Source organism: Phoenix dactylifera, chromosome 2 (genome assembly GCF_051530095.1).
Source record: "Phoenix dactylifera cultivar Ajwa chromosome 2, Ajwa_hap1_PhDact_Kaust_v1.1, whole genome shotgun sequence".
Classification (NCBI taxonomy): Eukaryota; Viridiplantae; Streptophyta; class Magnoliopsida; order Arecales; family Arecaceae; genus Phoenix; species Phoenix dactylifera.
Window position 1 is genome coordinate 28,566,819 of NC_143191.1, and position 143,546 is coordinate 28,710,364.

The 143,546-nt window shown below is 40.8% G+C and overlaps 8 protein-coding genes, 4 long non-coding RNA genes and 1 pseudogene across 27 annotated transcripts; 4 read left to right on the plus strand and 9 right to left on the minus strand.

Annotated features, from left to right (window-relative positions):
- Positions 1–4,241: 4,241 nt before the first annotated feature.
- Positions 4,242–5,228, minus strand: LOC148714652 (uncharacterized). The gene is made up of 3 exons (XR_015975932.2): positions 5,029–5,228; positions 4,834–4,926; positions 4,242–4,744 (listed from the first exon to the last, which is right to left on the minus strand). It is a non-coding gene; the product is annotated as an uncharacterized LOC148714652 (long non-coding RNA).
- A 195-nt stretch (positions 5,229–5,423) lies between these two features.
- Positions 5,424–8,223, minus strand: LOC149768269 (uncharacterized). Its single transcript, XM_089927973.1, has 4 exons — positions 7,832–8,223; positions 6,848–7,147; positions 6,654–6,759; positions 5,424–6,573 (listed from the first exon to the last, which is right to left on the minus strand). The coding sequence occupies exons 1-4, from the start codon at positions 8,221–8,223 to the stop codon at positions 5,986–5,988; spliced, it is 1,386 nt and encodes a 461-aa protein (XP_089784099.1). The 3' UTR covers positions 5,424–5,985.
- A 4,469-nt stretch (positions 8,224–12,692) lies between these two features.
- Positions 12,693–14,123, minus strand: LOC103719705 (polygalacturonase inhibitor 1-like). Its single transcript, XM_017845855.3, has one exon. It carries the CDS (start codon positions 14,012–14,014, stop codon positions 13,064–13,066), a length of 951 nt encoding a protein of 316 aa, XP_017701344.3. The 5' UTR covers positions 14,015–14,123; the 3' UTR covers positions 12,693–13,063.
- Positions 14,124–35,236: 21,113 nt separating this feature from the next.
- On the minus strand, positions 35,237–36,253 carry LOC103719703 (polygalacturonase inhibitor-like). Its single transcript, XM_008809071.3, has one exon. The coding sequence runs from the start codon at positions 36,251–36,253 to the stop codon at positions 35,237–35,239; it is 1,017 nt and encodes a 338-aa protein (XP_008807293.3).
- Positions 36,254–40,539: 4,286 nt separating this feature from the next.
- Positions 40,540–46,365, minus strand: LOC103697212 (transcription termination factor MTEF18, mitochondrial-like). Of its 8 annotated transcripts, none has more exons than XM_088715786.1 (4): positions 46,226–46,365; positions 44,336–46,148; positions 42,619–42,764; positions 40,540–40,889 (listed from the first exon to the last, which is right to left on the minus strand). In XM_088715786.1, exons 2-3 carry the CDS (start codon positions 46,144–46,146, stop codon positions 42,719–42,721), a joined length of 1,857 nt encoding a protein of 618 aa, XP_088571912.1. In that variant the 5' UTR covers positions 46,147–46,148; positions 46,226–46,365; the 3' UTR covers positions 40,540–40,889; positions 42,619–42,718. The 8 variants fall into 8 exon arrangements, with proteins under 8 accessions (XP_088571912.1, XP_038972073.2, XP_038972075.2 ...); XM_039116145.2 differs by having other exon boundaries at positions 42,619–42,693; positions 46,226–46,362; XM_039116147.2 differs by having other exon boundaries at positions 42,619–42,693; positions 44,336–46,083; positions 46,226–46,359.
- A 162-nt stretch (positions 46,366–46,527) lies between these two features.
- On the plus strand, positions 46,528–50,251 carry LOC148714654 (uncharacterized). The gene is made up of 3 exons (XR_015975247.1): positions 46,528–46,665; positions 49,892–49,991; positions 50,123–50,251. It is a non-coding gene; the product is annotated as an uncharacterized LOC148714654 (long non-coding RNA).
- Positions 46,661–49,193, plus strand: LOC103697211 (Mitochondrial transcription termination factor family protein). The gene has a single exon (XM_008779026.4). It carries the CDS (start codon positions 46,802–46,804, stop codon positions 48,827–48,829), a length of 2,028 nt encoding a protein of 675 aa, XP_008777248.2. The 5' UTR covers positions 46,661–46,801; the 3' UTR covers positions 48,830–49,193.
- A 500-nt stretch (positions 50,252–50,751) lies between the features above and the next one.
- On the minus strand, positions 50,752–58,670 carry LOC103697210 (UBP1-associated protein 2C-like). Of its 2 annotated transcripts, none has more exons than XM_008779025.5 (7): positions 58,386–58,670; positions 53,813–53,933; positions 53,475–53,618; positions 51,776–51,972; positions 51,619–51,694; positions 51,086–51,437; positions 50,752–50,987 (listed from the first exon to the last, which is right to left on the minus strand). In XM_008779025.5, the coding sequence occupies exons 1-6, from the start codon at positions 58,517–58,519 to the stop codon at positions 51,102–51,104; spliced, it is 1,008 nt and encodes a 335-aa protein (XP_008777247.1). In that variant the 5' UTR covers positions 58,520–58,670; the 3' UTR covers positions 50,752–50,987; positions 51,086–51,101. The 2 variants fall into 2 exon arrangements, with proteins under 2 accessions (XP_008777247.1, XP_088571914.1); XM_088715788.1 differs by having other exon boundaries at positions 53,813–54,996; positions 58,386–58,629.
- Positions 58,671–61,893: 3,223 nt separating this feature from the next.
- Positions 61,894–65,916, minus strand: LOC120104652 (uncharacterized). Its single transcript, XR_005507025.3, has 3 exons — positions 65,590–65,916; positions 63,378–65,021; positions 61,894–62,819 (listed from the first exon to the last, which is right to left on the minus strand). It is a non-coding gene; the product is annotated as an uncharacterized LOC120104652 (long non-coding RNA).
- A 1,190-nt stretch (positions 65,917–67,106) lies between these two features.
- Positions 67,107–85,879, plus strand: LOC103697209 (ribose-phosphate pyrophosphokinase 1-like). Of its 8 annotated transcripts, none has more exons than XM_088715789.1 (10): positions 67,107–67,194; positions 67,314–67,437; positions 76,412–76,585; positions 77,874–78,122; positions 78,703–78,846; positions 79,004–79,171; positions 79,523–79,592; positions 79,694–79,775; positions 83,310–83,496; positions 84,465–85,879. In XM_088715789.1, exons 2-9 carry the CDS (start codon positions 67,315–67,317, stop codon positions 83,488–83,490), a joined length of 1,191 nt encoding a protein of 396 aa, XP_088571915.1. In that variant the 5' UTR covers positions 67,107–67,194; position 67,314; the 3' UTR covers positions 83,491–83,496; positions 84,465–85,879. The 8 variants fall into 8 exon arrangements, 4 of the variants coding, with proteins under 4 accessions (XP_088571915.1, XP_088571916.1, XP_088571918.1 ...); XM_088715790.1 differs by having other exon boundaries at positions 76,415–76,585; XR_602534.3 differs by having other exon boundaries at positions 67,110–67,437; positions 84,465–84,511; positions 84,627–85,879.
- Positions 85,880–86,185: 306 nt separating this feature from the next.
- On the minus strand, positions 86,186–88,993 carry LOC103697208 (G-type lectin S-receptor-like serine/threonine-protein kinase LECRK3). Its single transcript, XM_008779022.5, has one exon. It carries the CDS (start codon positions 88,902–88,904, stop codon positions 86,364–86,366), a length of 2,541 nt encoding a protein of 846 aa, XP_008777244.3. The 5' UTR covers positions 88,905–88,993; the 3' UTR covers positions 86,186–86,363.
- Positions 88,994–116,433: 27,440 nt separating this feature from the next.
- Positions 116,434–118,285, plus strand: LOC103701181 (G-type lectin S-receptor-like serine/threonine-protein kinase LECRK4; annotated as a pseudogene).
- Positions 118,286–118,464: 179 nt separating this feature from the next.
- On the minus strand, positions 118,465–119,268 carry LOC103701182 (uncharacterized). The gene is made up of 3 exons (XR_016399681.1): positions 119,219–119,268; positions 119,048–119,127; positions 118,465–118,762 (listed from the first exon to the last, which is right to left on the minus strand). It is a non-coding gene; the product is annotated as an uncharacterized LOC103701182 (long non-coding RNA).
- Between the last annotated feature and the right edge of the window lie 24,278 nt (positions 119,269–143,546).

Genomic DNA, 143,546 nt, shown 5'->3' on the forward strand with positions numbered 1-143,546 from the left:
GATCATTGAGAGCAGCCAGCTAGCATCTTTTCATCAGAAGGTGGGCCTACATGTTAGTAGAAGGTCGAAATTTTCGTGACTTTTCGATGTGCTATTTGAAGGTTTTTGGACAAGAATCATACACCTAATGATCGAAAAGAAGCTGACCAAATTTTATTTGCATATGATTATCAAATAATTTCAACACATTATTTTATATTATTATTATTATTATTATTATTACTACTACTACTACTACTACTACTACTACTACTATTACTATTACTATTACTGCAACCGTTGTTGTTATAGACATGCTATATATGCTCTTTTTATTATTATTATTTTTACCTCCATAAGCAAAATGCATAGTTGATTTTTTGTATTTGGTAAAATGACATTTCATATCACTCTAATATGAGTACATCCTGTTAAATTAGAAGAAAGCAAAAAGTCAAGGAGAGGGGGAATGTATGCTACAGATGTCCACAAAAACTCTCTGAAATGCCGGGCGATGAAAGAGGCGACCCAGTATGTTGCACTGTTCGCCTTTCTGAGCACATTACTGCCTGAAAAGCACTCAGCTCCTAGACCAGCCTCCGGGACTCACGGATGAGAAGATGACTATCACCATACCTATTAACTCTTCGAATCTAGTCGATCACCATGGAGGAATCTCCTTCAAGGTAAACACGCTCAGCACGCAATACACATCTCGTATAGAAGATGCCCTCCCAAGCTGCCCGAAGCTCTGCTCTAACTACCGTGAGCCCAGGCGTGCGACGCCCTCCAGCTGCTATCAGTCTACCAAGAATATCACGAATCACAAAGCCAACACCTCCAAGCAACCCGTCCGCCGACATACTACCATCGAAATTTACTTTGAGATGATCAAAGGGTGGGGGTACCCAAAAAACAAGAGCAAACTTGGGCGTTGTGACAGCGGAAGTGGAACCCCAGATGTCCCTGGTCGTTCCGGAAGAGAATCTCGTAGCAACAATGGAGACCTCCCCCCACTACCGAAAAACAAGCGTATAGTGACAGAAAACTAGTGACGACCCGTTATCAGTCACTAGTTGTGACGGATTAGTGATAGACAGAAATTTGGTCACCGTGGTGTGAACTTAGTGACAGATTAGTAACAGATTGGTCACAGAATACGCGGATAGGATGGGCGCCAAAACTTAGTGACCACCATAGTGATGGGATATCTGTCACAAAACTAGTAATCGAAATTGCAACCAGATAGTGACAAATTCAGCCATCACAAGAATCGTAACTCAAGTATTTATAAATTTTTAAAAGATTATTTTTAGTAGTGACAGGTTATTGACAGAAATTTCCATCACCAAATTTAATTTTTAATTACAAAAATATTAAAAATATTATTTTTGAGTAATTATAAATTAAAAAAAAAGAGAAAAAGAGAAAAATCCAAAATGAAACTAAGTGTGTCCGTCGTCCCGCCCAAATCCCTTCAATAGCCCAAATCCCAATCGCTTTCTAGAAAACTCAAATCCCTTCTTCTCATTCCCAAATCTCATGGTGCCGACCACAAACGATGACCATTTGCACCCCTAGTAATTAATGGCAGTAAACTGTTTGGAATGCTCCGCCTAAGGCTGAAAACAGATCAAATTTTATCCAACCGTATCCATTTTCGTATTTGATTTGGGTTGGATTCGGATACTATTTTCTTCATCCGATCAGATCCAGATATGAATCCGGATAGTTAGTTCAAAAATATTCTGGATACGGATACGGATACAGATACGAATAAATCTATTTTTTCAGATTCGGATTTGGATATCTGATTAATTAATTGATCAAATCGGGTCCTCTAGGATTTAGAACCCAGATGATGGGTCCATCAATAATCGTATCTATGAGTCCATGACCCATCGTCTTCGGCTCTTCTCTTACCTCCTCGAGTTCATCCATATCTTCGTCCCTCTTTCCTCCCCGAGTTCGTCCATTTCGGCCTTGGAGGCGGTATTTGTGAGGTGGTCGATGGCTTTCGAGACGAAACCCATCTACTTCCAAATCTAGGTATGAGATTATGAAATCTTTGGTTTATTCTTCAAATACTTAGGCCTCTTCTCTATTTTCTTGAAAAACGTCAGTCGAATTCATCCTATGAATGTTTGTGCTTGGGGCCACCGAGCCTCCAAGGAGAATTTGGTAAATAACTTAAATTGGGCTTGACATGGGATAGATGAACAAACTTATTTCCAACATTAGCTGCAAAGGAGAGAATTGAGAAATGGCACATGAAGCAAAAGGAGAAAACTAGTGTTTGATTAGGATAAGTTTGTCTTTGGGGCATATATTTTCATTTTATTGATGCAAAATTCATCACTTTTGATAATTATACGCCATTGCAATCTGGAATAGCCTATTCATAGCTGTTAATTTTTATTTGATTTGAGCCATTTCTTGGTAAACTACTGGTGAAAATCTATCACTAGTATAGAAATTAAAAAGGCACCTAGTATAGGATGCATGCTGATTTCGTGGTGTTAAAAGATATGTTGACCGCCATACTCTAAAGTAGTGTTGGGCATTGCACCGATCGTGATTTCTTCAAACCTATTGGAGCCATCTATGCATCGAGGGCTGGAACGGGTTTGCTAGGTTGTTGTAGCATGGTCTGCAAATACCTTCACCCACCCACACACACACACACACACCTTCTCTTGTAGAGTCTATTATTCACTAAAAAAGAAAGAAAAAAATTCATTAAAGCTAATGTAGTAGCATTTGTATTTCCAAAGTTGTTTTATAGAACTTTATCATTAATTTATAAAAACTATTAAATATGCTTCCACTTTGGAAGATATAGTCATCATTTGTTTCTATCTTGAATATCACATATAGAGCACAAAAAATAAGGTTTGGGTTGTATCTTTCGTGTGGAAGAATGATTGATCTTCTTTGGTGTAAAAGAATGATTGATTTTTTTTTCATGACAAAACCATTGGATTAATTGCACCTTGCATAGATCTTGAAGCATTGCAAACCATTTCATTCATCTGCTTGTATAAATCTTGAAGTGGGCATTTCATGATCCAAAGATGGATTCGCACGAGGGAAGGTGAATCGTTCTTTCTTGTGATAGATGCAACCCCTATAAAATAAATGCAATGAGTGCATTTCTTGTTAATTTCTGATTCAAGCTAACAAGCCCAACGGTATCTCCCACTATGCATCTATTAGAATCCATGGATTTAATGGTAAAGTAGGAGTTGAATTAGGTGACAACTGAAAATGGAGATAATAGCCGATTTCTTTCTCAGTTCTCAACCTGTGGCATATATGCTCAATTAGGAATTGGAATAAATATCTCCAATTGTGTTAGGTGTTTATTTAGGGAAAAATTCTTTTTACATGTTGTCTAGCTTTTTTTTTTTTTTTGCTTTTTTCCTTGTAGATAAGACTGTTGATAATTTTTGAACTCCTGACTTGGATGGAGACACTACAAAAGAAAGTAGATGTCCCGGCGCTTTCTTGGGTCTTTACCGACGCTTATAAGCGTCGGTAAATCTCCTGGCCATGCTCCCCAAAGCGTGGGTAACACGTCGGGCAGGTGGGCGTGGGCTCGGTTTAGGCCGACGCGTCAAGAAAGCGTCGTCGACCTATACCGACGCTTTTATGCGTCGTTCCTCGCGGATGCAACCGACGCTTAAAAGCGTCGGCAAACTTGGACCGACATTGGGACTAGGCCGACGCGATAAAGCGTCGTTAAAGGCGTGCCATTTTACGTGCCAATTGCCTTTTCCGACGCTTAAAAGCGTCGGCAATAAATTTTTTTGAAAATTTTTTTTTCATAAAAGTAATTTTTAATACTCTGTGTACATTAAATTCTAACAAAACAAATACACTGAGTCACATATATAAAAAAATACACGTCACAAACAAGAACTTTGATTACATTCATATTATCATATTTGATTACATTGTACTTCAAAAACATTCTAAAAACATACATCTCAAATTTCTAAGTACACAATCTACGATATGTATCAAGGGTCGACGACATCATCTCTACGAGTAGATGAAGTATCATCAACCTACAAGAAAAAAATATATTTTAGAAACTAAAAATACGAAAATCATCACGCTCATACAAGAATATATTATAATTACATAAAATATTCAAATAGATTTAGTTATGTACCGGAGGAGAAAATCTCTGCAAAAAGGATGAAATATGGTCAAGCTGATCCTGCAAAGATTGTATCTTCAACTCTTGGCTTTGCTTCAACTCGGCCATATCAGTCATATGACTCTGCCTCATCTCCTCTATCCTTGTCTCATATGACTGTTTTATCTGTGCCATCTCCGTCTTCAAACTACAAACCTCTGCAGTGCTAGTACCTTATCTGGCATCTTAGGTATATCGGCTCACTGCAGATAGCTGAGTGGGGGTAACTCCGATACCGTAACCCCTCATGCGACCATAACGTTCTGGGCCCATCAATTCAGCATAGACCTGAGCCTCGACGCGACTGGCCGCGTCGGATGATGATGACTCCCCGACACGCTCTGAAATAAGATTTGTAGCTCTTTCCTATATCTCTCTCAAAAAAAAAAGTCAGATTAATATTTTAAAAGAAGTAAAATTAATAAAAAAATTATGATCAAATAAAAAATGAATACATACAACTATATCTCTCGACTCGTCCCGGACAAAGCTGCCATCTCGGTGGGTGTGGGTCATCTAATAAAACTCTACCTCACCAGGCTCCCTTCCATGCTCTACTATCTACACATACGGAAAGTATATTGGCAAACTATATATGATGATACGTGCTATATGTTAGTAAAGTTTCAAAGGGTTTCAAAAGAACTTACGAATTCATTTCTACGTCTCGCATAACTCTTCGAGCCTGAAGTATGAGGAACTGCTTGAGATGCTCGTGCAGCTCTACCAATATTAGAATATGTCTGACAAAATAAAAGCACACAGTATAATATGATTCAATGTTTATATTTGCAATCTATATTAATAATAAAGATAATATAAGATATTGAAACAATATACGTGACCTGTCCTCTTTCAGAAAACCAGTAGTGAACAAGCTCCCTCTACTGCTGAGGGTATACATCAGGAGGAGTCACACGAGCAACCTCCTCCTCTGTCATACCCCCGCGCTTGAAGTCCGTCTTCAATTTTGCTTTATATTCTTTCCATTTACGGTTGAGGGACTTTAGCACCTAATCATGGCTATCTGGAGGGAGTACAAACTTACCCTACAATAAGATACATAATGTTATAATAATATTAAACCTCAAAAGTAAAATTATGGTAGTAAACAAATTAACATATAGAAGGTGTCAAATTAAAAAGAACAAATTCAATTCATTACCTGTATGAGTCTAAGAAGCTCAACCTTATACAAAGGAAGCATGTCATTTCACTTCGTATAGTTGAGCGGACACAGCTGACCCTTGCGTGCAACCGATCCTAAAAAGCTTGATAGAAGACTTCCATCTCTATTGATGGGCTGCCCCAATTCGTTGCATCGGATGATGATCTTCTCACCCGGAGGAAGCTTCCACACATCCTTTGCTTGAGTGGGTCCCCGTCTCATCCTCACTGTCCCTTGTCCATCTATTCAAATTAAAAAGTCTTAAAAAGTTGAAGACAAATATGAACATAAAATATGAACTTTAAATCGAATTACCCTGGATCCGGAGCTCATCCTCCGGACAATCAGCAGGAGGCTCGTGCTGAGATCCTGACTCGTGTTGCTGGTGCTCACATGGCTGCTAGGACTGTAGGGACTGCTCAGAAGTAGATCCCACCTGAGAATGCTGGAACTCCACATCTCTAAATCGTCTCCCTCGGGGCATATTGTTACCTAGTATGCACAAAAAAGAATCAATATTTGGTTAAATGATAAATTTATACTAAATAAAGGGCTAATAAAAGAGAATATAATAAAAAAGAATATAATATTTGGTTAAATGATAAATTTTACTTACCATTATGAAACTACATTCTCATTCAACATCCATCCTAATCAAACTCATTGGCGCATTTACTTCATCAGTTAGCACAACATTATAAGGCATACACTGAGTATAAGTATCATCGTCCTCCTCTTCCAACCTTTTTCCAATATCATACAAGTCCCTAGGTTTCGTCTTAATAACAAAAGACCAATTTTTATCTTTTGAGTCTTGCACAAAAAATACTTGTCGAGCTTGAGATGAAAAAACAAATGGGTCATCTTTCAATAGCACACCTGTATGTATCAACCTTGAAAAATTTACTAGTGTGAAGCCATTTATATCTTGCCTCAAACCTCTAGGTGAGTTTATATCCACCCAATTACATCGAAATAATACTACCTTAAACTTTCCATAATAATCCAGCTCATAAATATCTGTTAGAGCACCATAATAATTTTTTCCATCCGCCTCAACCATTACTCCACTATTTTGGGTTTTTCTAAATTTCTCACGCTCTTTAGTATGAAATTTAAAACCATTTATAATAAACCCATCATATCTGTTGACAATATTATTCGGACCTCGAGCAATGACTATTAACTCCTCAGAACAATTCCTCTCCATCATCACCGGTACCTAAAAAAAATTATGGAAGTAATGATTAATTTCTCTCTAGAAAAATTTTAAAAAAAAAATTAATATATTAGACATCTAACCTGTTTGAAAAGCCATTCTGAAAATAACTCAACCAACCATCGTTGCTCAATCCTTGGTGTAGGACGAATGTTATAGTTGAGACTTCGCTGAGCTATTAAAAATTCTCTGCACGATCAGAAAATAATTAATTAAAAGCCAATATTACATTCTTCTGACATGACAGTAAATTTAGATTTTAAGTAACCGTACTAACCTGCGAGACTCGGATATTATATCACTATGAAGTAAGACATAGCGATGTGCCTGTGCCAACGATTTCTGGTCAAGAACAACACTTTCAACTTTTTCCAAAACTCTTCCACCATATGAGAACTTGTAAACTTCTGCATTCTCTATGATATCATAATTCCTTTGAGGTCGATTGAAAACCGTTTCAACACCTTCAAGATATCTCGAACAAAATGTCAAACACTCCTCAGCAATATATCCTTCAGCAATCGATCCCTCGGGATAGGATCGATTGCGTACATAATCTTTTAAGCGCACAAGAAACCTTCAACAATAAATTTTTAAAATAAATATCAAAATCAAACTGATTATTAAATATGGACATTAGAGTTTAGAAAAATCACCTCTCAATAGGATACATCCATCGGTAGTGAACCGGTCCACCAAGTTTAGCTTCCGCCGCTAGGTGAATGAGTAGATGAACCATAATAGTAAAAAATTCAGGAGGAAAGATCTTTTCCATATGGCATAGTGTAAGTGCAACATTAGACTCCAATTGATCAAGCTCCTTAGTATCAAGAACTTTGGAACATAATGCCTTAAAGAATGATGACAATTGAGAAACAATTGCGTAAACTTGTTTCGGTGCTGACGATCTTAAAGCCAATGGAAAGATATCTTGCATCAAAATGTGACAATCGTGACTTTTAAGATTTGAAAGTTTTCGCTCTTTGAGATTCACGCATCGGAAAATATTCGATGAGTACCCATCAGGAACCTTCATATTTTTCAGAACTGTTAGAAAAAGATCTTTCTCTTGAGTAGACATTGTATAACATGCAGGAGGTGTATAAAATTTATCATGGGCAAGCTCTGTCGGATGAAGCTCTTGTCTTATGCCCATATCTTTCAAATCAAGACGCGCTTTCAAGTTATCTTTGGTCTTTCCATCAAGATTTAACAATGTTCCAATCAGATTATCACAAACGTTCTTCTCTATATGCATCACATCAAGGTTATGTCGAAGAAGATTATACTCCCAATAAGGTAAATCAAAGAAAATGCTCTTTTTTTCCATAGTTGTTTCTGTGTAGATGTTGTCATTGGGTCATCATCATTTTTCTGACCATATACGTTGTCTTCATTCTCAAAAAAGTTGTCAACATCCTCAGCAACCTCTGCTATTAATCCTTCATTCATTGTGCTGCCAACATGCTCCCTTCCCCTCTTCTTTGAACATTTGGAGACCTTACCCGGTATATAATTGGTGCCATGCATTTGTCTAAAGACTTCAGTTCCAGTTGGTGGAATAGGGGCAAATCGCAACTCTATGGTATCATCAAACAAGTCTTTCTGAAATCGAAATGGATGGTTTGCTTCTAACCACCGACGATGGCCCATATAACAGAACTTTCCTCCATGTTTTAACCAATATGAATGGGTTGAATCTCCACAAGAAGGAAATGCAATACGCCCCTTAGTGCTCCAACCAGATAAATTAGCATGTGCAGGAAAATCATTGATAGTCCAAATAAGAGCTGCACGCAATTTGAAATTTTGGCCAGCAAAAGCATCAAATGCATCAATACCCTCCCATATTTGTTTCAATTCCACTATTGGAGGTTGTAGAAAAACATCAATATCATTACCTGGGCCCTTGTCACCTGAAATAACCATTGACAGAATTACTGAAGACTGTTTCATACACATTCATGGTGGCAAATTATATGGAATCAAAACAACCGGCCAAGTGCTGTATGTTGAGCTCATCGTTCGGATGGATTAAACCCATTAGTAGCTAAACCAAGCCTAACACTCCGAACATCAGAAGCAAATTCGGGATGCCTATCATCAAATGCTTTCCATGCGGGACTATCCGCTGGGTGTCGTAACATTCCATCCTTTGTACGGCCTTCGTTATGCCATCTCATCGAGGAAGCGGTCTTTAGTGATGCAAACATCCTTTTCAATCTTGGTATAAGAGGAAAATACCTCAAAATTTTAGCCGATTTTTTATTAATCGGTGAAGCATCCACTTCAGTCATCGAATCATTCTCATCTTCTTTATGTTTTTCCCATCATGAAGTTCCACATATTCGGCACGAGTCTTGGTTGATATTTTCACCGTGATATAAAATGCAGTCATTCGGACAACTGTGTATCTTTTCATATCCAAGGTCCAACTCTTTTATTAGTTTTTTGGCTTCATATGAAGATGTTGGCAAAGTAACACCTTCCGGAAATGCATCCTTTAATAATTGAAGAAGCATAGTAAAAGACTTGCTGACCACCCATTCAAATATTTCAAATGTAATAAATGCAGAAGAAAAGAAATTTTCGTAAAATTCTTACAACCCGGATACAGTTTTTGATCACAATCTTTCACCAAGTTATCATAATGAGCTGTGTCATCAGAATGTATAGATTCATCAACATGCATGGACTGATCATTAACTGTATGCTCATCTTCTCCTACAGTTCTAATACTATGTCCAAAAGCATCTCTAAGTAAGCCCCTTATATCATCTTCTTCTACAGAATTTTGTTCCGTGTCACTGGTTCTAAAATTGAAGGTGTGTTCTAGATAGGAGGGTTGGTTACATGAAGGTATGAACTCTCCATGAAGAACCCATTCAGTATAACTCTTTAGAAAACCATTCCACACCAAATGTTCTTCAACAATTTTTGGATCAAGAGCAGAACCGTTTACACATTTTTGACATGGACAATAAATCTTCCCGTTCATATTAGATTTCTCAAAAGCAAACTTAATGAAATTCTGAACTCCATCCAAATATTCGGCACTGGATCTCAACTTATTTATCCAACTTTTGTCTATTCTATTAGAATACCGATTGAACTGCAGTTTATAAAAAAAATATAAACAAAATTAGGACATCTCAACAAAGAAGATAAAGTCCAGACAATACTGAATGATACCAATCCATCAGTCAAGTGGCTGATACCAATCATCTACACAAACAGATTAAAGAATCAACCCATACTTTACCACATCTTCTAGGTGTACTCTGTCAGCAAGTTTCAACAGAATACAAGAATTCATTCCTTTATACAATGAGAAAGTGAACATATTCATGTCTCTCAAATAGTAAAACAGACAGGAAAGAAACAGGGGTTACTTTATTATATATATATATATATATATAATAAATACATATTCGGCACTGTATAAGTTATATATACAGCATGTCTTAAGCAAATAGAATCATGTTAGACATCTATTGATAATCATTAACAACCAAAGGGACAATTTTCAGTAACCTACAGTCATGATAACTTCAAAATTATCTCAAACTTTATAGTGAGAGATTGATATCCATATGCAATTTTATCCAACTCACTGGTAGACATTGGCAAGATTTCTGAATTATAATCATTCCATTGCCAGAAACAATTTCCAAATGCCAAATCCGTAAATTATGCTGGCAGGACAAAGTCCAATCAAATTCAGCCTAGTCAGGTTTATACATGGTATGCACAAATTCAACAGTACAAGGGCTGGTGGACATGCTAAGAAGCTCTTCTAGCTAAAGATGTGTTCCTGCCATATGCCCCCAACAAATACAAATCCAGCCATCTTATAGCTAAGAAGCTCATTCACTATGCCAGTTTCACATACAGCATCCTTCCTCATCCTTTAGATGCAACCCTCCAGCCTTCATAAAGGGCAATTTAAAGTCATCTCTTCAGATGATTGAAACAAAAGATGCTATCTTATAATGCTATTTTGTCATTTCTCCACAAAAGGTGCTATTTTGCAATCCAAAGCAACCAGAACTCATCTTAAGGCTGTCAAGCTCGGTGCTTCAATGCAACAATTCAAGTTCATGACAATTTCTGTCGTACATGACCACCAACAGCGTAGCAATAAACCATAAAAAGGCAATGGCAAACATAAGTTTTGACGATTGAAGCAAACCAAAACCGGATGCTATTGGATTTTGATTCACAAATTGTGGTCTTCAACAATACAAGGACCAAATGTGAGCGAAGCACAACCTAAGCAATGCGTATGTGCTGGTGAACGGGATTTCAAGCTTTAACTGGCCACAGGAGCCTCAAAACAGAGTAAGAAGCTGGGAGATAACTTCTATGAAGGCAAGAAAGATGATAAAGACCTCACTTTAATTAAATAATTAACATTCTTCGAAAAAATAAATAACTAACATGCAAACTTGCCTACGATTTAACTTATACTTAATATGAGATTGGACATTGCTAATTAAATTCCAAACTACCAGATCAGAATATCAAACAACTAATAGATTGTAATGGTTTGTTTTTTTTAAAAAAGAAACAAAAAACTCAGAGATGGATATCTAGCCAGTATCTATCAACATATAATCCAAGGCAGAAAGTCAGTAAAATACTGTAGAATTGAAAATCTAATTACCTCAAATGGCGGCTTCCCAATCACTATTTACCCTGAAAGGAGGGAAGCCATACTTTAGTTTAGCATCTTAAAAGAAGCACAACAGCAAAGCTTCACAAAAATATTGAAATACCCTTCAATTTAACAAAAATTTCATCTGAAACAACATCATGGCTTAAAACAACATCATGGCTTAAATAAAAATCAAATAAAAAGAACAATACCTCGTTGCTTCAGGCTGGTCGGTCGACGCCGGTCTCCGGACAGGAGGGATACCGCTCGATCGAGGCTTGAGGGCTGCTCGGACGGCGCCGGAGAGGAGGGAGGAGGAGGAGATCCTCGGGCGGAGGCCAAGCAAGAGAATCAGTAAAATTTGAAAGAAACACCAACCAACACACGAACAAGAGGAGGCGGAGAAGGAGGAGAACAAGCGAGAAGGAGGGAGGAGGAGAAAAATACCTCGGGCGGAGGGGTTGGGGTCGGTCGGTCAACGCCGGAGAGGAGGGAGGAGGAGAAGGGGTTGGAGTCGGACGGCCGGCACCGGAGAGGAGCAAGACGGAAGTGACGATAGCGCCGGAGAGGAGCAAGACGGAACCTAGGAAAGCGTCGGAGAGGAGTACGGAAGCTCGAGCAGCACCGGAGAGGAGAAATAAGGGCTCGATCGGGGTCGGTCGCTGGGTTAGGGTGGTGCGCTTGCATTCGACGACGCTTATACGCGTCGTCTAATATCGACGCTTATAAGCGTCGTATTATTCCGACGCATTTAACCGTCGTTGTAGGTCTGGAAAAACAACGACGCGTAATAGCGTCGCCCTATAACCAGTTCCCACGCTATCGAGCGTCATTTGGAATTGAGGACTTTGACGATGCTTTTAAGCGTCATGGATTCCTTTAATTTGCTGACGCTTCGAATAAGCGTCGGAAAAAGTTCTACAGGCAACCAAATTTGCCGACGCTTTTACATAGCGTCGGCAATCAAGAGTCGGCTTTTACCCTTTTTTCTATAGTGAGAGGGGAGAGGAGGGGGGATGGGTGATCCTTAAGATCCCCTCACTAAACTACATTTAGATTTTTCACTCAAATAATGTTGGTACATTGTTTAAAAAACTTACTAGCTGTCTAGCTCGCACCTTATTAAAATAAATTTTGTTTATAATGTATTCATAATTATTGGATATGCGTAAATATCTATTGTAAACCGGAAAATCCCAAAGTTTTAAAATTCTAATCGTCATGAAAGTAGTGGAGGGAAATGGGAATATGAGAGCAAGAGTTAGGCCACGATAGAAAGGACAGCTACTAGCTAGCCCACAATATTCGACGTTGCACCTGGCGCACTTGCTTTAAATGTCCTTTACAAATTTACAATCAGAAGGTTTTCATCTTGGCTTAACAACTTACTACAATATTGGTTAGCATTTATATCAAGCATCCGGCAATATTAAACGTAGCGGAAGTGAATGCTCTATGATAGTATTCTAACTGGATATGAAAATGGAGAGATGGTGATAAATGGAGCAATACAATATTTTAACATCATTCTATTCACTTCCTATGCCCTTACGAAGGATAATTATTTTATCTTTTACAGAAATTTCTAATGGCGAAACCAGCCAGATAGATCTCGTCAAACCAATCACCACATCGCTGGACCAGGAACGAGAACTGTACCTTTTAGCATTTGTCGTTGGCATATAATGTTCGGGGCATTGCTTGACCCAATGTCGTGACCCATAAAATGATGCATGTTATTTTACGTGGAGTGCACGATGAAATAACGCTACATAAGGAAAGGCGCATGCGCACGCACCGAAGAGAAGACAAAGAAATGCAATCAAGTTTGACAATTTAGCACGATTGACTTTTACTTTGACCATTTGCCTCAGCTTCGCCGGGCTTTGTGACACGGCCGAAGTGGCGTTCCGCAGAGGCACTTATTGTGAGGTAGCACTCCGCGCCGTGCCGCGCCATCGCCCTCCCGGTGGGAATCTCTCCACACAGCTGGTTGTAGGTTAGATTCAGCTCCTTGAGTTGGTTCAGGTCCATGAGCGACTTGGACACCCTCCCCCGGATCCGGTTGTGGCTCAGGTCCAATTTCGTTAGATGCCTGGGGAACACAACGCGAGTCATGTCGAACTCCAGCTCGTTCCACGACAAGTCGATCTTGGTCATCGGCTTCACGGCGCTGAACAAAAACGACGGGTCTCCGGTGAGCTGGTTGTGGCCCAGATCGATGGTGTCGTCGTCGCCGTCGCCGTAGGATGGAGGAATCTCGCCGGTTAGCTGGTTGTGGGAGAGAATGAGGAAGCGAAACTCTCCATGTAGCAAGCCTGGCGGTATAGATCCCGTGAGGCGATTGCCGCTGAGATCCAAGTAGCGGAGGTTGGAAAGGCTACTAAGGGCGGAAGGAATGGGGCCGGAGAGCTTGTTGTTGGAGAGGATGAGGGCGCTGAGATTGGTGCTGGAGAGGAAGGCAGGGACAGGGCCGGAGATGGAGGTGTCGCTGATCTGGAGGAGCTCGAGGCTAGAGAGCTTGGCGAAGGAGGGAGGGATGGGGCCGCTGAGGCCTAGCATGGTGTCGAACGATAGGGATTGGAGGGCGGAGAGGTCGCCGATGGCCGACGGGACTTGGGCGGAGATGTTGACGGCAGAGAGGTAAACGTTGTAGACCCGGCCGGACTCCGTGCAATAGAGGTTACTCCAGTTGCAGCAGTTGGCGGCGGGGACCCAGGTGGAGAGCTCGACTGGGTTCCCAAGGGACTCCTTAATTTTGAGCAAGGCTGGCTGTTCTATCGCCATTATCACAATCCATAGAAGTTACGGTGCTTGGGTTGGGGGACAGAAGGAAGAGGAAGAAGATAAATAGGGGGAAGGTGGCTGGCGAGGGAAGAGGCATATCTATTTCTTGGTCTTGAGCTTTAATTTCATAGAATTTTTGTACCTGGATGGTGAGTGAGAGGAGAAGATCAAAGGCCTACTCATGGAGGAGTTCGTAGTCGGTGGATGGGGCCACGTGATCTTACAAAAGCGAGGGTTGACTTATCGTAGCTGGGGACTTTCTTGGATGTGAAGCGACTGTTGGGAAGGCTCGAGGGGCCACCTTTACCCCCAACAATGTATTTTATGAGTTATATTTTATGTGTAAAATAATTACCAAGCGTACCAAACAGGTTAGGTTCCAAAGATGCTTCAGCTTTTATCGTATTATTGTTTTGTAACTTTTTCAATCTTTATTTACTTTTAAGCAATCTCTATTTACTAAATTGAAAATTCAGTAGGTATCCAAAGTAGCGCGCCCTTCAAAGTAGCTTGGTTATTAGTAAACAAAATGTGACCCTTATCCTACGACAGTGTACATGACTAGGCCCCTGTTTGAGGGAGCTGCTGGCAGTAGAGCTGATGAAAGTAGAGTTGTTGGAAGTAAAGCTGTCTAAAGTAGATCTTTTATAAAAAGTTGTTTGCTATTTAGTAACTATATTTTTAAAGTGTCGTGGCACTTTAACATGTGTTTGGTAAACAAATTGAGAAAGTACTTTTGTATGACAAAATTACCATAAACGACATTGCACAGTATTATACAACAGAGCATAATAAAATATAATATATATTAATACATACGATATAGTATAATATTACTGTAATGTAAAATAATATTATTATAATATAGTAATATGACATTGCATAGCATAGCATAATAGTAATATAAAAGTGAAAGCAGGGAAAGTAAGGGTCGGGGAGGGCTGTGAAGGACATACAGGAGAAGGAATCAAATTATTTCGTGGATTGGATTTCACTTGACTGTCTACGGCTCCATTGCGTGTGCTCGGGGTAGAAGTTTTGTATAAATGTATCGCCGTGTTATTAAGTATTTTGCTTTAAGTTCTTTTCTCTATAAGAGGTGGAATAGAATAACCCAGTTGAAGCGTAATGATCATACGTCTGTAATGCATTGTATGTCCCATAATAGGTCCCATTCTTCTACCCTTTCCCGGGAGTGGAGAGAGGTCGCAATATTCCGATTCTCCATGTTGCCGAACATAAAGAACGCTTGGTTCGAGTGTAACGGCTTTTGTGCTTGCAATATTAGAGTAAATTATTTTTTTATAATATAACATAATATTAAATTATTTAACATAAAATATTAATGTATTATGATATAATGTAATATATATTATATTTATAGTATAATATAATAATAAAGATATAAAATATTATAATTATTAGTATAAATTAATTTTTAATAATATAACATAATATTAAATTATTTAAAATAATATATTAATGTATTATGATATAATGTAATAAAATATAATATTTATAGTATAATACAATAATAAAGGTATAAAATAAAATAATTATTAGTATAAATTAATTTCTAATAATATAACATAATATTAAATTATTTAACTTAACCTATTAATGTATTATGATATAATATATTATAATATTATATTTATAGTATAATACAATAATAAAGGTATAAAATATTATAATTATTAGTATAAATTAATTTTTCATGATATAATATAATATTAAATTATTTAACACAACATATTAATGTATTATGATATAATGTAATATAATATTATATTTATAGTATGATACAACAATAAATGTATAAAATATTATAATTATTAGTGTAAATTAATTTTTCACCCTTCTAATGACTATTTATCTCTTTAACAGATTATCTCTTTACTTAACTATTTGCAATAGTGACAAATTTACTGTACATATCAATATCATAAAGATCAGATTATTTGCTACTCACTCATTATTTTATTTATTTATTTATTTATACGTTCATTAGTCTATATATTTATTTATGGATTTATTTGTTATTTTATTATTTTATTCAATGAAATATATTTATTTATTATCTTATTTATTCATTCATTTATTCATTCATTCATTTATATAAATATTTATTTATGTATTTATTTATTCTTTTCTTTTCTTTTTTTTCTTTTCTTTTCTTCTCTTTTTTTCTTTCCTTTTCTTCTTCTTTTTTCCTTTTCTTTTTCTTTTCTTTTTTTCTTCTCTTCTTCTCCTTCCTTCCTCTCCCCCCTTCTCCTTTCTTCTCCTACCGCACGGCCGGCGGCGCCGGGAGGGGGCCGGGCTGCAGTGGCCGTGGGAGGGGGCCGGGCCATGGCCGGCGGCGCCTGCGACAGTCTCGGCGGTCGCGGCTGTCCCCTGGAAAGTGTTCTCCTCCCGCGAGGCCGACAGCGCCGGAAAGGGGCCGGGCCATGGCAGACGCGGGAGCACTACAGCAAAATTGGTTTTCGCCGACGCTTTTTTGCCGACGCTTTATACAAGCGTCGGCGATCTCCTTTCTAGCGCCTAAAAAGCCCGACGCTTTTAAAATGTGTCGGCCATATACAACGCTAATTAGCGTCGTTGTATTGTAGAACCTAAGACGACGCGTATTCGCGTCGTCGAAAAACTTATTCTAAACAGAACCCAGCGGCCGCCTCCCTTCTCCCCCATCCTCGATCGATATCAAGCCCTAGCCGACCCTAGCTCCTCCCTCCTCCGCCTCCACGCTCTCCAAAACCTAGGGTTTCTAGGATTTTCTGAGCGCCGACCCTTGTCCCCTCCTCCTCCCTCCTCTCCGGTGGCAGCGGTCCAGCATTCGGCGTCCTCCGCACCCTCTCCTCCAACCGCTTCTCCCGACGAATCTCCGGCCGAAGGTATGGAAGATATTTTTCTTGTTCCGTTCTAATTTTGCAGTTTTGATCTCGTGATAGCGTTATAATCTCTAAATATTTTTCTTGTTGTTTAAATGGTAAATTCTGCGATCTTTATAGGTTTCTTGAACTAATGAGTGTAAATATCGGCAGCCATTATTGTACTGGAAGGATAGATTTCTGCAATGTATTGTATTCTTTGGGCTAATTTTACGATGCATATAATGTATTGTATTCTTTGTATGGGAAGGATGGATTTATGCAAACCCACTGCTGACAAAGTATTTGGTCACTTCGCTCCCCTCGTGCACAGCAAGCAACCCAGGTTTGAGCTCTGCCATGGTTGCAACATGCCCTGGCAAAACACCCATTTGCCCAGTTGTTGCTGGTATTTGCCCTTATCTTGACAGTACTGTTTAACAATATAATGGTATAGTTACATCTTCGGATGGCAAACCATGCAGTAAAGATGGCCGTACATATAAACCATTACTTGCTAACCCCCTTTAAGGCTACTTGAATCGCTATGCAGAACTTCAGGGAGGAAAACAATGGCGAAGATGCGGTAAATAGTTCTGTACTGTCTTTTAAGGTGGGGAAAGAATGGAGCTTTCAGGTCAGCAAACAATATAGTTTTGGAAAAATCACTGTCAGTCCTGGTGTGAAATAAGAAGAGTGGAAATGTAGGGTTGGAAGAAGTTCTCATGCTTGCAGTGCTTGAGAAGGACACAGCAAGATTCTGTTTGTATGTATTGCTGTTGAAAAGAGGGTGGCGTGTTGTTAATCCGGACTTTAACAAAAATAAAAAAGTCATGTAGCTTAAATTGAAACTTTTAGGCGAGAAGACTCCAGTTGAAGTATAAAAGAAGATGATATCTAGTAGGTAGAGTATAAAAATTAACATTCAACTAGCAACATGGTAACATACACGGAAAGGTTGCTTTTCAAGTGCTATGACATGCTGACAGACATCCGTCCGGGAGCCAATTAACTTTCAAAGAAGAGATTCCTGTGCTACATCGCTGAAGAACACTATAATATATTTCCCGGTATGGGTTTTCCTGATCAGCTTCCAGACGTACAGGCAAAGCACTCAGATTGATCTTTTTGTCACATAACCATGTTTAATGCAGATTTGATCAAGAGTTTTTCCAAACTTAATGTGGGAGAATAGAAGATTATATTGTTTTCTTTTGTAACTGGTGTTTGCCGTACAGGTGGGATATCAACCACCAAGCTATGGCTGCGAAGTTCATTGACTAATTTTGTGAACATGAATGTTGATTGGAAGTTCATAGTAAGTTGGGAAGGAGAGGTAGAGGCTGGTGTTCAATCTGGAATCAGACTGGTAATTCAGGAGCTCATATTTAAACATATAAGTTGGGAAGTGGATTTCTGCAGTGCAAAATTGAACTGTGACCAACTGATCAACACTTATCTCTTGAAATAGCAGATGTTGCTAATTTTTATGGAGTCCTCAGTTAGTTCTGAGGACAGATGGAAAAGCCATATTATCTAAATGCATATTTTAGGGGGGATGCCACAGTAAACATCTGAAATTGTGATTTACAAGCATTTTAGTGACAAAAATGATCTATGCTGCCATTTATATGCATAACTTCAAAACAAGATTACTGGCATTTACTTGAGAAAGTTCAGTGAGAGGGGAAGTTAATAAAAGTTTTCAGAGATGAGTGAAACAGACATATTCTATTGCAATTCATTTAGATTTTATTTATTATTTAACTAATATTGCTTCTTTTTGTGCATACTAAGTAACAACATGCCGCGAGAAAAACGATTCAGAGATGTTGCGTTTCAGCATACATCCGTGGGATCTTCTTCCGATCAGTTCCTACGGTCCCAACAGCCCGACGAGCCCCAGCAGCACGAGTCTCAGTCTGCGCACGTGCCACATGTTGATTGTCCAGACATGGATGATGTGCACATACAGGGTAATTTGATTTACATTTTTTATATTAATTTTTCTTACAATCCATGGATATTTTATTTTATTTTTTATAGATGGACTAGGAGAGTGAGGAGGACACGAGGACCCACTCGAGCATAGGAAGTGTGGAGCCTACGTAAGGATGAGAAGATCGTCGTCCAATGCAATGAACTGGGGCAGCCTATCAAGAGGGCTGCAAGCATTTTATCGACTTTTCTAGGATCGGTTGCGCGGAAGGGTCAGTTGTGTCCACTCAACTATACGAAATGGAATGAAATGCTTCCTTCGTATAAGGTTGAGCTTCTTAAGGTTATTGAGGTAAATAATTGAATTTGCTTACTATCACAATTTTATTTTTTGATTTATCATTGTTATAACATTCTTGACTTTAGTGTAGAAAAAGTTTGTCCTTCCTAAAGAGAGCCATGATTGGGTGTTGAAGTCCGTCAATCGCAAGTGGAAAGAATATAGGGCCAAGTTAAAGGCAGACTGGAAGCACGATGGTATGACAGAAGAGGAGGTTGCCCATGTTTGTCCTCCTGATGTAATCCCTCATCAGTGGAGGGAGCTTGTTCACTACTGGTTTTCCGAGAAAGCTCAGATTGTGTATATTTTTTCAATACTTTAAATTGTATTTACTAATAATATAGATTACAAATTTATATATTAAATATATTATATTATTTATTCTTTTTTTGGGAAGATATATTCCAATATTGGTAGAGCTGCACGAGCCTCTCAGACTGTTCCTCATACTTCAGGCTCGATGAGTTATGCTAGGCGTAGAACTGAATTCGTAAGTTTTTTTTGAAACTCTTTGAAACTATTTGTAACTATTCTATCATATAGTATGTATCAAGATAACTAGCTTGCCAATATATTTTTTGTTGTAGATGGATGATAATGGGAAGGAGCCTGGTAAGGTGGAGTTTTATAAGATGACTCACACCCACCGAGATAGCAGTTTTGTTCAAGAGGAGTTAAGAGATATAGTTGTATGTATTCATCTTTGAATCTTTCAACGATATTATTATTAGTTCTATTATTGGCATACATTAATTTGATTTTTTCTTTTGAGAGATATAGGACAGGGCAACAACTCTTATTTCAGAGCGCGTCGGAGAGTCATCATCATCCGACGCGACCAGTCATATTGAAGCTCAGGTGCTCGCTGAATTATTGGGCCCAGAGCGTTATGGTCGAGTGAGGGGTTATGGCGTTCGAGTTACCCCCACTCAGTTGTCTGCAGTGGGCATGTATACAAGAAATGCTGGAGAAGGCAGTAACAATGCAGAAGTTAGAAGACTTCGGGCAACAATTGAAGATATGAAGGATCGCCATCAGGCAGAGTTGGCGGAGCTGAAGCAGAACCAACAAACTTTGCAGTCTCAGCTTGAGCATATTTCATCTATGTTACAACGATTTCTTCCTCCTCAGGTAAATAACTATATGTATTTGATGACTACATAATTATTATTTTGCATGAATTAATGATTTTCATATTCCTAACTTCTAAAGTTTCTTTTTTTTTGTAGATTTCTGATACTTCAACAGCTCACAGAGATGATGATGGGGCTGAATCCGGTCCCTGATATTTTTTAGACTGTTATCTAAGGAGTTTTATATGTATCTTTCTTATATTTTCTAAAATACATTGTAATTTTAAACTTATGTAAATTTAATCTTATATGACAATATAAATGTTTCGAATGATCTGTATATTTGTCTTGATGTAAATGTAATGCAGGTTCATATTGCTATAATATATTTCTTAATATGCTTTTGTTTTTCTTCTTTAAAAAAAAAAATACACTCCCGACGCTTTAAAGCGTCGTTAAAAACCCCCATTGGCACGGGATGGCACGCTATCGCCGACGCTTTCAAGCGTCGGTAAAAACATGGCTTTAGACGATGCTATATAAGCGTCGGTAAAAACCCAGCCTGGACGCCGAATTAGCAGTTTAAGCCGATGCTTTAGTGCGTCGGCAAAAGCACGTACGCCGACGTTTCATGAAGCGTCGGTAAAGCATAGGTAGGAAAGCGTCGGCAAAAAATTTTCCCACTCAGGTATCGCCGACGCTTTTGCGACGCTTTCTGTTGCGTCGGCTGGGTTTTTACTGATGTTAAATAGCGTCGGTAAAGGATATAAAAAACGTCGGGAAAACCTATATTTCTTGTAGTGGAGGGAGGCGGGTCATGACCGGCGGCGGCCGCAGGAAGGGGAAGGGCACCCCCTTCTTCTTCCTCTTCTTCAGCACCTCCCCACCGTAGGTGTTGCCCAGATAGACAACCCAAGAGGAGGGGTGAATTGGGTTTTAAAATAATTTTACAATTAAAACGTTTGTGGATGACTAATTAATACTTTAGCGTGATGATTAATTCGTTACTATGTGCTGTGAATGAAATGAGAGAAATAGAAAGAGACAACCAATCACAAACACAAAGTTTTATAGTGGTTCGGAGCTAACCCTTGCTCCTACGTCCACTCCCCAAGTCTTACTTGGAAATTCACTATAACCCCTTGGATTACAGCCGGTTGTTTTACAAGCTCACAACCTAACTTGTTGTTTTACGAGCTCACAACGAACTCGGTCGGTTTTCCCAGGCTCACCGACTAGAACCACCCCGATTGTTTTCCCGGGATCACAATCGAACCCTTACACGTTGGTTTTAACCTAGGCTCACCAACTAACCTCTACACCCTTGATTCAATCCCCCGATTGAACCAAGCAAAGATAAGATGTAAAGAAAAAGGACAAACAGAAAAACAAAGCTTCTCAAAAGCAGATAAATAACAATATAAACTGAAGAGAGGTTAGAAGCCCTCAAACACGTTTGAGTTGGAGTTGAGTAGGGCTTCTTGAACTTCGGGTCTCCTCTTGAATGTCTGGTCGACTTGAATGCAGGAGGAGTCTTCTTTTAAATGCTGGGAAGAGGAAGTTGGATGGAGTTAATGCCGCTCTTCCCTCTTTTCGTTGAAAACCAACTTGCAGAGAATGAAAGCTTGATCTCTTTGAATGGAATGGTGCTTCTCTGCCTTGCTACAGTCCTCTGTGGCTATTTAAGCCATCCCCACGGAAACTAGCCGTTAGACACCTTTTTCTGCCCGTTCTGCACACTCTGCACAACCTGACAATGTGTCCGTTGGGGTCGGAGTCGACTCGCGCGATCCGGAGTCGACTCGGCTGTAGCGGGAGTCGACTCATGCTTTTCTGGAGTCGACTCGGCAACTGTTCCGGATTTGAATTAAAGTAGCCTCTTCGACTGGGAGTCAACTCGTCTTGACCCGGAGTCGACTCGCCAACTTCTGGAGCTGACTTGGCATTTTCGGAGTCGGCTCATCTCATGAAATCCATGGAGCTAATTTTCAACTTGGCCCACTCGAGTCGACTCGACAATCCTGGGAGTCGACTCGGCGCTCAGAGCCCGAACTCCCGATCTTCTGTCTTTTGGCTTGTCCAGTCTTGGAGTCGACTCGAACTTCTCCGGAGTCGACTCGGCTATCAGTTTCCGAAACATAGCCTTCTGCCTTTTTGGTGTAGCGCTGCCTTGGAGTCGACTCGAGCTGTCTGGGAGTCGACTCGGCTCTCAGAGACAACAAATTGATCTTCTGTCTTTTTGGGTCTTGCTGTCTTGGAGTCGACTCGCGTATTGCGGGAGTCGACTCGAATCTCAGAGTCCGAAAACTGCTCTCTGACTTTTGCCTTGTGTTCCACTGAGAGTCGACTCTCACTTTCTTTGGAGTCGACCTGCCAACCATCGGAGTCGACTCGCGTTCCACAGGAGTCGACTCGAATCTCAGTGTCGAAAAAACGCTCTCTGACTTTTCTGTCTGTAGCTTCTTGGAGTCGACTCATATTACTCCGGAGTCGACTCGGTAAGCATCCGAGTCGACTCGCGCACTTCAGGAGTCGACTCGCTGACAGGTTTTGAGTTGATGCTTTCTGTTCGTCTGTCTGTTCTCGGTCGGAGTCGACTCGTACTGGTCTGGAGTCGACTCGAGCCCGTGCCAGTGATTCTGATACGCTTGGAGTCGACTCGTAATATCCTGGAGTCGACTCAAGTCTCAGACTTTGGTTCAAACTGACTTCATACCTTATCCAAAATATCTTGAACCAAGTCTAGAAACACTTAGACACGATTTTCACTGAAACACTTAATTGAATTCATTAGTAAACATAAGATATACTCAAACGCTTTGAGCTCATCAAAATCAAATAGGGGTTTTAATCAATCACTCCACAATCTCCCCCTTTTTGATGATGACAAAACTTTGAGTATATGTAAAGTGAATTGCTTAATAAACAAGGAAATAAAATCCATAAATGAATTCAAATGTCTGGTTATTTGATTTATCCAATCTTGAAAGGTGTGAAACAATAAATTTTGGAGTTAAAGCTCCCCCTTTCATTTGGAATTATATAAGCCTTCATATCATGCAATCAATTGTTTGGCTTATATATATTTAATGATTTAGCTTTCTTAAAAATTCAGATTCTCCCCCTCAACATACGCATTCCACTTTGTTTTGATTCTCTGAATTTTCTTTTAATGCATTGAAGTTTTTGAACTGAAATTTTTGGTTTTTAGAGAAAAAATCTGTCAATTTGTTCTTAAGTAGGATTCGGCTAATCTCCGAATATCCCTTGAATAGATTCTGGAGATTACTCCATTAGGAGCCCCAACAGAGAGATAATGAGCCTCGAGGTACCAAATCCACTAAGAACAAATTATGTTTTAATTTTCATTTTGATTCCTTTTATGTTGATTCCATTTATATATCTATTAAATATTTCTCCCCCTTTTTGTCATCGTATCAAAAAGAAGGTAATCAGAACACACAATCAATCATAGATCAAATGGCACAGAATTGCAGAAAATATGGCTACTCATTGTATTGATTTGTATGTAAATACATTTGAGAATACAATAAGTAAAGGAAAACAATACATATCCAAATACAAAACGATATCTAGGGCTTCCTCGAAGAGGATGTGGCTCCCCGAGGTATGCGCTCAGCGAGTGCTTGGACCGCATTGGTGACGTGTTCTAGCTGTTGGATGATGGCCGAGGTGGCCCTGCTATGCATCGTGTCGAGCTCGGTCACCGACTTCTGAAGTGCGTCCAGCTTGTCGATGAGCACATTCGACAAGCGCTCGGCCCCCTGAGTAGTGGTGCTCATGTCCTTCCGGATGTCATCGCGCATCTTCCGAGTGATACCCGTGACCTCACTCATGCTGGAGAACTGAGCTTGGATCAAGCTCCGGACATTGTAGATCTCTTCCCGTACATGGGCCGTCATGTCAGTCACAGCAGTCAAGGAAGGGACCAACTCAGAAGATGTGGGTGCAGAAGTGGGAGCAGGCACTGAACCTCGGAGCTCCCGAAGTAGATCATCCTGCAGGTCTCTGACAATCTCCTGCCGCAACTCCAGGAGCTGCTCAGGAGCGATCCGGACCGCCATGGGTGGTGGAGCTGAGGAGGAGGGTCCGGCTGAGGTGGAGGGTACTGGAGTGGAAGGCTGAGTGGGATAATCAGAGTCTGGGTCAGGACTAGGAGAGTGTCTGGTGGTACGTGTGGAGGTAGAAGACTTCCTAACCCATGTCCCCTCGACCTTCCGAAACCCCATCCTGTGTAGGGTCCCCGGACGCATGCGATCTGTCCATCGCAATGCGCGAGAGGGTTCTCCCTCAGGAATAGGGATCTCGGCCTCCCTAAAAATAAGGGTGAACAACATGCCATAGGGGAGGGTGAGCCTAGGTCTATCTAGTGGCTCACATAGGTATCTATATATCATCTTGGGAAAGTTTATGGGGGTATCCTGGAGAAAGTAGTACATGAGGGCTAGGTCCCTCTCAGACACGAAGTCGAACCGTCCGGTCTTTGGGAACAAAGACCGAGAAATGATGCTCAAGAGGAGCCGCATCTCAACTGAAAGTGAGCTGGCGGACACCTCATCTAAAGGGGACTGGGGTGGATGCCCTAGAATGGCCGTAAGGGCCTCAGTCCTATCTTCGGGGTGTGTGGGAGCCACCCCTAACTGTGGAAGGTGGAGGATTTGGGCTATGAAATCCTCGGAAATAAACAGTGGGACACCGGCTACGGTTCCCTCTATTCCCCCATCCCCCCTATGGACAGTACCATAGAACTCTCTAATCAGGCCAGGATATGTGGGGAGGTCTAGGGAACAAAAATACTCTAAACCCTGGGCCCTAAGTCTATCTCCTATAGTGAAGCCCTCCCGGGAGAGATAGTCGAAATCGACGTATCTTCCGGTGGAGACCGCCTTTCCGGCACACGGCCTCGAGGGAACGGCCCTCGGCGGGGAACGAGCCGGAGGTTGCGGCCTCGCGGGATCGTGCCGAGCCTTGGATCGCCTCTCGGGACCGGCCTCGGGTTGGCGCCTCTTCCGGACAACGGCTTTACAAGGCATTTTGACCTAGGGGAGAGGAATGAACCTAAAGACACGAGGAAAATGGACGGGAAAAGGCTTGGGAACGGCCGGAGACGACCTAGGAGTCGGCTCTAGGGCTTGTGAACAGTGGCGGCGGTGAATAGAAATGTTTTGAAAACGATGGAGCTAGGGTTAAAAAGTCGGATCCCGACTGCGAGTCGACTCCACTGAGTCGCGAGTCGACTCGACCTCGAGTCGACTCCAAAATATGCGCGAGTCGACTCTTCTTATGCGCCTATTGACCTCGAGTCGACTCCCGACTGTATGCGAGTCGACCCCCCCTCTGCTGCCATCGTTCTCGAGTCGACTCCCGTGAATGCGCGAGTCGACTCCCCCTTACGAGCCGACTCTGAAACATGCTCGAGTCGTCTCGAACCCTGGCACGCACCTTAAAATCATGCTATATTCGTGCCGAATGAGGGAAAAACACTAAATTATGGCCTGATTTGATGATCATTGAAAAGAAACTCTATATTAGCTAAAATCTAATCATCAAAATCAGTGAACTAGTGGAAAATACCACTAGGATGGATCAATCACTCCTAATCCCCTCCTAAGCACACTAAATCTCTCTTCACTTAGGGGTTTTGTAAAAATGTCAGGTAATTGATCATCAGTGCAAACAAATTGTAGTGTCACATCACCATTCAGTACATGATCTCTTATGAAGTGATGTCTTATCTCAATATGTTTAGTTCTTGAATGCTGAATTGGATTTTTAGTTAGATTAATGGCACTTGTATTATCACAATTAATGGGTATTTTATCTTGTTTAATGCCATAATCTTCTAATTGTTGTTTGATCCATAAGATTTGAGCACAACAACTCCCGGCTGCAACATATTCAGCTTCAGCAGTAGATAATGCAACCGAGTTTTGTTTCTTGCTAAACCATGAGATTAGGTTTTCTCCTAGGAATTGACATGACCCGCTGGTGCTTTTTCTATCAAGTTTACATCCAGCAAAGTCTGAATCTGTATATCCTATTAAGTTCAGACTAGATTCTTTAGAATACCATAAACCTATGTTCTTAGTTCCTATTAGGTATTTAAAGATTCTCTTAACTGCAATTAGATGTGATTCCTTAGGATTAGACTGATATCTTGCACACATGCAAACACTAAACATGATATCAGGCCTACTTGCAGTAAGATACAGTAAAGATCCTATCATATCTCTATATAGTTTCTGATCTACAGATTTACCTGATTCATCTTGGTCTAATTTGCATGATGAGCTCATGGGGGTGCTGATTGATTTGTTTCCCTCCATATCAAACTTCTTGAGCATCTCCTTGATGTATTTGGCTTGACTGATGAAGATGCCTTCTTCAGATTGTTTGATTTGAAGTCCAAGGAAGTAATTCAGCTCTCCCATCATGCTCATTTCAAATTCACTCTGCATCAAATCAGCAAATTCTTCGCAGAGGCGATTGTTAGTAGCACCGAAAATAATATCATCAACATAAATCTGTACTAATAACATATCTTTGTTTTGCCTTTTCAGAAACAGTGTTGTATCTACATTACCCCTAGAGAACTCATGTTCTAATAGGAATTTGCTAAGTCTCTCATACCATGCTCTAGGTGCTTGTTTCAAACCATAAAGTGCTTTGTTCAATTTATAAACATGATTAAGGTATTGATGATTTTCAAAACCAGGAGGTTGTTCTACATATACCTCCTCATTAATATACCCATTTAAAAATGCACTTTTTACATCCATTTGAAATAATTTAAAGTCCTTAGAGCATGCAAAAGCTAGTAAAAGTCTAATTGCTTCAAGTCTAGCTACCGGAGCAAAGGTTTCATCAAAATCTATACCTTCTTCTTGATTATAACCCTTTGCTACTAGTCTAGCCTTATTCCTTACTACAATTCTATTTTCATCAAGTTTATTTTTATAAATCCACTTTGTACCTATAATTGGATATTCAGAAGGTCTTTCAACTAGATTCCATACCTTGCTTCTAGTAAATTGGTTTAGTTCTTCTTGCATTGCATTTATCCAATTTACATCATTTTCGGCTTCTTCTATGTGTTTGGGCTCAAAGTGTGAGACAAAAGCTAGATGGTTATTTAAATTTCTAAGGGATGCTCTAGTCCTAACCGGTTGAGATGGATCATCTAGAATTAGTTCCTTAGGATGCCCGTGAGCATACCTCCAAGCTTTAGTTAGCCCATGATCTACTATAGTCTCTTGGCTTGATGATGCATCTTCAATTAATTTTTGACTGTTATCTTGTAATGTCATCTCATCAATCTTTTCTTCAAGAATTTCCGTATCATCATCAAAATTAACTCTCTTACTAGAAGAAATATCACTAGAATCATCAAACACAACATGTATGGACTCTTCTATAACTAGGGTTCTTTTATTAAAGACTCTATAGGCTTTACTAGTTGTAGAGTATCCTAAGAATATGCCCTCATCAGATTTAGAATCAAATTTTCCTAGATTGTCTTTCCCATTATTATGAACAAAACACCTACATCCAAAAACATGAAAGTAATTTACCTTTGGTTTTCTGTTTTTCCAAAGTTCATAAGGTGTTTTCTTTATAATGGGTCTCAATAAGACTCTATTTAATATATGACAAAAAGTGTTAATGGCTTCTCCCCAAAAGTACTTAGGGAGGTTACTTTCACATAACATAGTTCTAGCCATTTCTTCTAGAGTTCTATTTTTCCTCTCCACAACTCCATTTTGTTGTGGTGTTCTAGGTGCAGAGAAATTATGAGTTATCCCCTTTTTACTACAAAACTCATCAAATAACTGATTTTCAAATTCGGTACCATAGTCACTTCTAATAGCTATTACTGAGGTATCTCTAGCATTGGTTACTTCCTTATGGAATTTCTTGAAAACAGAAAATGCTTGATCCTTATGAGCTAAGAACATGACCCATGTGTATCTAGAATAATCATCTACAATAACTAAATCATATTTATTTCCACCTAGGCTTGTTGTTCTAGTTGGTCCGAATAGGTCCATGTGTAATAATTCTAGAGGTCTAGAGGTAGAGACACATTTTATGGATTTAAAGGAGTTCCTAGATTGTTTGCCATATTGACAAGCTTCACATATTTTATTCTTTTCAAATCTTAGTTTTGGCAAACCTATCACGGAATCTCTTTTAACTAGTTTAGATATTGTGTCCATGCTTGCATGACCTAACTTACGGTGCCATAGCCTACTACCATCATTGTCCTTAGTTTCATTAACAACTAAGCATGGGTTGTGTTTGGCAAGATCCTCAAGATCTACCACATACACATTTCCACGTCTTATTCCTTTAAAAACTAAACTATTGTCGTTTGGGTTTGTTATGATGCATAGTGATGGTTTAAACATAACATTATAGCCTCTATCACATAATTGACTAATGCTTAATAAATTATGCTTAAGACCATCAACATATCTAACATTATCAATAAAAGTAGAAGGGGTAATTTGAACTTTACCAATACCAATGATGTGACCTTGGTTGTTGTCTCCAAAAGTCACAGCACCTCCCTTCTTAGCTTCAAGGGTGAAGAATTGATCCTTGTCACCCGTCATGTGTCTTGAGCAGCCACTATCCAAGTACCAGCAATTTTTGTTGACCTTGGCTGCAAGACACTCCTACACAAGCAGATCATATAATCTTAGGTACCCAAGTTTTCTTGGGTCCTTCATGGTTAGTCATGTTGGTTCCTTTTGGAACCCATACCCTTTTAATTTTTCTTTTAGTTTTACCTTTTCTATAATCGCACACATTTGCTTTATGTCCTAAGGTTCCACAACAAAAACAGGTTATTTTCTTAGTTTTACTTTCCCCAGCTTTAACAAAGAAGTTACTAAGAAGTTTTTGCTTATTTTTTGGTTTATACCCTAAACCCGCTCTATTAAATACTGCTCGTTGACTATTAAGTATCATATTCAATTTTTCAGAACTATATGTAAACTTTTCAACCAAAGGTTTGTACTTTTCAAGTTCTTTAGTTAGAGTTTGTTTTTCGGTTTTTAGAATGTTTAAATCTTTTATGAGATTCTCGTTTAAGATTTGTTTATTGTTTTTAAGTTCTGAAATTTTCTTAGTTAATTTTTCATTATCTTTACTCAAGGTATTAGTCTTTTGAGTTAAGAGTTGATTGCTTGTCTTAAGTTCTAAATTTTCTTTGGTGATAGAGTCCTTATCCTTAACTAATTTATCATATTTATGTAGGTATGATTGATTAGCTATCTTTAGCTCTTTATTCTTAAGATTTATGGCCTTATATTCAATCATTAGTTCATTAAATGCATCATACAATTCATCAAATATAAAATCTAGATGCGATTCGGACGTTACCTCATTTTCATTGGCCATGAAGCAGAAATTGGCCTTTTCTTCTTGTTCATCATCCGATGATGATGGTGAGTCGGAGTCCGATAGGGTGGTGACGAGAGCTTTCTTCTTCTTGTATTTGCTCCCCTTCTTTAGTAAGGGACACTCAGCTCGGATGTGCCCCGGTTTCTTGCACTCATAACACCCAATCCCCTCACTTTCCCTTTTCTTACCTTTATCCTTGCGGTAGGAATTTGAGGGGCCTCTCCTTTGATGAAAGGACTTTTTATTGTTGATGAATTTTCTGAACTTGCGCACTAGAAGAGCCTCATCATCATCTCCCTCATAATCCTCTTCTTCACTGCTGCTACTGCAAGACAAGTCCTTATTAGATGATGTAGATTTAAGAGCTATTACCTTTTTCTTATGAGAGGACTCCTCTTCGTTGTGTTGCTTCATGGTTAGCTCGTGAGTCATTAGGGATCCAAGGAGCTCTTCAAGTGGAAGCTTGTTCAAGTCCTTGGCTTCTTGGATTGCCGTCACCTTGGCTTCCCATGATCTTGGTAGACAGCGAAGAATTTTTCTGACAAGATCACTGTTAGTATAGTTTTTGCCAAGGCTTTTTAGGCCATTGACAATGTCAGTAAACCTAGTGAACATGCTAGTGATTGTTTCATTTGAATCCATCTTAAATAGTTCATACTTATGAACTAATATATTTATTTTGGATTCTTTGACTTGATTTGTGCCCTCATGGGTCACTTCAAGTCTGTCCCAAATCTCTTTTGCTGAATTGCAAGTAGAGACTCTATTGAATTCATTCCTATCTAGTGAACAATAAAGCACATTCATTGCTTTCGCATTGAGTTGTGCCTTCCTAAAGTCATGGTCATCCCAATCCTTTTCTAGTTTGGGTACATTGACACCCTCTACATAGATGGATGGGATGTATGGTCCATTCACTATAATAGTCCACATCTCATAATCTTGGGCTTGGATAAATATTCTCATCCTAGCCTTCCAATATGAGTAGTCGGATCCATTAAAGAAAGGGGGTCTTTGGGTGGACTGACCCTCGATGTGGGAAGATCCAAATGGGGTTGTCATTTTGATCTCTGACTCTTAGGGTAGAAGAATTTAGGCTCTGATACCACTTGTTGCCCAGATAGACAACCCAAGAGGGGGGGTGAATTGGGTTTTAAAATAATTTTACAATTAAAACGTTTGTGGATGACTAATTAATACTTTAGCGTGATGATTAATTCGTTACTATGTGCTGTGAATGAAATGAGAGAAATAGAAAGAGACAACCAATCACAAACACAAAGTTTTATAGTGGTTCGGAGCTAACCCTTGCTCCTACGTCCACTCCCCAAGTCTTACTTGGGAATTCACTATAACCCCTTGGATTACAGCCGGTTGTTTTACAAGCTCACAACCTAACTTGTTGTTTTACGAGCTCACAACGAACTTGGTCGGTTTTCCCAGGCTCACCGACTAGAACCACCTCGATTGTTTTTCCGGGATCACAATCGAACCCTTACACGTTGGTTTTAACCTAGGCTCACCAACTAACCTCTACACCCTTGATTCAATCCCCCGATTGAACCAAGCAAAGATAAGATGTAAAGAAAAAGGACAAACAGAAAAACAAAGCTTCTCAAAAGCAGATAAATAACAATATAAACTGAAGAGAGGTTAGAAGCCCTCAAACACGTTTGAGTTGGAGTTGAGTAGGGCTTCTTGAACTTCGGGTCTCCTCTTGAATGTCTGGTCGACTTGAATGCAGGAGGAGTCTTCTTTTAAATGCTGGGAAGAGGAAGTTGGATGGAGTTAATGCCGCTCTTCCCTCTTTTCGTTGAAAACCAACTTGCAGAGAATGAAAGCTTGATCTCTTTGAATGGAATGGTGCTTCTCTGCCTTGCTACAGTCCTCTGTGGCTATTTAAGCCATCCCCCACGGAAACTAGCCGTTAGACACCTTTTTCTGCCCGTTCTGCACACTCTGCACAACCTGACAATGTGTCCGTTGGGGTTGGAGTCGACTCGCGCGATCCGGAGTCGACTCGGCTGTAGCGGGAGTCGACTCATGCTTTTCTGGAGTCGACTCGGCAACTGTTCCGGATTTGAATTAAAGTAGCCTCTTCGACTGGGAGTCGACTCGTCTTGACCCGGAGTCGACTCGCCAACTTCTGGAGCTGACTTGGCATTTTCGGAGTCGGCTCATCTTATGAAATCCATGGAGCTAATTTTCAACTTGGCCCACTCGAGTCGACTCGACAATCCTGGGAGTCGACTCGGCGCTCAGAGCCCGAACTCCCGATCTTCTGTCTTTTGGCTCGTCCAGTCTTGGAGTCGACTCGAACTTCTCCGGAGTCGACTCGGCTATCAGTTTCCGAAACATAGCCTTCTGCCTTTTTGGTGTAGCGCTGCCTTGGAGTCGACTCGAGCTGTCTGGGAGTCGACTCGGCTCTCAGAGACAACAAATTGATCTTCTGTCTTTTTGGGTCGCGCTGTCTTGGAGTCGACTCGCGTATTGCGGGAGTCGACTCGAATCTCAGAGTCCGAAAACTGCTCTCTGACTTTTGCCTTGTGTTCCACTGAGAGTCGACTCTCACTTTCTTTGGAGTCGACCTGCCAACCATCGGAGTCGACTCGCGTTCCACAGGAGTCGACTCGAATCTCAGTGTCGAAAAAACGCTCTCTGACTTTTCTGTCTGTAGCTTCTTGGAGTCGACTCATATTACTCCGGAGTCGACTCGGTAAGCATCCGAGTCGACTCGCGCACTTCAGGAGTCGACTCGCTGACAGGTTTTGAGTTGATGCTTTCTGTTCGTCTGTCTGTTCTCGGTCGGAGTCGACTCGTACTGGTCTGGAGTCGACTCGAGCCCGTGCCAGTGATTCTGATACGCTTGGAGTCGACTCGTAATATCCTGGAGTCGACTCAAGTCTCAGACTTTGGTTCAAACTGACTTCATACCTTATCCAAAATATCTTGAACCAAGTCTAGAAACACTTAGACACGATTTTCACTGAAACACTTAATTGAATTCATTAGTAAACATAAGATATACTCAAACGCTTTGAGCTCATCAAAATCAAATAGGGGTTTTAATCAATCACTCCACAGTAGGGACCTCCTTCTTCTTCGGCACCTCTCCATCCGTGACAGGGACATCGTGGCCGGCGGCGGCCGCGGAAAGAGAAAGACCGACCTGTCTTCCTCTTCTTCGACACCTCCCTAGTGCGGTGGCAGGGGAGAGGGAGGGGGTGCGGCGGCGGGGGAGAGGGAGGGGGTGGGTGGGAGAGGTACAGGCGGTGAGATGAGGTTTTTATTTAAAAATACTTTTGGAGGACCGGAAAGTGCTTTTTGGCCCTCCAAAAGCTTCCCCAAATGGGGCCTAGAAAAGGTTTAAATGATCGGGCTCATTATCTCCTATTATACTATTATTTTGTAACTCTTCGGTCTTTATTTTTTTTTGGAAAAGCAATTTTATTTACTAAATTGAATGCATAGTAGATATTCAAAGCAGCATGACTCAGTTATTAGAAAAATAATAGGGCAGGGCCGTAGGAGAGATGTGCTTTTAGTCGAGCACGCGTTATTATCAAGACTGCTAATGGTGCTCTATTAAGGGCTGCAGATGGTGTTATGATCTTTGATGTTATAGTTACAATAGTGAAACTGTGTGAGGCATGGGAGGGGCTGACTTGTGCCACTCAAACTCTATTAACTTCTACAAGATTGTTGGCCAATGATACACATGTTGCTCTCTATTGAAGTATCACACATATCTACATGAAGTTAATGGTACAACTGATTTGGATGGTGTCTTATGTAGTCAATTATACTAGATCTACATTATAGGATTCTTCGACGAATCATTCTATCCAATTGTTAAATATTTTGTTTTTCGATTTCCACGGATGTATCTATACTTGAATAGCCTAATTAAACCATTTTACCAACAAAAAAAAAAGCCCCCACCGTGTATGCCTAAAAAAGATTTTGATGAGCAAGCGACACCAAAACCAAGAAGGTTGTGGGATTGAGGAGCTGCCCATGATCGGACAGCAACCAGCAAACTCGAAAATTAGGCACTACAGCATCACCACCACCTCATTGGGGGTCAAGTCAGCTCTTGGTGGCAGTGGTGTTTTCTAACATATGTTCGGTAACCAAACTGAAAAAATATTTTTACTATAACAAAATGACAATAAAGTACATTGCATAGCATTTATACAATAGAGCATAATATAATATATTATATTAAAATATTATCATATAGTATAATATTATTATAATGTAATATAAGGTGATATAATATTGCAATGTAATATAATATGATATGATATGATAATCTATTAGCATTTATTATAATAATATAATATTTGTATAATAATGTAATAATATTATATAATCATTATCTTTATAGTATAATAATATGATATGATATAATATAATATATTATTACTATAATATAATAATGAGATATAATCAAATATATTATGAGATTTGTTCATAGGCATTTTCATCATCATCAGCCAAATCTTTTCAGATTTTTAATCAAACACTATTATACCATCAAAAATATTTTTGAAGGGTCAGAAAGTATTTTCTAACTCCTCAAAAGCTTTGCCAAATGAGATTAGTTATTAAGATTGGTTTTGAGAGAATTTTAGGATGTTTAAGATATTACATGATAAATGTTAAATATTTAAGCAAGCAAAGCGGCATGGTCTATGTAAGCCAGCGGGGAGAGATGGATCTTCTTTCTGAAACAAGATGAAAGCAACTATGGTTATATTTGCACATTGGAATTTTTTTTGCACTATAAAATTTTGGAAGTACATGACAAACTTTGTTTTAAGCTTTTGTTTGGCTCATCTTGGCTACAGGAATTTGTTCAGTGCAGCCTTGCATCATGCCTTAATTGTTTCTAAGAAAAAACTTATGGCAATCAAAAGGGCTTCACATTGCGCTCCTCTAAAGGAATATATATATATATATAGTATTCTCTAAAAAAATTAAATGTTATCAGACGCAGTGGGTATCTCCTAAATTGCATTGGAACATATTTAAATATTTGGGCCAAAAATTCTATACAATTTGTAGATTAAATCTGTATAATTCGTAGATTAGACCAATACAACCAGCAAAATTATAAAATTATAAACTAGGCTAGATATATATTGTTTTTCCCCCTCTATATATAAAATTTTATATAAAATTTAGGTTGGCCGACTCCAAAGCCACTTGCTATTGAATGCCTCTCAATTCGCAGCCGCAGTCATTTATAATTTTAAAAGATTAGGATTCAAATCAAGCAAAAAATAAAATTTTATTTTGGAAATACTGATTTCGCATGAGGATGCTATCTTGTTATGATTGCCCATAGAAAAGAATCCCAATCAAGACCTGGAGAAAAGATCACACGCAGCAGCAGCCAATCTCCTCGGTCAACAGTAATTTAATTATAATATTCTTCATTAAACATTAAGTTTCTACATGTCGGAAATCTTGTCACGGACACTTCCTCTACATCTTCCACGTACGCTTGAAGGCAAATACATACAAATTATAGAGTCAAAGAAACTGCATGGCCGCACCATTCCCGGTCTCACTTGCAAAGCGGGAGAGGCTTTCCACAAAGACGCGTGTTCTGGAGGAAGCGGGACTCGTCGAACCGCCCCATTTCCCCCCCACTGGGAATCTGTCCACTCAAGTCATTATGACTTACGTTGAGGTGCTGGAGATTCTCCAGCTTCGTTATCTGGGCCGGAATGCTCCCGTGGATCCTGTTCTCGTTTAGATTCACCACGTTGATGGCCTCAGGGAACTCGACGTGCGTCAGATCAAACTCGAACTGGTTCCTCGACAAATCGATCTTGCTTGTCGGCTTGGATCGGCCGAAGAGGAGCGAGCCGTCCCCGGTAAGCCGGTTCTGCGACAAGTCGATCTCGAAGAAGCCCACCTTCCCAAAAGCCGGCGGGATCTCGCCGGTTAGATCATTGTGGGAGAGCCGGAGAGACGGCGGCTCCTTCATGGTAATTTTCTGGAATAATGAAGGCGGGATGGTGCCGGAGAGCTGGTTGCCGCTGAGGTCGAGGGAGGTGAGATTGTGTAGGTCGCCAAGGGAGGCGGGGATGGATCCGGAGAGCCGGTTGAAGGACAGGTCGATCTGGTTGAGGGCAGTGAGTTCGGAAAGGAAGTCGGGGACGGGGCCGGAAATGTTGGTCTCTCTGATGGTGAGGTACACCAAGTCCTTGAGCTTGGCGAGGGCGGAGGGCATGGGGCCGACAACGTTGGGAAGCTTGTAGAAGACGATGCTATGGATGTAAGAGAGGTCGCCGATGGCGGCGGGAATGCTGCCGGAGAAGTCGGCATCGAAGATGTTGAGTTCCATGACGCGGCCGCTCTCGGCGTCGCAGATGACGCTGTACCACTCGCAGCAGCTGGACTCCTCCGTCCAGGACGCGAAGTGGTCGCCGTTATTGAAGGCGGCCTTAATGCCGAGCAGCGCTTTCTTGTCGTCTTTGTTGCAGCGGACAGAGGAGACGGGCAGTGGGTTGGAGGATAGCAAAAGGATGAAGAAAAGGAGAGAGAGGAAGGGGGGGAGGGTGACAGCGGCTGTCATTTTCTTCATATTTTTTTGGGGACCGGGCATGGGAAAGGATGGAAGCTCGACCTCTCCAGGTCTATATATATACGTGCGTGAGAAATGCCATCCGACGAGTCTTTTTGACCTGCATGGCGCTGCAGATTTGCCAAGTGTCATGTTGACCCAGTCAATGATCTCTCTGCCCAGTTGAGGGTGGTTTCGTTCTACTTTATCGGTCGTTTCCTCTCAACCAGGCAATTCATCTCGATCGATCATGAGCGTCGGATTATCTGATCCAATTCCCACCGTAGGTTATCTGATCCAATTGTGGCATAGGCTGTGCCGGGTTTGCGAGCGGGTAGAGCAGGTTGGAAATGGCTCTGGGTCGATGGCTGGCGTTTCTCCTCTCACACTCTTTATCAAATCCACCCACGCGACGCGAATCAGCCATCACAGGAAAGTGTTATTTTTTTTTAACGAAAAAATAAAATTATCAACGAAAATGCTGACCCGGCCAAGAGCAGGATTGGGGTTTTATCTTCCACGCCAATGGAGTAGACCTGACCACGGTCCGGTTCTAACCGAGAAATCGAATCGGAACCGAACCGGAAAGAACCGAACCGGAACTGGAACCGTATCTCACGGTTCTTAACCGAACCGGAACCTTGAGGAATACGGTTCGGTTAAGATTCCAGGTTTGATGGAACTGAACCGGAACCGGAATCGGCGGTTTGGTTTCGGCTCGAACTGGAAAAAAAAAATGAAAAGAATGGCGCCATTTCCCTTAAAATTTAAATGGTCATGATGACCATTTGAATTTCCAAATCTTAGATGAGCGACGATCTTGTTTATGGCCGAATAACTTGGAAGCCCAAGCATGTGTTGACGATTGGAGAAAGACAGAACATAGATTACAAGATAACACATTTGAGGACAATGAAGACTTATTTGACATTGGAACTAGCGGATCGTCTACAGTCAGCAGCAATGATAGTGATTGATCATTGAGGTAAGGGGGTTAATTGCTCAACTATGAAGGTAAGTGAACTACGAGGGTTTTGATTCCTCTAAACCCCAAGAGGATACGTAGGAAGCTTAATTTTAATTAAGTTCAAGCCTAATTTTTTCTTTTTTTTCCATTTAGAATAAAATAAATTAGTTCCAAATTTATTTAATGTAACTTATTATGTTTTATAATGTTCTCTAGTTGTATTATTAAAATTTACTTTGATAGTAAATAATAAAATGAGGTACAAATTATCATTTTGTATTAATTATACAATCTATTTGTATTTATAATTTTTTCCCAAATTAATTACACAATCTATTTTTTTTCAAAATTTTATAATTTATGTTGAAAAATCGGAATCGAAACCGTTTAGAATCGGAACCAGAACCATCTAGAACCGGAACCGGGACCGGCGATTCTAGAACCGAAACCGAACCGACTATTTTCAATTACGGTTAAGGTTCTAGGTTTTTGTGGAAGCGAAATCGGCGATTCCAGAACCGTAGTCAGGTCTACAATGGAGGTTTCGATTTTTTTTAATCAAAAAAAAAAAATCATCTTTCTACGTTCGAATCCACCATTGGGCCTGAATTCGGTTTAACAATTAAAGCCCGTCCCAGCATCACTGGAATGGAATGTTCTTTTCTCATATTGTTTGTTTGTGTAAATTCAACATGATGATAGACATATAGTAAGTTATTGACAATATTTAATTATTCATATTTAATAATATTAAAAATAATTTGAAATATTTTATATAAATTTTAAAAATTAAAAAAAAAAAGAAGAAGAAGAAAATTCGAGGCTTGAACCTAAGCTCGAAGCCCGAAGCTCGAGCAAAACCGGCATGGTCTGGCCCCGATCTGAGTAAGTCGTGCTGACTTTGAGCAAAAAGCCTGATCTGAGGAGCAGCCCGGGATCTAGCTGTGGTGGTTTGTAATCAATAGGCCCAGGCCCAGGCCCAGGCCCAGCCTTCTCAGCCCATATGTCCATACCTCAAGCCCTCCAAGCCATGCCGTCCATGATAATCTGATGTAGAAATTAACCTTGGCCAATTGTTCGGCCGAGTTGAGCTCGTTTGCAAATATGAATGGATATTATAGTAACTCATACAAGTGCATGTCTGGAACCTCCTCCCAAGCAAATTTAGCAAACGATGCTCATTTATGCACCGGCGTGTTAACTGAAGTTCTGTGGCATTAAATTTTTAAACTTTTTTTCTATGGTTTAGATGGCGTTCCCAACATATTTCCAAAGATTCCTATGCAGCATACGTAGATCTAACACGTCACACAAAAATCTCAAAATACATCATCTTGGAATGTAGTTGAAGCATTTTAAGAAGAATAAGAAGAAGAAGAAGATTTGCGGCAAAATTATCTGACTTTCGCTATGTCAGCACTGGGTGAGTGGGTGGGAGAGTTCATGATTACAGCTTCTTGGCATCGAGAGAACTAGAGCATTGGATGAGACGCAAGATGATCGTGTATTATATGTTACGCATGCATGTGGAGATGCCCATCATGCGGGTCAATCATGGAGTGATGGCAGGGCCCAGCCTTATCATGACGGATTGGAACGTTTTCCTTCTTTTTTCCGGCATCCTTATCCGCTCTGTGTTTATATATTCATCAGGGATCAGTCAAGTTAGAAACCTTCAACAGAAGAAAGGGGTGGCATTATATTGACTAAGTAGAGAACGGCTGATTGCTTTATCCCCCCCATTCAAATTTAAAGCTAGCCATCCAGGCCCTACTAGATGATGGCCAAAAGGGCTTCAATCCTTGGAAAATTCAGCCCTTTGTGAAGATATAGCCGGCACCTCCCTGTCCAACTTTTATCCAAGAAGCAAAAAAAGGGAACTGTTGCCCTTGGGAACCAGTGTGACTCAAACACTAAGTTGGTGGAGGTCGCTGAAAATGTCAGCTTTATCTGTTGTCTGGATCGGAGCAATCGAATGGAATTGTTGTGCATCTCTACGGCGATGCTTCAGTGGACTGCTAGGCTCGATCGATGGTGATTTCAATTTCAATTTCAAAGACCCATAAGTCGGCATTGGATGGTGGAGGAATGGCTTTAGGCCATGCTTTGATGCTGACTCCAACCTAAAATAGCAAAACCAAAGAAATCCATTCATCGAAGTATGTCCGACGAGGAATCCTTCGATGCCTAAATCAGGCACAACTTAAGAAAATATGAGGGAGTCTGAGAAGGGCGGAGTGGCAACATTAGAAAGTCAAAAGAAAATTTACCAAGAGATCCCAATCAACTTAAGTTTCTGAAATAAGTGGTGATTTCAATATAGTATCAGAGCAGAAGTCCTAAGTTCGAACTCTGTATCTGCACTTTTTAACCCTATTATTAAAAAAAAAATTACATATTGGACTCAACCATTAAAGAAAAATCCAACCCACATGTAAAAGAAAGTGTAAAAAAATATAAAATATATAAATAAAAATCTATCTTATCCTATCAGACAAGTGATCGATGGCCTGGGGAGATCGGGCCCGGGGAGATCGGCAACGAAGGTGGGGAGGGTGGTGGAGGCGTTGGTTCTAGAGATATCGATGGAGGTGACGCGGCCGGTGGTGCTGAGGCCAGACTTGACGGTAAGGAGGGCCTTCTTGTCGTCATTGTGGCAGCGGGCAGATGATACGGGATGGGGGCCAGAGGATAACAAAGGGAGAAGGAAGAGGGAAAGGAAGTAGGAGAGAGCGAGAGTACAAGGCATTTTGTGAGGATAGAAGCTTAAAGCTAGTGGTTGGAATGGACATGCCCGGGGAGTGTGTGTGTGTGTATGTATATATATATATATATATATATATATATATATATATATATATATATATATATATATATATATATATATATATATATATATATATATAGAGAGAGAGAGAGAGAGAGAGAGAGAGAGAGAGAGAGAGAGAGAGAGAGAGAGAGAGAGAGGGAGCGGACTGGCCATGCAGTCACAGTGGATGAGGGAGCAGCAAGGGAGACAATGAGAAACCACCAACTGGGAGTTGCATCAACTGTGTTCTCAAAGAAGAAGTTGGCAAAGATTCTGAATTTTATTTTCTGGTTCTGCCTCATTATGAAATCATGGAATCATTACCAAACTCTGAAACATCCATAAGTTTGCTGTATATGTGGCATATGAGGCAGTCACAAGCCACCCGATCATACAATTTGTTAAAATTTAAGAGGTATTTCCTGGAAATAAGCAGTAAGTCCTGGAAATATATCACATTGTTGATGTAACCACGACTGTTACTACTAAAATGTAGCTTGAAGCTTATCAGCCTCAAAACACTTCAGTCATCAGATATGATATCACATTGCCAGAAAATATGATACAAGACATGTTGGTTCAAACTTTCTCATAATGAAGAATTAAACTATATGCAAATAATGCATCTCTTTCAAGCAAAATGTAGATAATGCACTTTAAGCTCCATTATTGCCATATGCTCCAATGGACAATTACAATATAATCTTCAATAAAAATAATTCTCAGCTATGTATAAACGAGAGTACATAGCATAGAGGATAGAAGTTGCATCTTTCATGCGAGAGAAGGATTCACCTTCCTTCGTGCGAATCCACCATTGGATCACCCAGTGCACAAATCTCTAAGAACTTTGAACTCTGCTTGTCATCCACCTGCACAAATCTCAAAGCAACAAGTAGGTGATCCAATGGTGAATTTGTGCAATCTTTCGCACGAAAGATACAATCCCAGCCCTAGCATAAAGAGCTGAAAGTTACGAAATAGAATCAGGAAGGACAACCAAATGTACACATTTCTGTGAAGTGAGAAATTTATAATGTCATTTGTTGAAAACATTTAGCCTAGTGGTATTTACAAGCAAAACAAATATAGTCTGAAATAACTTTTCGTCGCTTTAAGTTAGCATGGAAGATGTAAAAATAAATGGCATTAAGTTAGCACGGAAAATGTACAAGTTATGCTGGAACAGATATAATCAAAGGCAAAATGTGATCATTTAAATTTCAAACCTAGACTCTAAAAATGCAAAAGCATAAAAATTTACAATGATATCACAAACGTGGATATTAGTTTGGATTGATCCATTTATTTTCTGTATCACTTCACTTTAAAAAAAGGTAATCTAGATATCCATTAACTTGAAGGAATTATTTTAAATCTTGTTTGCTTTCTGGGACGACTTTTCCACAAGCTACCCACCATATATTCATGATACAATATTTATTCTTTTATTTTAATTCCACATATATGATATATTTCTTGCCAAGATTTCTGAATAAAAGAACTTTGAACTCTAGTTCCATGTCATTTCTTCAGCCAGTGCATTTTCAATACAGTATGTACCCAGACAGAAAATACATAGAATTCAGAAAGTTCTGGCACAAAGTTTATCAACCGAAACTAATTTGATTGTAGCATAGCTAATTTTTTTGTAATTTCAACTTTGGCTTTAATTTTTACATCATCGCCTTATGCTTGGTTCTCTGTTGCCGTCCATCTAGCTTAATTATAACTCATAAGTCATAGCAGATGGGTGGTCATATTTTGTTCTTGGATAATTTTTCAAATTAAACTTGTTTCCTACTAATTGCGTATTTTTGCACCTATTAATTCTCTGATCTTATGTGAAACTCGGCTGTCCTTTATTTTAAATTGTAAAAGTTTCAAACACTTGCAACTAACCTCCTATGAAAAAAGAAAGAAAAGTGAAAATGAAAATTTTAACAGGCTGAAGTAAACATGTAAATATCAGATTTTTTTCGAGTATTCTAAGTGCATATGGTTCGCTCTATTTATCTGCATTTCTAACTTTATTTTCTTCCCCAAATTATACATGCATATTAAGTCTTAACATCATCCATAAAACAAGAGAATCATTTTCTAGCAGAAATGGAAAGCCCAATCTGTATCAATGTACTTCTAGTTTAAAAAGGAATAAACGTTCAAATTATAGATAAATCCCAATATTTTTCTGCTACCCATTTGTTTCAGTTTGCTCCAGAACAATGTGGGTTCTCACCTTCGACAACCTCAGAGAATTAGAAGGATTCTGCACTTGATTAACTATTATAGTCAAAATAAAAAAAAAAAAAGAGGAGGGCTCCAAGCTCTATTACATCTTGTATCATATCTAGAGAAATAAAAGGACATCAGCAAAATGCAAGAAGCTCTTGTTGCAGTTACTAGGTACATGCTAAATGCTTCTGAGAAGAGAATATTAAATTGTTAATTAAAAAGTAAAAGCTTGCAACATTTTGCAATAAGAAGATTTAGAAAGAAAATAAATTGTGCTTAGCTACCAATTGAATAGCCAAAGGTAGGTAAAAATTTCTTGTGACAAAATAATTAACGTATCTGAATTTAGAAACTCAATCTGTTTACCTTCAACTAGATATGAAACGATTGAAAACTTGCTTGCTGGACCAGATATGCGTGCATACCATCATTGTTAGATACCTAGACAAATGATACATGCATATGTTCATCTAATACAGGATGGCGTATTGTCCAGAATAAAGTAGTAGGTGCTGGAAGAATGAAGCAAAGAGTCAGATCATCCTTTTCATATAGTATGTACAAAAGACCTAAAACAAATGGTAAACAAAGTTGATAATATGTTCTTCTGCCACAAACTGCTGCACCAGACATGCAATTCAAAACCAGCTCCAAATTGCCCAGATAAACTTTGATCCGGTGATGATTTTGTCGATTCTCTTCTGAAGCATTCAGATGCCCATGACCCTCAGTATAAGCGCCATCATGGAAGTTGGAAACTGAAACAGCTTCATGTTGTTTCAATGATGCCTATGTTATTATTCGTTAATCATAGATGATATGAATATGACAGAGTACTTGGAGCCCAGAAGTCTAATGGAAGCAGGTATATCTGTAGGTGAGCTACCTGGTTCCTAACAAACACCGATATATAACAAAAACCAAAGCCAAATTGCCTCATCTATCAAACTTGCATGCTAGATGCGAGTTGCCATGAGATTTTGTTAGACAAAAACCATTTGGCACTAAACCATGGAATAAATGGAAATTTGAGTGCCTGCTCCCATTGAAACAGTAAAGAAACAGTCGTAGCTGGAGGCAAGTCCTGGTGCACAAAATATGACATCCTTCAAGGGTACAAAACATGCAAAGCTTCCAAGAAAAGAAAGCAATCACACAATATAGATTATCAATCTGTATACCCCAAACGCCTTGCTTTCTGAAAGAGAACTTGTCGTGTCAGTGTGTTCTGTGTCTTCCAGAACAATAAAAAAGACAAGTGTGTTGTGACAGGAATTACAAGTCCTTTTTGTTTCTTTTACAAGAACAGAAAAGGAGGGAATGAGTTCTTAAATTGCCATGATAATTTTACCCAAAAAATATGACTTGACAAATAAAATCCAGTTTCTGGAAGGTCTGGAATGTGACAAGGAGGACAATCGATCTTGTTGAGGAGTAATTGATACTCTTTACATTAATATACTGGTCGTGCCAACCAAGCAGATACTTTAAAGTGTCCTGACAACAAGAACAAGTTGATGTGCATGCACAAACATGGGTGGTGTCCAAGATTAACAGTTTGATTGAAATTTAAAACACCCATGACCAACTGAGATATGGTTTGGTGCAGAGGAAATGTCTCTCAAATATTTTGCAGAGCACAACACTTTATCAGGCCAGTAATATGGTCAAATATTTTCAAAATCTCCAGAAGATGTACAGTTAACCACAACCTTCCACAACAGTCTTCTGTTATTTTTCACTATTTTATAAAGACTGAAATGTTCTATCGAAGTATAGTTATACCTTCTCCAAAAAACGAGCTGGTATATAAGGATAAAACTAATAAGTTTGCAATAGAGTTTGCATGGCTGCTAAATGTTCAATCATGACACAGTTCAAGGAAAAATAGTTACTTCATTTGGTTAGTGGGTTCCTGGATTTCAAGCACAGAAGACACTTTTTTGCAGTAAAGATGTTAAATCCATTGTTAAGTGAATAAAGGCAGGTAGAATACAAGTATGAAGATATTAGTTAGCTTGAAGATAATGCCTTCTGGAAGTTTTCCCAAACTACAGGACCCTCTGGGTGATGATTTACATACCTTTTTGCAAATATTTTATCAGAACATGCAAGGAAACTGCTTAGTGCTAATGCTGGCCTGGCTTTTCCTCTATCCCTGAGCCAAGTGTACATCAAGAACCTCAATTTGACCCTTTCAACAGTGTATGACATATATGCAGGGAATGCTATTAGTGAACTTAATGGATAACCCAAATTATTCACTAGAAAGTCAATCTTGCTCTGGAGAACATCTATTTTCTGGTTGAGGATTTGTGGAGCCAGTTTAATCATATTTGACACATCATTCGGGTCCAGTCCAGTTTTCACCAAAAAATCATAGCGATCTTGAAGTTCAGAACCTTTGCCACGGAACACCTTTAGTGCCTTCTCCATCTCTTTTGACTTCTCAACAAACCCCAGACGCAATAAAAACTTTTTCTTCTCCCCAAGCGATTTTTCACTCTCGCCAGAGTTTGGTAGACGATTGAGCTTCAACCCTAATACATATTTCTTCAATTGATGTGGGTCATCCTTTATAATTCTACACAAGCGCTTCCTCCCGACATTCAGATAGGTAAGAATGCTGTTGGCTTTCTTCAAAGAATACGAACCAAACACTTCTGTATGAGTAAGCAAAAGCCTTTGAATATCCCCAGGGTCCATTTCAATCTCAATTAGAAATATCAGACCCCGCCGCATGTTTTTCATGAAACTCCCAATTTGAATGTCTGGGAACTGAGAGAACAGGCCAAATAATTCTTTTTTTGTCCCTCCCAATTTCAACAGCAAGCCAGAGAGCAATAACACCATCTTTCCTGAACCATCCAGCAAAAAATCTGGATGTTTTCTGATCAAAGCCCCAAATTCTTGATTAGTAAATCCCAGCTCAGTAAAATACTGCAAAATTACAAGCATTCTGCTCCAGTCATATGAATTCTTTTCTGACAAACTCCCCCAAATCCAGTCAAGCTGTATCCCGATGTCCTCCAACCATTCTAGCACCTTAACAAACTTCCTGTTAACATCCCCAACCAAAAGTATTGGGCTTGAAGCAACAATCTTAATAATGCTAGTCTTACTCAGACCCAGTCCCTCATAAGCCTGAAGCTTTGAACCCAAAATGCCAGGTTCATAGCTGAAAATTTCAGTAGCCTCCTTGTATATCTTTCCAATCTTGCCACGAGCAATGCCATAATTACACAAAACATGATAATTCTCAAGCATTTTTTCATTATCAGAAAGAAACATTAAATCCCGGGGTAAAAACGAATTGAACTCGCTAGGCTTCAGGCCCATGCCCTCGAAGAATGGCTCGAATTCATTGATGGGGTGGTAGCGAAAGAACCGGGTTAATGCCCTTGCTGTGTCTTCCTCATTCTCTACCTTTTTCAGAAGCTTTGCAAGAAAGTTGGGGGAGTGCTTGCTCATCTGCTCTGCATCGGGGAACTGCAAGCCTCTTGTGGAGTGAAGGTAGTCCACGAGAGCTGCCTGAGCTTCCGCAACCACACGAGGGCTTCGAGAAATAGCTTGCAAGTCTTTTGGAGTTTTATCAGTACAAAAGCCTCTAATATGGACCAAAGATGATGTTTTTACCCAGCAAAGAGTCATCCGATGATGAAAACACGAACTTTTCAGTGATCCAAGCTGACTTCCCACAGATGCCGACTTGGTAATGTGTGATTCTTTAGAACAAAATTCTCTTCTTGGGGGAAGATTTGGAATTTTAGCACAGCAAAGAGCATTCCTACCGTTAAAAGTTGGGTTGTTGATTAATCGCACGACTTCCTCCTGACCAACACGAGAAATCCATTGGAGAGGCGATGGTTTCTGGAGCTTCCACAAATGGGCCATGTCTATATCCCAAAAAAAATGGGGAAAAGCGATCCAAATCGAGTTCCAAGTGGTGAAATCTATAAGAAACTACAGTTACCTCAGGTGCCGAGCCTTTGGGGCTCTCTTCTCCACGGCTCGAAGGGTCTCCGGCGGTCTGCCGTCTCTCTCCCGTGGACGAAAGCCCGCATCTTTGCCCTGTCTACGGGGTAGCGATGAGAAGAGCTCCGAGACGAGGGCTTCTGGGCAGCAAGCGGACTTTTAGAGGTTTGTTCGTTATTTAGAAATTTCAATCTCAACCGTCCAATTTAGCACGGACCGAGAAATTGGACGGCTTTGATCTTATAGTTTTGGTTGTTCCCCCGTATAGGGACCCTGTTTGGTAACTCTACCACGGGTCCTCGCGTCAAAACCTCCGAAATGGCTAGGGTTTTGCCCACCGAAGATTGCGCCCCCGCTCTAATGGCGGTCTCCTCTAAATCGACGAGTCTCAAAGCTTTAACGGCCAGCTGAGAAGTCCGAGTTCCTGTTGAATCCGAGGTAAGCACACGAACTTAGATCGATAGATTGGTTTGAGAGAAATCGAGATTGCTGATTTAATTGTGTAGAAAAGCTAGATATGGATTCAATTTGCTGTTAGAATCTTTCTCCCTTCGTGTGCCCTCTGCTTCTAGTCATGATAAGCCTCCGATTTCTTCAATGTATCGGTGCTTCTAAAATGGTGACCCAAGTGAGCAGTGCTATGATTTTTCCAGCTGTTTCTGGGGAAGTTTTTGGTTTTCAGAATTGCCCACCCCCCCTGTTGCAGAAAAATCGAAATTTCCACAGTATTTCAGGCACCCCAGCTGCGTCTCTCTATATCCAGAAACACCCATTGTTTCACTCACAGAAAAGCCCTTTTCTTTTGGATTCACGAGCTGAATTTCAGAGCATAGGATTGTTTGATTTTGCAAGAAGGTGGAATAGTTGCAGTATTTTGCCTGCCCACACTCCGAATGTTTCGAATGTCAGCAGATTTTTAAATCAGCAGTGGAACCGATCCTTCTCTACTACGCAAGCTGCATGCGCTGATGTCCATGTTACGGTCATGGATGGAAAGCCATTGCCTGATGGTCACGCTGCATCCCGAATCTCTCGAATGGATCGAATTGATGCCCAAAATGCTCTCTTTGAATACCTTCACGGTACCAGGAGCTTGCATTTCACTGATGCTGAACACATGAGCAAAAATTCCCCAGTATTTCTCCAGAATCTGATTGCAAAAGTTGAGAATGAGCCTGATGTCGGACGGTCACTTACAAGGTTTCTTCGCTACCATCCTATCAATGAGTTTGAACCATTCTTCGAGAGTTTGGGGTTGAAACCATCGGAGTTGTATCCCCTTCTTCCCCGGAATCTAATGTTTCTTAGTGATGATGATGTCTTGCTTAACAATTACCATGGTCTTTGCAATTATGGAGTTCCTCGTAGCAAGATTGGCAAGATGTACAAGGAAGGGACTGAGATGTTTAGATATGGTTACGGTATCTTACTATCAAAGCTTCAAGCTTATGAGAAACTTGGCCTGACCAAACCCACCATTATCAAGTTGGTTACATGCTGTCCAGAACTCTTAATTGGTGATGTAAATGTTGAATTTCTTCGAGTTCTTGAGAAATTGAAAAGTTTAGGGGTTGAGCTGGATTGGATCAGAGGATGTTTATCAGACAAGAGCATGTACAATTGGAGTCGTATACTTGAAATGCTGAATTTTCTTGATAGAATGGGCTGTAACAAGAAAATTTTGGCTAGGCTAATTAAAGAACACCCCAGATTTATTTTTGATGATTCTGGAAAGAAGATTTATATACTAGTTGCAATGTTGTTGAAGTTGGGTCTTAAGATGAATGATATTTTAACTTTATTTGTGCAGTACCCTCGAATTCTGATTGGAAATTTCACAAAGAATTTGTGGAAGTCTGTGCAATTTTTAGCTGACATTGGGATGCAAACAGAGGACATTGCAAGGATAGTGGCTTCTCATGCTCAAGTTTTAGGTTCCTGTTCTTGTAAGAGGCCTAAAGTTGTACTGGGAAGCTTAAAGATATCCCCTGAAAAGTTGTGTGAAATAATTAAGGAGGATCCAAGTCAGTTCAGTAATTTGGCTTCTAGAAAGAAGGTCGGAATTGTAAATTTACCTAGAGTGGATGGAACTTTTCTGCAGGAGAAGACCAATTTCTTATTGAAACTTGGGTTTGTTGAGAACTCAGATGAGATGGCAAAAGCACTGTGCAAGTTCCGAGGCAGAGGAGACCAACTGCAGGAAAGATTTGACTGCTTAGTGAATGCTGGGTTAGACTACCACGCAGTTTCAGACATGATCAAATTAGTTCCTTCAATACTAAATCAATCCACAGACATAATCGAGAAGAAGATTGATTATCTTCTAAACCATTTGGATTATTCTCTGGAGTCACTTGCGGCTTTTCCGACATTCCTGTGCTACAATACGGATAAGATAAAGCTGAGGTTTTCAATGTACAATTGGCTTAAGGAGCAAGGAGTAGTGATACCTACCAAAAACAGGAAGATAATTAGGTCCACAGTGGCCTTGAGCACCATTCTTGCATGCTCTGATGCACGATTTGTAAAATACTTCGTAGATCTCCATTCTGAAGGGCCAAAGGTATGGGAAAGGTTGAAAAGCTCAGTATCTTCAAGCTGAAGGGTGTTTTTGTCTTTTAAATGGAAACATCATCTTTCAGAATATAGTGGATCTCCTTGAAGCGGATATTGCTTGAGTTGTGACTCTTTTAACATAAGATTCCTATGATAATTGTCTCCTGTACCGCTCTATGCCACCCGATATGGTGCATACCGTACCGTACTGGTATGAAATACACCATTAAGTTTGTACAATCCCTATACTATCCATACCGACATGTACCGAGATAAACCGAAGTACATACCAGTCTGTACCGAGACGTATCAAGATGAAAATTGAGAAAAATAGTTTGAGAGCTATTTCGGTACATAGGTATACCTTACCCTACCGGGTTTATGGTTGCACAAATTTCCTCTTCTTATTATTCTTCCTCTTCATTTTGATAAGGCACCAAGTACCCCTTGTTATCTCTATTGGTTGGTTTGCTATTGCAGATATTCAAAGGAAGCCTACTCTTTGTGGAGAGGGCTGTCTTAGTGGCTTGCAGAGACAATTGCCTAGGTTAATTCCAGTGTTCTACTGCTGTCATGATGCTTTAATGGCACTGAAACTAATCAAGTTTCCATCAGGGATCACATCTCCTATGGTTAGAGATTGGCTGGAGAATTAAACATAATGTTGCCTGTTCTGACTGTGTCATAGCAGACAATAATTCATTTCGTGTTCAACCATCAACTCTGCAGCTCTTTTTAAGTTGTCGCACTTCAAACCCGGAGACTCATTTCATCAACCAACTGAACCTGGTCATTTTCTTAAGTACCTTCTCCATTACCTTTCCGATCCTTAGCCACGTGCCACCTTCTATCACCATAATCGTAGATGCTCAAAAATAGAAAATTTTTCCATTTTTTTTGTTAATTGAGAAAAGTGGTAGGTTCTGCTTGTCACGCTTTCAAATTCTTATTTCAGAGTTTATCATAATCTTTGTCATATTGCAGCTACAAGAGGATTCTGCAAATTTAAAAAATCGTATTTGCATTCCACCCACAGAGAGAAAAAAAAAGAAGTTTGCATCCACTTTATAGGTTTTCATGCTTCTTGAATCATCTCTCTTTTTACTAGGCCAAACCCCATGCACTTCCTTCGCGTTCCTGCAGACCTATTAATCTAGCACTACATGATCCCAACCCAGCACCCAACAACCGCCGAATACCCAGTCATGGTAATTTACGATGATTACATTGTTTTATCTACATATAAGCAAGCACTCACAACAGATCTATCTTGATTGAAATTCCACTTTGAAAAAATATGACTATCTAACGATCTACGTACCTTCTTGCCTTGCTGCAGTAAACCTTTTCCGCCACAATGCAACAGTCAAGAAACATTGCACCACATTAGTTTTTTATGCTCCATGGCAACTCTCCGCAGAAGTTTCGATGCTTCCCATTTGCAATTATGAACACGCTCGCCCTCTCTCAAAAGAAAAAAGAAATAAGAAAGAATGCATTTGGGTTCCATGAGGCCAACATCATCAAGCTACTGAACAATGCAAAGAGTCTACCGAACATGCTAACCACAAGGCACGTACATCCCACATTACAACAACTGGAAAACAATCTCAAAGACTGGAATAAACAGAACATTCTCATAATATTGGAATAAACAGATCTACCACTGAAATTTTAATTCCAAAATGCAGAACCTTTACTCTTATGCAGCTAGAAGCATATCTTGTAATGACCTGGAAGCCGTAACATTTTAAAGAGGAAAACTAGCATCAGAATCAAGAGCCAGGTACCGTTCTTTGAATAGATCTTGTCTGTCAATCCTAAGAGCACCTCTCGATGGATTTAAGTCATTTAAGTCACAAATAAACAGAACTTCTGTTGATTAAAGTTGGCAATCCGGTAGATTCAATTTGATCGCTTTGCAGGGCAGAAAGGCATGTTCATAATAGAGCAACACAAATAGACATCTTAAAAAAATAAACCGATTTATACTCAGCAGGTACACCCTAGTGTCATCCAAAATAAAACTATTTAGCAATTCTACCTGTCCCGGAAGCTGGTTGCTTCTGATATAGGGGTCATGAACTACAAGTCATTGCCATAATCTATAGCCAATATATCTGACACCCAAAAAAAAAAACAAAAAGAGGTCTTCAATGCTTCAACTTGTTTCTTCTAACCCTTATGCCAACTAGGGATAAGCACTGCAGAATCACCAAATATACAATGTGTAAGTTGTAAGCCTCCTAAAACTACTTGAATAATCCTCTAGCCTGATAACATGAGATCTGATATGGTTTACCTGCAAGATTTGTCTTCTATGGTTTTGTTGCATAATATGGGTACCCTGGAATTCCAGGAGGCGCTGCTGATGGCAGTCCAACTGGTTCCTTTTTTCCACCAACTTGTGGATATGAAATCTGAGGTGGTGATGCATACTGAGCAGGGGCATTTGGGTAAGCAGTGGGGTATGCTGACATGGCAGGTAAATAAGGAGCATAGCCTACAGGAGATGGGCTTGCAGACTGTGACTTTCCAGATTGTGCAAATCCTGCTGGAAAAGGTACAGCCATTGGAACCATTGCTGCCGGCACTTGTGCTTGTATTACCTTACTCTTATGGGTATCAGCAAGCTTCACCGTAATGTTCCTTCCCTGGAAAGAAGATGCATGAAATATAACTTAAAAAAGAATAAAAAATTGATGGATTCCTCCAGCAATCTCCAAAATGATAAGAAATTCAACAATTTTCCAAAACAACCGACAGCTAAGGCCTAGGGGCACATCACTAGGTACTGCAAAGAAAGGATAAAAGTGTGTAATTCGTTCCACTCACCCCAAGAGTCTTATTTGGGTCATCTATGGCCTTCTTTGCTGCCTCGGCTGTCTTGTATGTAACAAAACCAAATCCTCTGCAAAATTAGGAAAAGAATATCTTGCTCAGCAATTGGTACTGTAACAAAGAAAAGATCAGTACGAAGGATTTATGATACCGAGATTTGTTAGTGTCTTTATCATAAGCAACTGAGCCTTCTTCTATATCCCCGTGCCTACCAAAGAAACTAAGCAAAGTTTCACTCGATATGTCTGGTGACAGGCCTCCAATATATATCTTTCTCAGTGCTACATCAGTGCTGACAGATGCACTGCTTAAGCTTTCACAAGCAAGATTACAGACTGCCAAACGGCCCTGAGATAATAGTGCTCACACCTCAATTTCAGAAGGCCAGAAAAGAAAGCAACCAATTTCAAAAATGCATAAAGAAAGACTGTATTACTGGACATAAATTGAATGAGAAGCACCATATTGTAGCAAATGGCAGGAGAAGTGAATATTATTTCAGATATTTTTTGCAACAAAATAAAATAATAGCAGTCGTTGATCTGTATTCCTTTTTCTTTTCTTTTTTTTGAAGGAAAAGGAGGCAAAGCTGTAGTTTGATCTGTGTTCAAAAAGAGCATAAAGCTAGTTGACACTTAAAAGAAAACAAGCAAATCATAACATCATAGCAGAGTTAAACAAGAATCGTTAAACTATCAATCCTCCTTAAAACACTGCTTGCAGCAAATGGACTGATATTTTCATTCAAGAATCTGTTGGCAATGAATTCTCCACCTAAAACAAAAACTTTATAGCATAGAGATAGATGACTTGCCTAGGCTAGTTGCAGGCAGAGACCTTGACGCTGTTTTATGCTAAATCACTGGCAAATACTAGTTAGCAGGAAGCGAGGCAGCTATATTTCTAGAAAATGCTAGTTGGCAGACAGCTAGATACAGAAAATACCTTAATATACATTTACATAACAGAACAATGGCTAAAAGACTATAAGATAATGCAAAATCAACAACAACAAAAAAAACTTAACAAGGAAAAATACATGATATTTTGAAGAACTTGAATGTAAGGCATATAATTTATAAACTGTTGTTGTTGTTGTTGCTATCGGCATCGTCATCAACAATCCTTATAATCACCCTTATTAAATTAACAGGAAAATGAAAAAGAAAAATATAGAAAAATAATTTGCATATAGTGGGACGACCGCAACCCTAAAACAGGCTTGAATTGCATTAATGAAAGACTGATCCAATATCATGCTTACACACTCACATATACAGAAAGAATATTAGTATTTCCATTATGTGTGTCAATTTATCTGCCCAATTTTTGGTTGCAGCTCTGCAGCTAGTGGAACTCTTAGCCTCAGCCAAGATTCCAGACACCATTGATTTGTATCATTATTAAGAACTAATTGCTAAGATGTACATAAATCTCATGCCTGATTATCTCACCCATATAAACCGATACATTCCAATATACTGGCGGATGATATCAATAAATCAGCTAAGATTTTTCAATATGAAACAGTTTTAGTATATCCCGATAATTTAATATGCTATATAGTGGCCGACATCTTGAAATATCTACTTCTTTCTGAACTTTTCCAGCCGCACATCTTGGTATCATCCACTCACCAAGCTGGCAAAAATCTCAGGCCTGAAAAGCCTTGGGGAACAATCACACAAAATGAAAACAAAATTTACCAAAACTGCCAAATTCTTTTTGCTCTCACTTGGTGCAATCAATTTATCCATGTCGAAGAGGCTGGAATTATCAACACATATGATGGAAGTTTCTCTGCAGAACACAGACACGTCCTAAATGAACACTTTGACAAGATTACTTACATCAATCATCTTGCTGGGTTCTTGCAATGCCTTCTGAGCAGATTCCATATGCCGAAAAGTAATGAAACCATATCCACGAGATTTTCCAGTTGCCTTATCAAAAATGACAGCTCCCTCTTCAATTTCTCCGTGCATACTAAATGCCTGGATAAGAAACATCTCCGATCTTATCAGAAATGGTTTAAACTCTGGATCTCTTAAAACTTCATAGCAAGAATTAAATTAAGAAAAATAAGTAAATAGCTTTCAATATATAGCAAAACTTATTATAGAAGATTAATCAGGCACTCCCAGCACGCAAACAGCAGGCAGCAAGCAGCAAGCAGCAAAGCACTCACGGCACACAGGGTCTCTGAGGTAGTCTCCCAAGCCAAGCCACGAACAAAAAGCTTGCGATGAACAGGATCTGAACAGGCAACACCTTTAATTTCTTCAGCAACTGTAGAATACTGGGTACCTCTGCAAGGTTCAACATGCACACAGGCACACATATGCGCACCGTCAATTCACACAGGCATGCAATCAATAACAACATTCATGCACCCTCTCTAATTAAGGATTGACAACAATTCAAACTCTGAAAACCAAAAAACTTCAAATTAGAGAAATTTTAAATTGTCCATCCTTTACATCAAATGGAGCAATTTGAAAGTTAAAAAATTGACCACTTTGAAGAATTTGGTAGAGGTTAATCTCCCCCTAACTCTCCTCCTCCTCCGAGAGAGAGAGATAGGTTATGCAATGTCAATCAACTCTACGCCCCATTTTAACTTCCATTCAGTCTTGGAGGTATCCGGTTAACTCTGACCTATTATAAGCCCCCTGAATTAAACTATTCTTAAAGCATGCAATAAAGTTGTATGTGCATGTGCAAACACATATGAAGATTCGCAGATGGTAGCCCAAATGAGAATTCGTACTATTCACCAAACACTGATGCCCTGACAGATAGAAGATCATGTAAAATGAACTGTAAATTGAAAATCAATTGATTTGGAAATCAACATTAGCTATCTCAGTGTTTTTTCTTCTTGTCATAATACATTTTTCTCACGTTCTTGTTCACATTAAAAATGAGCAAAGCAAGCAAGAAACAACATTGAATTAACCCTCATTAAACTTCCACATTTGTAATGCTGTGTATAAGCTGATATGAGCTAAAAGACACAGCATCCCCTTTTCCAAAGCCATTATATCGAGCAGCCTCACATAGTCCTAAACAGACAATGCTGAGCCAATGGTGCAAGCAGCAGTTGACTTCCTGAAGAGTGGCGTTACTCAAACATTGAGAGTACTAGAATCATCCACCCTCCTGTAGTAGTGTAAGCATACCATCAGCCACTCCCCCACCTCATTTCATCTGCCTAAACAATTTCATTAAGAAGCAACAAATCCCTTACTCAAACCCTAGCCCCATTTCATTTCTTCACTCCAACCTGCTCCTTCAACCTCTCCTTCATCATCACCACCAGCCATGGCAGCCTCAAAGAGATGTGACATGGGATACTTCAATATGATGTGCCTCCATATGTAAACAGAAAATGTTAACATTCAAAAAATGTATATCCAAAACCAAGTTTAATTAAGTCATGCTATGAAGTCCGACGGTGGAGTTAACAAATGCCACTTAAGCAGTGTTATGAAATGCCAAAGTGAACACAAAGGATATCACTTCCACAAACCAAAATAATAAAGTGTTTCACTGAACATGGTATAAGCTATGTTCAAGAGTTATTTTAGCTATCACAAAAAGAGTTAGAATAAGCAAAAGCTACCAATGCTTTTATAATTTTGAGTAAATTATATGTTGGAAGTTGATGTTTTAATCAACTCATAGTGCATATGCATGGACAAACAAGATACACGTGATGGTACGCCCATCTTGAATTACCCTTTAACCCTTGTTGAATTGCTTAGAGCAAACTCTCTTCCTTTTATACATGGAAACACAAACAACAAACTCACCTCTTTGGTAAAAACAAAATAGAAAAACAAGGCTCAGGAGAGTACTTTTGCAAGGTGACATATGTTGTAAATCTATGTTGAGTGTAGGTCGGGTTGGCAACCATAGGAGCAATCAAATAGCTGGATCCTACATGCTATCACAAAGCTTTTGTATATCCACATTTCTAAATGATAAGAAGATGAGCGACTAAGCATACAAAAGAGGAGCAGTTACGAGCCATTAACATCTCCATATTTCCAAAAATTATCCATCAACCACTATAAATCACATGGCAATCTTAAGTTGTTCACAACCCTAAAGCAAACCTATAAGCAAAAATCACAATTTCCTGATCCACTATTCTGAAACATGCCTGACAGACAGATTTGTTTCAGTGCCAGATCATGGATCATCAGTTCAACCACGGGTCTACCATGGGTCAACTTATTAGCCCATGACCTTATAAATAAAGAAACACATATTTAAAAATCTAAAAATATTTTGAAATACATGAACAAAATTAGTCATAATAACTCGATTACATGTGCAAAATCGATACAACAAAAATGATAGAATCCCACAATCTATTTTTTGGAAAAAAAAGGGATATGCACTATTATTTCCTGCCAAATATACCTACAAGTAACTTGGGATGCAATGACTATGAAGAGAATTGCAAACTTGGGATGGAAGATTTTTATTAGGGCTAATATTGAACATAATCCTAAGAAGTGAAGTAAGAACATAGTATTTTTTTGCGGGTCTTTTATTTTTTCTGACATTTTTAAATTGCTTGACCAGACAGACTGAAACCAGTTGACCCCAGTCAGTCGAGCATTTGGACCGTCTAGGTCCTTGGGTAGCACAGGTTTTGGTATAGGCTTATGGATCACAAGTTTGGCAGGTCAACCCAGTAAACCCATGTGGATCTCAAATATTGGCCTAATCTTCTTTCCATCTAAGCCTTGCTTTATAGTTTGTAGTTGTTTCACCGGAGAGAGAATGTTCGTTAACCTTAGCCTTGTAAAACCTAAAATCTACTATATCAGTAAATTTGCAAAGAACATCCCCTCTTCCACACCCACCTCCCTTCCAAGACAAACTCCCAGGTCGTCAAAGATTACTAACAAAACACTAAAAGTGCAAATTGATAGGTTGACCGACACATGTTGATATGACCTTGCACTTCAAATATCAACCCTGAACAAACCTTCGAAAACATAATATTTTCTTTTACATCTTTCACTAGTCATTTTTTCTCAAATGCAAGATAAACAATTTACACAAAAATATGTAGAAGATTGCATATAGTCAGTAAGAAATTCAGATATATCAAATGACCAACACTTCATAAAATCTCTGATGAGAAAGAATTCACTTTCCACAAATTACTTAAATGGACAAAGACATCAAATAGAAGAATTCATAAGTGAGGAACACCTCGGTGGTACTTGGGCAATCCAATTTTTGAGGGTTTGTGTGCGTGTGTGTGTGTGTGTGTGTCAGACACTTGAGGCACCTCATGCCATTAGATCATAATGTCATCATCATCTTTATATGTCTATTTTGGCACTAGTATATAAAAGTAATCAATTCTAACATGTCAATTAGAACACCTTTATCAATTTTTTGAACTAAAGGAGTAATAGGTCCAGTATACTGCTTATTGTACACAATTAATCCATATTTACACAAATGTATGTAAGATATGACCCGTGTCCAATTTTTAAGAACTTCCCAAGTCAAATTTTTCTGGAAATCCGGACACTTAACACCCATGTCAAGCCAAGTAACATTACAGCATCGTTTGGACCAAGATGGAATATTGTTTATCCTCCATGAGAAAATGAAGAATAGCACTAAAAATGAAATCAGATAAGCAGAAAAAAGTTCTAGCCAAAGTCCATATAGAGGAAAAAAGGAGAGGGGGTTGAAGGAGAAGCACTATTGAAGACAATTTTAGTTGACTGCATTGATCTTGCTAGGCCATTGACCCCTATCAAAGGGCAAATTCTTTGAGATACAAGTTACTTAAACATCATTCTTAGTTGCTTGATCCGAATCTACTTTGTGCTTCCCAAACCCCCTCCCTTCTCTTGCAAGAACTTCCAAGAAACCTCAAACACTCCCTCAGTCCCTCCCTTACCATCCTGCCCTCTACACCATCCTAGATCAATAGAAGCCATCTTAAGAACCATTTTCCCTCACCTTATTATATAATATTGTCACTTCAACTTCCATCTCTCCTAGGTTTACCACATGTCCATCTTTACATTATTATCCTACTACGCCCATTCCACTATCAACCTTTCGCATTGCTCACATTTAGACATATAAAACGCCTGGGAACAGACAAAAAAAAAATGATAGAACAATGTGTGAAAGAAGTAAGGATAAATTGGTTCTGAGGAGCAAATTAACAAATTTTATGGTAAGAACCCGCGATGTGATGGGAGGAGGAGTTTTGGGGGGTGATATTAAATCGGGAAAAAAAAGGAAAGAAAAGCAAGAAAACTAAGCGGTAAAGGGGTCAAAGCCCATCAAATCTTTAACGGTTTCAAGGGAACCTTCTTGTTGATGAAAATGCTGCCCCATGACTCTACCTCTAAAAAACCAATCAACCTATGAGATTAAAATTCAAAGCCACACAAAAATAGGGTAAAAAATGTTCAAGTATCGGTGATGAAATGTTTCTTCTAGATCTAATAAACCTTGAAATTTATATTAAGAAGCATAACAATTCGTGAGTTCCTCGACTCGCAACATTAAGCCCAGAGACTATTCTGTCTATCTCATGAAATTGAAAACTATAGTTAAAACCTAAAATCAAATACCGCTTTCTCTACTTATAACCACGCATGACATCGAAAGCGATAAGAATAAATAACAGAACAAAGCAATAGCTGTATTCTTTTTTCTCTAATAATCGATCGATTCTTCTTCTCCAGCGTATTGGGAGAGCTTACAATTTGACGAGGAGATCGACGAGCTGGTCTTTCCGGAGCGGGTCCAGGAGATTACGCAGTTGGCCTTCGGATTGGGGCGAGAAGACGTCTCCGTTGCCGGTTTCCTCGAGTTTTCGCTTCTTCGCTTCCTCCATCACCGACTCCGCTCTCCTCTCCCTTTCTGGGCCGTAAGACGGACAAGAACAGAGGCGGGGAGGCAAGAAAAGCGACCGGGGCTGGGATTTCAGGATCGCCAGGAGTGAACGGGCACCATCGGGCACGCGTTAGCGACCTATCTAGGGTTTTAGCCAGTGAAGTCTTTTATTTTGCGGAAAGAAAGAAAAAGAAAAAAAAAATATATATATATATATAATATTTAATTATGAATTCTGTAAGAGCACATAAGATTTGACTAGTGATTTTGCTCCGAGACCGGAGGGATGGTAGATTAGTGGTTGGCTTTTCGGGCCAAGTATATATTCAAAGAGTCTAATAGGACAACAAATTAAGTGATTGTTTATGTGGCCAGCTATCCTAGAAGCGCTTTGGGCTAAAGAGGGAGCTATCCTGTGGCTGTGCACTATTTTCTAAGTTTAATTCAATATATTTATACTCATATTATATAAAATATTTATTTAACAAAATTAAATTCTAATATATATATATATATCGAATATTAAAATATATATCTTTAAGCCTGAATCAGATTTTTTAAAATTATATATTTTTTGGTTATATTTAAACAAAAATTTTAAATACAGTTAGAATTGGATGAGACCAACAGATATCATTCAGACATTAGCGCAAAGCATATTAGTACAAGACGTAGTCCTATAACTTGTCTCAAATCCTCGATACCGTATCATTCAACAAAAATTGGTACAAGATTCGGTAATGATATTTGAACTTTTATATTGACCAAAAACAAAAACATTCAAAAATCTTGAATTAGGTTGGTCTAAAAAATAAAATAATAAATAAATTGTTATACAAAATACATATAAAAAAATGAAAGCTAAGAATTTGATATTTCTTTTGTAGGAATTAAATCCAGCAATAGCTAGTTTGATCTGATTGTTCAGGTAGATTAGGATAAGAATGCAGGAGTATCATTTGTTAAATATGCAGGAACGGTCCGCAGCTCATGATCTAGTGTTGTGTTATGGAACTTTTTAATATATTCAATGAGAAAATGATTCCAAATTGTTCTTGGCAAGAGAGTGACGTTACATAAGCAAGTGCTTAATAACTTAATACTTGTTATCTATTTTCTTATCTTTTAAATATGCTATCTAAACTTGTGGTTAAACTACATAATTACAAATTAAACAAAAATACAAAAGCCATCTGGACAAAGATATGCGCAAACAAAACTCCAAAGGTAAAAAGTTGTGAGAATCCATACGGATGTATACTTAATCTCGCATCGGTTATTCGCCAAAAAAATTTTAGGTACTTATACAGAACTAAGAAACTTAAAAAATACCCCTTTTTTTTGTGTGTGTAACGGTGCCTCACTACATACGGCCGTGAGGACGCTCTGAATAGTCATAGTGCAAAATACACTCTAGTGCCAATGGCACATGCTCCGATGTCCCCCATATGAAGGCGCTCGCGTGGTGCTGCGAAGGAGGCGACCCAGTCCGCCTTTTCGGTAGTTTTTTTAGGTGAGGTTTTAGGTTGTGAAAAATGCTATCACAGCGAACTCGACTCACAGCCTATGTGAATTAGGAAATACTACAGTAGAGGCTCATGGAGGCTAACCACAAACCAATCGTGGTGCTTATGATTAGATTTGAATTCTTAGCCTGACGAGGACTTCGTGCGTTTGGTCCACCTCAGTTATTCGCCCAAAAGATGTTGGGTATTTATATAGGGCTAAGAAATTCAAAAAATATCTTTCTATTAATTTTTTTGGGTGAAGTTATGGATTGTGACAAAAGTCTACCACTAATCTAGGGATTTGGATCTTTGCCCTTCATTTATAATGGCCTACCCTTAGTTATTTGTCTCTTTTGCAGTGATATGAAAGTGCGAACCAGTCACGGCAAATGCAACTATCATGTGGTTGGCATGGCAGTGATTGCAAGTATAGCTTGGTAGAGAGCGAGAGGTGCTGGAGTTTAAATACAGAGAAACCAAATAAAGGGAGACATACGAGCATGGGTTGGGTCACAATGACCATTTGCTTAGTGCGACAAGGAGCAGTAATGTGCGAAAGAGGGGGCAGAGGGAGGGTGAAGGGCCACATTCTAACAACATATGCCAGATGTAAAGGGAAAGAGGGCATATGAGGAGAGGATATACGTGACTAAGAAATAAGGTAGTCAGAAGTTACCAAGAAAGAAGGTTGTATAAATTTTATTGGAGTATCATAGCAAAACTCCTTGGACCATCATACGAGGCAACTTTACAAGAAAACCACCTTTTTATCATGTCGCTCAGCTTGGATATATATATTCCTTTATTTGCCCCAGAAATATCCCCACTTGGTTATTTTTTTAACTTTTGGAAAGGTTGCAGAAGATTTAGTTAAATTTGACTTTTGAAAAAAATTATAATATATTTATCATAGGATATTGCAACTCATAGATTTAGATTCTCTTTGCATTTTCATCTTGGGTCTATAAGTGGATCAATTCTTAAGCTGAATATGAGCTAGGACCATAATTTAATAAAAAAATCTAATTTAATAATCTAACAAAAAAGAAAATCAAGCATATTTGTCAAATGACTAACTATATCTCAGTCATGAACCAGATGATCTAATGATGATAGATTCGAATAATATGTTATACTATAAATAGTGCAATGGTGAAAAACGATTTTTTTTGTGTTGAAAAAATTGTTCCTCACCATGTACTTTTGGTTTATGCTTTATAATTGGTTCTCGCTACTATACCATAGTACATATTTTGGTTTTCTATAAACTTGTGCATGAATTAAACACATGATTTAACTTTCGAATGTTAATTTCAACTATTGATTCTCTACCATGTCAATACATATGACATTCTTTTTCCCTTTAGAAAATTAGTGAAAGCACTGACAATTATTTCATAAAAATGACTCAAGCAGAGACCTACCTAAGATTCAAATACAACATTGTCGAGCCTTCTAACAGAAAAGAGGTGCAACCTATTAGGCTATAGATTAGCAAAGAACATGCTGACATTCATAAAATTCTAGAATTTATAAGACAATGGTGAAAAAGAATTTTTTGTGTTGAAAAAATATTCCTCACCTTGTACTTTTGGTTTATGCTTTATAATTGGTTCTGGCTACCATACCTAGAACTATACCACAGTACATATTTCAGTTTTCTATGAACTTGAGCATGAATTAAACACATGATTTAACTTTTGAATGTTAAGTTTCAACTATTGTTTCTGTCACGCCCCCGGCCCGAGATCGCGAGCCGGGGGTCCGCGCCAACCGCCGCACACCCGTAGGGAACTCTCCCCACGAGCATGCAAGGCATCTAAACCAAATATCTCAAATATATATAACTAAAATAATTCAGCTGAAATAAATGCAATCTTATTCCATTGACTGACATAAATTATAAAGTCTCACAATTCTAAATACGCAGCGGAACAATAAAGATGGAACATTAAATTAAATAAAAACCTAATCTAAGATAACTTGAGCCATAATTCTTTTATTCGCACTCCCATATTGTAAAACCCCGGATCGAGCTAATTCTTCGGATCTGTAAAAACAGTAAGAAATCGTATAATGAGCTAGACAGCCCAGTAAGTAATAAACACCTTAACTAGTCAATTCATATACTAACATAAAATATGAATACAAATTACGATGAATCAACATAATAACATATTCAATTCCTTTTCAAGCACAAATTCATTAAAATTCGTATTTTTCAAATATTTATATACATAATCATAAATCTGATTGGAAACAAATCACATTCATCTCATCAGCCTTTAGCTACGACCACACTTATACCCTGTGGCTAGGCCAGAAACAGAACCGCACTTATACCCTGCGGAGTGGGCCAGAATACCGCACTTATACCCTGCGGAGTGGGCCAGAATACCACACTTATACCCTGTGGTGGGGCCAGAATTGCCAATGCATAACCCCTATTGGCAGGGTCCAGAACATAGCCAGGCTGAGAGTTCTAAATCTGATGCACATCAAAATTCTTGTGGTAACATAATACATGTATCATAATCCGATCTAAATATGCTTATACGATGCAAGAACAGTAAATATAGCAATAATCTGAAAAATATTATTCCAGTTCACATATTCATTTTTCATTCAAATCATCATCTCGTAAAATTCATAAATCAAATATAAATTCATTAACAATTTATTCGATGCAAAAATAATATTATATAAATGAAGAGTCTAGAGAAGGCAGTTCATTACTTACATTGAACGCGATCGACAACAAATCCAATTAATCTCACAAATTCCTCGCAGAACCTAATATCCAAAAATCATATTTTCTTTTAAAATTAATCACAATATATATAAAACTTAAATTTTAATATTCTTCCAGGGCCGACCCTGCAGAAGTGTCTAGCCCCCCCAGGTTCAGGTTCGGTTTCGGGTTCATACCCGTAAACCACCCTTTCCCTTTATTTATTTATTTATTTTTTTTTCTTTTCTTTTTCTTGCTTTTCTTTTCTTTTATTTTCTTTTTCTTTTCTTTTCTTTTCTTTTCTCTTTCTTCTTTCTTCTTTTCTCTCCCGACTCTCTTCCTCTCTTTCGGCGAAACAGGGGGTCCCATGACCCCCCCTTCTTCTTCTTCTTCCCTCTCGGTCGGACTCCGGGGCGGCCATGGTGGCCGGCCCCGACGGCGGCAGGAGGCGGCGGAGCAAGCCCGACCACCCCTTGCGGCTGGCGGCGGCGAGCACGCCGGCGCTAACGCCTCTAGCCGAAGCGAAGCATCTCTTTTTGGGCCAAAATCCGGCGATCGGCCGGCTCAAAATCACCACCCACCATGGCTAATCACCAAGCAAGGAGAAGGAAAAAGCTTACCTTAGCCCCGACGAAGATCCGGCGCCTTCCTTCCTCTCCGGCGGCGATGGAGGAAGAGGAAGACCCGTGCCGAAGAAGACCCACCTTTTTTAATGGTTCTCTCTCTCTCTCTCTCTCTCTCTCTCCCCCTCTCTCCCTCTCTCTTGGCCGGCAGCGGCTCCTCTTCCCATCCCTTCAAAGAGAGGAGGAGCCCTAAAAAGAATGGGGGAGCCGGCTTCTTCGGGATGGCTCCCCCCCTCTCACACGCCCTCACGTGCGACGCACGTGAGGCCAAAATTTGGGCTGGGCCGGTCAATGGACCAGGCCCAGTTTCGGGATCTCACATCCTCCACCCCTTAAAAGAAATTTCGTCCACGAAATTTTCGTACATGTAGTTCAAGAGTAGATTATACTTCTTCCAAACTAAGTCATAACACTCTTCAAATCAAAGTCGTCTTGTCTGACCAATTTCAAATAATTCCATTCACCATATTTTCTCTGCACATTCTGATTTAAACCTCAACATACCCGTGTCAAGTCTAGATTTTTTTTTTTTTTATCTTAGAATTTATCCATTCATGCTCTGATACCATAAAAGTTGTCACGCCCCCGGCCCGAGATCGCGAGCCGGGGGTCCGCGCCAACCGCCGCACACCCGTAGGGAACTCTCCCCACGAGCATGCAAGGCATCTAAACCAAATATCTCAAATATATATAACTAAAATAATTCAGCTGAAATAAATGCAATCTTATTCCATTGACTGACATAAATTATAAAGTCTCACAATTCTAAATACGCAGCGGAACAATAAAGATGGAACATTAAATTAAATAAAAACTTAATCTAAGATAACTTGAGCCATAATTCTTTTATTCGCACTCCCATATTGTAAAACCCCGGATCGAGCTAATTCTTCGGATCTGTAAAAACAGTAAGAAATCGTATAATGAGCTAGACAGCCCAGTAAGTAATAAACACCTTAACTAGTCAATTCATATACTAACATAAAATATGAATACAAATTACGATGAATCAACATAATAACATATTCAATTCCTTTTCAAGCACAAATTCATTAAAATTCGTATTTTTCAAATATTCATATACATAATCATAAATCTGATTCGAAACAAATCACATTCATCTCATCAGCCTTTAGCTACGACCACACTTATACCCTGTGGCTAGGCCAGAAACAGAACCGCACTTATACCCTGCGGAGTGGGCCAGAATACCGCACTTATACCCTGCGGAGTGGGCCAGAATACCACACTTATACCCTGTGGTGGGGCCAGAATTGCCAATGCATAACCCCCTATTGGCAGGGTCTAGAACATAGCCAGGCTGAGAGTTCTAAATCTGATGCACATCAAAATTCTTGTGGTAACATAATACATGTATCATAATCCGATCTAAATATGCTTATACGATGCAAGAACAGTAAATATAGCAATAATCTGAAAAATATTATTCCAGTTCACATATTCATTTTTCATTCAAATCATCATCTCGTAAAATTCATAAATCAAATATAAATTCATTAACAATTTATTCGATGCAAAAATAATATTATATAAATGAAGAGTCTAGAGAAGGCAGTTCATTACTTACATTGAACGCGATCCACAACAAATCCAATTAATCTCACAAATTCCTCGCAGAACCTAATATCCAAAAATCATATTTTCTTTTAAAATTAATCACAATATATATAAAACTTAAATTTTAATATTCTTCCAGGGCCGACCCTGCAGAAGTGTCTAGCCCCCCCCAGGTTCAGGTTCGGTTTCGGGTTCATACCCGTAAACCACCCTTTCCCTTTATTTATTTATTTTTTTTTTCTTTTCTTTTTCTTGCTTTTCTTTTCTTTTATTTTCTTTTTCTTTTCTTTTCTTTTCTTTTTCTTTTCTTTTCTCTTTCTTCTTTCTTCTTTTCTCTCCCGACTCTCTTCCTCTCTTTCGGCGAAACAGGGGGTCCCATGACCCCCCCCTTCTTCTTCTTCTTCCCTCTCGGTCGGACTCCGGGGCGGCCATGGTGGCCGGCCCCGACGGCGGCAGGAGGCGGCGGAGCAAGCCCGACCACCCCTTGCGGCTGGCGGCGGCGAGCACGCCGGCGCTAACGCCTCTAGCCGAAGCGAAGCATCTCTTTTTGGGCTAAAATCCGGCGATCGGCCGGCTCAAAATCACCACCCACCATGGCTAATCACCAAGCAAGGAGAAGGAAAAAGCTTACCTTAGCCCCGACGAAGATCCGGCGCCTTCCTTCCTCTCCGGCGGCGATGGAGGAAGAGGAAGACCCGTGCCGAAGAAGACCCACCTTTTTTAATGGTTCTCTCTCTCTCTCTCTCTCTCTCCCCCTCTCTCCCTCTCTCTTGGCCGGCAGCGGCTCCTCTTCCCATCCCTTCAAAGAGAGGAGGAGCCTTAAAAAGAATGGGGGAGCCGGCTTCTTCGGGATGGCTCCCCCCCTCTCACACGCCCTCACGTGCGACGCACGTGAGGCCAAAATTTGGGCTGGGCCGGTCAATGGACCGGGCCCAGTTTCGGGATCTCACAGTTTCCTTACCATGTCAATGCATATGACATTCCTTTTCCCTTGTGAAAATTAGTGAAAGAACACCCAATTATTTTATAAAAAATGACTTAAGTAGAGACCTGCCTAAGATTCAAATACAATATTGCCGAGCCTTTCGACAGAAAAGAGGTGCAACCTATTAGGCTATATCTTAGCTAAGAGCAAGTCTACATTCATAAAATTCTAGACTTCATGGTACAATGGTGAAAAAGAAGTTTTCCCCTGTACTTTTGGTTTATGCTTTATAATTGGTTCTCTTTATCATACCTAAAACTATACCATAGTACATATTTCGGTTTTCTATAAACCTGTGCATGAATTAAACACATGTTTTAACTTTTGAATGTTAAGTTTCAACTATTGATTTCCTATCATGTCAATGCATATGACATTCCTTTTCCCTTGAGAAAATTAGTGAAAGAACCACCAATTATTTTATAAAAATGACTCGAGCAGAGACCTACCTAAGATTCAAATACAACATTGCCGAGCTTTTCAACAGAAAAGATGGTGCAACCTATTAGGCTATAGCTTAGCTAGTACAAGCCAACATTCATAAAATTTTAGAAATTTTGTTATTCATTGTTTCAAACATAATTAATAGATAACATATATTTTCAAGCTCAATATGTCTAATCTTGAATGCATGATGTGGCTATGCAACACTTAGACCAATTTGTTGTTACAATTCATGATGCCTATGAAGGCAATTAGCAATATTAGATGATTTGAGTGGTAGGTAGTGAAATTGGATAAGATTTTCTAATTTTGTCGGGGGCGGCGATGGCCAAATCAAGATTTTCTAGATGCACCGTCTCTCATCTTTAATTTCTTTATTTAGAAAACAAAAAATGACATTTGGAAAAATCAAAGAGCACAAGAACGATATATAACTGGGAAATCAAGAGATCAAGTAAATAGGGCATAAAAGAAAATCAACCATGAAATCTATCGGAACAGTAAACATAATTACATACATTTTCACAAGCCCGCAAGGCAACGGGAGGAAAGCGTCTTTTCTGGCATAGCAAATTTTACCCCCACTTATGGCGCCGAATCCAACCCTTGCGGGCGCTGTGATGGCAAATTAGGTAATATGATCGAAACAACAGGGCCAATCTAGTAATCTCGTCCAACAATAGTTTAAAGAACCGCCTAAATCCCGACGCGGTCGCGGTGCCCGGTCCTCCCCTGCTAAAATGGCAAGGCATAAAGCTGCAGGGGGGGAAGAAAGCCACTCGGCGCGAAAATTCGCCGAATCCGGAGGTTTATCCCCCCTTCTTCCTTCCCCAAACCTCGCTCTGGCTTAAAACCCCCGTCGAAGCCCTTATCTCCTCTGATCGTTGCCGTCTCGGTTTCCTCTCTTTCGTCCGCTTTTCTTGCAGTATGGCGGCGATGGCCCTCTCCTCTCCTTCGGTGAGACCCGGGGCATCGTTCCTCGTCGGAGGATCGGGGATTCATACGGCCTCCAGAACCCTAGCTTCGAGAGTGCCTCTATCTGGATTCGTGGTGAGTTATTTTGCTGAGACTTGAATTTATACTATGATGGTTGTTTATTTCTTGCTCTGAAGAATATCTGTCATGGATTCTGGAAATAAGAAGGTGCTTGGATGAATAAGGGGTAGTTTTTTGGTTATCAGTCTTTGGGTAGATTATTCCAGTGAAAGAGCGTTTAATGTTTGATCGAAATAAAGTAATGGCCCAAGGAACAGAGCGAAATAACTTTACGTATCTTAAGGTAGATGCAACTTGATAACAAAAGACGATGATGGATTAGAAGTAAAGAACAGGTTTTATTCGCGGAGAATATGGAACGAGTGCTCGTAAAGTTGATGGAAGGAAGAATCTAGTGTGTGAATATATTTGGAGTTCTGTTTTTGAGCACGATGAGAGTGCAGTATAATGTGTAAGGGAATAAAATCTTTCAATGATGGTGTGAATGATATTTGTAGTATGTGGAAGTGTAGAAAACAGTGAAAAAAGAAAAGGGGGCAATTGGCTCATTGGTTGAACCGACACTTGAATCAAAGTTATGAAGATAAATCAGAGGTGCCTGACTTAATAAACAGAACAGTGGCACTTAATAAACAGCTTGCCCCAACTTAACTCAGTCAGAAGTGTTAGCATTTGAAATGACTTTCTAGAGTTTCTTGTAATAGAAGACTTAGGAACTTTAAATTTGCAACTTCTCCTTTTGCATGCTTTTTAGTGAAAAGTATGTTGACAAGAAAATTTAATCTAGCACATGGCATAAACTTCGATTTGTCAAATTATATGCTCTCTTATGTATAGATCATGATCAATGATCTGATCTCCAACTCTGGGGGTTCATTATAGATTATACTAAAGGTTTAATGTTTAGCATGCCATGAAAACCGACACACATACTTACAACCATACTTGCATTCTGCATGCCTTCATGCATAAATGCGTACATGCATGCATTAGGTTTCGGAGGTTGTAATGATGAACACTTTGTGACTCCTCAACACTTGCCATTAATACAATTTGTCTATGTAATTTTGCACTTGGAGACCCATTAAAGTATCACGAATATACTATCAATAGGACAAGAGTGTCTTAATAACTTTTAAGCCTCCTTTTTTTTTTCTGAATAGAGAAGAGAAAGCTTGAAATTTCATGAGTGGTTTTGAATCCCCAACAAAAGTCAAAGATGTTGCTTTATAAGAATGAATATGGGAGTACTGTCTCCAATAATGATCTTGTCATCACACCTTAAACTAGGATGATAGAGTCTGACCTTTTTATTTTTTTATTTTTTTGAGGAAAATGTTTAAAGAGATTCACCACAAATTTCATTATAGATGAAATGAGTACAAAGAGAAAGCAAGAATAAAAAAGAGAAAGTAGAGAGAAGGAAAAGAAAAAGAAAGAGGTAAGGGACCCTTAATAGCCTAACAATCAATGTAATATAGGTCGATTAGCTTTAGATTATCCGGAGAAAAAGGGTTGAACTGAGTTGCAAGTCGCTTCAGGTGCATGGGGCCAAAATGCACAACCTTTAGAAAATCGAGCATGACTTCCAAACTATAAGTTGGATTTTAGTGATTTGGTGGTCTTGGAAAGTTATCGACTAGATGATCAAAAGTCACAAGCGATCAGAGGCTAATTCCATCATTTTCCTGCAATTGTTGGTCAATCAAACTTGTTGCTTGTATTTTAGAAAATTTTTAAGAAATTTCTATGTCGTTAGGCTTAGAAAGTCTGATTTTGATCGGGTTTGAGCTGGGAGATATATTTTGAGTAGTATATGTTTTTATTGATGTTTTTTTTTAATTCGAGTTTTGCTATTTTTGATAATGTAGGATTGGAGTCATATAAATAAGGGATGATGATTGCGTAATTGAACATTACTTATAATAATATTGAAGCTTATTTTCTTTGAGTTTTTTTTTCCACTCTATGTTTCTTAAGAAGACAATGTTCTTCTTCCCTACTCTTAAAAGATTGGTGCTAGGAAATGTGTTATTAGAGTGGGATTGCCCGATCCATGGCAACCAAGACTCAATAGGGCATGGAGAACCGTCAAGGTAGTATTCCTAAGGACCTTACCTTAATAGATCCCTATAGAGTGATCACCTAGATTTTCTAATGCATGGTTCAGCAAAATCAATAATTAACGAATCTGCATAATCAATTAGGCCAATTAGAAGGTCGTGGCTGAGATTAGCACCAACGAAATCAAAATCTCGATTAACATGATCGACTCCAAGGAGGAGATGATTCCAGAGATGAGGAGGTGAATGATGGAAACCCTCATCATGAAAGATAAGGAAATTCTGATGGAAATTTTTGTACAAAGATGGATTTACCCTCTTTTAATGGGTTCCTTCAAATTGAGTTCCTTGACTAGCTATTTGAAGTTGAAAGATTCTTCGAGTACATGAACATTCTAAAGGGTAGAAGGTGAAGCTGGTGGTGTATCATTTTAAGGGAGTTGTTGTAGCCTGGTGGGGGGAGCTTCAACACACTCGAGTCCATCTTAAAACCCCCTAGTAAAATCTTGGCCAAAGATGAAGAAATTATTGCAAAATCAGTTTCTGTCACTTGACTATGAACAGGTTCTAGACAAGTAGTATCAAAACTGCTGTTAGGGAGCCAATTAGTACAAGATTATGCCGCAGAATTCTTTGAGCTCACCTCACCAATTGATTGAATGAGAGGGATGCCCAGAAGGTTTCTAGATTTGTTGGATGGTTGTAGTTGGTAATCCAAGATAGGGTTGATATGCAACCAATCTACCAATTTAACGAGGTGATCCAACTTCAAGTTATATAGAGGAGTAGCTTGCTTGTTCAACTCTTAGAAGCCAACTAGGAGTAGGGCAGATGAGCATGGTTCCCCCTGCCCCTTGTATGGATGCAGATTATAGAATAATTGATCTCAGGAAGGTCCCAACAAGAATGAGCATCCAATCGATTGTCATCTTGAACCAAAATGGAGAAAGGTCTAGGAATTATTTCAACCAGTGTCTTAAACATGCTAAAACAAACATTGTAGCCCTGAAGATATAGAAGAATATGAAGAGCAGCTATATCAAGAAGATGATAATACCCAAACAAGATTTGTTGAACTAGTATTGGAGATTGTATTGCCAGTGAATGGTTCAACATGGTAGCTGTACTTACCATACTGATCCAATGCATATCAGAACCATAATGCTTTGCCCGTCTTTCTATTGGCAAGAATTATAAGGATAACATGTGGTGTGATATAATAGGTATGGATGTACGTCATCTACTACTTAGTAGGTCCTAGCAACATGATGTAGATTTCACTCATAATGGCAGGGATAGTTTGTTTACGTCTTATAAAGGTGGAAATAAAATCATCTTTGGCTTGATAAGAAACAATTCGAAGTTTTTAAAGTGGAGGGGAAGTCCTTTCTAGTGGTAAAGGATTTGCGGACCGAGAGTGAAGAAGGCGGAGAGATCTATGCTTTGATGGTGCAAGGAGATGATGTGCTGCCCATTGATGTCTTAGAGGAGCCGAAGCCATTGATGATAGAATTTTAAGAGATCATGCCTAAGGAATATCTAGATGGCCTACCTCATAAGAAAGATATCCAGTATTAGATTGATCTCGTTCTTGGCGTGATTTTACCTAAGCTACCACATTATTGAATGAGTCCCATGGAGCACGAGATTCTACAAGGCCAAGTGCAAGGCCTGTAGTGCAAGAGCTTAGTGCATGAAAGCTTAAGGCCGTGTTGTTCTTATTGATACCAAAAAAGGATGGTTGCTTGAGGATGTGTATGGACAGTCGGGCTATCAATCAAATTAAGATATGCCGTACTGTATCAAACCGGATGGTATAGGACGTACTATACCATACCAGTTCAATACTGGCACACAGTAAGGGAGGCGTATTGACCACGTAATAGGGTAGCATCGATACCGAGCCCGGTATGGAGATGATGTACCTTGAATCAAATCATTATGAAGTACATATTCCCAATTCCACATTTAGGCGATATGTTAGGCATGTTGGAGGGGTCAAAGTTCTCAAACATTGACCTCAGAAGTGGATACCACTAGATTCAAATCAGATCTAGGGATGAGTGGAAGATAGCATTTAAGGCTAAAGAGGGCTTGTATGAGTGGTTGGTTATCCCTTTTGGGCTCTCAAATGCATCCAGCACATTTATGAGATTGATGAACCAAGTATTGAATCCCTTCATTGGAAAATCTCAATTTTAATTCAAACATGGGTTTGACTCATTCTAAGGCGGCGATGGAGTTGCTCTGCGATGGAAATAAGGCCATGCTGGTGAAGAGAGGGCACGGGGAATGACGTTAGGTGATAGGGGTGGAGCTAGTGGAGGATAGACAGTGGTGGTCGAGCATGGGAGGGTCACCGAGATGAATCAAGTGTTGGAACTTGAGGGTTAGCCAGCAGCCTCCACCCAATGACCCAATGTGTTTGTTATTTTGCTTATGCTATTTTTATGTTGGACTAATGCGGAGTCAACCTAGTGGCCAAAGTGGTTTTGTAGTCCCTTTGGAATGAGGTGATGATGTGACCGGCCTTCAGGTAGTGGTGTAGACGTTGCAGGGTGTCATGGAGGTGAGCATGCCACTATGGCCGTGTTTAATCGTCAAGAGCGGCAAAGGATATGATGGAAGGAGTAATCAACTAGCAGTAGATTAACTTAGTGGTGGAGTCCAGTAAAATAGCCTTAGAGTCTGATGATGGAAAGCTGCACAAGGGCACTCGGGAGCAGCACGCATTGTGGTCCTTCATCTCGTGGGGGACCAGCCGGTTGAGCCTAGATGGACACTTTCAAAATTTGAAATGGTCTTAATTTGTTTGGATTGAGTTGTAAGGTCATCATTTTAATAGACTAGTTGACTTGGTTTGGATTTGTTAGGCTACTATTGTTGCAAGAAAAACAAGGAAGAAGAACACTATCTTCTTAACCAATGGAGTGAAAAAGCTCAAATTTCAATGTTATTATGAACAAATGTTCAATTATACAATCATCAGCCCCTATTCATAAGAATCCAATCCTAAATTACCAAAAATAGAAAAATAACTTGAATTAGGAAAACTCCAAACAAAACATATCTACTACTCAAACCCCGATTCAATCCTCATCAAATTAGACTCTCTAAGCTTCAGGAATAGAAATTTCCTAAATATTTCCTAAAATACAAAGGACTAGTTTGACCAACCAAAAACAGCAAGAAAACGGGATTAGCTTTTGACTGATCTGCAACTTTTGACCATCTTCATAAGCTTTCCAACGCCACCTAGATCACTAAAATCTGACTTAAGTCATGCTCATTTTCTGATGCTTGCACGTTTTAAACCCATGCTCCTGAACTGATTTGCAACTTGGTTCGATCCATCTTCTAGGATAATCCAAGCTAATTATTTTACATCAGTCCCCTTAAGAAAAACTCATCCTTGAGTTTCCAGTAGTTACAACACAAGCTCTAGCTCAAGATCTTTTATATTGAAGGTCTTTGAGATTCCTATGGTGTAAGGCAGATCAGCAACTTAGGTATTGTCATTAATTTTCTTGATAATCCAATATAGTCCAATCTTTTTGTCCTTCATCCTGTTATGTATTCTTGTTGGAGAAATTTTTTTCCTCATATACATCATCACCTGATCTCCCTCTTGGAATACTGAAGCTCGCCGATGTTTATCAACAACTTCCTTGTTCCTGGTATTTCATTCTTCCAACTTCTTCACATCTGCATGCATTGTAGCCATTTTTTCAACCATATTAATTGCTGCTGCATTCAAACGTGGAATCTTTGGCAATGGTACCAAATCTAGTGTGTGTTGAGGTGTTCAATCATAGACGATCTGGAATGGCGACTTTAAGGAAAACTCAACTTGCACCAAGCAGTAAACCCATTGCTTTGGCTTGATGCTAGAAAGACATCGAATGATGTCCCGAAGAGTTTGGTTCGTCACCTCTATTTGGCCATCAGTTTATGGGTCACATGTACTCTTGTACTGCAAGGATCTGTCAAACCACCTCCAAAAGTTCGCCAAAAATGGCTAAGTAATTTTCTATCACAACTTAAGTAAGGGCTTTGGGCACACCATGAAGATGAACCACCTCCCTGAAAATAGATTCACGGAATTGGAGGCATGAGGAATCAGAGGAACCTGTCAACCATTACAAAAGTAGAAATCATACCTTGTTTGGTTCGTTACCTGCTCTTGGAATAGGCAATGGGGTGTACAAGCCAGTGTTCTGTGAATGGTCTTTTTCAGTCTGGTAAATATAGCACCATTCCGCATCTCTTCCCACATCTTTCTTGTGTTGCAGTATCGCTCTCCTCCACCATGTAGTATTGTCTCTCGTCCTAAGTGCCCGGCTAGGCCACTCGCATGCAATTCATGGATAATGTGCTCACGTAAGGAACTTCGAGGAATAAATAGATAACCATCATGCTCATACAGTTTTACTGGTTGCTCCTTGCTGTATCTAGCCCATTCTTCCTGGAAATCTTCATCATCCGTATAAAGATCTTTTAGGTAATTGAGGTTCACAAACTCACTACTTAAAATGACCAACAGAGCAGCTCTTCGACTCAATGCATCAGCCACCTTGTTTTGGTGGCCAGACTAGTGCACATAATTATACTCCTTGCCTCCTCCAAAGTACTAATCGACCTAGCATGCGTCCAGTTCGTGTTGTTTGGCTTGCTAACATTCTTCAAAGCTTTATGATTAGAATACAACAAGAAATCCTTCTAAATAAGATAATGCTGCTGATGCTATAAAGCTTGGACCATAAAGTACAACTCAAGCTCGTAAGTGAACCACTTATGTTGGCTAATGTTCAACTTTTTACCATAATATGCCACTGGTCGACTCTTAAGAAAGAATAGTTCCTATTTCAATATGCAAAGCATTATAGTCAACTTCAAATAACTTGTCAAAGTTAGGAAAAGCTAAAACTGGTGCAGAAGTCAACTCTCTTTCAAGAGTACAAAGTTTTTCTCGGCCTCTTCCGTGCAATTAAATTATCCTTTCTTCATATAATCTGTAAGTCGTGCAGCTATACTGCTGAAGTTCTGCATGAATCACCTATAGAAAGTTGCAGCCCATGTAAGCTCCTCAAATCTGTAACACACTTTAGTGTAGGGCACTTACGAACCACCTTCACTTTCTCCTCATCCACCCAACCAGGCTATTAGCTAAGAAATTGCATTTCTTGAGCTTCACATATAAGATTTTCTCTTGAAGGATGGAGATAGTGCATAGATGCTTGAGATGCTCAGCTACACTGTGGTTACACAGTGTTTGATAAAGAAATTAAAGGGTTGATGAGATGGAAGAAAGCGATGTAGAGAAAAAGAAACTTCCTTGGCTTCCTGCGTGCGAAGCGAATGGGCACCGTGCATTGGTCAGTTTCAGGGCAGGATAGTATATATTTCTCAGAACATGGAGTGTGAATTGAAGGTGATGCAGTGGCACGAGGTAGCCGAGACAATGGTGTAGCAGTGTAGCCCTTATTTTTCCCAAGCCAAGATGTGAGTCGAGATCTGTGATTTTCTCGACTCTATGCTGGAGAGCGGCAGAGTGGGAGGCAGTGGTGAGATGGAGTTGAAGGTGGCAGCAAGGGAGATGCCAAAGAGGTGCTTTCCAGCACTTGCCGTTGACACCCCGCATGGCTTCCCTACAATGCAACAACCCCATTGGGCTATTGTTAAAGGGACTCTCAAACTAGAGAAGAAAGAGGAGGTAGGGAGAATAGAGGAGGAGAGAGGGAAGGAAGGGGCAAGAGAAGGGGAGGGGGGGTGCTCCCTGACCACAGAGGGTTGATGAGCCCAAAGGGAGAGGCTGCGACAAAGATTAGTGTTAGATATTACCAAGTCTGAAAAAGATACCTAATTTATATGCTCATGTTTGTGATTTGATTAGAATTTGAAGGACTAGTCAGCTAATATGTCTAGGCCAAGCTTGCGAGGATTTTAGATTACTTAACAAAGATGATAAATGACATGAGGAGGATGTTGAAGCTTACGAGGAGCTTGTAGACCTTCTTAAGCATGAACTACGTTGCAATCAGTCAAAATTCATAGTTTCATTATCTCTTAACACTGGGATAATGCATTTTAAGTTTATTGACTATTATCTAAGTTACCTTTGCACTGTTTAATGGAGCCATGCGGCTGAAAAATGACCTTGTAGGTTTATTTGCAGCTGATATGAACTTAGAGCAAGTTCCAAGGTATTAAAATGTTGGAGACCTCTAAAGTCACTTGCCTCGGGTATTTGCTATTTGCAACAAAGCATTGGGATTCATGGTGGGTAGGAGTTTAGCAAGGGGGAAAGAACTGAATGAGCATGGACTCCAATGAAGAGCATCTTGTGGCAATCAGGGGCACAATGCATGAATTCACGATAATGGAACATTAGGGTTCGCGGTGACACATCATGATCTCTGGGCCATATTAGAAGAAACTAAGAAAGTTCTAGAACAGAGAGAGAGAAAATAAAAGGGTCCCAATTTATGTATCAACTTTATTAATGATAAGTAAAATAAGCACATTTTCATATCATGTTATATGGCATTACATGACTAATAACTTATTAGAATGGCCATATGTAAAGAAAGATACTTTATTTCCCATTCATATATTCACCAGGTGAGGTGTTTGATGGTGCCAGTGCTAAAAATTGGAGAACGTGCTGCTACTCTGCCTACAGCTATAGAATATAAGGAAGCAAAATGGGCAATTTCTTTCTTTTTTTTAAAGTTCTTTTAGTTTTGTTTTATGATTAAATTGATTGAAGTTTGAGACAATGCTGAAGCAACTTCAGCTTAATGCTGTTATTAATTCATAAATGCCAAACAATATGCAGTAACTTCAAACTTGTTTAGTGAAGATATTACTCCATCTCTTTTAATCACTTGTTTAAAGTTTATCTATTCATTTGGTTATAATCACGTGCTTCTTTGATTGTTATTGTTGTTTCTTCCTTCTGATAGAAGTCTGAGGTGCCCAAGCCATTGCGATTTTTTAATGAAAGCTTGTGCACACCAGCATTGAAAGATCCCGCTGTACCTGGCCTTTCAGTAACACATCAAGAGAAGGAAATTGTACAGAAGCCTGATACAAGAATGAGAATTTTCTCTGGCACTGCAAATCTTCCACTTGCACAGGTTCTTACTTTTCTTGCTTCAGTTAAATACATGGATGTCCAGCCCAGCGCACGACCTATGGGCATTTTATTAATTCACACTGGCTAGGAACTAATTTGCACTCAGAAATGGATAAGTATATTTCTTTAATAATGTAGGCAGGCCTATCCTCTCTCAAAAGAAAAAAATAAAAATATAGGTATGCCTACTTTGTGTGGATGGAGAATGCGATTGTACTCTCAATTCGTATCTTGAAAGTATTCAATGATAGCAAATGTAAATAAAAGGTTGCTCACATTTATGTTGCGAAGCTGCCATGACATCTATTTACTTGCCATTGGCGATATGGCATATAGTTTCTTGGGCTATCAAATCAAATTTTTTATGCTATCAATTGCCAGATTCCAGAGGGCCCATCGGAATAAATCAGTGATAACATAGTACATTTCCATATTATACCAACAACCTTGTAACCAGGTTATCTTGTTTTCTAGAAAACGATGCTTCTTACCTTCTAAGGATGACTGTGTCTACGGAATCCAAAATTAAAAGGAGAAACCTAAGCCATCTTTTGTGAAGTCTGTCTATCTTTTTGCAGATGCTGCTTGTGCTTTAGATCAATTGCAAATATTCCTTTAACATGACGGATCATCTAGAGTATGGGAAAATAATGTTATATCTTGCAGATAAATAAAGGTAATCATTTAGCCAATGGCTTACCTTGACATATGGATGATGGGCCAGAGCATTCATAATGATACTGCATCCTGTTTTGTTCTCAACTACCTACTGGTGCTTTAGTGTGGGTCTGAGTTTATGTTTGTAGTGGTGTGTCACTGATCCTTAACTTTTAGCAAATGCATGGGGCAATGCTAACTTGACATGATGGATCTAGTACTAGTGCTGCACAGGCTAAAAGCGTAAAGATGCAATCAGTAATATCATTCTTGCCTCACTTCAAGTTGTGCTTTTGAACAAACTGAGCTAGCTAGATGCCTATGCATTATCATGGATATAAGAGACATCCAAACAACATAATGAGTACCTGGGATGCCTTGATGAATACTCCAATCCTCCCAACAACATCAGATCACTTGCATGAGACTCTGCCAACAACTAGAGATAGATTTGTTCATGCAACAAGAGTGCGCCTAAGGAGTCTAGTCTTGACATTTTTTGATGTAAAATTCCTTGTTCCTTGATTTTCAGAGTGGGGATCTGGTTAGTTTCTAGCATGATATGAAAGGCTTTGTTATGATTTTCAATTTATATTCATCAATTTCTTTCTGCTGTTTGTGCATGTACATAGGAAGTTGCAAGCTACATAGGTTTGAACCTTGGCAAAATTAATATTAAATGCTTTGCTGATGGGGAGATATACGTGCAACTGCAAGAGAGTGTCAGAGGATGTGATGTTTTTCTTGTGCAACCAACATGTGCCCCAGCAAATGAGAATCTTATGGAGCTTCTGGTAATGATAGATGCATGTAGGAGAGCCTCTGCACGGACCATTACAGCTGTGATTCCATATTTTGGATATGCTAGAGCAGATAGAAAGGTAAATTCTTTTTCTCTGTTGTACACAACATTTTAAATCCTGTGGGATGGGGCTGTGGCGGTTTGCCTATGGAACGGGATGAGCTGTCATCCCACTCCGTCTCGACACTTAGGACAGGGGATGTTCTAAGACGTACTGATTGGTATATTCGAACAATGGGGGGACGTTCTTGTCCGATTACTCAAGATGGGACCCTATTCCGGTGTCCTGCGGGAGTCCTGCCGGGATTTGAGACCATTGTTGTACATCTATTTTGGTACTAAGTTGACATTTTCAGATGCACATATATTATACACAAGCACACTGAAGACAAAAGTATTTCTAAACAGCACAAAATTCAGAAATGTTAGAATAAGCTTGTACTTTCCAGTTGTCTTTCTAAATGCTCTCTCTTGTGAGCTAGAATTTTTTAACATCAGCTTTTGAGCCTTCGATATGGTGGATGATGCTTACAGCTGCCATTCAGCTTCACCTCTTATTACACTTATTAGATGGCCTTTCACTTTTCGGGATGTATTTCTTTTTCTGATGACCTATTCTTTTTAATTCCTTGATGCTGTTGAATCTTTCATGATTCCAGACTCAAGGACGTGAATCCATTGCTGCCAAACTTGTTGCGAACTTGATCACAGAAGCTGGAGCCGATCGAGTTCTTTCTTGTGATCTCCATTCTGGACAGGCAATGGGATATTTTGATATTTTTGTCGATCATGTATTTGGACAGGTATTTTTTTGCATATGTACCTTCTCATCATGCGTGTTTTTTTAGTTCTAAGCAGGTTTGCACTAAAACAATATTATCTTTTGTGGTGCTTGGCATATGAAAATTGGAGAATATTATTATCCTGTCAAATGTATAACGAATTATTTAACTTATGCAGCCTGTGATTCTGGATTACTTGGCTAGTAAGAAAATTTCTCCAAAGGACCTGGTGGTTGTTTCTCCAGACGTGGGAGGGGTTGCACGAGCCCGTGGTTTGGCCAAGAAGTTATCAGATGCACCTTTAGCTATTGTTGATAAAAGACGTCAAGGACATAATATCTCTGAGGTGAATATGCTGTGTTTAGGGATCATTTCATACATTTATCCTGTAATTTCTTCTTTTTATGTTTCAGACTGCTAAAGTAAGAAGTCATAAAACTACAACCTGAAGAAGTAGATTTGTTCAATTAAGCAGGATTGTAAAACACAATATTTCTAAATATCTCTTATACCTTTGTGTCTCATGTTTCCAATCTAATATTGTAAAATCCTTTTCTAGCTTCCATAATATTTTTTTTAAAAAATAAATAAGACCGGAGAATAGACCTTGTGTTTTATTCTTATGAATCAAATTCAGATATGTGGAAGAAACAATTTTCACAGAATCCTAATCAAAAATTGAATTTGAATTATGCAGGTTATGAACTTGATTGGGGATGTGAAGGGAAAGGTAGCTGTTCTGGTGGATGACATGATTGACACTGCTGGTAAGCTATTCTGCATCTAAACTAATAATATACAAGGCAAATCTTGCAATATATCATTGTAGACATGCTTTTCATGTTACTTAACATATTTATGAATTTAGGAACAATCACCAATGCGGCAGATTTGTTGCAGAAGGAGGGTGCAAGTGCAGTTTATGCATGCTGCACCCATGCTGTTTTCAGGTAACCACTTGTTTTGAATTCACATCCATGTCTGTCAACCCTATCATGATTGAAATATCAGATTCGTGGTCTTCCATAGTCTATATTTATACTTAGTAATTTGCTTGTTGTAAATTGTTAATTAAAACAATATGCAATACTTCCTCTCAGTCATGAATGACTGAATTCAGAAAAAATGTTTTATGCATCTGAAGTCCATAATTCATAGTTATTAAGATTTCTTGGTTAGATAGAAAGTATATAGTTGATAATTGATGATTGGGTAATTATTTCTTAAAGTCATAAGCTACAGTTGAGAGTCAGTTCCATAATTAGTATATAGTCTAAACATAGCAGTCAGATAGCCCAAAGCTACCACTGGTGATAGACTTAGCCTATTGACGCAGTTGCTTAGATGCCTAGGCAGTTGCACAAGTAATGTAGTACCAAGTCATAAAATTTCTGATCCAATTACTTTATGTTTATTAAGATTTTATGCTATATACATTAAAATAAAACTTTTATATCCATCAAGATTCAGGGAATATGTGGTGAATATATTTGTATAAGTACTCCTTAGAACACTCCTCTGATATTTTTAATTTGTAAATCTATACTAAACTAAAGAAAGAAGTAATCGCATATCATTTTGGCTTAGCTCAAATGGCACAAGGTGTTAAATTTCCTTGCTTGTGTAACTTGTTGGAGGTTGGAGCCTAGGTCTGGGGTTCCAAATGAATGGCCTTCTAGAGTTGCTTGTTTAACATTTTATTGGAAGAGGAAATGGAGTGTTTTACTGCCTTTCTTGAGGAACTAGTTGGGATGGAAATTTAAGACTATATATTGCTGATTGGATAGGCTGTCATGATGATAGTGCTTATCTGATCTTGAATCTTACTATCAAAGAACTCACATAGCTTTTATTTGATCTTGGTGAAAATAAGCTCCAGGGGCTGATGGCTTCCAATTTTATTCCTTCAGAAGTTATGGGAAGTCATAAAAAAAGATCTTTTGTGAATATTTGCATATATGAAGGTAAAGAAAACTTTGAATGCTTGAACTTTGCATACATTGTAGTAATACCTTAGAAAAGCGGTGTGGCAAGGTGGAGAATTTCAACCAATCAGCGTACAAAATGGAATGCAGAAGATTGTAAATCAGGTACTAGCTAATAGTTAAAATTTTATTTGAATTCTAATCCATGCATCTCAGCATAAAAGGTACATACATATAGGATGAATTTGCCACAGAATGGGAAATTGCTTCTTGGTATCATAGTACTAATTGGAAGTATTGATTAAGATGGACTGAAAATGCATATGAAAATGTTGATTTAAATTTCCTATTCTAGGTGATGGCAGTTCAATGTCTTTCGGGTAAATAAATGCATTGGATGAGAAGAATATCTGCAATTTGTTAAATTAGTTGTTCTAATATGTGCAATGACTAGAAGGTGCACAAAATGCAAGGTGATGTGGGGGCTTTTGTCTCAATCGCATCCTAGTTTTGGGATCGAGACCGATGTGTATCAAATCACTAGTTTAAAAGATCCTAGCCGTCCATATTTTAATGAAGGGTTTCGGTGATTTTTAAAGTCTCTTTTCGTCAAGTTACTGTAGCATTACTGTATCAGCCACTATTCAAGGGTATTGATTGCAGATTATGCAGGGGCTTTTGTGTCTTTTAGGATTTTTTCCTTACGATTTAATTGATTGCTAGGATTTGTTTTTTTTCCAGTAATCAAGATTTAAAGTTATGGTGTTGAGTATATATAAAGGTTGTAATCTTCTTTTCCAAGAGATGGTCTTTGAGATGATTTGATTGAAAGAAAAAAAGCCAAAGTTCGGCCATGCTCCCCTCTCTTTCTCCGATTCTGTCTCCTCGTCCTTTTCTCTAATTCTTATCTTCTTCCACGTTCTACTACTCTTCCTGTTATTATTATGTCTTATGCTATTAATTTTGCAGCTAAAAGCACTTCAAAATTCTTGTCCCTACCCATGAAACCCTAATTTCCTTTCATCTTAAACCGTAATTCTTCGCTTCAGAAGCCTGCCATCGCATATAAGCAGCTCTAACCTCTACTGTCCTACGCAAGGTATGCGGAACTGTCTCGAACCGCCTAGTCCGGGGCGTCTCGGGCCGTACCGGTGGCGGACCGGGACGGTTCCTCCATTGAAACCAAGACGCCTCTTGCCGTCGTCGGAGGGGGAGAAGAGAAGAAAAAAGAGGAAGAGAGAGAGAGCGGGGAAGGAAGGAAAAGGGAGAGGAAGGAAGAGAGGCTGGCCGGCGGAGGCCGGGGAGCCTCCGCGCAGAGGAGGTAGAGGCCGGAGAGACGCGGAGGCAGCGTTCAGTCTCCGGTCCGGAGGGGGGTTTTTTAAGTTGAAGTCGGCAAACAGGGCGTCTCCCCGACCTCCGCCTCCTCCACATGAAGGCTCCCCGACTTCTACCGGCCGGCCTCTCTCTTCCTTCGTCTCCCTCTCCCTCCTTTTTCCGCTCTCTCTCTCTCTCTTCTTCTCTCGTTCTGCCTCTCCCCCATTTCTTTTACTGTGTCAGTACAGGCCTGACGTGGCACGGCGCGGGCCCGTACCGACTCGTTTCGCCAAGCAACCAGTCCGGTGCCCAGTATCGGTTCCGCCGACGTTGGTCCTACGTCAAGAGGTTTCACTCAGGGGTATATGTGTGTTTGTATGAGTACTCATATATTTTTATTTGTGCATTTAGGTATGCGTACATATGTGCACACATAAACACATTTTGCAGCTTGTCAGCTTGTCTACTTCCCAAATGACTGCTTGGAAGGTGAAAGAACAGTAAGTTTTATAAGTTTTCTTAAGGTATCTACTGATATGAAGAAGAGCACAGGAAGGGAATCATCCCCTATTTCTTGTTTTATGTACAAATGGATAGTCACAAAAGCTTCCTATTCCTATATTATCTCTATACAATATTTACATGATTTTCTCCAACATGTTGTGTCAAGAGAGCATTCAAGAGATAAGAGTAATAACCTATTGTGTCTTATACATATTTAAAAGTATAAGGAAACAGTACATATCATCAATTTGTAATCCCACTGTTGGTCTTAAGACAACTTTGATAGTGTAAAAAGAAGAATTCAGAGATGTCAGGTGCATAATTTTGCCTTTCTATCATTGTTTTTTTACTTATGAGTTCCTAGAGCTCAGGAACCAGATGAGGAAGGACAAAAGTTCAGTTGATGTATGGCATGGAAATAGTGACGTAGCCGCTGGCCTACCATGTGCATTGTCCGTGCAAAATAATCCCTTCGGTCCATGCATGTTTTAAACTTGTCTATACTGCAGAAGGAAATTTGGTGCATGGTTAGATGGATGCAAATATGTATGAGATGCAATGCAGAAGCCATTCTACCGAATAAAATAGAATTTCTGTGCGCCTCATCTGGAGTTTTGATGTTGTTACGATTGCTGGGTCATTGATATTACTTTGCATGTTGAAAGAAGTAATAGCTCTTAAAACATTACCTTTTGCATCTGAGTTCTTTGTTAAATAAGATTTTTCATGCTTTGTTTGCAGTCCTCCTGCAATTGAAAGGCTCTCTGGAGGTCTTTTTCAAGAAGTGATAGTTACAAACACCATTCCAGTTGCCGAACATAATTATTTTCCTCAACTGGTTGTTCTGTCTGTGGCAAACCTTCTTGCTGAGACCATCCGTCGTGTTCATGGTGATGGCTCTGTCAGCAGCATTTTTCAGTGAAATTAGGTGATTAATTTTTATCTTTCACTAATAGTTGTCTCCATATTTCTGAATTGCCCTTGACTTTAGGTCATGAAACCATTGTTTGAAGTTTCTTCTGTATATTTTAGTGCATACTCTTGGCTGATGATTATGTCTATTCTCCAGCTTTATTCCCCAATTTTGTTTTATTCCATCATTAATTACTAACATTCTGTAATACTGGTATACTGATTTTTGTGTTTTTCCATCATAGAATTATTGCATGTTTATCTGGATCTGTGCCTGTAGCTTTAGCTTCTTATCTGAGATCACCTGTTGGTTTTATATGCTGTGCCTGATAATGTTATCTGTAATTATGAAATGTTAATCATCAAGTTTACTCATTCAATCATCTTAAGCAGCTACTCTTATAATAGTACTGTTGTTGTTGTCATTTTAAGTTTGTCTTTTTTAGCTATATCAATGTGTGCATCCATGTAACAACCCAGGATCTCACCCAAAATGGCTAGTCGGAAGGTATTATTTGGGTTCCTTGATCCTGTATAAGTACCCAAGATCTACCCAGCAAATAACTGATGTGGGACTAAATACACGCCCGCACGGGTTCTCACATACTCCCTCCGTTCAAGCCCTGACGTCCTCGTCAGGCTAAGGGTTCATATCTATTCAAATCTAATCACAAACACTATGATTGGCCTGTGGTCAGCCCCAATGAATCCGTGCTGCAGTGTCCCATACCATTTGTAACAATCTAGGACCTCACCCAAAATGGCTAGCCGGAAGGTATTATTTGGGTTCGTTGATCCTGTATAAGTACCCAAGATTTCCCCAGCGAATAACCGATGTGGAAGTAAACACACGCCCGCTCGGGTTCTCACAATCCATGCTTTTGATTAGCACATATCCATATTGCAAAGTTTATTAATATTGAGCAAAAAATTTGTGGCACTCATTTATTGGAACTCTTGTTGCTTATCTTTTGTTTCCTGTAGGATTATGGATGCGTCTCCATTTGGTTTTGCGCTTGCCAATTAAAACAGTACGTGAAGACAACCTTTTTTATTTGAAAGTATATTTAAAAATCTGTGGCTTTTTGATTTTTTTAAACCTGAAGAGCTTTTTCATTTGGTAACAAAGTTATGGACTACATTTAGAGATCAGGTTATCATAAATTGATGGGAGGCATCTCAAGTTACAGCCTTGACTGCATCTGGCACGCTTCAGCGGTCATTGTCAGAACATTATGTGGGCAGAAACTGTCATTTCGTTGGGAAGACCCAATGAAACTCACTATAACCCTGATCCTATTATGTATGTTCCATAAAATTTATCATTTATTATCAGTGGCTACAGAGGAATGTTCTTAGATTTGTTGCCTGGTCCTTGGTAAAACAGTGAGTTTTTCTCCATATATATTTTGTTGGTTGCTCTTCACATCTGTGGTTTAATAACTCCAAGAATGATTTAGGCCAATCAATGATCAATATCCCTGCAGATCTGAAGTTGTCTGCTTTCCACTTCCGTCTCTGGGTTACCAGACTGATTTGCTCCCTTCATATTTCCTATCAGAACCCAAAAAGAAACGTTGAGGCAGACATTTGCAAGTCCACCCTCTGTTTATCGTCAGACTTATAGTAGCTTTTGAACATAAACCACAGCATTGCACCATTCTGCCTCCTCCAAGATCTCGCTCCAGTTCTTATTGGATAGATATACTGCCTGAAGACTCCATCACATTTGACCAAAAAAAAAAAAAGAAAAGAAAAGAAAAAAAAGACTACATCAAGATCCAGCATTGCTCTGGTAGAATTCTGTCATCGAGGGCAGGCTCACAGATGTTAAATTACGGACCTGGAATGTAGAGGAATGTAGATGATGCTTAATTTCTTCAGAGGAGCTGAATTCCATTTCCAATGGTGTCCATTAACCAGTAAGGATCATAGGTGCATCTGGTTGGTACAGACAACCGTTGAAGCATGAAATTGCCATCAGGCTTAAGTCGCAAGCTGGAACCTTTCTTTAGGGTAATCTGGGTGAGTTAGACATGTAAAAACAGTCTGAAGCTCTGTCATTCAATAACGCCTCTGGATCTTGCAAGGACAAAGTTTCTGGTGTCAAGTTGTAAAAAGCATATGAGGCGTCAGTGAATTAGCCCTCCAGGCTGCCTAGCTAGTGTGGTTTGTGAGCAAACTGTCCATTGGTGGTCAGTTCAAGGTTGGCTCTGCTCTCCATAGGATTGTCTTCCTTCAGAACATATCAGAAAGACTTTAGACAAATTACGCTTACGATCCACCCTCTTGATTCTTTTTCAAATTACACTTACAATCTACCCTCTTGATTCTTTTTTCTGTGGTATAATTTTATGTATTTTCTTCCAGTTGCAAGTACAGATACTGCAAAGAGTTTAGGACTTTTTCCCTTATTTTTTCCTCTCTTTTTTTAAATCCAATAACTGAGCAGGCAGTTCGGCTGATGACATTTCTGAGGTCCAAATATGCTTCCTCTTTGCATTCAATAGATCTTGCTTTGAATCGATTACTGTACCATCATGTAAAATCAAGGACTTTCCCTCTCTCCTGTACATTAAGCTTTCATTCACACGCTGGTTCTTATGCAACACTTCAGGGGTAACACATACTATCAAAATCCCTGTTATTTGATGCACAAGCTAACTACATGAAGAGTGAGAGCAAAAAGAAACACTCTCTAGGAGTTTTAAAATCGATACACTTGCTAACCCATGGATTGACAAAATAGATTTACACAAAGATCAAGGTTGGCTAGAGAATGCCATTATTTTTTGCAGAAGCAGGACATAGGTTAACAACAAACATGAGACATATCGTAGTAGCAAGTACATGATTTCAGATTCTCAAGAAAAGCACATGATTTCACTGGATTGAACTCATGTAGGAGGAAGGATCAGGGGGCTCTGGGATTGAGGTTGCTCCGTCCAGCATCTGAGTCACCTTTTGCATTGTAGGTCTCATTGATGGCTCCTCCTGGATACACCAAAGGGCCACCTTCACAAATCTCTCCACCCTCTTCATGTCAAAGGCTGCCTCTTCATCACCTTCCACCACTAATTCCAACATCCCATCTCTGTAGCAATCGCTAACCCAGTATGTGAGTATCAGTCGCTCCTCGTTCCCCACCTCTTGTTCCACGCACTTCCTGCAGCACACGATCTCCAGCAACATAACTCCAAAACTGTACACATCCACCTTTGCTGTGATCCCTATGTTCTTGAACCACTCTGGCGCAACATACCCTCTGGTCCCTCTGATGGCGGTGTTTGTTCGAGTCTGGTCTGTCCTCAGGAGCTTTGCCAGTCCAAAATCAGATATCCTTGCAACTAAATTGTCGTCCAAGAGTATGTTCTGAGGCTTTATGTCACAATGGATGATTTGGTTGCTGCACTCTTCGTGCAAGTACAGGAGGCCTCTTGCAATCCCCAGAGCTATCTGGACTCGCAGGTTCCAGTTTGGCCTGACGCTTCCAAAGAGGAATTCCCTCAGTGAGCCATTTTTCATGAATTCATATACCAGAAGCCGTTCATTCCCCTCGTTGCAGAATCCATGCAGTCGGACTAGGTTCTTGTGGTAGGTCCGGCCGATGCTTCCGACTTCGTTCATAAATTCCTTGTCCATGTCTGGCAAAAGGTTATCAAGTTTCTTAACCGCAACACAGGTTGTGGGTCCATCATCGAAGTAACCCTTGTAGACTCTGCTGAAAGCACCGCTACCCAGTTCTTCGCTGAATCCATTTGTGGCTTCTTCAAGCTCACTGTATGTAAATAAGCGAAGGCTCAGCGCTGCCATGTTCGAGCCAGGCTGAAGCTTCCGCTTCACTTTGTTGTGAGAACAAAAGCTCACGAAAAGTATTGCAGTGATGAGGACAAAATTCACAACAGCAGAGCTTCCTAGAAGCAGCGATCCAACCAAAATCCAAGCCCCTCTGTCTTTCTTCACTATGACTGGAGACGGAGATGGAGGCTGGGAGTTATTACCTTTGGCTACTTTGATGAGAGCCCTTCTCTCAACGTAAGCGCCCATCTTCCCGTTGGAAAGCGGGAGCTTCTTCTTCCAACAATCCCCATTATTATAGATAGCAACTGCACAGAAGCAGTCGCTTAAGCATTCTTTTCTACATTGGTCCTCATCTACGGGGTTGAAGTGCTCGTAATCAGATAAAGGCCAGTCGACGTCGATCTTCACTGAGAAATCATACAGTGACTCTATCTCCTTCTCATCTGCGTCACATCTTTGTGCTGGAAAATTTGCTTGACACCCTTTGTACTTCCTATTTGGATCCAAAAAGGAATACCCGGGTGGACACTCGCAGTCGACGCTTTGGTTGCCAAATGTGCAGTAGCTATTGAAGCCGCAAACCCCACTCCCGCTCGCCGTCCTTATCGCTTGGCAGATATCTGGAGGCTGGAAATCCACCAGATTCCAGCCTTCGTTCCAGCTTCCATCCCGCATCCCATTCTTTGGATAGACGTACTGCCTGAAGACCCCATCAGAGTCGAGGGTTGCCCTGTGATAGAAATCACCCATTGAAGCTATTGGCGCAGATGTAAAATTGAATCGAGTCCCGTTATTTAGGTCCAAGTAAATGGTACCCAGCTCGTCGAAGACGAGCCGTGTGCCGTTTCCAACACTGTTGCTGGCCCAGTAAGGATCGTATTGAAATCCAGACGGGACGGCCACGGGATAAAACACTAGATTACCGTCAGCTTGGACGCTGAGCTTGAACCTTCCACTGGAGTAATCCGTGTCCATCATGCGGGCTCGCAGATCGGTGCCCAGATTCAATACTTGGGAGGGCAAGATGGTATCCGAGGGACTGTCAAAGCTCTGCCAACTAACGGATGCATCAGCGCTTGCAAGCACGAAGTTTCCAGTATCGAGCATGGCAGCGTAGGAGGCATTGCTGATGTCAGCGTCCCACACGTCCTGGCCGTTGTGGTCTTTGAGCGAGAGATCCCCGTCGGTGGTCAGCTGCACTACGGCTCCGTCTTGCACCAGTTTGTCTCCGTTCGCGTACCAAACTACGGTTTTGTTTGCTGTCTTCACGAACCAGATGGCAAGCAGGAAGAGGCTGCTATCGGTTTCGAGGGGATAAAATCCAAAGGCGAACTCGCCGGAAGGCGAGAGCCACGAGCTGTTTTCGCCTAGGGGAGTCAGGGAGGAGCCCAAGCTTATGTTGTGGTAAGCCTGAGCATCTGAAGGGCTGATTAAAGCTTGAAGCAGGAGGAGAGGTGGTAGGAAATGGTGGAACAGAGAAGAGGGCGCCATACCAGCGAGTGGGATTTGGTTGTAGGATTTTTCTCCACAGGATTTTTCTCCAGTGGAGATTGTTAACCTGGCTGTAGCTGGCTCAGTTATTGGAGGAAGGAATCTTGGAAAAATGTAGCACCCTGAAAGCATCGCGGAATAGTCGTAGATGTCCCCAAGAGAGAGTAAATGGTAGCCATTCGTTCATGGTATAACATCAGAGACAGAAAAGTCTTCCAACACCGTTCGAATAGTCTGCAGACCCGACCGCCCCATTTTCACTGCTTTCTCTTGTCCGCACTAAAAACTAGACCTTAAAGTCTTCCGCTGGTCAAAAAAAAAAAAAAAAAAAAAGGGTTGAACCAAGCCGAATCGATCAGTTTAGTCCGAACTGAACTGATCCGGTCTCTGACCGATCAGATCAGCTCGGCAGTAGAAAATGATTTCGATCCCAAGAAAGCTGGAATCTAATTGGCTCTAGCCAAAATCAACCGAAATCAACTAGAACCGGCCGGAATCGTCCCATCCGATTCGATTCGGTTCGCATCGGTACCAACTCGTACCAAAAAAAAATCTTCTCTTACTCACCTTACGCCAAAAAAAAAGAAAAGAAAAGTCTTCTGTTAGCCATCAAAGTCCTTTCAGCCGGTGTAGTAATCAATGAGAGATTCCTAATTGGCTCTTCGGCTGCAAATGGTCCCAGTCATGTCTTAATCTGCTACAATTGCTGCAAATAATTGAGTTCCTATAAGATCTAGTATCTAATCTCCCGAGGCATGTTCTTGAGACACGTGTCAAGCGCAGCTTTTGGTTCATGCAATTTAGCATACTTGAGTATATTTACTCCCTAAAATTTTACCATTTTAAAGTTAATGACTTTATCATTCTTTTTTGTCTACTGAAATAAATAATTCACCGTTCATTTCAAAGTTAGCACTAGCCTGTTCTTTTTCCAAAGCATGTGGTTCCTTGTAGAATCCGTAAGAATGCTAATTCTTGCGCTACCAATGGTAAAGGATGAAATAATGTAAAATTCCTAGTCGTTTTTTTATAATTTGGCTGTGAATTTTTTTCTTTTTTATCTTTTGTTTTTCCCGAAATGTTTGTATAGAGGAGCGAAGACTTGGTGAGGTTCCCTCCTAGACTTCCAGCAACATATCTTGCCAAAAGTTTCCACAGTGCTTAATTTTCGAAGGGCTCCACTTCAGGATGAGTACCAATCCTCCGAGGGTGATGAGCTAGATAATCCTGTGATAATCTGCAAATAATTTAGTTTCTATGGTGCTTAATTTTCGAAGGGCTCCACTTCAGGTCACCTCCATGGTAAGCACACAAAAGTATTCGAATGTGGCCTATCTTTAGCCAAGTTCTGTCACGAGAATTCTATTTAACACGAAGGCCACAAAGAGATGACCATGGCTTCTGAGTCTCTTATTCTGTACCTCCTGCTCTTCCTTTCTCCTGCCTTCATCACTGCTCAAACTAACGGCAGAATAACCTTGGGCTCCTCCTTGTCCGCCCTTGAGGAAAACAGCTCATGGGCTTCTTGATGCGGCTGGAGCGTGGAGAAAAAGAGTTCACAATGCTGCTGGGTCTGAGAGAAACTTAGAACCAAATAGGCATTGCAAAAATCAAGTAAAACTCTATTTGCTGAACCAGAAACAGAGCATGAAGTAGGAGATTAACGCTGAAACTCTCAAGCGTAATTTTCATTCATTCATTGACCGCTGAAAAAACAAAGACCAAGAAGAAGAAGAACAACCCCTTCACGTGATCCTTATATAGAATCACAAAACACCCTAATCCCTCATACATTCGGACTCAAGGAAAACTAAACCCAAACCAATAAGACTCCTAATCCCAACTTAATCCAAACTAGACTTAATGACAAGGACTCTTGACTCAAATGAAACAGAATTCAAACGCAAAAGGACTCTTAATCCAGCACTCCACGGTTGGATTTCAATCACAATCAACCCATAGGATCAACATCTTCATCCCTATTGCTTCCATCTTCATCGGGGCTGATTTTCTGTTCTGCATCAGTCCCCTCCACTTGAAAACAACTCTCCCTCAAGTTAATGTTTGGATATAGCTGCTTCTCGATCAATTCATCTATCTCTTCTGGCACAATGAGAAAAGACTTCCCCTCTACTTTAGAAGCTTGGGGGTAGTGCTTTCATTCCCTGGCACTAGTAGGATCTTCTTACCCTGCTAATGAAATAAATAAGTATTATCTCGACCCCTGTATGTATCTGTATCATGCTATCATGGACGCCCAAGTAAAACATGGCATGCATCCATATCCACCACATCACACAAAACGTCATCCCTGTAGTACCGCCCGATTGATAGTGGCACTCTGCAAATCTTGTCCACTCTCATGTCCGCACCTTTTTTAATCCAACCAATCTTGTAGGGAGATGGATGTCTCTCTGTCTTCAATCCGATCGCACTAACCAATGCGAAAGAAACAATATTCTCGCTGTTGCCACTGTCAATAATCACATTACACATAGTTTTGTTGACGGTACAACGAGTCTTGAAGATGTTGTGGCGTAGCGACTCTTCTTCACTCTTCGGGACAAACAGGATATGCTGAACCACAAAAGAAGCTAGAGGCCCCTGATTAGGCATCGTCAGCACGATGTCGTTGTCGTCAGTCGGCACCTCCTCTTGTTCTTCCTTTTCGAAAGGCACCCTTTCTTCCGCAGCTTCGACCACATTGGCTGGTTGCCTCTTTGGACATTCGTTGGACCGATGCCCAATCTCTTGACATCGTAACATTTTATGGGCATTGGCTTTTGAGGATGATAATGTTATTTTGATGATTAACACAACCATTGAGGCTATATCAAATTAGAAATGCAAATTAACTTGATACATCATTGATAAATGGCACACCCTCGATACACTCATGATACATTAGGATTATATGGTCAAAACCACTCTCAAGATTGATAAACGACATAAAATTTGTAATAGAGAATGGTAGAAAGCTCAAGAATTCATTTTGATAAAGTTTCACGTTAAAAATACCTAAAAGGGCAATTCGGTAATTTCTACTGTTAAGGGTATGAAACTTTATTGTGCCATGCATCATAATTTGCTTGGAATATCATATTGTTGTTTCAATGTGCATAACTAACCTTCAAAGTGCAGAAAAATATGGTTAGAGTCGACCCCAATTAGTTTGGAGTCGATCCCGATACGTTTGGCACGTCTTTGAAACACTTGGCACAAAGTAGGAGTCGACCCTAGAAGAGGTGGAGTCGATCCCGGCACATCAAGAAACATTCTGGCACATTCTAGCACTTATGGCACGGATGAACAGTACTTGGGTCGACCCAAGTGAAAGTTGAGTCGACCCCATCCTCAAGCCTCAAGAAAACAAGTCTCTGGAATCCCTGAGAGGGTCGACCCTAACTGAACTTGGGTCGACCCAACCTTGAGTCGACCCAACCTTGAGTCGACCCAAAAAGAGTTGAGTCGACCCAAGTGAAGGAAGGCTGAAATACAAGGTTCTGGATTTTCTGAGAGGGCCGATCCAAGAAAAGCTTGAGTTGACCCAAGTCTGATGAACAGTGGTTTGGGTCGACCCAAGAAAAGTTTGGGTCGACCCAAGCACGGGCAGAAGCATAACGGCTAGTTGTGCAGAAGTACTTTTTGGGCTATAAACGGCTAGTTTCTTCAATCCAACGGTCAGGAAGGACTATTTGGAGGTTGGAGAAGTATTTAAGAGGGAGTATTCATCAGAGGAAGTAAGCTTTGGAAAATACATCAAGTGCATTCAAGAGAAAACCCTAGCAAGGCAAGCTTCATTCAATTGCTTCATTCAAAGAGCCAAAAGAAAGTAGTTGAGCAGATTCCAAGAGACATTAAGAGCTCCACCAACCCTTGAAGAGTGAAGCAATCTTGACAAAGAAGAGAAGAGCCTTATTAAAGGGATAACTATATTCTAAACTCTTCTTTGTTGCTCATAATTATTTTATTTGCTCATTTAGGAGCTTTCATTCTTTACTTATCTATTCTTGTTGTAAGGTTTGTTGGTAAGCCCGTAAAACCAATGGTGTAGGTTGTTGGTAAGCCCGTAAAACCAACGTAGGTTGTTGGTAAGCCCGTAAAACCAACGTAGGTTATTGGTAAGCCCGTAAAACCAACGTAGGTTGTTGGTCAACCCGTAAAACCAACGTAGGTTTGTTGGTGAGCCCGTAAAACCAATTGTGAAGGTTCGTTGGTGAGCCCGTAAAATCAACATAGGTTATTGGTGATCCCGAAAAACCAAATTGTAAAGGTTTTGGATTGTGAGCCCGAAAAACAATCCTACTGTAATCTGAGGGGTTATAGTAAAATTCCCAAGATAACGCTTGGGGAGTGGACGTAGGTGCCTTGGGATGCACCGAACCACTATATATCGTTGTGTTTGTGTTGTGCTTGTTCTTATGGTTATTCTTGCATTTTCTTTCATCTTTGCTTTAGTTTAATTCATTCAAATAATTTAAGAAAGCATCCACTGCACTTAACTAAGAAAACCTTTAAAGCACCAAAAATTTAGAAAAACCCAATTCACCCCCTCTCTTGGGTTGTCACCTTGGGCAACAAGTGGTATCAGAGCAGGTGCTCTCTTGTCATTTATAGTCTTAACCGACTAGAGCCAAAGATCATGGCAACCCCGCATAATATGTTATTCACCGAGGGACTTTCCATAAACAAACCTCCACTGTTTGATGAAAATAACTATATCCAATGGAAAGCTAGAATGAAAATCTTTGTTCAATCACAAAACTATGAGTTATGGAATGTCATAACAAATGGCCCTCACTCACTCTCTCACACTATTAATGAAAAAGACTTAGCACAATTAAATGCTAATGCTATGAACATACTATATTGTGCTATCCATGAAACTGAATTTAATAAAATCTCTGCATGCTTATCTGCTAAGAAAATCTGGGATACTTTAGAAAATATTTATGAAAAAATTCAGATTAGCTCACATGTGCTTCAATTACATACTAATAGTGAGCCTGCAGAAAAAGATGTTGAATCTCCTAATCCGGAAGAAAGAACAACAAATGAAGAATTCGGTGATGAAAACAAGGATCCATACCCAAACACCGAAAAATTCAAAAGCTTCCTAAAGACAAAGAAGAAGAGGAAGCAAGAAGAAAGGGAGAAAGAGATAAAAAGCAAGAAAGCCTTGACCAAGGAAGAGTCAAGCAAGAAAATGAAAGTTAGGAGCAACAATAATGATACTAGCTCCAAAGAACTACAAGAGGTAACTAACTTATGCTTTATGGCACAAGAAGATAAGGTAAAATCTGAATCTGATTTTACACCTAATGAATTTTAGGAAGCATTCTCTTATGATGAACTATTAAATGCTTTTCATGATTTGTATGGTGAATGTAGAAAATTAGCTACAAAAAATAAAAATCTTAAAAAGCTAAATCTGAAAATATCAGAAGAAAGAAATTCTTCCGCTGAAATGAAAGACAAATTAAATTCTGAGAATGAACGCTTAAGATTAAATTCAGAAGAATTGATTCAGAAAAATCAGAATTTAATTAAAGAAAATCAAAACTTAAGTGAAGAAGTTAACCAATTGAAATCTTTTATTAACAAATTCACTGTAAGTTCAGAAAGATTAAAAACGATGTTTGAAAGCCAACATGCTGTCTTTGATAAATCAAGACTTGGCTGGATTCCTTTGCTCAATAATAAACCCCTAAACAAAAAGGTTATCAATTCGCCAAGCAAACCATCAAATAAGATAACTTATTTCAAACATAAAAAGATTGGGCATAAAAACTTTACCTATAGTTCTAATACGAATAAATCAAATGGTAAAGTTATTACGATTAAACAGATTTGGGTTCCAAAAGGAACCATATGTAGGGCTGTTAACGAGCCGAGCCGAGCCCGAGCCTCCTCGGGCTCGGCTCGGCTCGTCCCACAAAATTTTAGGCTCGGGCTCGGGCTCGGGCTCGGTACCGAGCCTTGTATCGAGCTCGGGCTCGGGCTCGGTAGGCACAACAAAGGCTCGGGCTCGGGCTCGTAAAGCCCGTTTGCCCGAACCCGAGCCGCTCGGGCCGAGCGTGAGCCCGAGCTCCGGGATGGCGACCAGGGGATGGGGATGGGCAGGCGGGAGAGAGAAGAAAAAAAGAGAGAAATAAAGAAGAAGGGAAGAATGAAGGGAGGGAAGAAAGAAAAAAAAAAAGGAGAAGAGTGGACTCACCTCGTCGCGTGCGGCGGCCGCCGGCTTCGGCCGCGAGCACCGCCGGCACGGCGTCGGCCGCAGACACGGCCGAAGACGCCATTACATCCTACCATGGCAAGGCTGAGGGGTGCAGGAGATGGGAGAGTGCAGTGGGGCGGTGACGTCTTTTAAGGGGTGTTTGATTGCTTTTTGCTGCGGCGAGTAACAGTGGGCCAGTGGCAGATATTTTGCTTGAGGGAAGAGGGGGGAGCGCCGGAGTTTCCCATCGCTACACCAATATCGAAGCACTGGTCCTGTACGGCAACTGGGTGTGAGCTTTTAAAAGCTAGCAAGTGCGGGTGGGCCCGTTGGGGGGAGGGAAGAGGGAAAAAAAAGGCCAGGGAACGTCGTTCGATGCCCAGATCAACGCCGTGTTCGCGGCCATGTCCGCCCTCAAGTACAACGACGTTAAAGTCGTGGTCTGTTGCCCAGATAGACAACCCAAGAGGGGGGGGGGGTGAATTGGGTTTTAAAATAATTTGAATAATTAAAACGATGTGGTTGATTAATTAAAAACTATTGCAAGTTATTTAATTAATGCTAAGTGCTGTGAGTGATGTGAGGGGAAGAAGAAGAGAGACAATCCAACACAAACACAAGGTTTTATAGTGGTTCGGAGCTAACCCTTGCTCCTACGTCCACTCCCCAAGTCTCACTTGGGAATTCACTATAACCCCCTTGGATTACAGCCGGTTGTTTTCCAAGCTCACAACCAAACTTGTTGTTTTACAAGCTCACAACGAACTCGGTCGGTTTTCCCAGGCTCACCGACTAGAACCGCCCCGATTGTTTTCCCGGGATCACAATCAAACCCTTACACACGTTGGTTTTAACTCGGCTCACCAACCAACCACAATCCCCTTGATTCAATCCCCGATTGAACCAAGTAAATACAAGTTGTAGAAAGAAAACAGAAAATGAGCTTCTCAAAAAGCAGATGAAAACAATATGAACAATAAATGAAGTTAAGAAGCCTCAAACGCTTTTAGATTGGAGATGAGGAATGGCTTCTTAAACTTCTGGTCTCCTCTAGAAAGAGTAGTCGACTTGAATGCAGGAGAAGGAGGCTTTAATTGCTGGGAAGATGTAGTTGGAAGCAGTAAATGCAGATCTTCCTCTTTTTCGTTGAAGAGCACGTTGCAGAGCTTGAATGCTTGATTAGTTGGAGTGGAATGGTTGTTCTCTGCCTTGCTACAGTCCTCTGTGGCTATTTAAGCCAACCCCTACGGAAACTAGCCGTTAGAGTGCTTTTTCTGCCCGTTCTGAACACTCTGCGCAGCCTGACAATATGACCGTTGGTGGGTTGGAGTCGACTCGCGCGATCAGGAGTCGACTCGGCTGTAGCGGGAGTCGACTCAAGCTTTTCCGGAGTCGACTCGGCAACTGTTCCAAATTTGAATTAAAGTTGCCTTCACGACTGGGAGTCGACTCGTCTTGACCTGGAGTCGACTCGTCAACTTCTGGAGCTGACTTGGCAATTTTGGAGTCGGCTCATCCACTGAAGTCCGTGGATCCAATTTTGAATTTTGTCCACTCGAGTCGACTCGACTGTCCTGGGAGTCGACTCGAATCTCAGAGCCCGAACTCCCGATCCTCTGTCTTTTGGCTCATCCAGTCTTGGAGTCGACTCGAACTTCCTTGGAGTCGACTCGGCTCTCAGTTTCCGAAAGATGGTCTTCTGCCTTTTGACGTGAAGCTGTCTTGGAGTCGACTCGAGCTGTCTGGGAGTCGACTCGAATCTCAGAGGCAGTAACTTGATTTTTTGTCTGTCTTGGGGTCGCGGTGTCTTGGAGTCGACTCGCGTATTGCGGGAGTCGACTCGAATCTCAGAGTCCATAAAATGCTCTCTGACTTTTTCTTTGTGTACCGCTGAGAGTCGACTCTTGCTTTCTCTGGAGTCGACTTGCCACCTATCGGAGTCGACTCGCGTTCCACTGGAGTCGACTCGAATCTCAGACCCGAAAACTGTTCTCTGACTTTTCTGCCTGTGACTGCTTGGAGTCGACTCTTACTTCCTTGGAGTCGACTCGGTGAACATCGGAGTCGACTCGCGCACTTCGGGAGTCGACTCGCTGACAGGTTTTGAGTTGAAGCTTTCTGTCCTTCTGTCTGTTCTCAGTCGGAGTCGACTCGTACTTATCTGGAGTCGACTCGAGCTCGTGCCAGTGAACTTGATACGCTTGGAGTCGACTCGTGATACTCGGGAGTCGACTCGAGTCTCAGACATTGGTTCAAACAGACTCCTTAACTTATCCAAAAATTATGAACCAAGTCTTGGGACACTTAGACAGGATTTTCACTGAAACACTCAATTGAATTCATTAGTAATCAAAAGATATACTCAAATGCTTTGAGCTCATCAAAATCAAGTGGGGTTTTAATCAATCACTCCACAATCTCCCCCTTTTTGATGATGACAAAACTTTGAGTATATGTAAAATGAATTGCTCAATAAATAATGAAATAAAATCCATAAATGAATTCAAATGTCTGGTAATTCAATTTATCCAAGCTTGAAAGGAGTGAAACAATAAATTTCGGAGTTAAAGCTCCCCCTTTCATTTGGAATTATATAAGCCTTCATATTATGCAATCAATTGTTTGGCTTATATGTCATTAATAATTTAGTTTGATTAAAATTCAGATTCTTCCCCTCAACATATGCATTCAACTATGTTTTGATTCTCTGAATTTCCTTTTAATGCTTTGAAGTTTTTGAACTGAATTTTTTTGTATTTAGAGGGAAAATCTGTCAATTTGTTCTTGTGTAGGATTCAGCTAATCTCCGAATATCCCTTGAATAGATTCTGGAGATTACTCCATTAGGAGCCCCAAAAGAGAGATAATGAGCCTCGAGGTACCGAATCCACTTAGAACAAATTTGTGTGTTTTTAAGAGTTTTATGCTTTTATTGATTTCCATTGATTTCTTTTACATATTTCGCCCCTTTTACATACTTTATACATATTTCTTCCTTTTTTTTACATATTTTATTTCTCCCCCTTTTTGTCATCATATCAAAAAGGAGGTAATCACACACAATCAATGGCACAACCAATCATCAAATGGCACATAATTGAAGATAAAATGTCTACTCATTGTATTGATATGAATGTGAATACATGTGAGAATACAATAAGTAAAGTAAAACAAGACAAAACACAAAAAACATCTATGGCCTCCTCGAGGATGAGGCACCTCCTCTCGAGGATGTGGCTCCTCCTCTCAATCGGCTCTGCTCCATGAGGAGGGTGACTGCATCTGTAACATGGCCAAGCTGCGTGATAATAGACGTAGTGGCTCTGCTATGTGTAGTGGAGAGCTCAGTCACCGACGTCTGAAGCCCAGTCACCGACGTCTGAAGTGCGTCCAGCTTGTCGATGAGTACATTCGACAAGCGCTCGGCCCCCTCGGTGGTGGTGTGCATGTCACGACCTATGTCCTCTCGTATCTGTCGAGTGGTGCTCGTGACCTCACTCATGCTGTGGAACTGGGCCTGGACCAAACTCCGGACATTGTAGATCTCTTCCCGTACATGAGCCGTCATGTCAGTCACGGCTGTCAAGAAAGGGACCAACTGAGAAGATACGGGTGCAGGAGTGGGAGCAGGCACCGCACCTCGGAGCTCCCGAAGCAGCTCATCCCTCACATCTCTGACTATCTCCTGTCGCAGCTCCCGGAGCTGCTCAGGATCAATCCGGACCTCCATGGATGGTGGAGCCGAGGAGGAAGGTCCGGCGGAGGTGGTAGGAGCAGGAGGAGTGGATGGAAGGTCTGGATGGTCTGGAAGGTCTGGGTAGTCTGAATCGGGCTCAGGACTGGGTGAAGGTCTGGTGGTCTGAGCGGTGAGGGTAGACTTCCTAACCCATACCCCCTCTCTCTTCCGAAACCCCATCCTGTGTAGGGTCCCCGCACGCGTGCGATCAGTCCATCGCAAAGCGCGAAAGGGCTCCCCCTCAGGAATGGGAACCTCGTACTCCCTAAAAAGAAGGGTGAAAATCATGCCGTATGGGAGGGTGAGCCTAGGTCTATCTAGGGGCTCACACATATACCTATAGATGAGCTTAGGGAAGTTGATTGGGGTGTCCTGAAGGATATAGAACATAAGAGCTAGGTCTCTCTCATTTACAAAATCAAATCTCCCTGTCTTAGGGAAGATGGACCTAGACAAAATACTCAAGAGGATCCGCACCTCAATCGGTAGTGAGCTCGCGGATACCTCGTCTAGAGGTGACTGGGGTGGATGTCCTAGAACGGCCGTAAGGGCCTCAACCCTATCCTCAGGGTGTGCGGGAGCCACCCCTGCTAATGGAAGGTGGAGGATGTGGGCAATAAGATCCTCCGTGACACGCAAAGGGACACCGGCTACTGTGCCCTCGATACCTCCATCTCCCCGATGGACGGTACCATAGAACTCTCTAATAAGGCCCGGGTAAGTGGGGAGGTCCAGTGTAAGGAAGTACTCTAGGCCCTGGGCCCTAAGTCTATCACCTATGGTGAATCCTTCCCGGGAGAGGAAGTCGAAATCGACATACCTCCCGGTGGAGACGACCTTCCCGGCCAATGGCCTCGCGGGAACCGCCCTAGGCGGGGAACGAGCCGGAGATGGTTGCCTCGCGGGATCGTGCCGCGCCTTGGAGCGCCGCTCGGGACCGGCCTCGGGTCGGGACCTCTTCCTAACTACGGTCTTACGCGGCATTTTGACCTAAACTGAGAGGAAAAACCTAGAGGACGGTGAAGGACCGACGGAAAAGACTCGGAACCGACCGGGAATGACCTAGGAAGGGAGGAGAACTCAATGTCCGGCGAAGAATCGACGGGAAAATGGCTTGGAGACGATCGGGGACGACCTAGGAGTCGGCTCTAGGGCTTTTTGAACAGTGGCGGCTTGAAAGAAAAGTATTTTCGAAACGACAAATCTAGGGTTAAAAAGTCGGATCCCGACTGCGAGTCGACTCCACTGAGTCGCGAGTCGACTCGACCTCGAGTCGACTCCAGAATATGCGTGAGTCGACTCTCCTTATGCGCCTGTGGACCTCGAGTCGACTCCCGACAGTATGCGAGTCGACTCCCCCTCTCCCGCCATCTTTGCGAGTCGACTCCCGCCAATGCGCGAGTCGACTCCCCCTTAGGAGCCGGCTCTGAAACTTACTCGAGTCGTCTCTAACTTTGGCACGCACCTAAAACTCATGCTATAATCGTGTCGAATGACGGAAAATCACTTAATTAAGATCTGATTTGATGATCATTGGAAAGAAACTCTATTTTTAACCACATTGTAATCATCAAAATCAATGTATCTAGTGGAACCCCTAGGATGGATCAATCACTCCTAATCCCCTCCTAAGCACACTAAACCTCTCTTCACTTAGGGGTTTTGTAAAAATATCTGCTAATTGATTATCAGTACAAACAAATTGGAGTGTCACATCACCATTCAATACATGATCTCTTATGAAGTGATGTCTTATCTCAATGTGTTTAGTTCTTGAATGTTGAATTGGATTTTTAGTTAGGTTTATGGCACTTGTATTATCACAATTAATGAGAATTTTATCTTGTTTAATGCCATAATCTTCTAATTGTTGTTTAATCCATAAGATTTGAGCACAACAACTCCCGGCTGCAACATATTCAGCTTCTGCAGTGGATAATGCAACCGAGTTTTGTTTCTTGCTAAACCATGAGATAAGGTTTTCTCCTAAAAATTGACACGACCCGCTGGTACTTTTTCTATCAAGCTTACATCGAGCGAAGTCTGAATCTGTGTACCCTATTAAGTTTAGGCTAGATTCTTTAGAGTACCATAGCTCTATGTTCTTAGTTCCTATTAAGTATTTAAAAATTCTCTTAACTGCAACTAGATGTGATTCTTTAGGATTAGCCTGATATCTAGCACACATGCACACACTAAACATAATATCAGGTCTACTTGCAGTAAGATACAGTAAAGATCCTATCATACCTCTATAAAGTTTTTGATCTACAGATTTACCTGATTCATCATGGTCTAACTTGCATGATGAGCTCATGGGGGTGCTGATTGACTTGTTTCCCTCCATGTCAAACTTCTTGAGCATCTCCTTGATATATTTGGCTTGATTGATGAAGATGCCTCCTTCAGACTGTTTGATTTGAAGCCCGAGAAAGTAGTTCAGCTCTCCCATCATGCTCATCTCAAACTCACTCTGCATCAAATCAGCAAATTCCTCGCAGAGGCGATTGTTAGTAGCACCGAAAATGATATCATCAACATAAATCTGTACTAATAACATATCTTTATTTTGCTTTTTCAGAAATAATGTTGTGTCTACATTTTCCCTAGAGAATTCATGTTCTAATAGAAATTTGCTAAGCCTCTCATACCATGCTCTAGGTGCTTGTTTTAAGCCATAAAGTGCTTTGTTCAGTTTATATACATGATTAGGGTATTGATGATTTTCAAAACCAGGAGGTTGTTCTACATATACCTCCTCATTAATATACCCATTTAAAAATGCACTTTTTACATCCATTTGAAATAGTTTGAAGTCCTTAGAGCATGCATATGCTAATAGTAGTCTAATCGCCTCAAATCTAGCTACGGGAGCAAAGGTTTCATCAAAATCTATACCTTCTTCTTGATTATACCCCTTTGCTACTAGTCTAGCCTTATTCCTTATAACAATTCCATTTTCATCAAGTTTATTTTTATAAATCTATTTAGTACCAATAATTGGATATTCAGAAGGTCTCTCTACTAGATTCCACACTTTGTTTCTAGTAAATTGGTTTAATTCTTCTTGCATTGCATTTATCCAATTTACATCATTTTCGGCTTCTTTTATATGTTTGGGCTCAAAGTGTGAAACAAAAGCTAGATGGTTATTCAAATTCCTAAGGGATGCTCTAGTCCTAACGGGTTGAGATGGATCATCTAGAATTAGTTTCTTAGGATGCCCATGAGCATACCTCCAAGCTTTAGTTAGCCCATGATCCATAATAGCCTCTTGGCTTGATGATTCTCCTTCAATTAACTTTTGATTATCATCTTGTAATCCCATCTTATCTATCTTTTCTTCAAGTATTTCAACATCATCATCAAAATTAACCTTCTTACTAGACGAGATGTCACTAGAGTCATCAAAAACAACATGTATAGATTCTTCTATAACTAAGGTTCTTTTATTAAAGACTCTATAGGCTTTACTAGTTGTAGAATAACCTAAGAATATTCCTCCATCAGATTTAGGGTCAAATTTCTCTAGATTATCTTTTCCATTATTATGCACAAAACACCTACATCCAAAAACATGAAAATAATTAACCTTTGGTTTTCTGTTTTTCCACAGTTCATAAGGTGTTTTCTTTATAATGGGTCTCAATAGAACTCTATTTAGTATGTGACAAGAGGTATTGATGGCTTCTCCCCAAAAGTACTTAGGGAGGTTACTTTCACATAACATAGTTCTAGCCATTTTCTCTAGTGTTCTATTCTTCCTTTCCACCACTCCATTTTGTTGTGGTGTCCTAGGTGCTGAGAAATTATGGGTTATCCCTTTCTTATTACAAAATTCATTAAATGACTGATTTTCGAATTCGGTACCATGGTCACTTCTAATGGCTATGACTGAAGACTCTCTAGCATTTGTTACTTCCTTATGGAACTTCTTAAATATAGAAAATGCTTGATCCTTATGCACTAGGAACATGACCCATGTGTACCTAGAGTAATCATCTGCTATAACTAGACCATATTTATTTCCACCTAGGCTTGTTGTTCTAGTTGGACCAAATAGGTCCATGTGTAATAATTCTAGAGGCCTAGAGGTAGAGACACATTTTATGGATTTAAAAGAGTTCCTAGATTGTTTGCCAAATTGACATGCTTCACATATTTTGTTCTTTTCAAATTTTAATTTTGGCAAACCTATCACGGAGTCTCTTTTAACTAGTTTACTTATTGTGTCCATGCTTGCATGACCTAACTTACGGTGCCATAACCAACTAGCATCATTATCTTTAGTTTCATTTACAACTAAACATTGGTTATGTTTTGCAAGATCTTCTAGGTCTACAACATATACATTTCCACGTCTAATCCCTTTAAAAACTAAACTATTATCATTAGGGTTTGTTATAATGCATAGTGATGGCTTAAACATAACATCATACCCTTTATCACATAATTGACTAATGCTTAATAAGTTATGCTTAAGACCATCAACATATCTAACATTATCAATAAAAGTAGAAGGGGTGATTTGAACTTTACCAATACCAATGATGTGACCTTGGTTGTTGTCTCCAAAAGTCACAGCACCTCCCTTCTTAGCTTCAAGGGTGAAAAATTGATCTTTGTCACCCGTCATGTGCCTTGAGCAGCCACTATCCAAGTACCAGCAGTTTTTGTTGACCTTGGCTGCAAGACACTCCTACACAAGCAAATCATGTCATCTTAGGTACCCAAGTTTTCTTGGGTCCTTCATGGTTAGTCAAGTTGGTTCCTTTTGGAACCCATACCCTTTTAATTTTTTTTTTTGTTTTATTTTTCCTAAAATTACACACATTTGCTTTATGACCTATAGTACCACAGCAAAAGCAAGTTATTTTCTTAGTTTTAGTTTCCCCAGCTTTAACAAAGAAGTTACTAAGAAGTTTTTGTTTATTTCTTGGTTTATACCCTAAACCCGCTTTATTAAATACGGCTCGTTGACTATTAAGTATCATGTTTAATTTTTCAGAACTATATGTAAATTTTTCAACTAAGGGTTTGTATTTGTTAAGTTCTTTAGTTAGAGTTTGATTTTCTGCTTTTAGGTCATTAAGTTCTTTTGTGAGATCCTTATTTAAGATTTGTTTATGATTTTTAAGTTCTGAAAGTTCCTTAGTTAGTTTTTCATTATCTTTAGTTAAGGTACTATTCTTTTGAGTTAAAAGTTGGTTGCTTGTCTTAAGTTCTATATTTTCTTTGATGATTAAATCCTTATCCTTAACTAATTTATCGTATTTATGTAGGTATGATTGATTAGCTATTTTTAGTTCTTTATTCTTAAGATTTATGGCCTTATATTCTACCATTAATTCATTAAATGCATCATAAAGTTCATCAAAAGAAAAATCAAGATGCGTATCGGAAGTTACCTCGTTTTCGTTGGCCATGAAGCAGAAATTGGCCTTCTCTTCTTGTTCATCATCTGATGAGGAGGATGATGAGTCGGAGTCGGATAGTGTAGTGACAAGAGCCTTCTTCTTCTTGTACTTACTCCCCTTCTTCAGTAAGGGGCACTCTGCTCTTATGTGACCCGGCTTCTTGCACTCGTAACACCCAATCCCCTCATTTTCCCTTTTCTTACCTTTGTCCTTGCGGTAGGAATTTGAGGGGCCTCTCCTTTGATGATACGCCTTCTTGTGGTTGATAAATTTCTTGAACTTGCGCACAAGAAGTGCCTCACCATCATCTTCCTCATCTTCTTCTTTTTCACTGCTGCTGCTGCAAGATAAGTCCTTGTTAGATGAAGTAGATTTTAGTGCTAATACCTTTTTCTTATGAGAGGACTCTTCCTCGTTGTGTTGCTTCATGGTTAGCTCGTGCGTCATCAAGGATCCAAGGAGCTCCTCGAGTGGTAATTTGTTCAAGTCATTGGCTTCTTGGATTGCCGTCACTTTAGCTTCCCAAGACCTTGGTAGACACCGAAGGATTTTCCTGACAAGCTCACTGTTAGTATAGTTCTTGCCAAGGCTTTTTAGGCCATTGACAATATCAGTAAACCTAGTGAACATGCATGTAATTATTTCATTAGAATCCATTTTAAATAGTTCATCTTTATGAACCAATATATTAATTTTGGATTCTTTAACTTGATTTGTGCCCTCATGGGTCACTTCAAGTCTATCCCAGATCTCTTTTGCAGAGTTGCAAGTAGAGACCCTATTAAATTCATTTCTATCTAAGGCACAATAAAGTACATTCATAGCTTTAGAATTAAGTTGTGCCTTCCTCATGTCATGTTCATCCCAATCCTTTTCTAGTTTGGGTACCTTGACACCCTCTACATATATGGATGGGATGTATGGGCCATTTACTACAATGGTCCACATCTCATAGTCTTGGGCTTGGATGAATATTCTCATCCTAGCCTTCCAGTATGAGTAGTCGGATCCATTAAAGAAAGGGGGTCTTTGGGTGGACTGACCCTCAATGTGGGAAGATCCAAATGGGGTTGTCATTTTGATCTTTTAACTCTTGGGTGGAAGAGTTTTAGGCTCTGATACCACTTGTTGCCCAGATAGACAACCCAAGAGGGGGGGGGGGGGTGAATTGGGTTTTAAAATAATTTGAATAATTAAAACGATGTGGTTGATTAATTAAAAACTATTGCAAGTTATTTAATTAATGCTAAGTGCTGTGAGTGATGTGAGGGGAAGAAGAAGAGAGACAATCCAACACAAACACAAGGTTTTATAGTGGTTCGGAGCTAACCCTTGCTCCTACGTCCACTCCCCAAGTCTCACTTGAGAATTCACTATAACCCCCTTGGATTACAGCCGGTTGTTTTCCAAGCTCACAACCAAACTTGTTGTTTTACGAGCTCACAACGAACTCGGTCGGTTTTCCCAGGCTCACCGACTAGAACCGCCCCGATTGTTTTCCCGGGATCACAATCAAACCCTTACACACGTTGGTTTTAACTCGGCTCACCAACCAACCACAATCCCCTTGATTCAATCCCCGATTGAACCAAGTAAATACAAGTTGTAGAAAGAAAACAGAAAATGAGCTTCTCAAAAAGCAGATGAAAACAATATGAACAATAAATGAAGTTAAGAAGCCTCAAACGCTTTTAGATTGGAGATGAGGAATGGCTTCTTAAACTTCTGGTCTCCTCTAGAAAGAGTAGTCGACTTGAATGCAGGAGAAGGAGGCTTTAATTGCTGGGAAGATGTAGTTGGAAGCAGTAAATGCAGATCTTCCTCTTTTTTGTTGAAGAGCACGTTGCAGAGCTTGAATGCTTGATTAGTTGGAGTGGAATGGTTGTTCTCTGCCTTGCTACAGTCCTCTGTGGCTATTTAAGCCAACTCCTACGGAAACTAGCCGTTAGAGTGCTTTTTCTGCCCGTTCTGAACACTCTGCGCAGCCTGACAATATGACCGTTGGTGGGTTGGAGTCGACTCGCGCGATCAGGAGTCGACTCGGCTGTAGCGGGAGTCGACTCAAGCTTTTCCGGAGTCGACTCGGCAACTGTTCCAAATTTGAATTAAAGTTGCCTTCACGACTGGGAGTCGACTCGTCTTGACCTGGAGTCGACTCGTCAACTTCTGGAGCTGACTTGGCAATTTTGGAGTCGGCTCATCCACTGAAGTCCGTGGATCCAATTTTGAATTTTGTCCACTCGAGTCGACTCGACTGTCCTGGGAGTCGACTCGAATCTCAGAGCCCGAACTCCCGATCCTCTGTCTTTTGGCTCGTCCAGTCTTGGAGTCGACTCGAACTTCCTTGGAGTCGACTCGGTTCTCAGTTTCCGAAAGATGGTCTTCTGCCTTTTGACGTGAAGCTGTCTTGGAGTCGACTCGAGCTGTCTGGGAGTCGACTCGAATCTCAGAGGCAGTAACTTGGTTTTCTGTCTGTCTTGGGGTCGCGGTGTCTTGGAGTCGACTCGCGTATTGCGGGAGTCGACTCGAATCTCAGAGTCCATAAAATGCTCTCTGACTTTTTCTTTGTGTACCGCTGAGAGTCGACTCTTGCTTTCTCTGGAGTCGACTTGCCACCTATCGGAGTCGACTCGCGTTCCACTGGAGTCGACTTGCCACCTATCGGAGTCGACTCGCGTTCCACTGGAGTCGACTCGAATCTCAGACCCGAAAACTGTTCTCTGACTTTTCTGCCTGTGACTGCTTGGAGTCGACTCTTACTTCCTTGGAGTCGACTCGGTGAACATCGGAGTCGACTCGCGCACTTCGGAAGTCGACTCGCTGACAGGTTTTGAGTTGAAGCTTTCTGTCCTTCTGTCTGTTCTCAGTCGGAGTCGACTCGTACTTATCTGGAGTCGACTCGAGCTCGTGCCAGTGAACTTGATACGCTTGGAGTCGACTCGTGATACTCGGGAGTCGACTCGAGTCTCAGACATTGGTTCAAATAGACTCCTTAACTTATCCAAAAATTATGAACCAAGTCTTGGGACACTAGACAGGATTTTCACTGAAATACTCAATTGAATTCATTAGTAATCAAAAGATATACTCAAATGCTTTGAGCTCATCAAAATCAAGTGGAGTTTTAATCAATCACTCCACATGGTCTCTGACACGGGGTGGCCGTCGAAGGGGGATGCGAACAAGACAGGGGCAGGGGCGGCGTGCGGCGTGTGCTGTCAGGGAACGTTGGAATGCCACGGCGGCCGCAGGCAGACCTGGATGTCTACCTGTTCGCCCTCTTCAACGAGGATCAGAAGCTGGAGCCCACCTCGGAGAGGAACCATGGTGGCATGTTCTCTTCTACCCGGAAAAACAAATCCAAAGCCATGCGGAACTGGCTCGGCCTGCTCCATGCTTGATACCAGGCAGGGAAGTCGCGAGCCCAAACAGGCTCGTGAGCTGCTCGGGCTTGGGCTCGGATTTAAATGAGCTTCATTTTAGGCTCGGGCTCGGGCTCGTTTGATTAACGGGCCGAGCTCGAGCCGAGCTTTTACCGGGCCGAGCCCGAGCCGAGTCCGAGCAGCTCGGCTCGTTAACAGGCCTAACCATATGCACTAACCCTCAAGGACCCAAGCAAGCTTGGGTACCCAAAATAAAAATATGAGGGTGTAGATGTAGGTGTGCCAAGCTACCCATGGAACAAATGAAACTTTCCTACAAATGGGTGCGTTGACACATAATTAAAGATAAGTCTCAATTTATTCATTAAATCTAGTATAAGATTTAACATTCTACATCGTGTACCGAAATTATCTTTTTATGAAATTACGATACTCTCTGCATCAAAGTTTTTAAATGCCTCATATGTTAAATCTTATCTCAACGATTTTTGCATGAAACTTTCTAGTGCTTGCATCATGATAAGAAAACAATGAATGGATATATATATATAACCTTCTTCTTCAAGTTTACAAAATCTAAATTTCCTCTCTAGTATAAACGTTTGATGCTGATTTCATGCCTTCATGTTAAAACTTCATTGAGCATAATCATTGTATCCTTGATTGAATGATTAATACCCTCTCCTAAAATGATCTCAAATTCCACTGATTAATTTTAACTCATCATGTTTAATCTGAGCATAAAAATCTATTAAAGCATGAATATTAATTTTCTTGAACTATCTCTCATAAGTCAAAAATATTTCTTATTTGTTCTAAAAGAAGATTGCTTGTCTTCCTGAAACAAGAGTATCTGTGTTGAAAGCTAAATCATAATCAGAATTTTGATAGAAACAACTACTTAAGATAATCTGATTAAAATTCAACTTGTATATTTTATTGATAATTATCTTATGCAAATAGAATCTAAGTTAAATTGATTCTGAAAACAAAAAAAAAATGATTTAACTTTAATGAATCTTTCTATTGCCTCACATGCTTGTCCTTGAACCATTTTACTTAATGAAGTTATCTCTTTAGTTCAAGTGACTTGTGCTTGCTTATATTTAGGCAATCTCTTGAGTAAAGTGACTCAAATTCAATTATTGTCATGTCTCATGTTGAGTCATCTAGTTAAGAAATATGTTGTATGAATATTTTTGTATCCTAGAGAACCTAATGAATTGCCTTCAAGAAAAGAAAAAGATTTTGCTAATGATACAGGATTTATGAGCAAGAAATTTCAACTTGAAGGACAGCTCGATGAAAGATACAATAAACATTCCCTTGGAAACAAAAAAAAAGGGAGATTTTCTTCAGTCAAGGGTGTAAAGAATCTAAAAGGTATTTGGCTTGAAGAATGCTAAATGCACTGGTAATCTAAACTCTTCTCTTGTGAGTTAGTTGAGCAAAATCAATAGTCTGAAATTATATGGTAGCATGATTAAACCTTTAATTGCTGATCATCTTGATATCATGCTTCATTCTCATGCTAGTGATAATTGTTTCATGGTGTGATTAAATTGAAGTTTACTTTTTCCTATATAATGCATAACCATGAAATACACAAGTTTATGCCTCAAATCTCTAATTCAAAATAACTTGTGATAAGCTATGAATCATTGGGCATAATGAAAATGCTGTTTGCATGATATACATTTATATGCAACATATTAGATTAATTCTTTATTCTGCTCTTTCATGTAAATTACTTGAGAATAACAAAAAGAGGAAGAGATAAAGAAAAGAAAATGAACAATTATTCAAGGGAAGTAAAATCTAAGTAAAGGCAAATACTCCAATCTTTAGGAAAAGCAAAACAAGCATAATATATTTGGCATATTTGTGAGACTAATATGAACATTCCTTTGGAAGAGATAAAATCCGTAATTAATTACAGAAAAAGTTTGAAGTGAACATTTTAACCCTTCTATATTGCTCATCATAGGGATGGTGTCAATGGAGAGGCTAGTGGTAGTACCCGACACTATTTGACCCAACTATTCGGTGTAGGGCATATTAGGGACGGCACAAGAGGGAGGCTAGTGGTAGTACCTCGTGCCCCTTCCAACTCCACCGGATAGGGAGCAAATAGAGTATAGAGCATAGAAAAGTAAAACCAAAAGAAATGAAGATTAGAATGTTCACTAAGTGGTTAAAGGAAGAAATTCAAAAATGAGGAAATGAATGACAAGATAAATGAAAGTATATAAAAAGCTTGTGAAAAGCCAAATGAAGTTTCGATCACTTGAAAACACACCTTAAGGATAAAATCAGTGTAGAATTATATATAAATAGGGAGAGTTTATTTGAAAAGAATAAATTTTGATCCTTGACATGCTTGCTCTTAATGTTTTAATACATGATGTTATGACTTAATGCATATTATGTTTTGCATGTGACATGATGTTATGAATTATGTGTTTTCAATATTCAAATAACAAAGATCTTTCCTAAATATAACTTGTAATGCTTCATGCCTATAAAATTTGATTGAAACATGTTATTACCAACAACAACATCATTTTGTTTTAGTGAATATATTTTGAAAAATAAAAAAAAGAATAATTTGAATTTGCAAATTAGGCAAAATGAATTGATTCTGATTTATCTTTTATCTTGCCTAACATTGGTACATAATATCCTGATACTTGTTAAATTGCTCCAATTTGTGCCAAAATTAAATGTTAATTACAAAGATTCTGAATGTGTTCTAATACTTTTGAAATATGTGTTTTCAATCTTAATAACTTAAGATGAGTTACAATGTAGAAGATGCATATCTCAAATTATAATCCTGAAAGCTTCCTTGAAATTTTTTATGAAATTCATAATCTGATTTTGTATAAAAGCTTAAACTTAATTTAAAAAATGCTTCTATCATTGCATTTTTGTAACTTTCATTATATGCTTCAATGATTGCATCATTTTGAGGAATAACTCAATATGATTCCTGGATGAAAACTACGGTCTAAGAAAAATAGAATTAATTTTGATGCCTTGATTGTTTGCTCCGATACGCATCTGAAACATATCATTTTCTATCTTATAAGTTTATTAAAATTAGTCTAAATGATGCGTTTTTCAATGATCTTGATTGCGAACAAATGTTTCTAAACATATGATGTTATTTTGATATTAAAAAGATTTATCGTGCTTCATATATACATTGCTGAAAAACTATGACTAAGAAATTAATATTTTGAATATACACTCCTGCATTATTAAATGCTTCTATCATTAAAAAGAAAAGCTATTCTTAAGAAGAGAGTTAATGATCCTAAAGCTTAAAATATTTCAACTCACTCCAATAATTCTTATAGGAAAGAAAATGTAATTACTTTTGAAAGAAATTTGAGCTTCAAAAGAATTATTTTCTGATTAATATTTTCATACATATTTTAAAAAAAATTAAGAAGAAATATAATTTATTCTTGAAAGATTAAAAAGAGTGATTGCTATAAATTTTGAAAAAAAAAATTCTGGATCACTCTACATTCTTGATATTAAAGAAGAAAAGAAAGTTTAAAAGAAAATGCATCTTTTGAGGGGGAGCTTTAAATACTCAATCTCTTTATTGAAAATTATCTTCAAACTCTAAACTCTCAAATGTGATAATTAATTAAGGGAGAGAAAGAAAATTTCAGAGGGAGAGATCATATAGAACTTAATCGTGTAAATTCACATCTAAAGATGAGAGAAAGAATACTAAATGTAAAGTGGTATTAAACTTTGTGCTTAATTAGATTGCTCTCATTTTGCTATATACTTAATATATTCAAAAAAAATTATTGGATTTTCATTCGTGCCTTCTTTGAATATTATTCTTGATACTTCTTGAAATATCTTGAAAAAGATTCCATCTATACTTGATTTGAAAACTATCTTTGAAATCTACATTTAGAGATCTCTTCTGGCTCACATCTTAAATGTCTCATTTTTAAAGCCAAACTTTTCATCCTTGATTTTGATGTGATCCAATCATAATTTTAAAACTATCTTAATTGGCTCTGATCTATACTCATTATCTTGCCCTGACAGTATTGTCTTGAGTCACATAATTTATATTCTTGCAATAATTTGGCATGCAATGAATGAAATATTGTCTTGTGCTTAAATATTTCATTATTTTGCAATTTTTTTTTGATATTGTCAAAAAAAAATATATATATCTGAGTATATGCTCATAGTGCTTTATGTTTTGAATTGAATATCAATCAGCTTAGATTGAAATATGTTGATTAATATTAAAGCTGATTAACTCTAAAGCATTATCATGAAGTATGTTCTTAAAGTATCTCCCAAACTTTGTATTTGTTTTGATTTATATTTGCTCTTTGTGGTAGTTTGTATTTCTTCTCTAAAATATAGTGCTTTTGGCATAGACAATGTTTCTCTTGAGTCATGATCTTTGTGATTGTCATAACAATACTATCCATTGCTATTCATTCTTTTTGATGATGACAAAAAGGGGGAGAAAGTATAAGAGAGAAACTAGAAGCAAATTCTATAAGAAAGATAATTCTATAAACAAAGACCGTATAAGGAAGAAAATATAAAAGGTATATATTGTATACTTACGGGGGAGACATGCATCATACACTTAAGGGGGAGACATTTAACAAAGAGAAAAATCTGAATCTGGCACATAATCATAGAGATTTTTCTTGCTTCGATACATGACTTGAAACTCTTGCTTTGACACAAACTTTTGAAAATTTTGTCTTAATGAAATACAAGAGTAAGGGGGAGCAAAGCTAAAACTCATTTGGCATCCATTTGGATAGGATAGGGGGAGCTCTTGGTTCATTTATACAAACTCTAAATAAGACTATTTTGAAACTCTTGAACCAAAAGTACTTTATGGATATTAAATCTAACTTTTCATATGAATGCCAATTTGCTTACACTCAATGTTTTGTAATCATCAAAAAGGGAGAGATTGAGGATGATAATGTTATTTTGATGATTAACACAACCATTGAGGCTATATCAAATTAGAAATGCAAATTAACTTGATACATCATTGATAAATGGCACACCCTCGATACACTCATGATACATTAGGATTATATGGTCAAAACCACTCTCAAGATTGATAAACGACATACAATTTGTAATAGAGAATGGTAGAAAGCTCAAGAATTTATTTTGACAAAGTTTCACGTTAAAAATTCCTAAAAGGGCAATTCGGTAATTTCTACTGTTAAGGGTATGAAACTTTATTGTGCCATGCATCATAATTTGCTTGGAATATCATATTGTTGTTTCAATGTGCATAACTAACCTTCAAAGTGCAGAAAAATATGGTTAGAGTCGACCCCAATTAGTTTGGAGTCGATCCCGATACGTTTGGCACGTCTTTGGAACACTTGGCACAAAGTAGGAGTTGACCCTAGAAGAGGTGGAGTCGATCCCGGCACATCAAGAAACATTCTGGCACATTCTAGCACTTATGGCACGGATGAACAGTACTTGGGTCGACCCAAGTGAAAGTTGAGTCAACCCCATCCTCAAGCCTCAAGAAAACAAGTCTCTGGAATCCCTGAGAGGGTCGACCCTAACTGAACTTGGGTCGACCCAAGGTTGGGTCGACCCAACCTTGAGTCGACCCAAAAAGAGTTGAGTCGACCCAAGTGAAGGAAGGCTGAAATACAAGGTTCTGGATTTTCTGAGAGGGCCGACCCAAGAAAAGCTTGAGCTGACCCAAGTCTGATGAACAGTGGTTTGGGTCGACCCAAGAAAAATTTGGGTCGACCCAAGCACGGGCAGAAGCATAACGGCTAGTTGTGCAGAAGTGCTTTTTGGGCTATAAACGGCTAGTTTCTTCAATCCAACGGTCAGGAAGGACTATTTGGAGGTTGGAGAAGTATTTAAGAGGGAGTATTCATCAGAGAAAGTAAGCTTTGGAAAATACATCAAGTGCATTCAAGAGAAAACCCTAGCAAGGCAAGCTTCATTCAATTGCTTCATTCAAAGAGCCAAAAGAAAGTAGTTGAGCAGATTCCAAGAGACATTAAGAGCTCCACCAACCCTTGAAGAGTGAAGCAATCTTGACAAAGAAGAGAAGAGCCTTATTAAAGGGATAACTATATTCTAGACTCTTCTTTGTTGCTCATAATTGTTTTATTTGCTCATTTAGGAGCTTTCATTCTTTACTTATCTATTCTTGTTGTAAGGTTTGTTGGTAAGCCCGTAAAACCAACGGTGTAGGTTGTTGGTAAGCCCGTAAAACCAACGTAGGTTGTTGGTAAGCCCGTAAAACCAACGTAGGTTGTTGGTAATCCCGTAAAACCAACGTAGGTTGTTGGTCAACCCGTAAAACCAACGTAGGTTTGTTGGTGAGCCCGTAAAGCCAATTGTGAAGGTTCGTTGGTGAGCCCGTAAAATCAACATAGGTTATTGGTGATTCCGAAAAACCAAATTGTAAAGGTTTTGGATTGTGAGCCCGAAAAACAATCCTACTGTAATCTGAGGGGTTATAGTAAAATTCCCAAGGGAACGCTTGGGGAGTGGACGTAGGTGCCTTGGGATGCACCGAACCACTATATATCGTTGTGTTTGTGTTGTGCTTGTTCTTATGGTTATTCTTGCATTTTCTTTCATCTTTGCTTTAGTTTAATTCATTCAAATAATTTAAGAAAGCATCCACTGCACTTAACTAAGAAAACCTTTAAAGCACCAAAAATTTAGAAAAAACCAATTCACCCCCCCTCTTGGGTTGTCACCTTGGGCAACAGCTTTTTTCATAGGGATTCTTGTTACCTTTCGGGACCGCCAACTGCTTGCTGAATTTTTCATTTCCTTTGGTCATGGACGTTGGCAGCAAATGGCCCGAAGTGGCAGCCACATCAACGACCTTCTGCTTTGCCATAGGAAAGTCCGGAGAAACTGTCCGACTTATGGGCTAGTCAGCTTCCGTGCTGCCTGTGCCTCGAGCTTTAGGGACAAACTTGTGGCTTCAGATAAACTCCACATCGGATGTAGATTACCTAATCTCGGATTGTCAGTTTCAATCCTCCGATGTACCGTGCCACTTGCTGATTTTATGTTTCTGACAGATTGTTCTAAGCGTTGAGATGATTGAACTCATCCGTGTACTCGGTCACCATCCTGAGGCCATGTCTGCAATTTTGATATTGATGATATAGCGTCTACTCGTAATCCGATGGGAGGAATCGACCACGCAGATGTTGCTTCATCTTCCACCAGGTGGTGATTTGCATCTTCCCTTGCCGCAGATGATTTTGTTGCAATTGTTCCCACCATGCGGATGCTCCACCCCTCAATTTGTATGCGGCCAACTTCACCTTTTTCTGATCCGGGATCTCTATATAATCGAAGAATTTTTCTACTTCAGCCAACCAATCCAAAAATCCCTCGATATGGAGGCTTTCGTTGAAAGTAGGGAGGTCCATGTTCAAATGGAAATCAGGGGAGCCCCTGTTCCAAGCACCCTAATGGATCCCATACGCCATAGGTTCTGCATTCCCTCCTGGGCGGAACTCATGGAAACAGTTGAAGGGCCTGCCTTCCCTTGGGAAACCTCGGTCGAACGCCCATCCTCCACCTGGGCCTCTTCGGTTCCGTCCGCCTCCCACATTCCTATAGTCGGCTGGTTCGGCGTTCCCTCTTGGGCGCGGTCCATCGAACACAATGAAGGCCCCCGCTCCATCTCCTTCCTCGTCAGATGATTTCGGAAGAATCGTCTGCCCTACGCTGGTGGGTGGGATCTCGTGCCGGTACCGGCGGACCGTGAGGGAGATCCTCATGGGCTTGCACGCACTCCCGGTTGGGGTCGATCCGCAATGCCTTGGAGCACCTGTTGGATGTCACAGACGGCTCCTTTCAAGCTGCGAACAGTTGTCCACAAGGCTGGCATCCCTTGATCGCCATTGCCGGCATGAACACTCGCAGCACTATCATTCGCCATCGAAGCCCAAAGACCTCGCTCTGATACCAAATGATGCGGCTGGAACGTGGAGAAAAGGAGTTCACAACGCTGCTGGGTCTGAGGGAAACTCAGAACCAAATAGGCACTGAAAAAATCAAGTAAAACTTTGTTTGCTGACCCAGAAACAGAGCATGAAGTAGGAGATTAATGCTGAAACTCTCAAGCGTAATTTTCATTCATTCATTGACGGCTGAAAAAACAAGGACCAAGAAGAAGAAGAACAATCCCTTCACGCGATCCTTATATAGGATCACAAAACACCCTAATCCCTCATACATTTGGACTCAAGGAATACTAAACCCAAACCAATAAGACTCCTAATCCCAACTTAATCCAAACCAGACTTAATGACAAGGACTCTTGACTCAAATGAAACAGAATTCAAATGCAAAAGGACTCTTAATCCAGCACTCCGCGGTTGGGTTTCAATCACGATCAACCCCCAGGATCAGCGTCTTCATCCCTATCGGGGCTGATTTCCTGTCCTGCGTCACTTCTCCCTCTGGGGAATTTGCCTTCGGCTTTTGCTGTATCACTGACACGGTGGAACAACCCAGGACCTCACCCAAAATGGCTAGCCGAAAGTTATTATTTAGGTTCCTTGATCCTATATAAGTACTCAAGATCTACCCCATGAATAACCGATATGGGACTAAACACACGCCCGCACGGGTCCTCACATGCTCTCCCCGTTCAAGCCCTGACATCCTCATCAGGCTAAGGGTTCAAATCTATTCAAATCTAATCACAAAAACCATGATTGGTCTGTGGTCAGCCCCAATGGATCCGTGCTGCAGTGTCCCCTAGTCTACATAGGTTATAGGTCGGGTACGCTCTGATACCATTTGTAACAATCCAGGATCTCACCCAAAATGGCTAGCCGGAAGTTATTATTTGGGTTCCTTAATCCTGTATAAGTACCCAAGATCTATCCCGCGAATAACCGATGTGGGACTAAACACACGCCCGCACGGGTCCTCACACACGGACCTCTACCTTGTGGCGATATGGTTCGACAAAATTCCTGACAAAACCATCATTTGGTATCTGAAACGGAACGGCAACGACCTAACCGTGCAGGGAGGATTTGAAGTCATGCTCACCAGCGAAGACATTGGCAGCGGTGTTTGTGGGTTCAACAGCTACTGTATTCTCGAAGACAGCCGGCCTACATGCAAATGCCCACGGATGTACTCTTACATGGATCCAAACAACACTCGCAATGGCTGCAAGCCTGACTTCGTTGCGCAGAGCTGTAGCATGGATGCATCGGAAGCAGGAGTCACATACCGCATGCTGGATTTACTTCGCACGAATTGGCCGACATCGGATTACGAGAAACTGACTCCGATGAACGAAGATGACTGTAGTAGAGCTTGCTTAGAAGATTGTCTCTGTGCGGTGGCAATCTTTGGGACTGCAGGTTGCTGGAAGAAGAAGCTCCCCCTCTCCAATGGAAGAAGCCCTGTGCCTGACGCGAAGGCTTTGATTAAAGTAGCAGTCGGCAATTCCTCTTTGCCATCTCCTCCTCCGGAATTGCACGAAAGGAAGAGAGACCAATCAAAGTTGAACAGCGTTGGTGCAGTGATGTTAGGTGGTTCGATGCTCGTCAATCTTTTCCTACTCTCAGGAATTGCTTTGTTTTTCTTGCTTCCATATCGCAGGAAACTTAAGAGACGTCACCAGGTTTCAGATATTGAAGGAGTAAACTTGCGCTCCTTTACCTACAAAGAGCTCGAAAAGGCCACCGACATGTTCAAGGAAGAACTGGGCAGAGGGTCATTTGGTGCGGTCTATAAAGGTGTTTTAGGAGGACATGCAGGGAAAGTTATTGCAGTGAAGCAGTTAATGAAGTTTGTGCAGGAAGGAGAGAAGGAATTCAAAACAGAGATAAGTAATTGGCCAGACCCATCACAGGAATCTAGTCCGATTGCTAGGGTACTGCGACGAGGGACAGCACCGCCTGTTGGTGTATGAGTTCATGACCAACGGCTCTCTAGCAAGGTTCCTCTTTGGAAGCTGGAGGCCTAGTTGGGATCAGAGGATGGACATTGCATTTGGAATAGCTAGGGGCCTCGTATACCTGCATGAAGAGTGCAGCTCTCCGATCATCCACTGCGATATAAAGCCCCAGAACATCCTTTTGGATGACCGTCACACGGCCAAGATAGCTGACTTTGGATTGGCGAAGCTTTTGAAGGCCGATCAGGCCCGAACAAGTACTGGTATAAGAGGGACTAGAGGGTATGTCGCGCCTGAGTGGTTCAAGAATAGACGCATCACGGCTAAGGTGGATGTGTATAGCTTCGGGGTCTTGTTGCTGGAGATCATTTGTTGCAGGAAGAATGTAGAACTGGAGATGGAATTTGATGAGAAGGCAGTGCCTGCGGATTGGGCTTACGACTGCTATATGGCAAGGAGACTGGAGATGTTGGTGGAGGATGATGCGGAGGCCAAGAGTGATGCTGCGAGGCTCGAGAGATTGGTGAGAATTGCTATTTGGTGTACTGCTGAGGATCCTTCTTTGAGGCCTTCCATGAAGGAGGTGGTTCAGATGCTGGAAGGAACAAAAGAAGTACCTGCACCCGCAGATCTGGCGGTTTTTTTGGCCTCTACTGACGCTTTAAAGCGTTGGCGAATTTCCAGCCCACGCACCTCAAAGCGTGGGTCAGACGTCGGGCAGGTGGGCCTGGCCAGGAAAGCCCCGACGCTTTTGGCCGACGCGTTAAAGCGTCGGCGTAGACGTGCCACAACTTTTATTTACTAACGCTTTAAAGCGTCGGGATTGCTATTTTTTTTTAAAAAAATAAAATACGAATGTAAATTATAAAAACGCATCCAAGGATAAGCAGTCACGCCCTGAAGCTTCTGACAAAGGAGAACTTAACATCCACATATCTGATTTGCAGCGTCAAAAAAGAGGCTCGTGCAGTCAAAAGCCTACCATGAATTTAAAGGTCTGCCCTTCAAAGAAAGAATTCAGAGGTCTGGAGTAGGCAAGAAGTCATTTGATACATACAAAATTCTGTACTCTTTTTGAAAATTTTCATCAATCAAAAGACCTGAAGCGTACTCAAATTCCACCATCCACTGTTGCATATTGCTTCTAACAGTACTCAGGAAGGAAATCAGATATTACATTGACCGAGAAGGTAAGAACCAAACAATGTCACTTGAGCAGGCCCCTCCATTGCATGTCCACTGTATTCCATGTGAACCAGCCATAAACAATGTCTACTTCTTTCTGCGTGGTAAACAAAATGCAACAATTAGATGAAAATACCTGATAAAAAATTGACATCAGTAAATAAGCAAATAGGCGCACTAAGTTCTTTTTTCTGAAAAAAAAATTTATGGCAAACACACTAGATACTGTACGTTGAAGAAAAGATTATTGGTGTGGTATGTGTTAATTAGTGTTTGTTTCCCATTTGGAAAAACATGCATGCAGGAAATTATAGAGATAAGACTACATGTTGCATGGGGCAAAGATCAGGAGCAGAAGACACAATAGCCAATCAATACAAACCTGCTCCTTTTAGCTTTTGGGACAAGCAAACCCCGTTTCTCAGGGCTTTTGAAACGATCCCTTGCAAGAGTGCAACATCCCTAAACAAAATAATAGGTGTGCTAAAATTCAGATGTAGCCAAGAGCTGAAACTGGAAGGAATCAATATGTAAATGAGAACCTAGTGAGTACCTTCAGCTTACGCAGAGACCCAGAGATTTCCTCTGTCAAAAGAACCTGAAATCTCATTAGTATTTTCAAGTGTTTTGTTCAGAAACCAAGATAGCCAATTGGTTTAGAAAATTGACCCTGTAAACTTATCATATGCATAATCTGGAGGGCAAGTAACAAGCGAGATCTCTTTAGGAAGCATTAAACGAACACACATTTTCTTGTAGTGCATCTTCACATTTGCCGCCCGATTCCTAGGATCCCACAGATATCCTTCTCATCTTCATATGATATCCTTCATCGCATCCCTCACCTTCCGATTCCTAGGATCCCATCCTCGCGCTCAGATCCAGCGGCTCCATCCGCACCACATCGACCCCCTCGACGCCGGCGATCGCCCCGATCTCCGCCAGCCCCGCCGCCGTCTCCACCTGGCATATCACCAGCAGCTCCTCGTCAACCCGCGCCAGGTAGCCGTCGTCGATGCCATAGGCGGAGGCGCGCACCACTGTGTGGACGGACCCGCGGACGCCGCGCGGCGGAGAACGGCAAAATGAGACGGCGAGCTCGGCGGCGCCGGGGGACTCGATCATGGGGAACATGAGTCCCTGGGGGCCGAGATCAAGGGCCTTCTTGGCCCAGGCAGCGGAGAGCTCCGGAAGGCGGAGGATGGCCGGGGTGCGGGCGGCGGCGAGGGCGAGGAGGCAGGGGAGGGCCTCCGCGATGCCGCCAGAGCCGTGCTCCATGTCGACGACCACGTAGTCGTAGCCGGCGAGGCCGGCGATCTTGGCGAGGGTCGGGGAGGAGCGCAGGAGGAAGAGGCCGTAGAGGGTCTCGCCGGCGATGAGGCGGGACTTGAGGATCCGCGGTTTGAGGGAGAGGGGGGCGAAGTCGGGATCCAAGGAGGCAGCGAAGAGGCGGGCGAAGACATCATCACCGGAGCCGTTCTGCTTCTTAAATCTGGAGGGGGTTAGGGAGGGGGGGCGATGATGATGATGAGAGAGAGAGAGAGAGAGAAGACGAGGAATGGACGAGGAATGGGGAGGGGGTTCCGTTTTCTCTTCGATCTCTGGAATGGTTGAGGGTGGAGGGCGGTGGCCAGGAAAACGGAAAGAGAGAGAGAGGGCTCGTTTCCGACGATGCTTTTTAGCGTCATCTTAGGCGGGCGACTACACCGACGCTTATTAGCGTCGTCTTTTGTTGACGCTTTTTACAGGTGTCGGCAAATTTTGACGCTAGACCAAAAATTGCCGACGCTTGTGAAAAGCGTCGGCAAAAAAGCATCGGTAAAACCGACTTTTTCTGTAGTGATTCAACTTTATTCTTGTATCCTACTGTTTCTTTTGATTGTTGTTGTATGAGCTGTTAGATATATGCCCTAGAAGCCAATATGGCTGACATAATTTATTCTGGGACATAGTTTTATACTTGATTTTATTATTATTGAATAATAAATGGGCATCTTTTTCATTCATATTATGTATGTGCCTATGAATCGTCCAAGAAATTAATAAGATGATACATATTCTCAAGAGTTGAGAATTTGAGCCATGTGTTATCGGTGACTAATTTCTGAATGCTCCTGATCGATGGATCATCATGAGGACGGTGATTGATCCGATGAGATTACTGCGCAAATCACTATCCTTTTGGATGGATGAGTCTCGAGTCCACAGTGTAGGAACACTGGAGTGATAGTGCAGGTGCTTGTTAGAGAACAAGGATACTAAGCGTGATCAAAGCAAGAAGTCACTTGGATGTTTATCCACTCGTCAGTGACTTACTTGTGTTGCAGTAGTATGACTGGTCCTTTGACTTGCAGTGCTTCGGCTATTCCCAATAAGGTTGCTGTAGTTTGACTGTACATATACATGGTCTCTAGCCATATGGATCCTTGTGGTGCAGATTGGCTGTAGTAGGTTCACTGTAGGAGTAGGGTATGCACCTACATGGAATCTATCGACCTTGGTAGATAAAGAATGATCCTATGTGATTTATGAGACTGAGTTCGTAAGACCTTGGTCAGGGCACTATGTAAAGTGGGAAAGGAGTTTTTCACTCTCGAATTAAAGTCGAATAAATCTTGACATATGACAGACGATGGGGTTTGACGAATTATCTATAATCTCCATCTTGTAGGGATCCACGATAGAAGGACTGTATCATATGATAACTGCACCTGGAGGTTCATTTATTCCATTCTGTTGGTTGCCACTACATGCTGCTAGGTGTCCCTGGTGGATGGTGAGACTCACAGGGATTATCTTGATGGTCAATGATCCCTGGTGAGATGAGTTAGAATTGTTCTAACCTATTGAAAGGAGTTTTCAATGATGTTGTGATAGAGATCACAATATATCTCACTACCAGATAGAATAGAACCTATGGGGTGACACATATTAGAGGTATTGATCGATCTCATGGTTGAATTATGATTTGGAATCACAATAGATTATGATTATCAATTTGATTAATAATTGGTTTAACCCACTAAGAGTTAGTGAGTTGAAGAAGAAATAATTGCAATTGGATTGCAATTTGATTGAATCAATTAGACTTAATTAATTAGGCTTGATCTTATTAAATAAAGTTCAAGAGTCTTACTTGGAGTTGGACTCCTAGAGTCCTAATTAGATTAGGACTGTAAATTATTAGAGTCCTACTTAGAGTAGGATTCCTAAAGTCCTAATTAGATTAGGACTAAAATTATATGAGTCCTAATTGGATTAGGACTCTAGAATCCTAATTAATTTTGATCTAATAGATAAGGATGATTTTTTAGTAGATATGGATTAAGAGTCCAATTGAGTCATGATTTAAAAGAATCTTAATTGGAGTAGGATTGGGCCACCTAGTCCTCTTTAGAAGAGGATTCACGCACAAAATAAAAGGAGGAGCGTGCGCCCCCCATTATTTTATTTTTCTTTTTGGATTTTTTTTGGGGTGTGCATGAGAGGAAGCCCTAGGGGCTTTGGGGGCAAATCTGGACCGCAAGAAAAAGAAAAAAAAAAGGGCCGACGACTCTCTTTTTTCTTCTCTTGGTGCGTGCGGCCTCCCTTCCCTTCTCTTGGGCGTGGCCTCCTCTTCTCCCCTCTCTCCTTCTTCCTCTTGAGAGCAATCAAGAGTTGATTGTTCAAGAGGATTTCAGCCATCAAAAGTAATCTCTGCAAGGGAGCTAACACCTCGGTGAGATCTAGATGCTTGGATCGGTTCTCTTCCTCGTATGGATACCTGTAGAGGCCAGACACGTGTGCGGCTTCAAGCAAGCCTTTCAAGATGACCACGATCATCAGATTGTGATGAACATCTACCTGCACAAGGTGAAGATCTGATCTTTCCTTATCTGAAGCAATTAATCCTAATCTATTTACGAACGGTTTTAAAATATGTTCATACGATGAACAGATCCGTGCATGGTTCTTCCGCTGCGGATTTGATTTTCTGTGACAGTGGTATCAGAGCCATGGTTGCATAGATTAAGATTAGGATTAATGGTTAAAAGCTTGTTAGATCTAAAAATTTAAAGATTATGCTTGCTGGATTTTTTGCATGCAGTATTTTTAGGTTGCTGATTTTTCTGCATGCTGATTTTTATGTATATAGATTAATGATTCTACTGCTATGTTAATGAGATTACAAGTAATTAGAATCATGTCTTGCATGATCAACAACTTATATGATGACATAATTTGTTAAATATTCAGATCTGTAATTTTATTAATGCATGAGATGCATGTGGTGATGATCATGAATGGACCTTTTATTTGTGCTGAAATGTTCTGCAATGTTCTGTGATGTTGTGTGATGACATATAATTCAGAAATTTAGATGCCTGCGTGCATCTTATATTGATGTATTAGAGACCTACGAGTCTCATGAAAAAGAAAACGTAACTATTATTTTAATTAGCATAGTTTTCTGGGATATAATCTATGATGTGTTTGCACGTTAATGGTTGATCGATGCATACCTCTATAAGCACGAATTGCGCGGATCAAGATCAAGAGTTGATTGGAGATGGATCAAGGAGTTGATCACGATTGGATCAAGGGTGCTCAAGATTGAATCAAGAGTTGAAGACGATCTAACCAATTGACGTGCATGTGCTTGTACTATGACCCTCATCTTGGATCCATGATCATCACGAATTATTTTTGTTTATGTTTAGCAGGTAGATTATTATTTGCATGAGATGTAGATAATTAATATCATGAAAGAGACCTAAATTAAATTTTCTCGAATAAATATTAAGTCTAGTAGTCTTCCACTATAGTAGAACTGCTAACGTCTTTTCGATGTTGACTTGTCTTGGCTGATTATAATGATCAGTTGCATTGGGAGGATAGAACCTCTATATTGGCATGAGATGTTGCAGGGTAAAGATGGGGTTCGGCCCAATAACTATTAGGTGAGGGACCCAATGACAGCTTTGCTTCTACAGATATACGGTGGGTCTGACTTAACTAAGAAATGGGACCAATAACTGTTATGTGAGGCCTTCATGATTTAGAGACCGGATAGTACTGCAACTTACTTGATAAGCATTGTACAAGAGTTGTACACTCATTCTTTTATGTGTCGCCAATAACTGTTAAGTGAGGTGGCATATAAATCGATGGAACCGCCGTACCCACTTGAAACCCTAGCGTGAAGGGTTTTCATTTCTCTACCTGAGGAGTGTGAGAGATTCGAGAAAATAGTGGAAGGAGTATTTGTTTTAAAAGACTCTAAAATAATTTAAGATCAAGTACAAAATCTAACTAGAATCTTTACTCTCTATAGATCACAATGTCAACTTTAACTCTTTGACCCGAATTCTCAAGACCAACCGTCTTACCGAAACTAATTATAAAGACTGGCTAAGAAACTTAAAAATTATTTTGAGTTGCAAGAAAATAGGCTAAGTACTCGACAATGATATCCCCACATTACCAGCACGTCCGACCACTGATCAGTGTGCTACACATGATAAGTGGACGGATGATGACATTAGGGTCAGGTGCTACATCATGACATCTATTTGCAATGAACTTCAATGCCAGCATGAGAACATGAAGACTGTTAGGGACATATTGACTCACTTGCAAGAGTTGTATGGCGAGCAAAGTCGCACAGCGCATTTTGAAGTGTCCAAGAGGCTTTTCAAGGCAAAGATATGCGAAGGGCAGTTTGTCCATGATCATTATTTGACTATGATCAAGGATCTAGTGGAGCTTGAGAAGTTCGGTATGACCATGCACAAGGAATTGCAAGTGGATTTGATCCTGCAATCCCTTTCAGATTCATTTGGATAGTTTATAGTAAACTATCATATGAATAAGATTGAATGCACCAAGACTGAGTCATTAAATATGTTGGTAACTGCTGAAGGGGCCTTGAAAGGTTCAAGAGGCACTATTCTCGCTGCGAGGTTGACTTCTACTTCCAAGAGAAAGTTTACTTGGAAGAAGAAAAAGTCTGCGAGGAAGCAGAAGAAAGAGAAAAAGCCAAAGAAGGAAGTTCAAAAGAAAAAAGGCTGATGACAAAGGAAAATATTTTCACTGCAACGTCGACGGCCATTGAAAGAGAAACTGTCCTTCATATCTCGAGAGCCTGAAGAACAAAAGGGCAGAAACACCTTCGGAAGGTATGTTAGACTTGCTCGTTATTGAAACTAATCTAACAATTTATTCTACTTCCAGTTGGTGTGGGCACAAGTGTGGTGCATCCAAAGCAAGGAATGCAAGAAACTGTGCTGGAAATAGTGAAAGGGTCGACTCTTGTTGTTAAAGAGTCGACTCCTGAAGAGCAAGGGTCGACTCATGCTATTAAAGAGTCGACTTCTGAAGAGCAAGGGTCGACTCATGCTGTTAAAGAGTCGACTCCTGAAGAGCAAGGGTCGACTCATGCTGTTAAAGGGTCGACCCTTGGTCTGTTAAAGATTTAGGTAGAGACGGGATTTGGTCTTCTACCTGTTTGAGACTCAAGTATTTGGGTCTTAAGGGGGCTAACTATTATTGGGCTAGGTTTAGGCTCAAAGGGGGAGAGAGCATGCAAGTCATGGGTGTACATGGGCTTGGGTTGAGTGCTTTCACGCGTGATTTAGCCTAGGGGTGTTTTTGGATTTGGGTTATGATTAACCATGTATATATACACTCACGTATTTTGTATATGGATGGAATGAAATCAGATGTGACTCCTTTCTCCCTGAAAAATTCTATTATCTTCTCTTCTTTTCCTCTCATGCATGTAAGCCGCCGTCCCTAAGAACCCTAGGCTATAAGGAAGAAGAGCCAATTTTCGCTTGGCTCTTATTCTCCTCCACCATCAAAGAATCAGTGATCCATGCCTCTAGCAGCGAAGGAAAGTCTCCAGGTGCTGTAGTTTGAGGCGGTTCATCTTCTTAAGATTGGGATCAGATCCGTTCAGTCTTCCACATTTGGTATCAGAGCCATTGATTGCTGATTCGGTGGAGAAAAATCAAAATCTGTGGTAAGCCTTCAAAATAAAATTTTCTGCGTTCCTTAAATCTCTGTTTGGTGTTATGGCTTCGAAAAATCTCAAAGCAGATTTTGAGAAGTTTGATGGCAAGAAAAACTTCACCCTATGGCAGCAAAGGGTGAAGGATTTGTTAGTGCAACAGCGGATCTATGAGGTCTTGGTTAGGAAGAGACCGGAAAGGATTAGTTTGGAAGACTGGGAGGAGTTAGAGGAGATTGCTTTTAGCATGATTCGTATGTGCTTGGCTGATTAGGTGCTACCTGAGATTTGCTCAGAGACAACGGCCAGAGGGCTATGGGAGAGGTTGGAGAACACCTATATGGAAAAGAGTATGACTAATAAACTGTGGTTGAAGAAACAATTATATAGTTTGCGGATGCCAGAGGGAGGAGATCTGATTTCTCATATTCAGAAGTTCAATCAAGTTTGCTCGGAGGTCATGAGCCTTGATGTGAAGATTGAGGAAGAAGATAGGACCCTTCTACTGTTGTGTTCTCTCCCAGGATCATATGATGGGTTGATCACTACCCTGGTGTATGGGAAAGAAACCCTGAATTATGAAGAGGTGATTGGTGTTCTGCGATCTAATGAGCAAAGAGAGAAGATCTGTAAGGGAGCTACTAACTCGGAGGTTCTTGCTGTTAATAAGAGGCAAGAGAGGCCTCAGAAAAGGATTAGAGAGAAGTCCAAGGGCAGATCTAAGTCTCGGGGCAAGCAGAAGGCTTGAAAGTGCTACAAGTATCATCAGATTGGACACATAAGGAGAAATTGTCCTTTGCTGAAATCTGAGAAAGAAAAGAACTCTTCCAAGGGTAGTTTGGCCAGTCATGGTGGTGCTCTCACATCTGAAGACAATGGAGATGATATCTTGGTTGTTTCAGATGGTCACATGAAGGAAAACAGTCGGTGGACATTAGATTCTGCATGTTCGCATCACTACACTTTGCATCGGGGGTGGTTTGATACCTATGAGAAAATCGATGGAGGGAGTGTGAGTTTAGGTGATGATCATCCTTGCAAGGTTGCTGGGGTAGGCACCATTAAGGTGAGGATGTATGATGGAGTCATCAGAACATTGACCAATGTCAAGCATGTCCCAGAGTTGAAGAAGAACCTGATTTCATTAGGCTACTTGGAGAAGCACGGGTGTGCTTTTAGTAGCCAACCAGGTAGCGGCTGTTTGAGGATCACCAAGGGGGCCTTGGTCGTGATGAAGGGCAGAAGGATGGCCAATAATCTCTATGAGATGGAAGGCTCAGTGTGTTGTCGGCGCCCCGCACCGGAACCCACTCACACCAGTGCCGCCACCGACGTCGGACAAGCAAGAGAGATACAAAGGATAAGCACTCTCTCGCTCCCTCGACTCCGGACTCAAGGATCACCTCTTCGCTCCGCCTACGAAGGGCAAAAGATTACCCCGTGGTATCAGTAGGATAAAACACTTGAGCACCGCAACGGATTATCAAAGATCAAAGGAAGAAGAAGGAAGAAAATAGCAAAGCAAACACAAAATGTAACGAGGTTCGGCTACAAATAGCCTACGTCCTCCACCGCTCCAAATCTCAATAAGGATGAACTGATTACAGAGATAGCACACACCCGAACGATCACAAGCGATCGATCTACAAGAGATTCACACAGAATTCCCTTTGCACAAGAAGTAGGATCCCAATCCTCTTCTTCTCTAGAACCCTAGCCTCACAAACAAGAGTCTCTCTCAAATATACGGCCAATAATCTTACCCTAGGGCTCTCATGAGTCCTATATATAGTCTCAAGACCTTCAGATGATCATAGCCGTCGAAACGCCACCAAAAACACCAAAAGAAAATCGTCCGTACGATTCTTCGCGAGCCTGAGTCGACTCGGCTGAAGTCCGAGTCGACTCTGGCACGTCTGAACAACTTTCAGTTTAACTGGCACGATCTCGAGTCGAGTCCACTGTATCTCGAGTCGACTCGACGATGCTCCGAGTCGACTCGACTGTAGTTCGAGTCGACTCTGACAGTCCAGACAGAAACATGGTTTTTGCGGCTTTCTCCTCTCGGGTCGACTCGACAGACCTCGAGTCGACTCGACTGTTCCCGAGTCGACTCGACTGAAGCTCGAGTCGACTCCGGCAGTCCGCCAGACAGAAAACTATGCAGAATTGATTTTCCTTCAATTCTCTTCATCACCAAAGGTCTCCACATACCCCAACAATCTCCCACTTGGAGACCTTGGGTATATCCTCTTGTTACTTGGCTCTCCTCTGTGCTCTCACTGAAACTAAATCATCCTAGTGAAATAGGTACGATGCCTCCTCAACGTCTTCAAGCATGAAGACCAGCAGAAGCTGAACAACTCCTCAGCTTCTCCACCGTGATGACCTTCGTCAACATATCTGCAGGATTCTGACTTGTATGAATCTTCTCCAACTTGACGAGTCCCTGCTCGAGCAATGACCTCACGAAGTGGTACCGTATGTCAATATGCTTCGTCCTTGAATGGAAAGCTGAATTCTTTGCCAGATGAATTGCACTTTGACTATCTGAATATAACATGCAATCCTTCTGTTCCTTCCCAAGCTCCTTCATCAAGACTTGAAGCCATATTAGTTCCTTGCACGCCTCTGTGGCTGCCACATACTCCGCCTCCGTAGTCGACAATGCAACAACTGGTTGCAACCTGGAAATCCAACTGACGGCTCCACTGCCCAAAGTGAACAAGTACCCTGTCGTGCTTCTCCTGCCGTCCAAGTCCCCTGCCATGTCTGAGTCCACATAGCCCTGTAACCGGATCTCAGAACCTCCATAGCACAATGACATGTGCTCAGTGCCTTTCAGATACCTCAGTATCCATTTGACTGCGCGCCAATGCTCCAAGCCTGGGCAGCTCATGAAGCGACTCACAACTCCCACTGCTTGAGCAATGTCTGGTCTCGTACACACCATAGCGTACATCAAGCTCCCCACTGCCGATGCATACGGGATTTTTGACATATTGAGCTCCTCCACCCGCGTCTTCGGACTTTGCCCTTTTGAGAGCCTAAAATGGGCACCCAGCGGTGTGCCAACAGGTTTGGCACCCTCCATGCAGAATCTCCTGAGTACTCGGCTGATGTACTCCGCCTGAGATAGTCTGAGGATATGTTTAGACCTATCTCTACTGATCCGCATCCCAAGGATCTGTTTTGCTGCTCCTAGATCCTTCATTGCAAATTTTCTTGACAGCTTCAGCTTCAATTTTGCAATCTCATGCATGCTAGCTCCTGCAACTAACATGTCATCAACATACAATAGCAAGATAATGTAAGATGTACCGAAGTCCCGGAAGTAGCAACAGTGATCCTCCTGACATCTCCTGTATCCTATTTCAAGCATGTAACTATCGAACTTGAGATACCATTGTCTGGGTGCCTGTTTCAAACCATAGAGGCTTTTCTTTAGTTTGCAGACTAAGTCACCCGTGCCAGCTGCAATGTATCCCTCCGGCTGCTGCATATATATCTCCTCATCGAGATCTCCGTGGAGAAAGGCCGTCTTCACATCAAGCTACTCTAAGTGAAGATCCTCTACTGCCACCATGCTCAGCACCGCTCGAATAGTACTCATCTTGACTACAGGAGAAAAGATATCTGTGAAGTCGATACCTGCTCTCTGCTGAAATCCTTTTACAACCAGCCTGGCCTTGTATCGCTTCTTCCCGCCTTGCTCTTCCTTCAGCCTGTAAACCCATTTGTTTGACAGTGCTTTCTTCCCCTTGGGCAGATCCACCAAATCCCACGTTTGATTCTGCTCCAATGACTTCATCTCATCATCCATGGCCAACTCCCACTCCTTCCTGGTATCAACCTCCAATGCCTCCGTGAAGCATTCAGGTTCGCCATTATCTGTGAGCAGCAAATAACTAAGAGTCCCATCATACCTTTGAGGAGGCTTCCCATGAGTACTACGAGTGGACCTTCTTAGTTGTGGAGGGGGTGCCATGCTTCAGGTTCTTGCTCTGACTGAGTCTTCTGACCAGAATTTGTAGACTCCTCTTCAGGATCTACAAAACACGGCTCAACAGGTTTTGTTTCTGATTCAGTGCTCTGCTGCATTTTCTCATTGAATACCACATCATTATTACGAATGATCTTCTTGTGTTCGGGATCCCAAAGCCGGTACCCAAACTGTTGACCTCCGTATCCAACGAAAATACACTTCTTTGATTTGGCGTCTAGTTTGCTTCTTTGACTGGAATCAACATGGACATAACTGGTACAACCGAATACTCGTAAGTGCGCCAAATCAATCTTCTTCGCTGTCCATGCTTCCTCAGGAATCCCAAATTCAAGTTTCTTTGATGGCCCTCTGTTGATCAAGTAGGCAGCAGTGTTAACTGCTTCCGCCCAAAACTGCTGTGGCAATCCAGCATGTATCCTCATACTCCTGGCACGCTCATTAATTGTTCTGTTCATCCTTTCAGCAACTCCATTTTGTTGTGGTGTTTCTGGAACTGTCCTTTGCCTGACGATCCCAGCATCTGCACAGTAGTCCTCAAACTCCCTGCTACAATACTCACCACCGTTGTCCGATCTCAGGCATTTCAACCTTTTTCCTGTCTCGAGTTCTACCATCACCTGCCATCTCCTGAAGACCCCAAATACCTCTGACTTGTGCTTCAAGAAGAACACCCAAAGCTTCCTGGTAGCATCATCAATAAAAGTAACATAGTACTGAGATCCACCAATGGAAGAAACTGGTGCAGGCCCCCACACGTCCGTGTGCACGAGATCTAGCTTTTCTTGCTTCCGAGGTTTACCTTCTTTGTTGAATGAAACACGCTTCTGCTTTCCGAGAACACAATCCTCACAGAAGTCCATCTCAACACTCCTGAGACCCTGCAGCTTTCCCAACTGGTGCATCACCTCCAGTCCCTGATAACTCATGTGCCCAAGTCTACAATGCCATAACTTGGTGTCCACATCTACTGCAACAACTCCAATAGAGTTCTCCGTGCCGTTGGTGACATAAAGTGTCCCAACCTTCTTGCCACTAGCCACCGTCAACGAACCTCTGGATATCTTCCACTGATCAGCTGTGAAAGTAGCCTTGTACCCCTGGCTCGCCAACTGTCCAACAGAAATCAGATTCCTCTGCAGTTGAGGTACGTGCCGTACGTCCTCAAGCTCAAGTGAAGATCCAGAAACCAACTTCACTTCCGCGCTTCCCCTTCCTTGTATGGTGCAAGGCTCTCCATCCCCTAGGTAGACTTTGCCAAAGTCTCCCTTCTCATATCCTTCAAGAAGCTTCCGTTGGGATGTAGCATGGAAAGACGCGCCCGAGTCTATCACCCAAGACTCGTCACAGGTAGACAAAGATAGAACGAGGGCATCCATATCACCGTCTTCAGCAAGATTTGCCAGATCCTTGCTGACTCCTTCGGTGTGGTCGCCTTGCTTCCCTTTAGGAGATTTGCAATCCCTCCTAAAGTGCCCCGTCTTCCCGCAGTTCCAGCACTTCGCTCCCTTGTTCTGAGGTGCTCGAGACCTGCTGGATCTCGACTTCGAGTCGCTTCGAAAACGACCGTCCTTCTTTTGTCTTCCCCGGTCAGAGGTGTTTAGTGCACTTCCAGACGACTCCGTAGCTCCAGAAGATTTCCTTCTTGCTTCTTCACTCAGAAGCACTCCCACAACATCATCAAAAATCAACTTCCCCGTTGCCGAAGAGTTGCTCACCGCCATCACTAGGCCCTCCCAGCTATCAGGCAATCCGGAGAGGATTAGCAATGCCCGAATCTCATCGTCAAAACTAATCTCCACTGACTCCAACTGGGCCGTGAGTCCATTGAACTCGTTGAGGTATTCTGCTATGCTGCCGCCATTTTTCATACGAAGATTAAACAACCTCTTCATGAGAAATACCTTGTTTGATGCTGAGGGTTTCTCGTACATCCGCGACAATGTTGCCATCAACTCCATCGTCGTCTTCTCGTTTTTGATGTTGAATGCCACTTGGGATGCAAGTGACAATCTGATGGTGCCGAGCGTCTTCCGATCGAGGACCTCCCAGTCTTCATCGGACATCTTCTCTGGTTTCTTTGCTCTACCTCCAAGAGGTAAATAGAGATCCTTCTGGTAAAGGTAATCTTCTATTTGCATCTTCCAAAACCCGAAGTTCGTGCCATTGAACTTCTCAATTCGCAACTTCCCTTCATCCGCCATTGCAGAATAACCAATAGCTCTGATACCAATTGTTGTCGGCGCCCCGCACCGGAACCCACTCACACCAGTGCCGCCACCGACGTCGGACAAGCAAGAGAGATACAAACGGATAAGCACTCTCTCGCTCCCTCGACTCCGGACTCAAGGATCACCTCTTCGCTCCGCCTACGAAGGGCAAAAGATTACCCCGTGGTATCAGTAGGATAAAACACTTGAGCACCGCAACGGATTATCAAAGATCAAAGGAAGAAGAAGGAAGAAAATAGCAAAGCAAACACAAAATGTAACGAGGTTCGGCTACAAATAGCCTACGTCCTCCACCGCTCCAAATCTCAATAAGGATGAACTGATTACAGAGATAGCACACACCCGAACGATCACAAGCGATCGATCTACAAGAGATTCACACAGAATTCCCTTTGCACAAGAAGTAGGATCCCAATCCTCTTCTTCTCTAGAACCCTAGCCTCACAAACAAGAGTCTCTCTCAAATATACGGCCAATAATCTTACCCTAGGGCTCTCATGAGTCCTATATATAGTCTCAAGACCTTCAGATGATCATAGCCGTCGAAACGCCACCAAAAACACCAAAAGAAAATCGTCCGTACGATTCTTCGCGAGCCCGAGTCGACTCGGCTGAAGTCCGAGTCGACTCTGGCATGTCTGAACAACTTCCAGTTTAACTGGCACGATCTCGAGTCGACTCCACTGTATCTCGAGTCGACTCGACGATGCTCCGAGTCGACTCGACTGTAGTTCGAGTCGACTCTGACAGTCCAGACAGAAACATGGTTTTTGCGGCTTTCTCCTCTCGGGTCGACTCGACAGACCTCGAGTCGACTCGACTATTCCCGAGTCGACTCGATTGAAGCTCGAGTCGACTCCGGCAGTCCGCCAGACAGAAAACTATGCAGAATTGATTTTTCTTCAATTCTCTTCATCACCAAAGGTCCCACATACCCCAACACAGTGGTGACAGATGGTGCAGAGGTGTTGGCGGCAGCACAGGAGAAGCAGTTGGTCTACAAACTGTGGCACTATTGGATAGGTCACATGAGCGACAGGGGGCTCACGGAACTCGGCAAGAGAGGTCTGATTTCAGTAGTAGAAAAGAAAGGAAATGCAATATGTGAGCCTTGCATTTATGACAAATAGCATAGGGTAAAGTTTGCCAACAGTTTCAAGCGGAGTGAAGGCATTCTACGGCTAGTTCACTCGGATGTTTGGGGACCGGCGCCTGTTTCAGCTAGAGGTGGAGCAAGTTATTTTTTGACCTTCATTGATGACTTCTCGAGGAAGGTATGGGTTTATTTGATTAGGAAAAAATCAGGGGTGTTTGCCCGGTTTAAATCCTGGAGGGCTGAAGTTGAAAAGAAAATAGGGCAGCCCGTGAGGTGCTTGAGGTCTGACAATAGAGAGGAGTACACAAGCTCTGAGTTTAGAAGGTACTGTGAGAAGAATGGGATCAAACGCCATTTCATAGTGAGGATGACTCCCCAACAAAACGGTGTGGCCGAGAGGATGAACCGTACATTGACAGAGAAGGCCAGGAGTTTGAGGCCGCAGACATCACTTTCCAAAACTTTTTGGGGTGATACGATAACTTTCTCTTGTTTTCTTGTTAACAGGTCCCCCAATAGAAAGCTTGATGGAGGCATTCCAGAGGAGATCTGGAGTGGCAAGAAGGTGGAGCTTGGCCACCTAAAGGTATTCAGTTGCCTGGTCTATGCATTAGTGGAGGCAACCAAAAGAAGCAAACTTGATCCGAAATCGCAAACGATGGTCTTCATCGGATATCCACAAGGGGTCAAGGGTTATTTGCTGTGGGATCCTCATTCACAGAAGTCCACCATCAGTAGAAATGTGATCTTTGATGAGGAGAGCATCCTGAAGAGGCCGGAAGTAGCAGATGAAGCGCAAAAGGCTGGATAGGGCAGCAGTGGACATCACTCACTAGCAGGTGATATTTCTTCAAATTCTACCTCGAAACGTGTTTCTTTTGAGATGAAATTTGGTAGGCATGTTCCCACATGTATGGAGGACCAGCTAGGAGGACCATCAGTCTAGGAAGAGGTGCAGGTAGAGCCACAGAGTTTCAGTTTGAGGGACCTTGTCAGGGGAGTTGCACCGCATAGGCAAAAGTGCATCATCTTTAAGCCTGTCAGGTATGGCATTGATGAGACCATCTTCTATGCTCTCATCACTGCAAATGGAGATCCAGAGACATTTGAAGAGGCCATGGAGAGCTCAGAAAGGGAATCATGGATTCAAGCCATGATGGAAGAGATGCAGTCTCTTGAAAAGAACAGGACATGACAGCTTATGGATCTACCGGAAGGTGCTCGGGCCATTGGTTCTAAATGGGTTTTCACAAAGAAAGAGGTGCCTTCAGAGCAAGTTGGAGTTAGGTACAAGGAAAGGCTAGTAGCCAAGGGGTATTCACAGAGAGAGGGAGTGGACTACACAGAGGTTTTCTCTCCGGTAGTGCGGCATGCTTCAATTCAGATGTTGCTGTCTTTGGTAGCACAGTATGATATGGAATTGGAGAAGATGGATGTGAAGATAGCGTTCTTACATGGGAGCCTAGAGGAGAGGATATACATGCAGCAACCAGCTGGTTTCAGGCAGCCAGGGTTGGAAGAAAAGGTATGTCTACTGAAGAGATCTCTCTACGGTTTGAAGCAGTCACCTAGATAGTGGTATAAGAGGTTTGATACCTTTGTTCTTAGCCTTGGATTTTTCAGATGTGAGCATGATAATTGTATCTATGTGAAGAATGTGGATGAAGAGAATGCTCTATATTTGCTTCTATATGTGGATGATATGCTCATTGCTAGCAGGAGTATCAATGCAGTGAATGAGCTGAAATCTGCATTGTCTGAAGAATTTGAGATGAAGGATTTGGGTCCTTCCAAGAAAATTTTTGAAATGGAGATTTGTATAGATAGAAGCAAGGGTGTCCTCCATTTTTCATTGGGAGGATACATTCAAAAGGTCTTGATGAGGTTTGGGATGGATATATCCAAATCGGTTGGAATACCGCTTGCAAGCCACATGTCTCTTTCGAAGTTGAAGTGCCCCCAGACAGATGAAAAGAAAGAGTACATGGATAAAGTTCCATATGCTAGTGCCGTGGGCAGCGTGATGTATGCTATGGTGTGTTGCAGGCTAGACATAGCACATGCAGTAAGCCAGGTGAGCAGGTACATGGCAAACCCGGGGAAGGAGCACTGGCAGGCACTGAAGTGGATATTTCGGTATCTACAAGGAACTCGAAAGCTTGGTCTGACTTTTGAGCAGCAAGATGGACATGGGAGGAACTCCAATGCCACAAGGGAGTTTTCAGGTCCATTGAAAGGGTTTGTGGATGCAAATTTTGCAGGTGATCTGGATACGAGAAGGTCTACTATAGGCTATGTGTTCAGCATGTTTAGTAGACCGGTTTCGTGGAGATCAACCCTTCAACCTATCACAGCCTTGTCTACCACAGAGGTCAAGTACCTTGGGATCACAGAGGCTGCCAAGGAGGCTTTTTGGTTGAAGAGACTCATTAGGAGATGGGGATGAAGCAGAGTACAGTGGTGCTGCACAGCGACAGTCAAAGTGCTCTGCAATTGGTTCAGAATCCAGTCTATCATGCTCGCACAAAGTATATAGACGTGAGGTACCACAGGATCAGAGAGTTAGTGGAGGATGGTGAAGTGATGCTAGTGAAAGTTCATACAAAGAAGAACCAGTCGGATGCACTTACGAAGATTCTTTCACGGGATAGTTTTCTCTTTTGCGTGGGATTGATGGGGTTGACGAACCAGGTGGAGCTTGCAGAGGCTTTGGAGCACCAAGGTGGAGATTGTGGGCACAAGTGTGGTGCATCCAAAGCAAAGAATGCAAGAAACTGCAGTAGAAATAGTGAAAGGGTCGACTCTTGCTGTTAAAGAGTCGACTTTTGAAAAGCAAAGGTCGACTCATGCTATTAAAGAGTCGACTTCTGAAGAGCAAGGGTCGACTCATGCTGTTAAAGGGTCGACCCTTGGTCTATTTCAGATTTAGATAGATACGGAATTTGGTCTTCTACCTGCTTGAGACTCAAGTATTTGGGTCTTAAGGGGGCTAACTGTTATTGGGCTAGGTTTAAGCTCAAAGGGGGAGAGAGCATGCATGTTATGGGTGTACATGGGCTTGGGTTGAGTGCTTTCTCACTGGTTTAGCCTAGGGGAGTTTTTGGATTTGGGTTATGATTAACCATGTATATATACACTCACGTATTTTGTGTATGGATGGAATGAAATCAGATGTGACTCCTTTCTCTCTAAAAATTTCTATTCTCTTCTCTTCTTTTCCTCTCATGCACGTAAGCCGCCGTCCCTAAGAACCCTAGGCCATAAAGAAGAAGAGCCAATTTCCGCTTGGCTCTTGTTTTCCTCCACCATCAAAGAATCAGTGATCCACGCCTCTAGCAGCGAAGGAAAGTCTCCAGGTGCTGTAGTTTGAGGCGGTTCATCTTTTTAAGATTGGAATCAGATCCATTCGGTCTTCAACAGTTGGATTATAGATTCTGGTTCTAGTGCTCACTTGTGCACTACTATGCATGTCTAAAGAAAAGTAGAAAGCTAGCGGAAGGTGCAGTAACCCTTCGAATTGGCAACGGGGTAAGAGTTGCTGCTATGGCTATGGGCACTTATCCTCTGCGACTACCGTCTGGATTTAGTTTGATACTTAGGGATTGTTATTATGTGCATGCTGCTAGCAGAAATTTGATTTATATTTTATGTTTAGCACAGGATGATCATGTTTTTACATTCAACAAAGACTACTGTTCCATTTATTTTAGAAATAAATTGGTTGCACGTGGTTTTATGATTGACAGTCTTTATCACTTACATATGAATGTATCTGTGAATGTATCTGAGCAAGTAGTGAGTGCCATAGGATCCAAAAGATTCAGAGATGAGATAAACCAGAAGTATTTGTGGCACCTCAGACTTGGCCATATTGTAAAGGACATAATAAACAAATTGGAGAAAGATGGGCTTCTAGGCTCATTGACTTCTAAGTCATATCCAGTTTGTGAATCCTGCCTTCAAGAAAAAATGGCCAGATTATCCTTTGCAGGACATGGAAAGAGGACCACTGAGATACTTACTCTGGTACATACTGATGTGTGTGGCCCATTCGATGAGCAAGCCAGAGGTCGTTATTCATACTTCATAACCTTTACCGATGATTTTCATGATATGGGTATATGTATCTTATGAGACACAAATCTGAAGCTTTTGAAAAGTTCAAAGATTTAAGAAATGAAGTAGAAAAACAAACTGAAAAATCTCTTAAGGCTCTTCGATTAGATTGAGGAAGGAAATACCTTAGTGGGGAATTCTGGGACTATCTTAAGGAGAATGACATAGTTTCATAATGGACCCCTCCTGAAACACTTCAACTCAACGGAGTGTCGGAGAGGAGGAATCAGACTCTATCGGATATGGTCCGGTCCATGATGAGCTTCACTGATTTACTCTTATTTTTGTGGAGAGATGCCTTACTTTCTGCGATTTATTTATTAAAAAAAGTTTTCTCTAAATTCGTTCCTACCACACCGTAGAGATATGGCATGGTAAGAAGCCGAATCTTGGTCATCTCAAGATTTAGGGATGTCCGGCCCACATCAAGCGACTACATATGAACAAGTAAGAGGCTAGGAACTATGAGTGCTCATTTTATAAGATATCCTAAAGAGTCATTGGGATACAATTTTTACGTCCCAGAGGATCATAATGTTTTTGTGAGTCAACATGCTATCTTCTTGAAAAAAATAGTTTATCCATGATAGAGGCAGTGGAAGGAAAATTGATCTTGAAGAGAAAGTCTTTGAAAAGCAACGAGTCATGAAACCTACAGAACCTATTCATACTGAGCCAGTACGTGTAGTACCTCCTCCACCTCATAGATCTAGTAGGATTTTCTATTCTCCTAAAAGATACTTAGCTATGCTTATAGAGGATACTGAGAAAATGTTTCTCATGGGAGATAGAAAACATATACAGGATCCCAATACCTACAACAAGGCGATGTTAGACATCAATTTCGAAAAATGGCTGGAAGCTATGAAGTCAGAAATATACTTCATGCATTCCAACCAAGTCTGGACCTTAGTGGATCCACCAGAAGGTATAGTATCTATTGGTTGTAAATAGATCTACAAAAGGAAGATAGGTTCGGATGGAAGGTAGAGACCTATAAGACAAGGCTAGTGGCGAAAAGATATAGTCAGCACGAAGGCATTGACTATCAGAAGATCTTTTCACCTATGGCCATGCTGAAGTCCATCCGAATACTGCTTGCTATTGCAGCATATCATGATTATGAAATCTGGCAAATGGATATGAAAACTGCTTTCCTAAATAGATATCTTGAAAAAAATATCTATATGAAGCAGCTTTTGGGTTTCACTTCCAGTGATGGAGATCATAAGATCTGCAAGCTGCAAAAGTCCATCTATGGACTAAAGCAAGCATGTCAGAGTTGGAACACTTGTTTCAAAGATGCGATCAAATTATTTGATTTCATCAAGAACGAAGAAGAACCATATATTTATAAGAAAGTTAGTGGGTGTGCTGTCATATTTTTCGTATTTTACGTGGACGACATCCTCCTGATTGGAAATGATATTTCCATGCTAACTTCGGTTAAGGTCTAGTTGTCTAAAAAATTCTCTATGAAAGACCTTGGAGAAGCATCCTATATTTTGGGGATTAAGGTCTATAGAGATAGATCTAAGAGGATGCTTGGCCTATCACAGAAAATATACATAGAGAAGGTGCTGAAAATGTTCAACATAAAAAACTCTAAAAGGGGTCTTCTACCCCTTAGGCATGGGATTCATCTCTCCAAGAAGATGTGCCCCAACACATCTGAAGAAATTCAACGTATGAGCAAGATTCCTTATGCTTCGGGTATAGGGAGCCTCATGTATGCCATGCTATGTACACGACCTGATATAGCCCTTGCTGTGAGTGTCACAAGCAGATATCAGTCGAATCCAGACGAGGAGTACTGGATAGCTGTGAAGAACATTCTTAAGTACTTGAGAAGAACTAAGAATATGTTCTTGATCTTTGGAGGAGGATCAGAGTTAAAGATAGAAGGATACATAGATTCAGACTTTATGACCGATATTGATGATAGAAAGTCTACATCAGGATATGTGTTCTTGCGCAATGGTGGTTCGGTAAATTGGAAGAGTTCCAAACAATCGATCTAATTGATTCTACTATGTAAGCTGAGTGTATCGCCGCCTCTGAAGCTATAAAGAAAGCCTTATAGTACAAGAACTTTATTACAGAGTTAGATATAATGTCATCAGTGTTGGAATTTGTATCCTAAATGTCAATCGTCAGCATATTGATGATTGAATTTTGTAAATAAATTGACAAATTAATAAAGTGTTATTTGGCATTATTCATCATTTCATCTTCAAATGAACTCTTATATGATGAAGTCCTTAGGACTTATGTTATGATAAAGGAGGATTTATTTTTGAGTCCTTAAACTGGTTCACGACCAAATGATATGTGTTGCCCAGATAAACAACCCAAGAAGGGGGGTGAATTGGGTTTTAAAATAATTATTACAATTATTTGATTTGAGAAATACTAATTAACACTTTTTGTAATTTGATTAATTAGATGCTATGTGCTGTGAATGAAATGAAAGTAAGAGAGAGACACAAACAATCACAAACACAAAGATTTTATAGTGGTTCGGAGCTAATCCTTGCTCCTACGTCCACTCCCCAAGCCTCACTTGGGAATTCACTATAACCCCTCGGATTACAGCCGGTTGTTTTACAAGCTCACAACCAAACTTGTTGTTTTACGAGGTCACAACGAACTCGGTCGGTTTTCCCAGGCTCACCGACTAGAACCACCCCGATTGTTTTTCCGGGATCACAATCGAACCCTTACACCGTTGGTTTCAACCTAGGCTCACCAACAAACCTATATACCCTTAATTCAATCCCCTGATTGAATCAAGTAAGAACCAAAAGGAAAGAACAAAGACAAACAGAAAAATAAAGCTTCTAAAAAGCAGATATACAGCGATATAACTAAAAGAAGAGTTGAGAGCCCTCAAACACGTTTATGATGAAGTATAGGAGGGCTTCTTGAACTCTGGGTCTCCTCTTGAATGTCTTGAAGACTTGAAGACTGAAGGAGACTTCTTTAATGCTGGAAAGAGTCGGTTGAATGGAGTTAGTGGACCTCTTCCTTCTTTTCTGTTCAAATCCGTTTGCAGATGAAGGATACTTGTTATCTTTGAGTGGAATGTCACTTCTCTACTTTGCTACAGTCCTCTGTGGCTATTTAAACTATTCCCCACAGAAACTAGCCGTTAGACACACTTTTCTAGCCGTTCTGCACATTCTACACATCCTGACAATGTGTCCGTTGGGGTTGGAGTCGACTCGCGCGATCTGGAGTCGACTCGGCTGTAGCAGGAGTCGACTCATGCCTTTCTGGAGTCGGCTCGGCAACTGTTCCGGATTTGAATTAAAGTGAGCTTCTCGACTGGGAGTCGACTCGACTTGACCCGGAGTCGACTCGCCAAAACCTGGAGCTGACCTGGCAATTTTGGAGTCGGCTCATTCCATGGAATCCATAGATCTATTTTTCAACTTGGCTCACTCGAGTCGACTCGAAAATTCTGGGAGTCGACTCGGCTCTCAGAGCCCGAACTCCCGATCTTCTGTCTTTTGGCTTGTGCAGTCTCGGAGTCGACTCGAACTGTTCCGGAGTCGACTCGGCTCTCAGTATTCGAAAAACAGCTTTCTGTCTTTTTGGAGTAGCACTGCCTTGGAGTCGACTCGAACTGTCTTGGAGTCGACTCGCATCTCAGAGACAACAATTCTGTCTTCTGTCTTTTTGGGGTCGCGCTGTCTCGGAGTCGACTCGGGCTTTGCGGGAGTCGACTCGGATCTCAATGTCCGAAAACTGTTCTCTGACTTTTGCCTTGTATAGCATTGAGAGTCGACTCTCGCTTTCTTTGGAGTCGACCTGCCAACCATCGGAGTCGACTCGCGTTTCTCAGGAGTCGACTCGGCTCTCAGGGTCGAGAATTGCTCTCTGACTTTTTGTCTGTAACTCCCTGGAGTCGACTCATACTACTCAGGAGTCGACTCGGCAAACATCAGAGTCGACTCGCGCTCTTCAGGAGTCGACTCGCCGACAGGTTTTGAATTGAGTCTTTCTGTTCATCTGTCTGTTCTCAGTCGGAGTCGACTCATAACGTTCCGGAGTCGACTCGAGCCTGTGCCAGTGCTTCTGATACGCCTGGAGTCGACTCGTAATATTCCGGAGTCGACTCGAGTCTCAGACTTTGGTTCAACTTGACTTCTTAACTTATCCAAAATATCTTGAACCAAATCTAGATGCGCTTAACCATAAATTTATAAGATTTTCACTGAAACACTAGATTGAATTTATTAGTAAGCATAAGGTATACTCAAATGCTTTGAGCTCATCAAAATCAAATAGGGTTATGATCAATTACTCCACAATCTCCCCCTTTTTGATGATGACAAAACATTGAGTATATGTAAAGTGAATTGCACAACAAACAAGAAAATTTATGATAAAATTTTTGAAATGAATTCAAGTGTCTGGTTATTTAATTTATCCAAACTTGAAAGGTGTGAAACAATAAATTTTGGAGTTAAAGCTTCCCCTTTCATTTGGAATTATATAAGCCTTCATGTCATGCAATCAATTGTTTGGCTTATATGTCTTTAATGATTTTGCTTTCTTAAAAGTTCAGATTCTCCCCCTCAACATATGCATTCAACTTTGTTTTGATTCTCTGAATTTTCTTTTAATGCATTGAAGCTTTTGAACTTAAATTTTTGGTTTTTAGAGGAAAAATCTGTCAATTTGTTCTTGAGTAGGATTCAACTAATCTCCGAATATCCCTTGAATAGATTTTGGAGATTACTCAATTAGGAGCCCCAACAGAGAGATAATGAGCCTCGAGGTATCAAATCTACTTAGAACAAATTATTGTGTGTCTTATAAGTTTTTCTTTTTATTGATTTTCATTGATTCCTTTTTCCTTTTACATATCTATTAAATATATTCTCCCCCTTTTTGTCATCGTATCAAAAAGGAAGTGAGTAGAACACACAAGCAAGCAGTAAATGTGCACAATTTTGAAGAAATTTGTCTACTCATTGTATTGATGTATATGTAATTACATTTGTGAATACAATAAGTAAATCAGTAATACAAGTCAAAGTAAATAAAATCAGCTAGGGTCTCCTCGAGAATGTGGCTCCTCCTCTCAGTCTGGACTGCTCCATGAGGAGACCAACTGCATCCGTGACGTTCCCCAGCTGGGTGATGATGGCCGAGGTGGCCCTGCTGTGTGTCGTGGATAGCTCGGTCAAAGTCGCCTGGAGTGTATCCAGCTTGGCGATCAGCACATTCGCCAAGCGCTCGGCCCCCTGACTAGTGGTGCCCATATCATGTCGGATGTCATCTCGCATCTTCCGTGTGTTGCTTGTGACATCGCTCATGTTGGAGAACTGGGCTTGTATCAGGCTCCTGACGTTGAAGATCTCCTCTCTCAGATGAGCCGTCATCTCGGACACGGCTGATAGGGAGGGAACCAACGCAGAAGAGGGGGCAATGGCGGGACCTCTGATCTCCCTCAGAAGATCGTCCCGAAGATCTCTAACAATCTCCTGCCGCAACTTCCAGAGCTGCTCAGGAGAAATCTGAACCTCCATGAGCTGAGTAGGTGGAGCTGAGGAGGAGGGTCCGGCTGAGGTGGTGGGAGCTGAGGTGGAGGGAAAGGTAGGGAGGTCTGAATCAGGGTCTGGACTGGGGGAATGTCTGGCAGTAGGTGTGGAGGAAGATGGTTTCCTGACCCAAGTTCCCTCTACCTTACGAAACCCCATCCTGTGTAGGGTTCCCTCACCCATGCGATCTGTCCATCGCAATGCGCGAGAGGGTTCCCCCTCAGGAATAGGAATCTCGGACTCCCTAAAGATAAGAGTGTACATCATCCCATAAGGGAGGGTGAGCCTAGGTCTGTCTAGTGGCTCACATAGATATCTATAGATCATCTTGGGGAAGTTGATAGGGGTGTCCTGGAGAATGTAGTGCATGAGGGCTAGGTCCCTCTCAGACACAAAATCAAATCGGCCGGTCTTAGGGAATAATGACCTAGAAATGATGCTCAGGAGGAGCCGCATCTCAACAGAAAGTGAGCTAGCGGACACCTCATCTAAGGGGGACTGGGGTGGACTCCCTAAAATGGCCGTAAGGGCCTCAGTCCTATCCTCGGGGTGTGTAGGAGATACCCCTACTTGGGGAAGGTGGAGGATTTGAGCTATGAAATCCTCCGAAATAAATAATGGGACACCCGCTACGGTTCCCTCTATCCCCCCATTGCCCCTATGTTGCCCAGTAGATACAACCCAAGAGGGGGGGTGAATTGGGTCTTTTTAAACTTTTAGACTACTTCTAAAACTTTTCAATTAATTATGCTAAGTTATATAGATGCACAGTGAAATTTAAACTTAGCAACAGTTTGATGTATAGAATGTGACTAGATTGAATATGCTTGCAACTAAAGGATGCGCGGATAAAAGTTAAGCAAGCAATTTATCTAAGTAAGTAAGTGAGTAA

Bases quoted from the DNA above. Each gene is read 5' to 3' on its own strand.
- LOC149768269 (XM_089927973.1), bottom strand. From the start codon at position 8,223: ATGGGCCATCGTCGGTGGTTAGAAGCAAACCATCCATTTCGATTTCAG. The intron at 7,148-7,831 runs GTGATGCATATA...TTATTGTTGAAG, and splicing joins TTCTTCGACATAACCTTGAT to GTTTCTTGTGCGCTTAAAAG. The intron at 6,760-6,847 runs GTTAGTACGGTT...CTGATCGTGCAG, and splicing joins ATAATATCCGAGTCTCGCAG to AGAATTTTTAATAGCTCAGC.
- LOC103719703 (XM_008809071.3), bottom strand. From the start codon at position 36,253: ATGACAGCCGCTGTCACCCTCCCCCCCTTCCTCTCTCTCCTTTTCTTC.
- LOC103697211 (XM_008779026.4), top strand. From the start codon at position 46,802: ATGATAAGCCTCCGATTTCTTCAATGTATCGGTGCTTCTAAAATGGTG.
- LOC103719705 (XM_017845855.3), bottom strand. From the start codon at position 14,014: ATGGCGATAGAACAGCCAGCCTTGCTCAAAATTAAGGAGTCCCTTGGG.
- LOC103697208 (XM_008779022.5), bottom strand. From the start codon at position 88,904: ATGCTTTCAGGGTGCTACATTTTTCCAAGATTCCTTCCTCCAATAACT.
- LOC103697210 (XM_008779025.5), bottom strand. From the start codon at position 58,519: ATGGAGGAAGCGAAGAAGCGAAAACTCGAGGAAACCGGCAACGGAGAC. The intron at 51,973-53,474 runs GTAAGTAATCTT...CTATTATCTCAG, and splicing joins AACCCAGCAAGATGATTGAT to GGCCGTTTGGCAGTCTGTAA. The intron at 51,438-51,618 runs GTGAGTGGAACG...TCTTCTTTCCAG, and splicing joins ACCCAAATAAGACTCTTGGG to GGAAGGAACATTACGGTGAA.
- LOC103697209 (XM_088715789.1), top strand. From the start codon at position 67,315: ATGGCGGCGATGGCCCTCTCCTCTCCTTCGGTGAGACCCGGGGCATCG. The intron at 67,438-76,411 runs GTGAGTTATTTT...TCCTTCTGATAG, and splicing joins TGCCTCTATCTGGATTCGTG to AAGTCTGAGGTGCCCAAGCC. The intron at 79,593-79,693 runs GTAAGCTATTCT...TTATGAATTTAG, and splicing joins TGACATGATTGACACTGCTG to GAACAATCACCAATGCGGCA.
- LOC103697212 (XM_039116145.2), bottom strand. From the start codon at position 46,146: ATGGCCCATTTGTGGAAGCTCCAGAAACCATCGCCTCTCCAATGGATT. The intron at 42,694-44,335 runs GTATGTAAATCA...TCATTTGTCTAG, and splicing joins GATAAAATATTTGCAAAAAG to GTATCTAACAATGATGGTAT.